We start from the raw sequence: 144,179 nt of genomic DNA, 5'->3' as shown, positions 1-144,179 counted from the left end.
ATAGTGGAATTGATGGCTTTGGAAGCAATGCGTTTGCAGCAGGGCTTAAACAAATTGGAAGAATGGGCAAAAAAGTGACAAATGGAATGCTGTGTTGGGAAATGTATGATAATGCATTTTGGTAAAAGAAACAATAGTGTATAATAGACTATTACCTAAATGGGGAGATTGTTCAAACATCAGAGGTATAAATGGATTCAGGAATCCTTGTGCAAGACTCCCAGAAGGTTAATTCATAGGTTGAGTCTGTGGTAGAGAAGGCAAGTGCAATGTTGGCATTCACTTCAAGGGGAATAGAACATAAAAACAAAGAGATAATACTGAATCTTTATAAGAGACTAGTCTGGCTGCACTTGGAGTATTGTCAACAATTTTGTGCCCCTTATCTCAGAAAGGGTGTATTGTCATTGGAGAGAGTTCAGAGGAGGTTCATGAGGATGATTCCAGGAATGAAGGGGTTAATATGAGGAGCGGTTGGCAGCTTCAGGTCTGTACTTACTGGAGTTTAGAAGAACCAGTGAGGATCTCATTGAACTCCTCCAATGTTGGAAAAAAACCGATGTTGAAAGGGCTTGATAAGGTGGATGTGGAGAGGATGTTCCCTCAGAGGGGATATCCAGAAGTAGATGGCACAGTCTGAAAATGGAGGGGCGTCCTTTTAGAACAGAAGTAAGGAGGAATTATTTTAGCCAAAGAATGGTGAATCAATGGAATGCTGTGCTGCAGACTGCGGTGGAGGCGAAGGTGGTGGGTATACTTAAACGGAAGTTGATTTCTGATCATCAAGGGATATGGTGAGAGGACAGGGATATGTGTTTGAATAGGATCCTGGATCAGCCATGGTGAAATGGCAGAGCAGACTCAATGGGCTGAATTGCCTTATTCTGCTCCTGTGTCTTATGATCTTATGGTCTAATGACAAATATCAACGGACCCAGCATCTATCCCTGTGGCACTCCACTAGTCACAGGCTTCCAGTCAGAAAGGCAACTATCTACTACCACCCTTGCTTCTCTTGCGAAGCCAGTGTCTAATCCAATTTACTTATCCAAGACTTAATTACCAGTCATTTCCTTAGCATTTCTCCCAGTTGTCTACTATAAATTGGATGAATACTGTGGATAAACTCCAAGGCAGTTTTCAACAAACTCTTAGCAGCTATGGGTGTTAATGACATTGCTGTAATGATGCCTTGTTTTCGCAGCTGTTCTGTGACCTCACAGTCGAAAAGGGAAAGAATAAAATGTCCTTCCTAGCTTATGATGGAAATCTGATCTTTCTTCCAGCGTGTTGATTTCCAGATTTCCACAGGCCAGCTAATTACATCATGATTTGTCGCCGGATTGTGTTTGAAGCATTGCATGTGGATTCAATTAAAGAACATCTGTTTTGTATTTCATTTACAATTTCTGTTAGCAAATCTCAGTGGCCATTTTATTAGGTACCCCCTGTACTTCATGAAATGGTTATTGACAGTATACTCATGGTCTTCTGCTGCTATAGCCCATCTACTTCAAGGTTCAACGTGCTGTGTTTTCAGAGATGCTCCACTGCACATCACTGTTGTAATGTGTGGTTACTTGAGTTTCTGTCAGCTTGAATCAGTCTGGCTATTCTCATCTGACCTATCGCATTAATAAGGCATTTTTGCTGACAGAACTTCTGCTCACTGGATGTTTTGTTTTTATTTTTTGCACCGACCTTTGTAAACTCCAGAGACTGTTGTGCATGAAAATCCTAGAAGGTCAGCAGTTTCTAAGATAGTCAAACCACCCCATCTGGCACCAATAGTTATTCCACGGTCAATGTCACTTAAATCTCATTCCTTCCCCATTTTGATGTTTGGTTGGAATAACAACTGAACTGTGACCATATCTGCATGTTTTTATGCATTGAATTAAAGCCACATGATTGGCTGATGAGATATTTGCATTAATGAGAAGGTGTACGGGTACTATACGTAATAACATGGCAACTGAGTGTATGCACTTTTTAAAAACTCGCACAAGGAGGCACTATCTTAAAACTTAGTGTACTTTTTTAGATTTGAAAACATTGATAATGAATTATATTTTCTCAAGGCTAGTAATTTTTCAGCTACTTAGCAGGTAATTGCCAATTTGTGCTAAATCTTGGCTTGATACTTTTTTGTCAGTTTTGTAAAATAAGATTTAATTCAGCTGAAAGTACTGCACTTCTTCCAACAGACTGCAAATTTTCTCAAAGCGTTATTCAACAAAGGCCAACCCCACCTCCTTCCATAATGAAAATCAAGCCAGGTGGTGCAGGAACTCAGTGGGTCAGTCAGCATCTACAGAGGAAACACAGAACATATAACACTTGAGCCTATGATGTTGGGCTGACCTTTTAACCTAACCCAGGATCAATCTAACTCTTTCCTCCCACTTAGCCATCCATTTTTCTTTTATCTATGTCCCTATCTAAGAGTCTCTTAAGTGTCCCCAAATTGTAAAAAATCTACCGTTGACATCCACCCTATACTTTCCTCCAGTCACCTCAAAATGATGTCCTCTCTCATTAGCCATTTCCTCCCTGGGTAAAAGACACTGGCTGTCCACTTTATCTGTACCTCTTTATCATCTTGTACACCCTAATCAAATGATCTCTCATCCTCATTCACTCCAAAGAGTTAATACCTAGCTTGCTCAACCTGTCCACATAAAACATGTTCCTCAATCTGGGCACCATCCTGGTGAATCTGTTTTGCACCCTTTCTAAAGCTTCCACATCCTTTCTAAAGCTTCTACATCCTTCCTATTATAAGCTTAGTAAACTCTTCCTCAAACTGAATCATCAACTGTGCATTTCCTTCCACAGATGCTGCCTGACCCACTGAGTTCTTCCATAATCTTGTTTCAGATTCCAGCATCTGCATTCCATTGTGTCCCTGTCTATCATGTATCTCCTTTAGATGGAAGCAAGGACACTGACTCCAGTACTGCTGTAGAACTGGCTTCTCTCCAGCAGTGTCAGAAGTTGCCCAGTTCTGCCCAGGAAGAACACACAACAAATCCAATCCATCCAACTTCTGCAGTCTATAAATCATCAGCAGAGAAATGATGGAAGTGTTCATCAGTAGTGCCATTTATAGGGACTTGCTTGTCAAGATCTTGCATGCTAGTATTTTGTTTGGGTTTTCGGTGATTAGTTGGCTCATAAACAGTTTTCACCATTGGACAAAACATTGATAAAAGAGATGAATTCCTGGGATGAGGTGATGGAAGATAATGATGATGAAGGGATATAATGATGAAAGATGGAACATGCAAAAATAAATGTTGTGCCTTTAGAGCAATGGTTCCCAACCCTTTTTATGTCATGGATCCTTACCATTAACTGGGGGGCCAGGGTCCGCATATTGGGAACCCCTGCTTTAGACGATGAAAATGGGGAATTAGTAATGGCAAACAACAAAATGGAACAAATCATTGAACAGGTGTCTTTTGTCTGTCTTCATGGCATAAGGCAGAGACTTCTTCCCAGGGCAGAAATGGCTAATGTGAGAGGCAATAATTTTAACGAAAGGAAGTGCAGTTGGGGGGGGGGGGGGAGGGAATGTCAGAAGTAGTTTTGTTTTGCACAGGGTGGGGTGGGGTAGAGGAAGATACTTTAGGGACATTTCAGTAGCTTAAGGTAGTCACACGGATGCACAAGAAAATGAGGGCTATGTGGGAAGGGAAGGCTTCAGAGGCAGGCGAATTGCAGGGGTTGAGGTTGTCTGGAAGACTGAAGTTAATCTATGCCATGACCATCCTCTCAAAGAACCTTGTGGTAATGGATGTCAGTGCCATAGGGTTGTAGTCATTAGGCACATTACCTTGTTATCCTCAGGTAACAAGATAGTGTTCTTCTTAAAGCGGGTGGGAACAATAGGTTGAAGCAGTGGATGTGATCTACATGGATTTTAGTAAGGCATTTGACAAGGTACCAAACGGTAAGCTTATTCGGAAAGTCAGAAGGCATGGGATCCAGGGAAGTTTGGCCAGGTGGATTCAGAATTGATAGATAGATAGATAGATAGATAGATAGATAGATACTTTATTCATCCCCATGGGGAAATTCAACTTTTTTCCAATGTCCCATACACTTGTTGTAGCAAAACTAATTACATACAATACTTAACTCAGTGAAAAAAAAATGATATGCATCTAAATCACCATCTCAAAAAGCATTAATAATAGCTTTAAAAAGTTCTTAAGTCCTGGTGATAGAATTGTAAAGCCTAATGGCATTGGGGAGTATTGACCTCTTCATCCTGTCTGAGGAGCATTGCATCGATAGTAACCTGTTGCTGAAACTGCTTCTCTGTCTCTGGATGGTGCTATGTAGAGGATGTTCAGAGTTATCCATAATTGACCGTAGCCTACTCAGCGCCCTTCGCTCAGCTACCGATGTTAAACTCTCCAGCACTTTGCCCACGACAGAGCCCGCCTTCCTTACCAGCTTATTAAGACGTGAGGCGTCCCTCTTCTTAATGCTTCCTCCCCAACACGCCACCACACAGAAGAGGGCGCTCTCCACAACTGACCTATAGAACATCTTCAGCATCTCACTACATTGAATGACGCCAACCTTCTTAGGAAGTACATTCGACTCTGTGCCTTCCTGCACAAGGCATCTGTGTTGGCAGTCCAGTCTAGCTTTTCGTCTAACTGTACTCCCAGATACTTGTAGGTCTTAACCTGCTCCACACATTCTCCATTAATGATCACTGGCTCCATATGAGGCCTAGATCTCCTAAAGTCCACCACCATCTCCTTGGTCTTGGTGATATTGAGACGCAGGTAGTTTGAGTTGCACCATATCACAAAGACCTGTATCAGTTTCCTATACTCCTCCTCCTGTCCATTCCTGACACACCCCACTATGGCCGTGTCATCAGCGAACTTCTGCACATGGCAGGACTCTGAGTTATATTGGAAGTCTGATGCTTGCCTGCAGAAAGCAGAGGGTCGTGGTGGAGGGAGTACATTCGGATCGGAGGGTTGTGACTAGTCGGTTCTGGGACCTCTACTTTTCGTGATTTTTATCAACGACCTGGATGTGGGGGTAGAAGAGTGGGATGGCAAGTTTGCAGATGACACAAAGGTTGGTGGTGTTGTGGATTGTGTAGAGGATTGTAGAAGATTGCAGAGAGACATTGATAGGATGCAGAAGTGGGCTGAGAAGTGGCAGATGGAGTTCAACCCAGAGAAGTGTGAGGTGGTACACTTTGGAAGGACAAACTCCAAGGTAGAGTACAAAGTAAATGACAGGATACTTGGGAGTGTGGAGGAGCAAAGGGATCGGGGGTACATGTCCACAGATCCCTGAAAGTTGCCTCACAGGTAGATAGGGTAGTTAAGAAAGCTTATGGGGTGTTAGCTTTTATAAGTTGAGGGACAGAGTTTAAGGGTCACTGGGTAATGATGCAGCTCTATAAAACTCTGATTAGGCCACACTTGGAGTACTGTGTCCAGTTCTGGTCGCCTCACTATAGGAAGGATGTGGAAGCATTGGAAAGGGTACAGAGGAGATTTACCAGGATGCTGCCTGGTTTAGAGAGTATGCATTATGATCAGAGATTAAGGGAGCTAGGGCTTTACTTTCTGGAAGAAGGAGGATAAGAGGAGACATGATAGAGGTGTGCAAGATATTAAGAGGAATAGATAGAGTGGACAGCCAGCGCCTCTTCCCCAGGGCACCACTGCTCAGTACAAGAGGACATGGCTTTAAGGTAAGGGGTGGAAAGTTCAAGGGGGATATTAGAGGAAGGTTTTTTTTACTCAGAGTGGTTGGTGCGTGGAATGCACTGCCTGAGTCAGTGGTGGAGGTAGATACACTTGTGAAATTTAAGAGACTACTAGACAGGTATATAGAGAAATTTAAGGTGAGGGGTTATATAGGAGACGGGTTTAAGGGTCAGCATAACATTGTGGGCCTGTACTGTGCTGTATTGTTCTATGTTCTATGAGAGGTGAAAATTTCTGCAAATGCCCCCAACATTATGAAGGACCCTACACACCCGTCATACAAACTCTTCTCCATCCTGCCATCTGGGAAAAGGCACTGGAGCATTCGGGCTCTCACGACCAGACTATGTAACAGCTTCTTCCCCCAAGCTATCAGACTCCTCAAAACCCAGAGCCTGGACTGACACCAACTTACTGCCCTCTACAGTGCCTATTGTCTTGTTTATTATTTATTGTAATGCCTGCACTGTTTTGTGCACTTTATGCAGTCCTGGGTAGGTCTGTAGTCTAGATAGATAGATAGATAGATAGATAGATACTTTATTCATCCCCATGGGGAAATTCAACTTTTTTTCCAATGTCCCATACACTTGTTGTAGCAAAACTAATTACATACAATACTTAACTCAGTAAAAAAATATGATATGCATCTAAATCACTATCTCAAAAAGCATTAATAATAGCTTTTAAAAAGTTCTTAAGTCCTGGTGGTTGAATTGTAAAGCCTAATGGCATTGGGGAGTATTGACCTCTTCATCCTGTCTGAGGAGCATTGCATCGATAGTAACCTGTCGCTGAAACTGCTTCTCTGTCTCTGGATGGTGCTATGTAGAGGATGTTCAGAGTTTTCCATAATTGACCGTAGCCTACTCAGCGCCCTTCGCTCAGCTACCGATGTTAAACTCTCCAGTACTTTGCCCACGACAGAGCCCGCCTTCCTTACCAGCTTATTAAGACGTGAGGCGTCCCTCTTCTTAATGCTTCCTCCCCAACACGCCACCACAAAGAAGAGGGCGCTCTCCACAACTGACCTATAGAACATCTTCAGCATCTCACTACAGACATTGAATGACGCCAACCTTCTAAGGAAGTACAGTCGACTCTGTGCCTTCCTGCACAAGGCATCTGTGTTGGCAGTCCAGTCTAGCTTTTCGTCTAACTGTACTCCCAGATACTTGTAGGTCTTAACCTGCTCCACACATTCTCCATTAATGATCACTGGCTCCATATGAGGCCTAGATCTCCTAAAGTCCACCACCATCTCCTTGGTCTTGGTGATATTGAGACGCAGGTAGTTTGAGTTGCACCATATCACAAAGTCCTGTATCAGTTTCCTATACTCCTCCTCCTGTCCATTCCTGACACACCCCACTATGGCCGTGTCATCAGCGAACTTCTGCACGTGGCAGGACTCCGAGTTATATTGGAAGTCTGATGTGTACAGGGTGAACAGGACCGGAGAGAGTACGGTTCCCTGCGGCGCTCCTGTGCTGCTGACCACCGTGTCAGACCTACAGTCTCCCAACTGCACATACTGAGGTCTATCTGTCAAGTAGTCCACTATCCAATCCACCATGTGAGAGTCTACTCCCATCTCCGTTAGTTTGTGCCTTAAGATCTTGGGCTGGATGGTGTTAAAGGCACTAGAGAAGTCAAGGAATGTAATCCTCACAGCACAACTGACCCCATCTAGGTGAGAGAGTGATTTGTGCAGCAAATACGTGATAGCATCCTCCACTCCCACCTTCTCCTTATACGCAAACTGAAGAGGATCCTGGGCGTAGTTTCTTTTTTTCTGTGCTGTTTTTCACGTAGTTCAGTGTAGTTTTTGTACCGCAGGGAACCGTACTCTCTCCGGTCCTGTTCACCCTGTACACATCAGACTTCCAATATAACTCGGAGTCCTGCCACGTGCAGAAGTTCGCTGATGACACGGCCATAGTGGGGTGTGTCAGGAATGGACAGGAGGAGGAGTATAGGAAACTGATACAGGACTTTGTGATATGGTGCAACTCAAACTACCTGTGTCTCAATATCACCAAGACCAAGGAGATGGTGGTGGACTTTAGGAGATCTAGGCCTCATATGGAGCCAGTGATCATTAATGGAGAATGTGTGGAGCAGGTTAAGACCTACAAGTATCTGGGAGTACAGTTAGACGAGAAGCTAGACTGGACTGCCAACACAGATGCCTTGTGCAGGAAGGCACAGAGTCGACTGTACTTCCTTAGAAGGTTGGCGTCATTCAATGTCTGTAGTGAGATGCTGAAGATGTTCTATAGGTCAGTTGTGGAGAGCGCCCTCTTCTTTGTGGTGGCGTGTTGGGGAGGAAGCATTAAGAAGAGGGACGCCTCACGTCTTAATAAGCTGGTAAGGAAGGCGGGCTCTGTCGTGGGCAAAGTGCTGGAGAGTTTAACATCGGTAGCTGAGCGAAGGGCGCTGAGTAGGCTACGGTCAATTATGGAAAACTCTGAACATCCTCTACATAGCACCATCCAGAGACTGAGAAGCAGTTTCAGCGACAGGTTACTATCAATGCAATGCTCCTCAGACAGGATGAAGAGGTCAATACTCCCCAATGCCATTAGGCTTTACAATTCAACCGCCAGGACTTAAGAACTTTTTAAAAGCTATTATTAATGTTTTTTGAGATAGTGATTTAGATGCATATCATATTTTTTACTGAGTTAAGTATTGTATGTAATTAGTTTTGCTACAACAAGTGTATGGGACATTGGAAAAAAAAAGTTGAATTTCCCCATGGGGATGAATAAAGTATCTATCTATCTATCTATCATGTAGCACCATGGTCCTGAAAAACACTGTCTCGTTTTTACTGTGTACTGTACCAGCAGTTATGGTCGAAATGACATTAAAAAGTGACTTGACTTGAACAGCTGATCTGTGCAGGATGTAAGGATGTGGCCAGGAATGTCTAAGTCAAAGGCTTTCCAAATGTTCACTCTGCAGATGACTGACCTGATAGTGACTGTGGGTTCAGAGTGGGGTGGTGACATTGCAATCCCCTTCTGCTCAAAACATGCATAAAACGTGTTAAGTTCATTAGGAAGGGATATATTGTTCTGACCGTTGTAAAACACTGCCTCTTGAAGATGTCCTCATGGTGGGGAGGATTGTCCCTGTTATGAAGCAGGCTAAAACTTTCAACCGTCTTGTGATCTCGTGCTTTGGAGGGTCCATACCTGGCTCTGATGCCCTCCACCACACATATGTAGAAATGTGTAAGAGTCTTTGATGACATACCAAATCTCCTCAAATTTCTAATAACACACAGCTCTACTTCTCTTCCCCCACCTTGCTCCATCTGCCCATCATTCCTCACCCCTCCTCAGTCCACCTATTGTTTCCTATCTCACGCCAACCCTCTCCTCGTTTCTACTGGTTATTTCCCAACTCCACTCTCATGCAGGATTTCAAACTGAAACTTCGACCCCCATGCAGGATTTTGGTCTTCATTGTCGATAGCTCCTTTCCCCACACCAGATGCTGCTGGACCCCCGAGTTCCTCCAGCAGCTCCCTTTGGGCAGATGTTCCCTACCAGGGGTCCACGGGCCCTTCAGTTAACAGTAAAGGCCCACGGCATGAAAAGGTTGGGAGGTCCTGCTTTAGTGCAATATCTGTACTACTTTATTGATGCACTGATTTCAATTGACTTGCAGTTTATTCACAGGTCCAAATAAAATTTAATTAACACATTGTTTAAACCAAAATAACTGAATGACAATGGTGTTAAATTATTGTTTGTTAAAATTTTAAATTTTATGTATTGTCTTAATTTTGCAAGGTGTTTTTCTGCAGAAGTTATATCAATTGCAAATATTGTCAAATGTAATCTTTTACTGTGTATGAAGACATAACAGTGGCCACTTTATTAGGTATACCTGTACACCTGCTTGTTAATGTAAATATCTAATCGGCCAATCTTGTGGCAGCAACTCAATGCATAAAAAGCATGCAGACATGGTCAAGAGGTTCAGTTGTTGTGCAGACCAAACACCAGAATTGGGAAGAAATGCGATCTAAGTGACTTTGAGCATGAAAATGATTGTTGGTGCCAGATAGGGTAATTTGAGCATCCAAGAAACTGCTGATCTCCTGAGATTCTCACACATAAGTCTCTAGAGTTTCCAGAGAATGGTGAGAAAAACAAAACGAAACCTTAAGTAAGTGGCAGTTCAGTGGGTGAAAACACTTGTTGATGAGAAAGTTTAGAGGAGAATGGTCAGACTGGGTCAGGCTGACAGGAAAGCGACAATAGCTCAAATAACCACTACAACAGCAATGTTCAGAAGAGCATCTCCAAATACATGAATAGTTGAACCTTGAAGTGGATGGGGTATAGCAGCAGAAAGCCACAAGCATACACTCAGTGTCCGCTTTATTAAGTCCCCCTTGTACTTAATAAAGTGACTATAGAGTGCACGCTGGATGCCAGATTTAAGTCTTGAACTTTCATTGTGGATTTAAATTGTTGTCACACAAAATCAATCCAATACTTAGAACATAGAACAATACAGCAAGGAACAGACCATTCGGCCCACAATGTGGTGCTGAAGCAGTGAAAAAGCAAATCGAAACCCCCCCCCAAACACTGATCCCTCCTACCTACACAGCATCTATATGCTTCCATCTTCCCTACATCCATGTGCCTAGCCAAACATCTCTAGTGTATTTGCCTCTATCACCATATCAGGTAGCACATTCCAGGTATCCACCACCCTCTGAGCAAAAAATCTTAGCCTCAAATCCCCCCTTTAACTTACCCCTTCCCCATCTTCAATGCATGCCCTCTGAGTATTAGACATTACAACCCTGGGAAACAGACTTTCCCTGTCTACTCTATCTATGCCTCTATCAGATCTTGTGCCATGCAAGCCAAGTTATGAATTATGTTGATCATAAAAATGTCTGGCAAGTAATCAGAAACTGTCTTGTTAAAGTCACATCGTAAAAAATGATATTCTGAAGACCAAATACTTCAAGGTTGGAGCACTGAAACTTTGAAAGCACTGCATTCATTGTTTAAAGAAAAGAATTGCTAGTTTAAGACAGAAATCATCTGAAAATATATTTTTCACGATTATGAGTCTTTGGGCTTCTCTTCCTTAAAGAACTTAGGAAGGTTTGGATGTTTTCTTAAGATGAGGTAGATGGCTTCTTGATAAGTAATCGGAATCAGGTTTAATATCATCGGCTTGTGTTATGGACTTTGTTAACTTTGTCGTGGCAGTACATTGCAATACCTGATAATAGAGAGAAAAAGAAAACTGTGAATTACAGTTTATATATACTGCATAATCATTAAATTAAATAAGTAGTACAAAAAGTAGGAAATTAAAGAAGTAGTGAGGTAGTGTTCATGGGATTAATGTCCTTTCGGAAATCGAATAGCAGAGGGGAAGAAGATGTTGCTGAAACATAGAGTGCTTCTCTGCCTCCTTCCTGATGGTAGCAATGAGAAGAGGGCACATCCTGTTTAGTGTAGGCTCTTAATGATGGGCGCTGCCTTTCTGAGGCACCATTTGTTGAAGATGTGCTGAGGCTAGTGTCCATGATGGAGCTGACTGAGATTACAACTCTCTGCAGCTTACTTCCATCCTGCACAGTAGCTGCATCCACTCCCCCCCCCCCCCCCACCCACCCATGCTAGACATTGATCTCGCCAATTGGAATGCTCTCCACGGTACATCTGTAGAAATTTGCAAGTGTGATCAGTGACATACCAAACATACCAAATCTCATCAAACTCTTAATGAAATATGACCACTATCTTGTCTTGTTTTTGCTGCATTGATAAGCTGGGTCCAGGTTAAGTCCTCAGAGGTGTTGACACCAAGGATGTTGAAGCTGCTCACTCTCTCCACTTTTGATCCCTCGAATGTGGTGATAGGTTACTGTGAGTGGGCAGATGCGCAGAGTTGTGGCTACAGTCAGATTGGCCGTGATCTTATATGGCTGAGCAGATATTCGGGCTGAGTGCCTACTCCTACTATTTATTTGTAAGATTGTCTGCCCAAAATACACGAGAACAGGACATTATAACTTCAAGCATGTAACACTGAACACAGAATAAAGAACTGGATCAGACCCTTTTGGTCCATGATGTCTGTGCCAGATGATTTAGATCACATCTGTCTGTACTTGGTCCATAGTCCCTTCATCAACTGCCCATTCATAAGTCAGTCTAAATGCCTTTTAAATGCCTTTGTCATGTCTCTTCAAACACCATCTCTGGCACTGTGTTCCAGGCAGGGTGCTACCAACCACAGGAATTCACTCCAGCGATCCTGTTGGCAGTCTACACCCCACCTCAGGCAGATCTGAAGCCTGCACTTCATGTGCTATAGTCTGAGTATTATCTTGAGGTCTGGTCACCTCATTAAGGGACGGATCTGTGGAAGCTTCATAGAGGGTACAGAGGAGATTTACCAGGATGCTGCCTGGATTAGAAAACCTGTCCAATGAGGATAGACTGAGTGAGCTAGGGCTTTTCTTTTTGAAATAAAAGAGGATTAGGAGACTTGACAGAGGTCTAAACTCTAAGCTCTAGACCCACAGCTCTAATCTGCTAATTAAAATTGCCAACACACTACATTGACTGGCCTAATCTCAAACAACAAATGACGCAGCCTACAGAGAGGAAATCATCACACTGACACAGTGGTGTCAAGAAAACATCATCTCCCTCAGTATCCCAAAGACAAAGCAGCTGGTTGTGGACTACAGGAAGGAATAGAGACAGGCTAGCCCCTATTGATATCAATGGATCTGGGGTTGAGAGGGTGAACAGCTTCAAGTTCCTTGGCATAAACATCATTGAGGATCTCACGTGGTCTGTACATACTGGCTGTACAGTGAAAAAAGTACAACAGCACTTCTTTCACTTCAGACGGTTGAGTAAGTTTGGTATGGCCTCCCAAATCCTAAAAACTTTCTACAGGGGCACAATTGAGAGCATCCTGACTGGCTGCATCACTGCCTGGTATGGGAACTGTACCTCCCTTTATCGCAGGACTCTGCAGAGAGTGGTGCAGACAACCCAGAGCATCTGTAGTTTGAATTTGTAGTCTGAATTTGGAGTAGGTTAAAAGGTTGGCACAATATTATGGGCCAAAGGGCCTGTAGTGTACTGTCCTGTTCTATGTTCTGTTATATCTTCTGTTTTCCATAGTTATTAGCTTTGAAGCAGAGTTAAGGTGGCGCCAAGTGGCTGCCTCTTCGAGCTCATTGGCAGAAACAACTTAAAATTTCCTCTTTTTAACGTCTCTTTTTTTCCTTTTCAAGATGGTTTGGGTCCTATCAAGGTCCTGTTGAACTGTTGGGTAAATGATAGTTTTTTTGACTGTAGGTCATGGTCTCTCTTTGGGTGACTCGTTAGTGCTTGGTGGTTGGTGGGCACTGAAGCTTTTTGCTGAAATGGGCGGTGGGGGTGTTGATCATTTGAAGCGTGCTGTTGCATGTGTAGGGGAGGGGAGGGAGGGAGGGAGTTTGGGGTTCTACCATTTTTATGTTGCTCATTCTTCTGGGGTTCTGTTTTTCGTGGCTGCTTGAGAAGACAAATATTTCAGGTTGTATATTGAACATGAGAAATAGGAGCAGGAGTAGCTATTGTATACATTCTTCGATAATAAACAGGAACCATTTGAACTATTTGAAATGGGATACACTTCATCATAGCTGATGAATTCAACCAGGCCAAGAGTGCATTACAAGCTACTGCCTGCATGTTGCCTGACTGTGGAGGAAATAAACAGTTGATATTTCAGGCTGAGACCTTTTATCAGGACTGGAAAGGAAATCTAACCCTTGTTCTCCATAAATTTGATTTTATTTATTGAGATATAGAGTGGAATAGGCCCTTCTGGTCTTTTGAGCCGACACTTTAATCCTAGCCTAACCATGGAACGATTTACAATGACTAATTAATCTACCAACAGCTTTGTCTTTGAAAACCGAAGCATCTAGAGGAAACCCACGCGGTCATGGGAAAAACATATAAACTCCTTATAGGCAGTGGTGGGAATTGAACCTGGGCCGCTGGAACTACAAAGCATTGTACTAACCACCACGCTACCATGTCACCTGACTTAATGAATTCCTCCAGCATTTTGTTTGTGTTGTTCATGACTAGAAGTTCTGGCAATAAATTTAAAAGCGGGTGCTGGAAATCTGAAATTAAAACAAACTGTGCTGGAAGTCATCAGCAGTTAAGTGCCTTCTGTTAGAGAAAAGCAGGTTTTAGGTTGATAAACTGCCACACAAACTGGGGAAGCGAGAAGATGAGTGAGTTTTAAATTGCAGTGTCTGTGAAAGGGTGAAGGTTGTCCAGATGACGCATAACTGCTGGTATAGGAAATGGCAGCGAAAGATAAAAGTAAGCTAAAGATAAAACCACATGGCCACGGGAGAATGTATAAACGTCTTATAGACAGTGGTGGGAATTGAACCCCAATCATGATCAAAGAATCAAAGTACATTTATTATCAAAGTTTGTTTGCAGTACTGAAATTTGTCTTCCCCACAGACAGCAACAAAACAAAGAAAACCATGGAACCCGTTCAAAGAATAAACATCAAGTGCCCCGCATGCACAAAAAAGGCAAATTGCGCAAATGACAAAAAAAGTGAAAAACACAATATAAAACACAAAATCGAAAGAGTCCAGGCACATTCAGTTCAACTCAGTGTTCATTATCAGCAGGCTGCCCCGATTCAAACTCGCCCGAAGTAGCAGGAACAAAGAGGAGCAGAAACCAGAAACACATCACAGAGTCAAATCCACAAACCTTACTAAATTAAACCTTGCCCAGAACTCTGGCACCGGACTCCGATGTAATTGTGGGAGAGAGAGAGACTGTTCAAACACAGGAACCTTCCTTTGAAAACAGTCAGTGAGGGAGCGAGGGAGAGTCACATGCAGGCTCCTTCCTCTGGCAGTAGCGAGCAAGAGGCTGTTATTCAGCACTTGAAACCCCCCACTTGCCTTCCGCACTCGCCTCGGCACTTTAGACCATAAGACATAGGAGGAGAATTAGGCCATTCAATTTATCAGTCCGCTCCACCATTTCATCATGGCTGATCCCGGATCCCATTGAACCCCATACACCTGCCCTCTCACCATATCCCTTGATGCCCTGACCAGCCAGAAATCTATCAACTTCCACTTCGAATATACGAACAGACTTAGCCTCCACTGTAGTCTGTGGCAGAGCATTCCACAGATTCACACTCTTTGTCTAAAAACAATCCTCCTTACTTATGTTCTAAAAGGTTGCCCCTCAATTTTAAGGCTGTGCCCTCTACTTCTGGATACCCCCACCAGAGGAAACGTCCTCTCCACATCCACCTTATCTAGTCCTTTCAACATTCGGTAGATTTCAATGAGACCTCCACACATTCTTCTAAATTTCAGTGAGTGCAGGCCCAAAGCTGCCAAATGCTCCTCACAATTTAACCCCTTCATTCCTGGAATCATCCTCATGACACTCCTCTGGACTTACTCCAATGACAACATGTCCTTTTTGCTATATGGGGCCAAATCTGTTGACAATACTTCAAGTGCATCCTGACTAGTGTCTTATAATGCTTCAGAATTACCTCCTTGTTTTTAACTTTTATTCCCATTGAAATAAATGCCAACATTGCAATTGTCTTCTTTACCACAGACTTGAACTGTGAACTAACCTCATGGGAGTCTTGCACCAGGACTCCTAAATCCCTTTGTACCTCTGATGTTTGAATTTTCTCCCCATTTAGATAATAGTCTGTACTATTGTTGCTTTACCAAAATAAATTACCATGCATTTTTCAGCACTGTATTCCATCTGCCACTTTTTTTGGCCATTCTGCCAATTTATTTAAGTCCTGCCGTAATTGCATTGTTTCCTCAGCACTACTTACCCTTCTGCCTATCTTTGTATCATTTTGCCTTACAATTTTTCCTTTGTAATAGCAATGGCATTCACTCCTGCTCCCTGACACTCACAGACCTCTGGCATACAGCTTGCGTCTTCCACAGTGAATACAGAAGCAAAGAATTTATTAAGTTCTTCTGCCATTTCTTTGTCCCCCATTACTACCTCACCAGCATCATTTTCCAGTGGTCCAATATTAACTGCCTTTTATTCTTTATATAACTGAAAAAATGTTTAGTATTCTGCTTTATACTATTGGCTAGTTTGCCCTCAAATTTCATCTTTTCCCTTCTTAGCTTCTTTAGTTGCCTTTTGTTAGATTTTAAAAACTTCCCAATCATCCAACTTCTCATTCACTTTTGCTACCTTATATGCCCTTTACTTGGCTTTTATGCAATTCTTAACTTCCCTTGTCAGTCACGGTTGCCTAGACCTGCTGTTTGCAAATTCTTCTGTGGGACATATCTATTCTGTGCCTTGTGAACTATTCCCAGAAACTTCAGCCACCTCTGTTCTGCCATCATCCCCACCAGTTTCCTCCTCCAATCCACCTGGGCAAGCTCCTCTCACATGCCTTCATAATTCCCTTTATTCCATTCCAATACTAATACATGTGACTTAAGCTTCCCCCTCTCAAATTGCAGTATGAATTCAATCATATTATGATCACTGTTTCCTAAGGCTTCCTTTACGTTAAGCCAAAATCCAGGTTATTACACAACACCTAATCTAATGTAGCATTTCCCTGAGTAGACTCAAGCACAATCTGCTCTAAAAAGCCATGTCGTAGGCATTGAACAAATTACCTCTCTTGCGATCCAATACCAAACTGATTTTCCCTTGCATGTTGAAGTCTCCCATTACAATTGTGACACTAACCTTATTACTTGCCCTTTCCAGCTGCTTTGCAAACTCAACCCTACATCTTGGCTACTATTTGGAGGCCTATATATGATTCTCTTAAATTTTTTAACCCTTGCAGTTTCTTAACTCCACCCACAAAGATTCAACATTCTCTGACCGTGTGCCATCACTTTCTAAAGATATAATTCCATCTCTTACCAATGGAGCCACGCCACAGCCTATGCCTTACTGCCTGTTCTTTTGATACAAAGTATATCCTTTGACGTTAAACTCCTAACTATGACCTTCTTTCAGCCATGACTCAGTGATGTCCACAATGTTAACTGCCAAATCTTTACTTGTGCCACGAGTTAGTCCACCTTACTCCAAAAGCTACATGCATTTAAATACAGCACCTTCAGTCCAGTGTTCTTCACCCTGATGAATTTTGCCTCAGTATACAATTTAACCCTTTGCTCTGTCTGCAGTTGTACCCAATCAGTCTGAGAAATTCACCACCAAAATGTCGAGCTCAGAAGCAGAACCACATCTGAATGAAAAAGATGATGTAAAAGAAGTGAAAGGTGCTTTCATGAACCGTCTGGAGGATGTTGCCTTTGGTGGCGTTGTTCGCCTGCGTCATTTCTTCTGCCAGTTTATCACCATTTTGTAAGGATTTCCTCAGCAGGATAACAACTGAAATCTTTCACAAACACTGTTAGAAACACAGAAACATAGTAAGCCTACAGCACAATACAGGCCCTTCGGTCCACAAAGTTGTGCCGAACATGTCCTTACTTTAGAAATTACCCAGGGTTACCCATAGCCCTCTATTTTTCTAAGCTCCATGTACCTATCCAGGAATCTCTTAAAAGACCCTATAGTATCGCCTCCACTTCCATCGCCGACAGCCCATTCCACGCACTCACTACTCTCTGCGTAAAAAAACATACCCCTGACATCTCCTCTGTACCTACTTCCAAGCATCTTAAAACTGTGCCCTCTCATGTTAGCCATTTCAACCCTGGGGAAAAGCCTCCGACTATCTACAACAATCAATGCCTCTCATCATCTTGTACACCTCTATCAGGTCAGCTCTCATCCTCTGTCACTCCAAGGAGAAAAGACCGAGTTCACTCAACCTATTCTCATAAGGCATGCTCCCCAATCCAGGCAACATCCTTGTAAATCTCCTCTGCACCATTTCTATGGTTTCCACGTCCTTCCTGTAGTGAGGTGACCAGAACTGAGCACAGTACTCCAAGTGGGGTCTGACTAGGGTCCTACATAGTTGCAACATTACCTCTCGGCTCCTAAACTCAATCCCATGATTGATGAAGGCCTATGCTTTCTTAACCACAGAATCAACCTGTCCAGCAGCTTTGAGTGTCCTATGGACTCAGACCCCAAGATCCCTCTGATCCTCCACACTGCCAAGAGTATGACCCATCTACAACCACTCTTTTCCTTCTGTGGGCTAGCCAGTTCTAGATCCACAAAGCAATGTCCCCTTGGATCCCATGCCTCCTTACTTTCTCAATAAGACTTGCATGGGGTACCTTATCAAATGCCTTGCTGAAATCCATATACACTACACCTATGGCTCTTCCTTCATCAATGTGTTTAGTCACATCCTCAAAAAATTCAATCAGGCTTGTAAGGCACGACCTGCCTTTGACAAAGTCATGCTGACTATTACTAATCATATTATGGCTCTCCAAATGTTCATAAATCCTGCATCTCAGGATCTTTTCCATTAACTTACCAACATGATCTTTCCAAATATTTTGTTAAGTGTCATTTTTTTCAAACTTTGGGAATGTATTCTGCATGTCAGATTTATTTCTGACCCTTTCTGAATTAACTTCAGCAGGTGTAAATTATTATGACAGAGTATCAGTCTAATGGTGATCGCATGCGAGTTGAGGAATGAAATATGTGTGTGTAGAAATCAATTGATCATACTGTATAATGCCATAAAATCATACCCAGTGACTTATTGTCCACAGCCTTCATGGGTAGGGAATTTTAAATATTGTCTGCTCTCAGGGTGAATTTTCTTCTCATCTTTGCCCTGACTGGCCAAGATGTAATTTTTGCATTTGAGCGCCTTGTTCTAGACAAGTCAGACAGGATTAAAGATCAAAGGATGTAATGTTGAGACTTTATAAAGCACTGCTGGGGCCTCACTTGGAGTATTGTAGGCAGCTTTGGGCCCCTTATCTTAGAAAGGATGAGCTGAAACTGGAGAGGATTCAAAGAAGTTCACAAAAATGATTCCAGGATTGAACGGCTTGTCATATGAAGAGCGTTTGATGGCTCTGGGCCTATATTGACTAGAATTTAGAAGAATGAGGGGTGACCTCATTGAAACCTATCAAGTGGGAAAAGGCCTTATTGGAGTGGATATGGAGAGGATGCTTCCTGAGGATGCTCTGGTTTTCTAGGACCAGAGGACACAGCCTCAGAATAGAGGGGTATTCCTTTAGAATGGAGATGAAGAGAAATTTCATTAGCCAGAGCATGGTGAATCTGTGGATTTTGTTGCCATAGGCCATTGAGGAGACCAAGTCATTGGGTATATCTAAGACAGAAATTGATAGGTTCTTGATTAGTCAGGGTATGAAGGGACATGGAGAGAAGGCAGGAGATTGGGGCTGAGAGGAAAATTGGATCAGCTATGATAAAATGATAGAGCAGACTCAATGGGCCAAATGGCCTACTTTTGCTCTTATATTTTATGGTCTTATGGTCTTAAAGATTTCTAACACGCACATTGAAAGACATGGTGAAATGAGGTGCTTCTTCGTCAAGTATCGCCTTAATCTCAACAGCCCGCAAGTGTAGCTATGCAGTCACAGGGAGAACGGACAAATCCTTATCTACCAGTGGCGGGAATCAAACCCAGATTGCTGGCACAATGAAACATTACGCTAGCCGCTATGCCACTGTGCCATTTAAAAACAAACATCGTTGCTGCTTCTACCCTCTGAAGGTCAATAAAAATCCTGTGTGCATCAGTGACACCACCTCTTGTTCTCATTGGTACCATCAGGAAGAGGGTACAGAATCCTGAAGGCACACACTCAATGATTCAGGAATGGCTTCTCTCAGTGTCGAGTGCCCTCCTGCTTCAAAACATCCACCATTGTTCCTGCACCTAAAAAGACCCAAGTAGCATGTCTGAACGACTGGCGTCCTGTTGCACTCCCCTCAATAATAAGCAAATGCTTTGACAGGCTGGTCAAGGACTACATCTGCAGCAGGCTACCACCCACACTGGACCACCTACAATTCGCCTACTGACTCAACCGATTGACAGGTGACACAATGGCCACAGCTCTACACACTGTCGTTAAACACCTGGAAAGGAAGGATGCTTATGTGAGGATGCTGTTCTTGGACTACAGTTCAGCATTCAACACCATAATTCCATCCAGGCTCGACAGAAGCAGAGACCTCGGCCTTCACCCTGCCTGTTAGCTGGATCCTGGACTTCCTGTCAGATTGCCAGCAGGTGGTAAGAGTGGGCGCCCTCACCTCTTCCCCTCTGACCCAACACAGGTGCCCTTCAGGGCTACTTCCCAAGTCCCCTTCTTTAGTCTCTGTATACCCATGGCTGTGTCACCAACCCACAGCTCCAATCTGCTAATTAAATTTGCTGATGACACTTCATTGATTGGCCTAATCTCACATAATAATGAGACAGCCTGCAGAGGAGTCATCACCCTGACACAGTGGTGTCAAGCAAACAGCCTCTCCCTCAATGTTGCAAAATCAAAGGAACTGGTTGTGGACTACAGGATAGCCCATATTTCCGTCAATAGATCTGGGGTTGAGAGGGTGAACAGCAGGATAGATACGTCTCACAGAAGAATTTGCAAATAGCAGGGCTAGGCAACCGTGACTGACAAAGGAAGTTAAGAACTGCATAAAAACCAAGCAAAGGGCATATAAGGTAGCAAAAGTGAGTGAGAAGTTGGATGATTGTGAAGCTTTTAAAATCTAACAAAAGCAAATAAAAAAGCTACGAAAAGGAAAAGATGAAATATGAGGGAAAGCTAGCCGATAATATAAGCAACACACACAAAATGCTGGTGGAATGCAGCAGGCCAGGCAGCATCTATAGGGAGAAGCACAGTCATATTCCTATAGATGCTGCCTGGCCTGCTGCGTTCCACCAACATTTTGTGTGTGTTGCTTGAATTTCCAGCATCTGCAGATTTCCTTGTGTGAGCCGATAATATAAAGCAGGATACTAAACATTTTTTTCAGTTATATAAAGAATAAAAGGGAGTTAATATTGGACCACTGGAAAATAATGCTGGTGAGGTAGTAATGGGGGACAAAGAAATGGCAGAAGTACTTTGTTTCTGTATTCACTGTGGAAGACGCTAGCTGTATGCCAGAGGTCTGTGAGTGTCTGGGAGCAGGAGTGAATGCCATTGCTATTACAAAGGAAATGATGCAAGGCAAAGTGAACATCTTAAGGTGGATAAGTCACCTGGACCAGATGGACTACATCCAAGAGTCTTGAAAGGTGCTGCTGTAAAGATAACTGATGCATTGGTCATGATCTTTCAAGTGGGAATAAAGGGGGTCCTTTCTGTTTGGCTGCTCGTGAGTAATGGAGTTCCTCAGGGTCAGTAATGGGACTGTAACCTTTCACATTGCTTATCAATGATTTAGATAGTGGAACTGATGGTTTTGTGAATGGCAAAGTTTGTGAATGATACAAAGATAGGTGGAGGGTTAGGTAGTGGTGAGGAAGCAATGCGATTACAGCAGGACTTAGGTAAATTGGAAGAATGGGCACAACAGCGCCTCTTTCACCTCAGATAGTTGAAAAAGTTTGGTATGGGCCCCTAAATCCTAAGAACTTTCCACAGGGGCACAATTGAGAGCATCCTGACTGGCCAGATCACTACCTGTTATGGGAACTGTACTTCGCTCAATCACAGGACTCTGCAGAGAGTGGTGCGGGCAGCCCAGCGCAAATGTAGATGTAAATTTCCCATGATTCAGGACATTTATAAAGGCAAGTGTGTAAAAAGGGCCCGAAGAATCATTGTGGACCAGGTCACCCCAATCACAAACTGTTCCAGCTGCTACCATCTGGGAAATGGTACTGCAGCATAAAAGCCAGGACCAACAGTCTCCGGGACAGCTTCTTCCACCAGGCCATCAGACTGATTAATTCATGCTAACGCAACTGTATTTCTATGTTATATTGATTGTCCTGTTGTACATACTATTTATTATAAATTACTATAAATTGCACATTGCACATTTAGATGGAGATGCAACTTAAAGATTTTTACTCCTCATGTATTTGAAGGAAGTAAGTAATAAAGTCAATTCAGTTCAATTCAATTCTTTACAGACTCTGGTGGAGACCAAGTCCATGAGTATATTTAAGGTGGAGGTTGATAGTTTCCTGATTGGTCAGGACATCAAAGGATATGGCAAGAAGGCAGGTGTTTGGAGTTGAGTGGGATCCGAGATCAGCCATGATGGAATAGCGGAGCAGACTCAATGGGCTGAATGGCCTAATTCTGCTCCTTTGTCTTATTGTATTATGGTCTTATGATCTTCCCCTATGCCATCCTATTTCTGAACCCATGAACACTACCTCACTACTTTTCTATTTCTATTTTTGCACTTCTTATTTAATTTAACTATTCAAGATATATATTCTTACTGTATTCCACATTTTTCTCTATTATATATTGCATTGTATCACTGCTGCAAAGACAACAAAGATCTTGACATCTGCTGGTGATATTAAACCTGATTCTGATTCTTATTCATCTAAACTCAAGACACCAGAGCCAGAGGACACATATTCAGCTCTGTTTCTCTTTCCACTGAATTTGTCTGTTCTGCAGTGTGTTCACAGAATTTTCAGCTTTCATTTGAAGTTTCTGGCATCTGCTGCTTTTTGATTTTCACTTAAAGTCTCTGAAAATGATGAAAAGATGGCATTACCTCAGGGTCCCAGAGAGCAGTATCTAACTCCTAACATAGATTTACAATGTTTTGAGAGCATCCTTGCAAGTGAGGAACAAATAATCACTTGTTATTGTTGATGGCAGAAAGGATGATAACTTATTGATTGCAATCTTCTTACTCGACACACATATAATTGCAGCATTGCCACTTTCAATAAAGAGGAAATAAACCACACAGATGTTGTTGCTGTACTGAATTCATATGCTGATCTTAAGACATTATTATCACCAGTAATTTCAGTTCTTTTATTCCCGATGAAGGCAATATGAATTGGGATAGAAAATAAATTAACTGCAGTCTCCATCAACCACCAAGAGGACCACAATCTTCTTGTGGTTTTGCGACTTGTATGCTTCAACGAACCGGAGAACTATGTTGGCTGGATTCAGGGTCTTATACATTGATACTTGGTAGAGTCACCCATGCCAAACAGGTCAAAGGGTAGAGGCCAGACTAAGGGAGGTCCACTGGTCCTCCAGGTTTGGGGGTTCAGCTCAGGGCTAACAACTCTGACTGGTAAACCAAAACTGTTATGGAAACAGCAATGAAGAACCCTTCTACACCTGTGTGCAATACTATTTCTGAGTCTCCACCCAGACCTTGTGTGACTGACAGTAAATCAAGAGGAAGCTACTGACATGATGAAGAAGACCATGAATGCTGCCAGAGATGGAGGACCTTCATTGTTGCCCTAAACGCCAGAGACGAAATGGGAAAAATAAGCCCCTGGCAAGGTCACAGCTCAGGTTGAGTTAGTTTTCAACGATTTTTTTAAAGTTCTTAGCTTAGGGATGGTTTTGGGGTTCAGAGAAGAGAGTTAGGGGTCATGTTAGGATTTAGCAGCATTGTTACAAATGTGGGGATAGGAGAACAGGCCGGAATCCTAAGTCTAATTCCAATCCTCTGCTCTGTGTTCAAGTGTTAGCAGCAAGAACGGCGTGGAAGGCCTGGAGTTCAGGCCCATATCCAGGGTCCTCATTTGTCATTATCTGCAGGTCCTCGGCCAAAGATCAAAGGCTGAAGGTTGTTTGGAGGTCCAGAAGGCCCATTGGAGGTCGATGCAGCCTGCAAGTGCCACTACGCTTCCAGTGCCAACATAAAATGTCCACAACTTTTATTTAGAGATACAGAATGGTTAAAGGCCCCTCTGGCCCAACAAGCTCACACTGCCCAACTACAACCACGTGACCAATTAGCCTGTATGCCTTTGGTATGTGGGAGGAAACCAGAGCATCCATGCAGTCACAATGAGAATAAAAAAACGCCTCCAGACAGCAAAGGGAGTTGAACTCTGATTGCTGATCACCAGTGCTGGAAAGTGTTATGCTGCTATGCCTCCCACTTAGACAATAGACAATAGGTGCAGGAGTAGGCCATTCGGCCCTTCTAGCCAGCACCACCATTCACTGTGATCATGGCTGATCATACACAATCAGTACCACGTCCCTGCCCTCTCCCCATATCCCTTGACCCCGCTATCTATAAGAGCTCTATCTAACTCTCTCTTGAATGCATCCAGAGACTTGGCCTCCACTGCCTTCTGGGGCAGAGCATTCCACATATGCACCACTCTCTGGGTGAAAAAGTTTTTCCGCATCTCTGTTCTAAATGGCCTACCCCTTATTCTTAAACTGTGGCCTCTAGTTCTGGACTCACCCATCAGCGGGAACATGCTTCCTGCCTCCAGCGTGTCCAATCCCTTAATAATCTTATATGTTTCAATCAGATCCCCTCTCATCTTTCTAAATTCCAGTGTATACAAGCCCAGTTGCTCCAATCTTTCAAAATATGACAGTCCCGCCATTCCGGGAATTAACCTACGCTGCACTCCCTCAATAGCAAGGATGTCCTTCCTCAAATTTGGAGACCAAAACTGCACACAATACTCCAGGTGGGGTCTCACCAAGGCCCTGTACAGCTGCAGAAGGACCTCTTTACTCCTATACTCAATTCTTCTTGTTATAAAAGCCAGCATGCCATTAGCTTTCTTCACTGCCTGCTATACCTGCATGCTTGCTTTCATTGACTGATGTACAAGAACACCTAGATCTCATTGTACTTCCTCTTTTCCTAACTCGACTCCATTTAGATAGTAATCTGCCTTCCTGTTCTTGCCACCAAAGTGGATAACATCACATTAAACTGCATCTGCCATACATTTGCCCACTCACCCAACCTGTCCAAGTCACCCTGCATTCTCATAACATCTTCCTGACATTTCACACTGCCACCCAGCTTTGTGTCATCAGCAAATTTGCTAATGTTACTTTTAATCCCTTCATCTAAATCATTAATGTATATTGTAAACAGCTGCGGTCCCAGCACCGAACCTTGCGGTACCCCACTGGTCACAGCCTGCCATTCCGAAAGGGACCCGTTAATCGCTACTCTTTGTTTCCTGTCAGCCAGTCAATTTTCAATCCATGTCAGTACTCTGCCCCCAATACCATGTGCCCTAATTTTGCCCACTAATCTCCAATGTGGGACTTTATCAAAAGCTTTCTGGAAGTCCAGGTATGCTACATCCACTGGCTCTCCCTTGCCCATTTTCATAGTTACATCCTCAAAAAACTCCAGAAGATTAGTCAAGCATGATTTTCCCTTCATAAATCCATGCTGACTCGGACTGATCCTTCTACTGCTATCCAAATGTGTGGTAATTTCATCTTTTATAATTGACTCCAGCATCTTTCCCACCACTGACGTCAGGCTAACCGGTCTATAATTCCCTGTTTTCTCTCTCCCTCCTTTCTTGAAAAGTGGGACAACATTAGCCACCCTCCAGTCAGCAGGAACTGTTCCTGAATCTATAGAACATTGGAAAATGATTACCAATGCATCCACGATTTCTAGAGCCACCTCTTTATGTACCCTGGGGTGCAGACCATCAGGTCCCGGGTACTTATCAGCCTTCAGACTCAACACTGTTTCTTGCCTAATATAAATTTCCTTCAGTTCATCCTTTACTCTAGTTCCTTTGGCCACTATTACATCTGGGAGATTGTTTGTGTCTTCCCTAGTGAAGACAGATCCAAAGTACTTGTTCAACTCATCTGCCATTTCCTTGTTCCCCATAATAAATTCACCCGTTTCTGTCTTCAATGGCCCAGTTTTGGTCTTAACTATTATTTTGCTATTCACATACCTAAAGAAGCTTTTACTATCCTCCTTTATATTCTTGGCTAGTTTACCTTCATACCTCATTTTTTCTTGGCGTATTGCCTTTTTTGTTATCTTCTGTTGCTCTTTAAAAGCTTCCCAGTCCTCCGGTTTCCCGCTCATCTTTGCTATGTTATACTTCTTTTTTATTTTTATACTGCCCTTTACTTCCCTCGTCAGCCACAGCCGCTCTTTACTCCCCTTAGGATCTTTCTTCCTCTTTGGAATGAACTGATCCTGTACCTTCTGCATTATTCCCAGAAATACCTGCCATTGTTGTTCCACTGTCTTCCCTGCTAGGGTATTGTTCCATTGAACTTTGGCCAGCTCCTCCCTCATAGCTCCACAGTTCCCTTTGTTCAACTGTAATACTGACACTTCTGATTTTCCCTTCTCCTTCTCAAATTGTAGGTTAAAACATATCATATTATGGTCACTATCTCCTAATGGTTCCTTTACCTCCAGGTCCCTGATCAAATCCGGTTCATTGCACAACATTATATCTAGAATTGCCTTCTCCCTGGTAGGCTCCAGTACAAGCTGTTCTAAGAATCCATCTCGGAGGCACTCCACAAACTCCCTTTCTTGGGGTCCAGTACCATTCTGATTCTCCCAGTCTACCTGCATGTTGAAATCCCCCATGACAACTGTATCATTACCTTTGCGACATGCCAATTTTAACTTTTCATTTAGTTTAAACTTAGTAACTGAGCAACATGTTAAAATTTACAGAAGCTGAGTATTCAGTACAAATTATTTGTACTTGGTTAGCCACTGCCAAGTATTCCCGCAATGAGAAGCTCTAATAAATTCTTACTTATAAGTTTTGGAGGACCAGAAGATGTTAATTGGTCATGGGTGTAGTAAAGAGAGATTTAAGATGAATGTATTTATAATAAATATGGCATGTTGAATAGTTTCACACTGTATTTCCAGCAGAGATTCAATTCTCTGTTCTCCATTTCTGTTGGGAAATGTTTGGGAAATTTCTGGGGTTATGTGAATGTAGCAGATATTGATTCAAACAAGAACCAGGCTTCTTATTGAAAATGTAACTAAGTTCAGGAAACTTGTAATTAGCCTCCAGTCTTTTTTGGTGATTGCAAGCAGTAAATTGAAGTTAAAAGCACAGGCTGCCCCACAGACAAAAAGATTGCATATTTAAGAGCCAAATGTTAAAACAATGGGATTGTGTTAAGTGGATTGCATCAAGCCAGGCAACGTGGCCAAATTATTTGCACCATTATGATTTAACTAAAAACTGGCGGACCAAACGAATATTGTCACTTAGTATATCAAACATGGTCACAGGCATAGGCAATCAATAGGTTTTGAGTACTTACCATATTTGTGTACTCAGAGACAGCCCTGACAACATTAATTTTGGGTGTCTGTCTCTCTGTTGTCAAAGTATTCAGAATATTTGTGTTAACTAGTTTCTCCCAAAGGTGCTTGGACATTCGGAGGTGTCTTATCAATTATAATGTACTTCCACTATGTATCTCAAAGGAACCATTTTTCAACCCAAAGAATTGAAGTGAATAATGTCATGGTAACTTTTGAAATTGTATTGATTCACCTACTGTTACCTTTGATCTTCAGGGCATAAAAATGTGATGAACCTTTAGGTTTGTGAGCCTAACGGAGGAACGGAGACAGCCTTGGCCTGATCAACATCAATGGGTCTGCAGTTGAGAGGGTGAGTAGTTTCAAGTTCCTCAGTATACACATCGCTGATGATCTCAACTGTACTGTACATACCGGCTATGTGGCAAAAAAAAAACACAACAGCATCCCTTCCATCTCAGGCAACTGAAGAAGTTTGGTATGGGCCCCCAAATCCTCAAGACCTTCTACAGTGGCACCACTGAGAGCATCCTGACTGGCTGTATCACCTTGATCACTGGGCACGGCAGAGAGTGGAATGGACAGCCCAGTGCATATACGAAGTTCCTCCATTGAGGACATTTTTAGCAACAGGTGCAGACAGGAGGCCTGGAAGATTTTTGGGGACATCAGTCACTCCAACCATAAACTGCTTCAGCTGTTTCCGTCTGGGAAATGCTACTGCAGCATTAAAGCCAGGACCAACAGGTTACGGGACGGCTTCTTTCTACAAGCCATTAGTCTTTTACATTCATACGTATGTACATTGCAACGGAGTCATAACACAAAGATTTTTAATCCCTCACGTTGTAGGATGGATGTAAGGTTTAAATAAATTCTAAATTCTCTACCGAGAGTGTCTCCAGAATGAATCCTACTTAGATAGATAGATAGATAGATAGATAGATAGATACTTTATTCATCCCCATGGGGAAATTCAACATTTTTTCCAATGTCCCATACACTTGTTGTAGCAAAACTTATTACATACAATACTTAACTCAGTAAAAATATGATATGCATCTAAATCACTCTCTCAAAAAGCATTAATAATAGCTTTTAAAAAGTTCTTAAGTAGTTTACTTAAATACATTGAGTCCTAACCCCGGCACTTTAACATATCTTACTCCTGGCGGTTGAATTGTAAAGCCTAATGGCATTGGGGAGTATTGACCTCTTCATCCTGTCTGAGGAGCATTGCATCGATAGCAACCTGTCGCTGAAACTGCTTCTCTGTCTGGATGGTGCTATGTAGAGGATGTTCAGGGTTTTCCATAATTGACCGTAGCCTACTCAGCGCCCTTCGCTCAGCTACCGATGTTATACTCTCCAGTACTTTGCCCACGACAGAGCCCGCCTTCCTTACCAGCTTATTAAGACGTGAGGCGTCCCTCTTCTTAATGCTGCCTCCCCAACACGCCACCACAAAGAAGAGGGCGCTCTCCACAACTGACCTATAGAACATCTACAGCATCTCACTACAGACATTGGATGACGCCAACCTTCTAAGGAAGTACAGTCAACTCTGTGCCTTCCTGCACAAGGCATCTGTGTTGGCAGTCCAGTCTAGCTTCTCGTCTAACTGTACTCCCAGATACTTGTAGGTCTTAACCTGCTCCACACATTCTCCATTAATGATCACTGGCTCCATATGAGGCCTAGATCTCCTAAAGTCCACCACCATCTCCTTGGTCTTGGTGATATTGAGACGCAGGTAGTTTGAGTTGCACCATATCACAAAGTCCTGTATCAGTTTCCTATACTCCTCCTCTTGTTCATTCCTGACACATCCTACTTCTGCACATGGCAGGACTCCGAGTTATATTGGAAGTCTGATGTGTACAGGGTGAACAGGACCGGAGAGAGCACGGTCCCCTGCGGCGCTCCTGTGCTGCTGACCACCGTGTCAGACCTACAGTCTCCCAACCGCACATACTGAGGTCTATCTGTCAAGTAGTCCACTATCCAATCCACCATGTGAGAGTCTACTCCCATCTCCGTTAGTTTGTGCCTTAAGATCTTGGGCTGGATGGTGTTAAAGGCACTAGAGAAGTCCAGGAATGTAATCCTCACAGCACCACTGACCCCATCTAGGTGAGAGAGTGATTTGTGCAGCAAATACGTGATAGCATCCTCCACTCCCACCTTCTCCTTATACGCAAACTGAAGAGGATCCCGGGCGTGCCTGGTTTGTGGCCTCAGATTCTGTATTATCAGCCGCTCCATGGTCTTCATCACGTGCGACGTCAAGGCAACAGGGCTGAAGTCATTCAACTCCTTTGGTTGTGGTTTCTTCGGTACCGGGACAATACAGGATGTTTTCCACTGTCTGGGTACTCTTCTCTGCTCCAGGCTCATGTTGAAGATGCGCTGTAGTGGTTCTCCCAGCTCAGTCGCACAGGCCCTCAGTAATCGTGGGGAAACTCCATCCGGTCCCGCCGCCTTGCTGGTACAGATCTTCCTCAGTTGACCTTCCACCTGTGCAGCCGTAATCCTGGGCGTGGGCAAGGTCTCCTGTGAGTGGCTATTTTCCTGTGAGGGAAGTAAGCCTGGTGTGGATTTCTGCGGTGAGGATGAGATTGAGCTGTCGAACCTGTTGAAGAAGTTGTTCAGCTGGTTCGCTTTCTCCACATCTCCACTTATGTTTGCCCCCCGCTTTGCACCGCATCCAGTGATAATCTTCATCCCATCCCACGCCTCCTTCATGCTTTTTTTCTGCAGCTTTTGTTCTAGCTTCCTCCTATACTGCTCCTTTGCCCCCCTTATCTGTACTCTGAGTTCCTTCTGAACTCTTTTAAGCTCCAACCGATCACCATCTTTAAAGGCCCTCTTCTTCTGGTTTAGGAGGCCTTTGATGTGACTAGTGATCCAGGGCTTATTATTGGGATAGCAGCGAACAGTTCTAACAGGGACAACGGCATCCACACAAAAGTTAATATAGTCCGTTGTGCATTCAGTGACCTCCTCAACGCCCCCACAGAGCCCCCCTTGCAGTACATCCCAGTTAGTAGTACCGAAGCAGTCTCTCAGGGCCTGTTCAGCTTCAGGAGTCCACTTTCTAAAAGAGCGTGTGGTAGTGGGATGCCTCATCACAATTGATTTATATCTGGGCTGTAACAAAACCAGGTTGTGATCAGCTTTCCCCAGTGAAGGCAGCGGGGATGCACTATATGCATCCTCTACATTTGCATACAGTAGGTCAATAGTCCTATTACCCCTGGTGTAACAATCCACGTACTGGGAGAAAGCAGGTAGTGTCTTGTCCAAAGTCACATGGTTGAAGTCCCCTGTAATTATCACCAGTGCCTCAGGGTGCTGTGTCTGAAGCCTAGCAACAGCGGAGCTGATGACGTCACACGCTACCGTTGCGTCGGCACGCGGCGGGACATACACATTCACCACAATGACGTTTGCGAATTCTCGCGGCAGGTAATATGGCCTCATACTCACGGCGATCAGCTCAATATCTCTTTCACAAACGGAGATCTTTGTACTCACATGCCCGGGGTTACACCATCTTACGTTAATGTAGACAGCGAGTCCCCCTCCTTTCTTCTTCCCACACTTTTTGGCATCTCTGTCAAATCTTACCGTAGTAAAACCAGGTAATTCTACATTTACATTTACTTGTTGTGATGAAAAAAGATTTCTGTGTCACCAGCTTCAGTGTCTCTCAGGGGATTTCAATTACAAATTCTCAGAAGATCTATTCTGGGCCCAAAGCAATCATGAAGAAGGCACTCCAGTGGCTCTACTTCATGAGGAGTTTGAGGACATTTGGTATGTTACTGAAGACTGATGAATTTCTACAGCAGTAGGCTGGAGATCATTCTGGACTATCTGCATATCCCCTGGTGTTAAGGCCCCAGTGCAGGACTGAAAGAGGCTGCAGAGGGTCGTAGATTCAACTAGCACCATCAGGAGTACAATCCTCCCCTTCCTTGAGGACATCTTCAAGAGGAAGTGCCTCAGGAAACCAGCATCCATCATTAAAGACCCCCACTATCCGTGACATGTCCTTTTCTCATTACTATCAAGGAGAAGGTACAGAAACCTAAAGACCCACACTGAATGTTTAAGGAACTGCTTCTTTCTCTCTGCCATCAGATTTCTGAATGGTCTATGAACACTACCTCAATACAGTATTCTTCTTTTGAACTGTATATTTGTTTCATAACATATAATAGTTTTTTTTTTATGTTTTACACTGATACTGCCAAAGTCAACACATTACATGATATATGCTAGGGATAATAAATGTGATTCTGATCAAATGTAACCTCGAAGAGGACCACAATCTTGTCGTAGGGGTTTGGAGACACGCGTGCCTCAATGACCCAGAGAGCTACATTAGCTGGAGTCAGGGCCTTGTGGCCTTGATTCTTTGTAGAGGCACCCATGCCAAACAGGTCAAAGGGTAGAGGCCAGACCAAGAGTGGTCTACCGGTTCTCCAGGTTCAAGGGCTCAGCTCAGGGCTAGCAACCCTGATTGTTTAAAAAAATTGTTACAAAAACAGCAATGAGGATGGAAGACCTTCATTGCTGCCCTAGGCACCAGAAGTAACCATATAACCCTATAACAATTACAGCACGGAAACAGGCCATCTTGACCCTTCTAGTCCATGCCGAATGCTTACTTTTACCTAGTCCCACTGACCTGTACACAGCCCATAACCCTCCATTCCTTTCCTGTCCATATACCTATCCAATTTTACTTTAAATGACAATACCAAACCTGCCTCTACCACTTCTCCTGGAAGCTTGATCCACACAGCTACCACTCTCTGAGTAAAGAAATTCCCCCTTATGTTACCCTTAAAATTTTGCCCCCTAACTCTCAACTCATGTCCTGTTGTTTGAATCTCCCCTGCTCTCAATGGAAAAAGCCTATCCACGTCAACTCTATCTATCCCCCTCATAATTTTAAATACCTCTATCAAGTCCCCCCTCAACCTTCTACACTCCAAAGAATAAAGACCTAGCTTGTTCAACCTTTCTCTGTAACTTAGGTGCTGAAACCCAGGTAACATTCCAGAAAATCTCTGTACCTCTCTATTTTGTTGACATCTTTACTATAATTCGGTGACCAGAATGGGCAGTAAGTAGGTAAGTGATTAAACATAAACAGAAGGACAATGGAAAACTAATCACTGGATTTGTTAGCTCTGTCTGATTTCTGCTTTTCGGTCGGGTATCTCCTCAATGAGTTGGAAGGATACAACTCAAAGGTTCCACTGTTCATTCTACATGCTTGAAATTAATGTGGTTGGAAAATTCAATGGTATTGTTTCTTTTGGAAGCATGAGAGCCTGGACTTCGAATAACGTCTTGCTGTTGCTCTGAAAGCTTGGATCTAGTTATAATATATGACTATTGTTATGTCCATAATAATCTCTATAATAAAATTATGACAGAAGGTTACCACAGATAGTGAGGAAAGTTTATCCTACCACTCTCCTGCTGTAATTCTTTTCTGTTCCAGAGATCCATTAAAACCTTTAATGCAGTTTCAGTATGTGGGAAATATTTCACAATTATTTCCTTTATTCCTTTCTCATCTGGATTTTGCTTTTTGAATTTAAACATTGGACATCTGATACCTTTAAATTAGGTGATGAACTAGTCCAGCCTGGATAACTTTGCTCATCTCTACGCTGAACTGACTCCACAGCAGAAAGACTCACCTTCAAGGAGTCTACAACTCATGTGCTTGATATAATGTGCTTGATATTAGTTGCATGCTTTGTCTTCTTTTGCACATTGGATGTGTGTTGTGTAGAGTTTTTAATTGACTCTAATGCATTTCTTTATTCTTCTGTAAATGCCTGAAAAAATGAATATCGTGACATATACAGTGCCTACTTCGGCAATAAATTTACTTTCAACCTTGAACTTTCACTTTTAGGCCTATATCTCAATTTTGCAATGCTCTAGACTTATTTTTCAATTGCCTTTCCATCTCTTTACAAAGATATTTGAGCTACACATAATAGCTTGTGCATCATATGGTTACCATAGCAAAAGACTTAATAATGTGATTAATAATTGGAGAGTTATTGTCAATGCGCACTGAAACAGACCAAGTGGCCTATTTTGTTTGAGTTGGTCATTAAGTAAGTATTAGTTCTATTTTCCAGTACTCAGCTTGTACTCATCTATCCCATACTATTCAGATTTACATCTAATTACTTCTGAAATATCTTGGAAATATCTGCCTTCACCACCGTTGCAGACAGCACATTCCAGATTGTTAATACCCTTGGGAGCAGCAGTTCAACGTTCAAAGTTCATTTATTATCGAAATGTGTATACAAGATAGAATCTTGACATTCATCTTCTAACAGGCAGCCACAAAAAAAAGCCAAGAGAACCCAATGAAAAAAAAGACCATTGAACACCCAACGTACAGAGAAAAGGAAAACAAATCATGAAACAATAAGCAGAAGTGAATAGCATTCTAAACTGAACCTTTTGTTCAGAGCAGGGCCGAGCGAACATTGTGCGGCAGCAAGCTGAACCAACCCATACCTCGCCTCAGACCCCGACACCCTGACATTTTCAATTTGGCCCGGTACCTAAATCGTCATCCAAACATTGGGTTCAGTTGTTTCGGTATGCTCTGGGGCCAGGACCTTGCAGCCTAGACTTTGCCTGTACTGGTCCATAACTCAATCGAACTGGGGGTCTTCCTTGCTCTCGGCAAGGAAGGTTCCCAATCTTTTTTATGCCATGGACCAATAACCATTAAGCAAGAAGACTGTGGACCCCAGGTTGGGAACCCCTGCTCTAGATGTTTTTTTTTCTCAAATTGCCTAGAAGTCCCCTACTCCTTAGCTCACAGTCCAAAATATCATCTGCTCATTCCCCTCCATAGATGCTTCCTGAACTGTTGAGCTTCTCCAGCATGTTGTATACATTACTCCAGATTTCAGCATCTGCTGTACCTCTTCTGTTTATGACTTCTTATAATGTCACATTCAGACTGCACACAGTAATTAATTTGTAAACAACTTCATGTTACTAATCATTTGCCTTGGTTCAGTGAGGCACAAAGCTGTGAAAATCAGTAGATGACCTGAATAAATGGGTGAAGCATAATACGATGGCGTAGCGGTTAGCGTGACGCTATTACAGCTTTGGGCATTGGAGTTCGAAGTACAATTCCTATGTCATCTGTAAGGAGTTTGTACATTCCTTGCTGTGAACGCATTTCCTGCGGGTGTTCTAGCTCTTTCTACATTCCAAAGACATACCAGTTAGTAGGTTAATCGATCATTGTAAATTGTCCTGTGGATTAAATAGATGGATTGCTGCTGTGGCTCGTAGGGCTGGCAGGGCTTGTTCATGCTGTATCTCAGAATAGCTAAATATATAAGCGGCTTTATTACACGATAGCAGACCCATGATCATCAGGTGAATGTTCAGATGTCTTTGTTCTTCCAAGACACAGTTGGTAAAGAAAGCATTTATGATTATCTCCTGATTGCTTTTGAGACGGGTGCTGTCTAGTTGGTTCCCAGGTTTTGTAGGTAGCCATTGATCCCAGAGGATCACGGGTTTGTGCCTCTGGTGGACTGCGTCCTCCCCAGGGTGGGAAGATTTGAAGAACCAGATGTTGCCCATGCAGTGGGATCCCCCGCTCCACGTCACTGATGTGGTTCAAGGGAAAGGCAAGCACCAATACAGCTTGGCACCAGTGTCGTCTCAGAGGTTCCCAGAGTGAAGTTATAAACAACATCAAACTGCCTTGGGGACCCCGGCTCCAGATTTCTTCCTTGGGGTTTACTCACAAAACCTTTCCTATGGGTGGGTATGGCCGCAAGGCAGCGGAGGCTTAAAATCAGATTGCTCCTTCTCCTAGGCAGGCTGCCAAGGCTGAGGAGCCCCAGCTACCCAAAGCAACTGGTTTTGAGGTGCCGGTGCCCCTTCTCTTGTCAGTAGAAACAGTTCCTCCCAGCCTAGTAGCTAAGCCACACATGAAGGCGAAGAGTTGGACTTGGTTGTCAGAGGCTGTTAGTGATGCACACAATTTGGAGAACCTTATAGGTAGTGGGAGCTTATCCCCACTACCACCCCAACTATGATAACCTTAGGAACCTTAGGTTTTGACACATGATGAAGAACAAACAGCAGCAGGACGTTACGGTAGCATAACACTATTACAGCGCCAGTGACCTGGGTTCAATTCCTGTTGCTGTCTGTAAGGAGTTTCTACGTTCTCCTTGTGACCGTGTGGATTTCCTCCGGGTGCCCCAGTTTCCTCCCACGTTCCAAAGAAGTACAAGTTAGTAGGTTAATTACCCATGGGAATGCACACCCTGATGGACTGTTTATTGTCGCTGGTGATTTTAACCATGCAAACCTTAAGTCAGTGCTCCCCAAATTCCATCAGTATGTGGACTTTGCAACGAGGGGGAAGAACACGTTGGACCTTGCTTATACAAACATCCCCAACGCATACCGGGCAGAGCCCCGCCCCACCTTGGTTATTCAGACCACATCTCTGAAATGCTAACCCCAGCATACAGACCGCTCGTCAGGCAGTCCAGACCAGTTCAGAAGCAGGTGAAAACCTGGCCAGCAGGAGCCATCTCTGCTCTTCAAGACTACTTTGAGCACACTGACTGGCACATGTTCAGGGAGGCTGCAACTGATGGCAACTCAACCAACTTAGAGGAGTACACAGCATCAGTGACCAGCTACATCAGCAAGTGCATTGATGATGTTACTCTGTCCACGACCATCACTATACGTGCCAACCAGAAGCCATGGATGACCGCAGAGGTGCGTGCGCTGCTGAGGTCCTGCGACTCTGTCTTCAGAGCGGGTGACAAGGCAGCTCTAACAACAGCAAGGGCCAAACTGTCTCAGGCCATCAGAGGGGCAAAGCTTGCACACGCTCAGCTAATCCACAGTTACTTCTAGGACAGCGGCGACACGCAACGCATGTGGAAGTGCATCCCAGAGATCACCAATTACAGGACAACATCACCTGACTGTGCAGGTGATGCCTCCCTCCCAGATGTGCTGAATAACTTCTACACCCATTTTGAGGCGGAAAATGATGTGACAGCAAGGAAGTCCACCCGTCCTACAAATGACCAGGTGCTGTGTCTCACCGTGGCCGATGTGAGAAGAACCCTGTGCAGGGTCAACCCACGGAAGGCTGCTGGACCAGACAACATCCCTGGTAGAGTGCTCAGAGGATGTGCAGACCAGCTAGCAGATGTTCTCACTGACATCTTCAACATCTCCCTGAGCAGCGCCACCGTTCCAACGTGCTTCAAGGCTGCCACCATCGTCCCCGTGCCGAAGAAGTCTTCAGTGTCCTGCCTAAATGACTACCATCCCGTTGCACTTACATCCATCATCATGAAGTGTTTTGAGAGGCTCGTCATGAGGCATACCAAGACCCTGCTGCCCCCCCTCACTGGACCCCCTGCAGTTTGCGTACCATCTCAACCACTCAACAGACGATGCCGTTGCCATCACCCTCCACCTGGCCCTAACCCACCTGGACAAAAATGACACATACGTTCGGATGCTGTTCATAGACTTCAGTTCAGCATTCAACACAATCATCCCTCAGAAACTGATTGGAAAGCTGAGCCTATTGGGCCTGAACACCTTCCTCTGCAAATGGATCCTAGACTTCCTGACTGGGAAACCTCAGTCAGCCCAGATCGGGAGCAGCATCTCCAACACCATCACACTGAGCATGGGGGCCCCCCAGGGCTGTGTGCTCAGTCCACTGCTGTTCACTCTGCTGACCCATGACTGTGCTGCAACACACAGCTCGAACCATATCATCAAGTTCGCCGATGACACGACCGTGGTGGGTCTCATCAGCAGGAACGATGAGTCAGCTTACAGAGAGGAGGTGCAGCGGCTAATGGACTGGTGCCAACAACCTGTCTCTGAATGTGAACAAAACAAAAGAGATGGTTGTTGACTTTAGGAGGGCCCGGAGCGACCACTCCCCGCTGAACATTGACGGCTCCTTGATAGTGATAGTGAAGAGCACCAAATTTCTTAGTGTTCACCTGGCGGAGAATCTCCCTTGGTCCCTCAACACCAGCTCCATAGCAAAGAAAGCCCAGCAGCGTCTCTACTTTCTGCAAAGGCTGAGGAAAGTCCATCTCCCACCCCCCATCCTCATCACATTCTACAGGGGTTGTATTGAGAGCATCCTGAGCAGCTGCATCACTGCCTGATTTGGAAATTGCACCACCTTGGATCGCAAGACCCTGCAGCGGATAGTGAGGTCAGCTGAGAAGATCAACGGGGTCTCTCTTCCCGCCATCATGGACATTTACACTACACACTGCATCTGCAAAGGAAACAGCATTATGAAGGACCCCACGCATCCCTCATACAATCTCTTCTCCCTCCTGCCGTCTGGGAAAAGGCACCGAAGCATTCGGGCTCTCACGACTAGACTATGTAACAGTTTCTCCCCCAAGCTATCAGACTCCTCAATACCCAGAGCCTGGACTGACACCTTGCCCTATTGTCTCATTTATTATTTATTGTAATGCCTGCACTGTTTTGTGCACTTTATGCAGTCCTGGGTAGGTCTGTAGTCTAGTGTAGTTTTTTTCTGTGTTGTTTTTTACGTAGCTCAGTCTAGTTTTTGTACTGTGTCATGTAACACCATGGTCCTGAAAAAACATTGTCTCATTTTTACTGTACCAGCAGTTATGGTCGAAATGACAATAAAAGTGACTTGACTTGACTATATTTAGTCAGTGCAGGCTCATGGGTTGGAAGGGTCTGTTACTGTGCTGTAACTTTAAATAAAAATAAATAAATAAATAAAATCGCTAGTCTGACTGGTTAGAGGTTCAAGGACGAATTTGTGGGAGATGCTATTTCTACGTGCCTGCAGCCAAGGTCTTTTTAAATAATGCAGACAATAGAGCATAGAACACTAAGTTCTCAAAAACTCTGCTTGTGTTTCAAATCCTGTGCTCTGCTCTCTCACCTCCAAAAAAAAGGGGCTGCTTGTGATTTTTGAAGCTCGCAATGGTATCTCAAACTTCCTTTGGAAGATTATAATAATCGATCTGAGAGGAGCCATTGAAGAACCCTTGATAGGTTACTCCATTTCATTTGATAGCTTCTTCAATTACTGCTCTCAAGTGGAAAGACCATAAGACATAGGAGCAGAATTAGACCATTCAGCCCATTGAATCTTCTCTGCCATTTCATCATGGTTAACCCATTTCTCTCCCAACTCCGTTCTTCTGCCTTCTCCCCATAACCTTTCACACCCTGACTAATCAAGAACTTAATCCACCTCTGCCTTAAATTCACCCAATGATCTGCCTCCACAGATGGCAGTGGCAATGAATTCCATAGATTCACCATCCTCTGCCTAAAGAAATTACATCTCGTCTCCATTCTAAATGGGCATCCCTCAATCACGAGGCTGTGCCCTCTGGGCCTCGACCCTCCCACCATAGGAAACATCCTCTCCATATTCACTCTATCTAGGCCTTCTAACTTTCGATATGTTTCAATGTAATTCACATACAGCTGTCGCAGCATCCTGACAGGAAACTTTTCACCATTCATTCATTATTGCTCAGTCAAAATCTTGGAACTCTCAACCCACAGCATAATAAGTCTTAATTATCACCTTCACCACATTGACGGCAATGGGATTAAAGTTTAAGTGGACACTTAGTGCTCACTCTGCCAATGGCAACCACTGCCAATGTGTGAACAAAAAAATACAAATACTTACTGTTAGAATGGTTGTTTGACAGTAACTAAGAGTTATTACGCTGTTAAGTAGACAAGCTGTGATGAATTTTTGAAGTGCTAGTTGTTTATCCATCTGAAATGTTTCCCATAGTGAGTGAGTTTAGGACCAGAGGACACAGCCTCAAGATGCCCATATAGAACAGAGGTGGCAGGGCTTTCGGGATTTCTTTAGCCAGGGGGTGCTGAATCTCTGGAATTCATTGCCACAGATGGCTGTGATGGCCAAGTCATTGGCTATACTTATAGCAGGGGTTGATAGGTTGTTATACAGTAAGATGGTCAAGGCTTACGGGGAGAAGGCAGGAGAGATTGAGAAGGATAGTAAATCAACTGTGATGGAATGGTGGAGTATACTCAATGGGCTGAATTGCCTAATTATGTTCCTTTGTCTTATGATCCAACATAGAAAATTATTCTTCCCTCCAATGAAAAGACTGACTGCAACATCTCTCTATTTCTAGATAAATGTCACTTTGCTTAAAGCATTTTGAGCTCATCACAAAAAGCATCTTCACAGATGACTCCCATACAAGAGTCAATAGTGTTCAAACTTCGCTTGCTATTCAACATTAGTGATTGCAAAGCTCTCTACTTTCCAGAACAGAATGCAATGCACATTGCAAGTTGGTATATTGCACCAACTTGGGTATTCAACTAATGTGCAAAAGACAGCAAACTGCAAATTCAAAAGATAAATAATAATAATAATAATAATAATAATAATAATAATAATAATAACAACAACAACAACAACAACAATAATAAATAAATAGATAGATAGATAGATAGATAGATAAGCAATAAATATCGAGAACATGAGGTGAAGAGTCCATCAAAGTTTTCAATGATGAGGCAAGTAATGTTGAGTGAAATTATCTCCTTCGGCTAAAGAGCCTGATGGTTGAGGGGCAATAACTGCTCCTGAGGCTGTGAGTCCTGAGGCTCCTTTACCTTCTACCTGATGGCAGCAGTGAGAAGATATCACGGCCTGGGTGCTGGGGGTCTCTGATGATGGATGTTGTTTTCCTCTAACAAAGTTTCATGTAGATGTGCCCAGTGGTGGGGAGGACTTTATCCATGATGGACTGGGCTGCTTCCATGAGTTTTTTCACTATTTTCCATTCAGGGGCATTGGTGTTTCCATATCAGGCCGTGATGTGATGTGTATACTCTCCACTACACATCTACAGAAGTTTTTCAACTCCTAAGTTTGCAAACTACACATCTATAGAAGTCTGCAAACTCCTAAGGAAGTAGAGGCACTGCTGCACTTCCCTCATAATTGCACGTATGTGCTGGGCCCAGGACAGATCTTCTGAAATAGTAACACTGCAGAGTTTAAAATTGCTGACTCTCTCCACCTTTGATTCTCTGATAAGGATAGACTCATGGATCTCTGGTTTCCTCCTCCTGAACTCAATAATCAACTCCTTGGTCTCGCTGACATTGAGTGAGAGGTTGTTGTCATGGCACCACTCTGCCAGATTTCCTATCTCCCTCCTATATGCCGATTCATTACCACCTTTGATTTGGCCTACAACAGTGGTGTCGTCAGCAACCTTGAATATGGTATTGGAGCTGTGCTTAGCCACACAGTTATAAGTATAAAGCGAGTAGTGCAGGCCGGTAAGCATGCAGACTTGTAGTACACCTGCGCTGATGGAGACCTTGTAGGAGGTGTTTTTGCCAATTCTAACTGACTGGAGTCTGCAGGTGAAGAAATCAAGGATACCATTGCATACGGAGGTATTGAGGACAAGGTCTTGAAGCTTATTGATGAGTTCTGAGGGGATGATAGTATGGAATACGGAGCTGTGGTCAATAAAGAACTTCCTGATGGATACATCTTTGCTGTTCAGGTACTCCATGGTTGAATGAAGAGCCAATGAGATGACATCTGCTGTGGACCTGGTGCAGCAGTGGGCAAATTGGTCTCAGATAGGAATTGAGGTGTTTCATCATCAACCTCTCAAAATGTTTTATCACTGTGGATCTATGTGACGCAGGATGATAATCATTGAGGCAGGTTACCATGTTCTTCTTAGGTATGGGTATAATTGAGCCCTGTTGAAGCAGGTGGATACCTCAGACTGCCAAAGTAAGAGGTCTTAGTGAACACTCCAGCCAGTTGATCAGCATAGGTTTTTAATACTTGGCTGAATGCTTTTCCTGGGTTCACCCCCCCACCGAAGCCTGTTCGCACATCAGCCTCAGAAACTGAAATCACAGGATTGTCGGGGGCTGTGGGGGTTCATATGGTTCCTCCATGTTCTGACAGTCAAAGTGAGCATAGAAGGCATTTTCCTCCTCTGGAAGCCAAGCTCTGTTGTCGCCTGTGTAAGTTGCTCATTGGCGGAGAGATCGAAGGAGCTGGACTTGATGTGGACCATGTTGCTGCCTGCTACAAAGCAATGTCGCAGTCCGTGTGCAAAGGCAGTGTGCAGTCCAACAGTGAGTCACTGCCTTGGTCAATTTTCTTTGTGATCGCTGGACACTGTTGAACATTTGTAGTGTGGAATTCTGTGATTCCGGTCTGAATTATTGGGGGAACTGTTGGTGGGGGAGCTGTATGGCCTCAACTGTGGTGAGACTAGACCTCAAGCAGTGGTGTTGCTTGTTTACAGCCGCCCTGGAGAGAGGTGTCAGAGTTGATGCTGGAGGCAGTGTTCACTCAGCAGAAGACAAGCTGTATTGTGTTGGACTGCAGACTGCTGCAACATTCACTTGGATTATATTTTTTTGTGTGACTGTATTTTACTGCTATCATGTGCTATGTGTGACTTGTGCTGTGTACGACTGTTGGTACTGTGTTTTGTACCTTGGTCCCAGAGTAACACTGTTTCTTCTGGCTGTATTCATAGGCATTTGTGTATGGTTGAATGACAATTAAACCTGACAGCATGAATGGCACTTCCCAGATTATACAGGAGAGCAGTTCCTGAGGAGAATCGGTTACTGCTGCTGGCCAAAATTAAATTACCACTGACTAAGTAAAGAAAGGTTTCCATTCAGAGTGGGATGGCAGGATTTATCACAGCTGACCTGTACCATAACAAAATTGATAATATCAACTGCTTTTAACAATTTCAAGGTGAATTTTGATGAAAATACAAATAAGTTATTCATCAAGCTCTTTTCTTCCTAAAATTTGTTTCTATTGCTCTTTTCCCAAAATGTTCCTGTACCTTCCATTTTTTATTTTAGAGGCACAGAATGATAGGAGGCCCTTCCATCCCAAAGAGCCTGCATCGCCTAACGAGACCAATGTGACCAATTAACTTACCAAGCTGTATGACGGGAATATAGGAGGGAACCAGAACACCTGGGGGAAACCCAGTCATGGGCAGATCATACAAACACCTTCCAGACAGAGGCAGACTACTGGCACAGCAATAGTGTTACACCACCGTAAAAACTACCAAAACCCAGGAATGAACAAAGAATCTTTAGTTCGTCAGTTTAATGCTCTCCCAACTGATCTATTTCAGCTCCAGATTATGATGATATGATGATTTTTTTTCCCAGTCTGGAGCAGGCACGATAAATGATAAATCAAAGGACAATCAGTCTTATTTCCTCAAGGCTTGGTATTTTACTAATTGACCATTGAAGAACAGCAGAAGTATTGGAAACATTCATGCCAAATATCGCCCCATTTCCCCCGATCAAAATATCTGCAAATCTGAAAAAGTAAATCTGTTTTGCGATGCACAATACCTACATGGACATATGTAGATATGAGTGTGCATGTTATCATTCACATGTATACGTGCGTGTTTGCTTAATTACAGGTCATGGGAATGCATAAGTGCATTATGAAAGGTCTATGCAAAAGCAATGAGTCTCCATTTTTTTCTGGATTCCCTTACCAGTAGAGCAGAATTTCAACATTAACGGTGGCTATACTCTAAAGCTGCCAGAACAGAATACACATCATAATACATCAATCATTCCTTCAAGCTCCATATCCAGAGCTGGACTGGCCAATAGAAGCTCTCCAAACACATGGGAGCGGCTAGTCACAGCCGCTCTGCTTGAAAAGAATTAATGCACAGGCATCTTCCACTCAGTACCTAGTAAGTCATCCTCACCCCTGGGTGAGGCAGCGGCACAGAGGATGAAAAAGACAGTAAGCAGATAGGCTCTCAGATAGAAGCCTGTTTCCATTCTGACCCTGCTCTGAGCCAGGCCTGGCAAAAAAGCGTGGAATCGAAACCTGGCAAATTCCAATAGGAAGGAAAAATATTTGGCTAGAACTGAAATAATTCTGCAGTTTTTAGCAGCCTCTACCAGCTGTCCAGAAGGAAAAAACTGGAAGCTCCCAAAGGGAACAAATCTCCCATATTGTAGACACCATCCACCCAGCAAACTGCCTTTTCCAAAAGCTCCCTTCTGGAAAGCACAACAGGGCTAATAAAACAAAAACTTCACAGCATCTTAAAAGCTTCTTCCCCCAGTTAGTTAATCTGATCAACTATTCTAGTTAGAACCTCCCTCACCCCCCTCTTTCTATTACCCCTATCACTGCACTACATGTAAACACTTTAAATCATTTTTTATAATGCTGGTTACATTGTAAATACATGCTGGTAATTATGTATTTATGCACATTCGTACTTCAACCGTTAATTTTATTTTTATATAATTCTTTATAAATATTTAATGTTGTTGATTGTCGCAAGCTGTGCCAAGACATCAAAGCAAATTCCTAATAGATATAAACGTAAATGGTGAATGAAGATGATGCTAAGATCCCAAGATGAATTATTGACTGTGAGATTCAGAAGGAGGGAACTAATAAAAGTTCATACTAATTTCTTCTTGAAATTCAAAGTACATTTATTATCGAAGTATGTATACAGTATACAACCTTGAGATTCGTCTTCTTGAAGGGAGCCACAAAACAAAGAAACACCACAGAATCTGAATAAACTCTTCTGGGGCTTTCAGCCGGGTACAGGCATTGATCTTAACGACATTTTGATGACAAACTCTGCCATCTTCATCAGGGATGATGCATGGGCAAGTCCAGTCTGATGCTATTTATGCTTCTGCCATCTATCCCTCCTGATTGGTTAGTCCTCATCCAATCAGATTTCTGCTGTCTCACCTTGTTTACAATTGAATTCCAGTTCTTACTTAGAGCGAGACCTTCAACTTTGTTAAAATTCTTTCCCACTAGTTTTATTGCAATGGCTTACTTCACCAGGCGGTCCCAAAAACCATTGGTAGTTTTATGCCACCAAAGTCAGTCCTACGGCCATTGCGCATGTAATGTTCTGCTACTGCCGATTTCTCCGGGTAACTCAAACAGATGCGCCGCCAAGCAACACGTACAACAAGCTGGAGGATCTCAGCAGGTCGGACAACATCCGTGGAAACGAGCAGTCAATGTTTCGGGCCGAGGCCCTTCGTCGTACACCTCCTGTGCTCCTTGATGCAGGTTTCCACTGTGCATCCTGTCTGGCCAAAATACACTGCTCCAGATTCACAGGAACTGCTGTAAACATCAGCCGTCCTGAGTTGCAGGTCATCTTTGACCTGCATAAGCTGTGATTTGAGCTTCTTTATGGGTTGTGGATGGTATTAATTTAGTACTTCTTCAGGATGCTGGAGATCCTTCCAGAAACTGTGGAAATATAAGGGAGACAGGCGGTAGCAGCACGATCCTCCTCGTTGTTAGGGTTCCTTGTTTTACCATCGGCCCTTTTAACAATGATGAAGGTTTCACTCCAAGTATGAACTGGGACAGTGGAAACTTGATTGATGAGGACTAACCAATCAGGAGGGATAGAAAATGGGAGAATAACTCCCATCGGATTAGGCATGCCAAGGCATCATCCGTGATGAAGATAGCAGAGTTTTTCATTGAAACGTCAATTAAAATATATACTTGTACCTGGCTGGAAGCTTGAGAAGAGTTTATTCATCATATTTGCCAGGAAAGTACTAGATCTGTTTTCACCATAGAACCTGTTTGAAGAAACCTCCCCAGATGACAAGACCATCAAATGTGCAAAAAAAAGGAACAAAATCATGCAAACAACAAAAAGTGAACAAATAACACACAGAACATTAAACATCAAACTGCAGAATCCCCAGAAGTGATTACACAGTCACAAGCTGCCAAGGTGAGCGAAGCCGGTCCAGGAGCCGATGGGTGCAGCCACAGTCACCGGGTGATTCAGTTCAGCTCCGTGTCAGTGGTTACAAGCCTCAGCTGCAAATCCAGCTCTGCACTGAAGCAAAGGCACCAAGATACATTGAGAAAATTTGTGTCGCAATTTAAAATAGGAAAGAGAGGCACACATTTTGGGGTGTCCTGTTCGGTGAGAATTTGATGGAATGTTTGTTACACCACTCAGTGTTATCAAAATGATGACAAACCCTTTAGCTCTCATTTGCACCTTTTCAGAAAATAACAAGTGATCAATAAATGCTAGTAGTCAGCATGTAAAGTACAGTGAGTATCTTGACAGGCACCTCACAGACTCAGTGATAAAGGTTTTCTTAATTTGGGGCATCACTGGGAAGTGGAATTGCTAAGGTAATAAATAACTGGAACCAGTTAGGGTCATAGAGTATTAGAAAAGTACAGTACAGAAACAGGCCCCTTGGACCATCCAGTGTGTGCTGAGCTATTTAAACTACCTACTCCTATCAACCTGCATTGGGACCAAAGCCCTCCATACCCCTACCATCCATGTACCTATTCAAACTTCTCTTAAATATCGAAATAGGACTCACACCTGCTCGTTAATGCAAATATCTAATTAGACAAACATGTGGCAGCAACTTAGTGCATAAAAGCATGTAGACATGGTCAAGAGGTTCAGACCAGATGTCAGAATTGGGAAGAAATGTGATTGAAATGACTTTGATTGTTGGTGCCAGATGGGGTGGTTTGAGTATTTCAAAAATTGCTGATCTCTTGGGATTTTCACGCACTACAGTCTCTAGCATATTCAGAGAGTGGTATGAAAAACAAAAAAATAAAACTAGTGAGCAGCAGTTCTGTGGGCAAACATGCCTTGGTAATGAGAGAGGGCAGAGGAAGAATAGTTGGTTCAAGCTGACAGGAAGGTGACAGTAACTCGAATAACCACACATTACAACAGTGACATGCAGAAGTGTATCTCTGAACACACATCTTATCAAACCTTGAAGTGGATGGACTACAGCAGCAGAAGACCATGAACACACACTCAGTGCCATCTAATAAAGTGGCCACTATGTGTATTTTCTATGTTTTATTGATTGACTCAAGAAAAACTAAGAGTTTCACTTCATGATTGATTGCAAGTTGCTTTGCAAGCACTTACATCTGCATGAAATAATGAGTTTTGAACACAAAGGATAACATTATGTAGTTTTTATCAGAACAGTTTAGAAAATGTGTTTTTATAAAGGGAGGTGCCTTAATGTGTTCTAAAAATCATCAATTTGTTGTGAAAGGCGGTGATGAAATGACAAAAAGGAGAAAGAGGTAACTAATCATACACTTATGAGAACCATCTTACAAAATGACAGTTTTAAAGTTTATCTATTCCATATTGACATGCCTAGTAAGAATTTATTTCAAACTATGCTTTAAGAACCACACCAGGACTGGAGTCAGCTACCAGTGTTAATTATTTAGTATTAGTGTCATAGATTCATAGAAAAGTACAGCACAGAAACAGGCTCTTCAGCCCATATACAGTAGTCCCATCTGAACCATTTAAACTGTCTGCTCCCATCGACCTGCACCAAGACCACAGCCCTCCATCCATGTACCTATCCAAACTTCTCTTAAACATTGAAATCAAACTCACATACACCACTTGCACTGGTAGCTCACTCCTCGTTCTCACGACCCTCTGAGTGAAGAAGTTTCCCCTCGTGTTCTCCTTAAACTTCTCACCTTTCACCCTTAAACCATGACCTCTAGTTGTAGTCCCACCCAACCTCAGTGAAAAAAACCTGCTTGCATTTACCTGATCTATACCCCTCATAATTTTGTATACCCTATCAATTCTCCTCTCAATCTTCTACATTTGAGGAAATAAAGTTATATATAAAGATAAAATAACCAGTTTAATCTTTCCATAAAATTCAGGTCCTACTGACTGGGCAATATCATTGTAAATTTTTTTCTGCTGTCTTTCATCCTTATTTACATCTTCCCTGCGGGTAGGTGACCAAAACTGCATATGGTACTCCAAATTGGGCCTCACCAATGTCTTATATCTATCAAATGGTGAAAGGCCTTGATAGAGTGGATGTGGAGAGAATGATTCCTTTGAGAGGTGAGTTTCTGACCAGAGGACACAGCCTCAGAATGGAGGGCATCCTTTTAGAATGGAGATGAGGAGGAATTTCTTTAGCCAGAGAGTGGTGCATCTGTGGAATTCTTTACCACTGACAGCTGTGGAGGTCAAGTCTTCATGTATAATTAAGGCAGAGATTGATACATTCTTCATTGGTCAGGGCAAGAGGAGATATGGTGAGAAGGCAGGAGATTGGGGCTGAGAGGAAAACTGGATCAGCCATGATGAAATGGTGGAACAGACTCAAAGGGCCATGTATAGACGTCCTGAAACGGGAAGTGTAGAATAAACAGTTCAGCCAGTTGTCAAGTGAAGCAGCAGGGAGCTTCGAGATTTGACTGGAAATCCTTGTGCATGATTACTGAGAAGACAAGAGGACAGCTGGTCGGATAGCTACAAGAACTGGACCACTGATGCACACAGTGGATGTTGGAGATCAGACATGAAAACATCATGTGGACCAGATACTGGATGCTCAATTGAAGAACACATTTGAGTTGACTCCATCCAACAAGACACTTTACAGTTTCTGGACTTACCTCTCAATGATGATGTTACTGACAGCAACATGACACTGGAAACCAAAAATGTTGTCTTAGGCAAGACACTCACCAAACCTGGTGCCACTTCACGGTTCCAGAGGTGCTATCCTGAAAGAAACAGAGCTTCACCCAATAGACTGAACCTTTAGAACTGTGAAGTTAGTTATGGACTGTTATTGTGGAAGTATGTTTATTTGAAATATGGGTTTATGAAAGGGAAATTGAATGCTTTGTGCATATACAGTTTATGTTGCATTAATCTAAAGGGGGAGAAAGTTTAATGTATGGATCTATTTCTTTTAGATAGATAGATAGATAGATAGATACTTTATTCATCCCCATGGGGAAATTCAACTTTTTTTCCAATGTCCCATACACTTGTTGTAGCAAAACTAATTACATACAATACTTAACTCAGTAAAAAAATATGATATGCATCTAAATCACTATCTCAAAAAGCATTAATAATAGCTTTTAAAAAGTTCTTAAGTCCTGGCGGTAGAATTGTAAAGCCTAATGGCATTGGGGAGTATTGACCTCTTCATCCTGTCTGAGGAGCATTGCATCGATAGTAACCTGTCGCTGAAACTGCTTCTCTGTCTCTGGATGGTGCTATGTAGAGGATGTTCAGAGTTATCCATAATTGACCGTAGCCTACTCAGCGCCCTTCGCTCAGCTACCGATGTTAAACTCTCCAGTACTTTGCCCACGACAGAGCCCGCCTTCCTTACCAGCTTATTAAGACGTGAGGTGTCCCTCTTCTTAATGCTTCTTCCCCAACACGCCACCACAAAGAAGAGGGCGCTCTCCACAACTGACCTATAGAACATCTTCAGCATCTCACTACAGACATTGAATGATGCCAACCTTCTTAGGAAGTACAGTCGACTCTGTGCCTTCCTGCACAAGGCATCTGTGTTGGCAGTCCAGTCTAGCTTCTCGTTTAACTGTACTCCCAGATACTTGTAGGTCTTAACCTGCTCCACACATTCTCCATTAATGATCACTGGCTCCATATGAGGCCTAGATCTCCTAAAGTCCACCACCATCTCCTTGGTCTTGGTGATATTGAGACGCAGGTAGTTTGAGTTGCACCATATCACAAAGTCCTGTATCAGTTTCCTATACTCCTCCTCCTGTCCATTCCTGACACACCCCACTATGGCCATGTCATCAGCGAACTTCTGCACATGGCAGGACTCCGAGTTATATTGGAAGTCAGATGTGTACAGGGTGAACAGGACCGGAGAGAGTACGGTTCCCTGCGGCGCCCCTGTGCTGCTTACCACCGTGTCAGACCTACAGTCTCCCAACCGCACATACTGAGGTCTATCTGTCAAGTAGTCCACTATCCAATCCACCATGTGAGAGTCTACTCCCATCTCCGTTAGTTTGTGCCTTAAGATCTTGGGCTGGATGGTGTTAAAGGCACTAGAGAAGTCAAGGAATGTAATCCTCACAGCACAACTGACCCCATCTAGGTGAGAGAGTGATTTGTGCAGCAATGTCCCCCCTTAGCACTATATTGATCTATTGCCTGTGCTTACACTATTGTATACACATGTGCATTGTTCTCTCTCTCTCACTGAAATGTAATTACACTAGTTAAAGCCATCTCTCATGAGCGTGCCTTTATTTAATTGACAGGTGGCTGTGTACAGACACAATATACGGAACTGTATAAAAGACTAAGTCACATATATATAGCTAGAGTGTCTAAGTACTATAGTAATTTTATGTATGGCACTGTACTTCTGTACTTTTCACGACATATGCGAGTGATGATAAACCTGTTTCTGATATGTGTCTCTATCATGGGTTGAGAGTAGGAAGGTGAATCATAGTTGGGAAAAGAGGAAGGGAGAGGGGAGAAAGTGGGAAGCACTGGAGAGCCATTCTGTAATGATCAATAAACCAATTGTTTGGAACTAAATATCTGGTGTCTCAGGGCTGGGTGTGTCTGCACCTGTGCCAACCCCCTGCCCCGGCACTTCCTCTCTGCCACCTGTCCCACACCCATCTCGCTGCTTTCCACCCGCACCATTCCCAATATCTTTTGCTCCTACCAGATTAACAAACTCACTCCCGCTTCACTTTGACAAATACAGTAAGTTGCATAAATCTTAGGACCCCTAGCTATATATATGTGATAATAAATTTACCTTGAACTTTGACTCTAGTAAATAAAAATGAGGCCACTCTTGCACAAAAGTGAGCAGAAAGAGACAATGTAACTGTTTTCAGTTCTTATCTGACAGGATCTGGATTCAAAATTTCAGAGTCATTGTCACCTTATGAGCCGGTAGAAATATTCTCTTCCTTCTCCTGTGAAGTTATAAAAGGGTTTGCACCTGAACACAAATCTCAATCCTTAATGAGGAGCAGATATATCCTAATATAGCTCCCAAACATTTCCAAAATTTAATTTTATAGGCGCAAGGAATTCAAATTGCAATTTAGTTCTCATTGACCAAAAATGTTCTATCTTTTTCTATATATAACATAATGTCTGGTTTTGTAATGAGTCACTGACTGGCAAAAGTCTCTGAATTCCACACCAGTTCAATGCCATTAATTATATGAACTGAAATGAAAATAGGAATTGCTTATTGCTTCTCTCCATTATACAACCCATTTTAATGCAAAGCCTTTTAAGAAAAGTCAAGATCTCAAACAATCAATTAGACGATTGAATATTATAGGTTATTGAAAATTACTTCATTTACCTTTGCAATACGTAATTCGGTGGATAAATTTCCTGTACATTTAATAGCTGCTAAAAAGTCAACCATGCATTTCCCACCTTGGGAATTGCCTGATATGATTACCACATGCTTCCATTTAGGAAAGTTCCACATTAGTCACAACTTCTCACTCTCGACTGAATTTTTCATACTTGAACAGAAACAGACCTATTCCAAGAGTTATATGAAAAACTAATACCGAAGAAGTGACTCAAGGGAGCTATCAATTATGGATTGACATAATCCATGAAAGTCTACCTCCTTGTTTGAATCTGTTATACTAATGAAGAAGTCACACTTCATTTGAGTAATGTGAACCACTTTTCTTCATACTTTTTACTGATCACAGCTGAGAGATTATATCACTGGCTGGTCTCCGCTTCCTGTACCAGGAGCTGACAGGAGTATAAAGCTGTGTGCCTGGTGCAGAACTCGAAGGGATTGTATTTGTCTGGAGGATAGAACTGGCACCTTGCTGCTGGCTCCAACCTATAGAATATGCCGCTGAAGTCTTTTGAATGCTGGTCCCTGCTCTTTTTCTTCTTCCTTCCATTTTGCCTATGCCAGGAAGAATACTCGGAGGTGAGCGTGAACATTATTGCAAACTTGACAAAAGTAGTTGAGAACAATGACACTTCCAGGTATTTAAAGAGCCAACAGACCGAAGCTAAGAACCACCCAAATCGGGTAGATTCCAGACCATCAGCAGCTGCCAAGACAGAAAAAAACCAAAAAAAGCCGAAAAGAAAAAAAATTGAAACTAAGGTGATAGAACAGCCAACTTCTGTTAGCATCCAGGTACTCAGATCTGATTTTATATGCAAAGATAGTTGCAAGCCTGAGGCTATTTGACTTCGCTTTGCTTAAACTGAAATGCATTGAATTTTAGGATAATAAATGTTCGTCGAAATTTTGTTAACACTTGCATTTCTTGTATCCTGAATTTCCACAAAGACTTCTGCTCAGAAAAAAAGCATCATCTTTATATATTATTTGCTTTAAGACCACTTGCTAGATTGCTTATAAAATCAAATCAAATAATTAATTAAATAAAATCCTGATTAGATTGAATAGTCATTTAAACTTTAATTAATTCTTTATAGAAGTATAATTTGAGTACATACTTTTCCTATTTGGGGCAGGAAAATATTAAATATATTTTTCCTCCTAACTACTCTGTTAAATTTGTTATGCTTGCTTATGAGGTCAATTTTTGAAATTTTGATAAATGTTCGAATTAAAAATAATTATCCATTCACAGCCTCAGTTTGAAACAATTTATATGATAAAGTGCAATGTTTGTTTAATCAAATCAAAATAATATCAGGCTATGAATACTTCAAAAAATGGTAAAGGTATCAAACGCTGCTATACCAGTTCTTAAAAAGTTCAGCTATGTTGCTATCTAATATTTTTTCTCTGCTTAAGTTGTCTTAATGACATTTTTAAAAAGATAATACTGCGGCGATTTAGCACACAAGGGTCTCTGTTGAACAATGATTCCTGCAAACACTGTTCAATTGTTAAGATATAAAATATGCAAATTGTGTTAGCTGAAAAATTACGCAGATATATTGCCATTAGCCAACATGATCTTGTCTCAGTAAAATATAATTGCACTTCATTCAATAAAATGTTATTCTAATCCTAGTCTTCAGCATGAACCTACATATAAAATATTGATTTGAATCAATACTCTATTTTGCTCAAGAAGGTCAAACAATTCTGAGGAAGGCCATTCTGCTGCTTTTAAATGTATTGGAGCTATTTCTATTTCACGTTGCTTCGTATTCTTTGACACTTATCTTCCTGAAGTCAATATAATTCCCACTGAAGGGGTGTAATTCAATTGGCTATATCATTTAATCAGGGTAATATTTTTCCTATGAGTACTATTGTCACAATGATTGCCGAGTTTTAATTACTCCCTAACTGTAATGAAGATAACATTAAACATGGCATCACTGATGTTGTCTGCTTATTTGTAAATAAAAATTGGGTTAAATATCTGTCATAAGTTTATCTGATATGAAATGGCAATGAAGAGAAACTAATATAATTGTGAACCCTTAATGCATTCAATTGATTTATCAGATGTCTATTACACTTACAGATGTGCTTATAGAGTCATAGAGTTTTACACCATTGAATTGGGCTATTTGGCCCATCATATGGTTGTTGACTATCACACTTATCGAAAAGACATTAAAGCCATAAGACATAGAAGCGGAATTAGGTCATTTGGCCCATTGAGTCTCCTCTGCCACTTGATCATGGCTGATTTATGCATTATCCCTCTCAACCCTATTCTTCTGCTTTCTCCCCATAGCCTTTGACACCTTTACTAATCAAGAACCTATCAACCTCTGGTTTAAATATACCCAATGACTTGGCCTCCATAGCCGTACCTGGCAATGAATTCCACAGATTCACTACCCTCTGGATAAAGAAATTCTTCTCCATCTCTGTTCTAAAGAGATGTCCTTCCGCCATGAGGTTTCGCCTTGCGCTTCCAAACTCTGCCACTTTTGGAACATCCTCTGCATGTCCACTCCACTGATCCCACTAGCCTACATTAATTCCATATCCCTCTATGCCCTGTTCGTCTGAGCACTGGTCCATACAACTTGCTTGGGGAAAGTAACTAGTTTTAAGTCTGGTGGTCCCGGCATAGATGTTACGTAGCCTCCTCCCTGATGGGGATTAAATGTCAAACCATATACAGAAAGGGAAACAGAGGGAAAATAAGTTTGGATTAATACCCAGACAAAGAACGAAAAAAAAAGATTAAATCAAGGACATCTTCAACTCGCAATCCCTGAAAAAATAGTGACATTCATCATTGAGGACCCCCTTCACCAAGGACATGCCCTCTTCTCAGTGCTACCAACAGGTAAGGAGACACAGGAAGCTGAAGGTTCACACTCACCAATTCAGGAACAGCTCTTTCTCTTTGCCATCAGTTTTCAGAATGGATATTGGACAAAAGTAGCAAGACACTATCTTGCTACTTTTTTCCCTCTCTTTTTGCACTACTTATTTAATTTAGCATTTGAATATACATACCTACATATATTCTTCTTATGGAAACTTACAGTTTTTATTATGTATTGCAATGTACTGTTGCCACATACCAACAAATTTCATGACATATACAATGATATTAAATCTGATTCTGAGTCAGATTTATGATTTTTTAATTTAATTCAGAAATTCACAGCAGAATGAAAATTCACACTTTGAACTGTTCACATTCTGGGGCACTGTGGCTAACTGAACATTGACTTTGAAAGGGCACTTCCAGAATTATCTACAGGAGTTAACTGTTTTTGAGGCAAACTGAAGGTGTAAACGTAGGAACTTGCTGAAACAAATGAAGTCAGTAAATGTTTGAAATGCTTAGATCAGAGAGCACTTAAGAGAAATAGAGTCAATGTTGAGGTCAATGACCTTTGAAATTCCTGGGAAAGCATAAAGACAAGTTGGCATCAATATAACACAAACAGCAAGCTAATAGCAGGGCAGTCTCCTTTTACTTGTAATAAGTTGCTGGCCAACTTATACATTCACACAAGCAAATATTGTACCTACACTGTTTCTGCAGCAAATTCTGGCAATGTGCATTAACATACCGACATACACTCAGTTTGTAGTCAGCCTTCCCACTTTATTTTACTCATAACATCACGGCAGCTGCGGTTCGATGCTGTCATCCATAACCAGAACAAACATCAATTACAATATTTTTTATGATTATCCTATTGAACATAGATAGCTCAGGTTTAAATCTGCATTCTCCCAGATATTTATTCAGCTTAATTTAATAAATAACTCTGGTAGCCTCCGCACTCCGCTTTTTATGGCAGAATACTGACAGAATTTCAGTGAATTAAATATATTTCCTGCCTTGGCAGGGTGAGAAAAAAACAAGTCATCATTGCTTGTCATAGCTGGGGCTAAGCATTTGCTCCTTTCTGTTATCACTGGAACTGCACACTGTTCTAAGAGGAGCAAAGAGAATACACCATGCACTTCTGCTGCTGTAGCCCATCCAAAGCTTTGACAAGTTGTGCATTCAGAGATGCTCTTCTGCACATCATTGTTGTAAGGTGTGGTTATTTGAGTTACTGTCACCTTCCTGCCAGCTTGACCCAGCCTGGACATTCTCTCTGATATCTCTGAATACAAAGGCATTTTGGCCCACAGAAATGCATCTCACTGGATGTTTTCTTTTTGTTTCTCACACCACTCTCTGCAAACTCTAGAGACTATTGGGTGTGAAAATCCCAGGAGATCAGCAGTTTTTGAGATACTTAAACCACCCCGTCCAGAATCAACAACCATTTCACGGTCAAAGCCAGTTGGATCACATTTCTTCCCCATTCTGACGTTTGGTCTGAACAATATCATAACCGTTTGCCAATGTCTGCATGTTTTTATGCAATGAGTTGCTGCCACATGATTGGCAGATTAGCTATTTGCATTAGCGAGCAGTTGTACAGGTGCATCTAATAAAGTGGCGACTGAGAGTTGATACAAATTAGGAGGAGGCTACTCATCCTTTCAGGTCTGTTCCAGCATTTAATAAAACCATAGTATGCTAGTAATGTCAACTCTTCAGTCCTGTCAGTACTCCTTCTCCCCTTCACTTCTTAACAATTTATCAGCTTTGCCATAAAATATTCAAAAACTCTGCTTCCACTGCCCTCGGATGAATTGTTCCAAGAGTCTTCTGAGAGAAAAGAATTCACTTTAACTCTACCTTCACAGAGCTACCCTGCATTTTGAATTGTGTCATAAGACCATAAGACATAGAAGCAGAAGTAGACCATTCGGTCCATTGAGTTTTCTCCACCATTCCATCGTGGCTGATTTACTTTCCCTCTCAACCCCATTCTCCCCATAACCTATAATGCCCTTACTAATCAAGGGTCTATTTACCTTTGCTTTAAAAATACCTAATGACTTGACCTCCACAGTTATTTGTGATCATGAGTTCCACAGATTCACCATCCTCTGGCGAGAAAGATTCCTCCTTATCTCTATTCTAACGGGCATCCTACTTTTCTGAGGCTGTGCCCTCTGGTCCTAGACACACCCACTATAAGAAACATCCTCTCCACATCCACTCTATCTAGGTCTTTCAATATTCGATGGGTTTCAATGAGATCCCTTCTCATGCCTCTGAACTCCAACAAGTACTGACCCAGAATTATCAAACATTTCATCTAATTCTAGACTTGATCTTTGTCAGTATAACGTAGTGTTGATGCAACTCACCACCATGATCAATCACCAAGAGATGTGATGCACCTCCTTGAGAATCACAATAAAACAAATCATATACAGAAACTTGTTATCCTAAAATCAGATCAGTTGTCTAGTGTGATGTTTCTACCATTAATTTAAGCTGTTACTGAAGTAAACTTGCAAATTAAAAATGAACTTTCTCTTTTTGAGGAACAACATGAGGTTGTGGATAGGCCTTCTCGTTTAGAATGTACCCATTGCTGTTACCGAGGAGAGCCTGGTCCTCGGGGTTGGCCTGGTCCCCCTGGTCAGTCTGGAATTCCAGGTGAGTTCTTCATTCCACCTTGTTCAGCTATAGACTTATTAAATAAATGCTCAAATTCCTAACTAAACTAATCCCTTCTGCCCACACAATGTCCATATCTTTCCACATCCAGAGGGAGACATGAGTAACTCTAAATTATTTGGGATTACCATATCAGAGGATATGTCTTTGGACAAGTATGTAAGTATCATTACAAAAAAGGCGTGACAAAGCATCTATTTTCTTATAAGTCTGCATAGATTCTGCACATCATCTAAAACTTTGACAAACTTCTATAGATGCACAGTGCAAAGTACCCCGACTGCTTGCATCATGGCCTGGTGTAGAAACACTAACGTCCAAAAATGGAAAATTCTACCGAAAGTGGTGGACGCAGCCCGACCTATCACAGGCAAAGCCATCCCCACCACTGAGCAAGCTTACAAGGAATGAGAAAGCAGCATCCATTACCATGGACCCTCATCATCCAGCTTAGAAGGCACATGGAGTTCAGAAAAAAAGGTTAGAAAAATTCAGGGCTATGCGGGTAGGGAAATTCCAGGTAGCTTCTCGAGTAGGTTACATGGTCAGCACAACATTGTGAGCCAAAGGGCCTGTAAAGTGCTGTACATTTCTATGTTTTACTCCTACTATCATTGACCAGGGAGGTACAGGAGCCTTAGTAGGCTCACCACTAAGTTCAGGAACAGTTATTACCTTACAGCCTGAACTAGCATGGAGAACTTCACTCACCTCAAGTCCGAACTGATTCCGTAATGTACAGACTTGATTTTGAGGACTCTATGAGTCATGTTCTCACTACCTATCTGTCGACCAATTTATTTATCTATCTATCTGTTTGTTTATTTATTTATGGCACAATATGTCTTCTTTTACATTTTGCTTTCTTTGACAGTCTTTGATAGTACATTGTTTTCATAAATTTTATTGTATTTCTTTAATTCCCTGTAAATGCCTGCAAGAAAATGGATCTCAAGGTAGTGTATGGTGATGTACTATATACTGTACATCCTCTGACTATGATAAATCCACTTTGACTTTGAGATTCTGCATAGTCATATGTCTATCCATTAGCTTCTTAAACACCCCTATCGTATTTGCTCCGTTTCTTAAACACCCCTATTGGCAAACACCATTCAAACTGGACGTTCAATTACCACAAGAATACAAGATGGATCAGCATCATAATCTTATAAGCATTCAAGGAAGGACAACACATACTGGCCTTGCCAGCAATGCCCACAATCTAAAAGTGAATAAAAATTTTGAAAAGAAATAAAATTACACAGTATTTGACTGTGAGAATTTGATTGCATTTGTTAGCTTGCAGATAGGTCAATGTGAAGTAAGAATTATACTTTATTTCTTTCTTTAGACAAGATGGAGAGTCTGATATATGCAATTTCTTTTAACAAATATTTTCAAGTTAATATTCACACCTATCATCTTTTTGTGCAAATTAAAGAAACTGAGCGGTGGCATTGAAATTAACCAGAGATTTTTAACAATAACAACAGGTACCATGTATTTACAGAATGAAAACATTATTGAAAACATGCACAACTTCTGACATTTGTTAAAAAAGCAGACTGAACCTTTAGCATTGTAGTAGTTACGTGACTAGACAGACAATCCATAGACCTAGGTTAATAGTCTAGACAGAGCATGAAATTGAATCGTGCAAAGCTTGCAATCGTAAATTGAGGATCTGAACATAGTTTTACAAAATTGGGAAGAAAAGCAAGTACAGGTAAAAGTAACCACAAAGCTGTCAAATACAATGTAAAATCCTGTAGGATTATGAAAGTTTTTCAGGAATGTGAACTTCCACCCTTATCCACTCTGAATTGTATTAACACTTCCTTAACCAAATGCGACTGACTTTTAACCGCGTTATGAAATGACTTAGTGGCTTAGTAAATGCCTTCTGAAATCACCTAGTAGATGTGGAAAGAAGATCTGCTCAACCACAGATAGGCATAAAACCCTTGTCCCATCAGCAACACCATCCATGAATTGAATTTCTACTTTAATTAGCACTAATTTATCCTGCTTGAATTAACTTTTATCTTAACATATACAAGTTGGATGTATGTATTAAACAACTGTTATTGCTGGTAATCTGACCTCTGATTATCTAAACAGATTGGAATGGTCTGTTTTCTTAAACAAAGTAATACACAATTTAGTGTTCTATGTTCCCTTCACACTGGGTGATAGAAAAATGAAAAGTTATGTAGGAGGGAAGAATTAGATTGATCTTGTAGTGAGTTAACAGGTCAGCAGAACATCACGGGCCAAAAGGCCTGTAATGTTCTATGTTTTATGTTCTAATAATTTTATGGTCAATGTTCCCGCATTTTACATGCTGGACTGCACAATGATAAACAGAATTGGAATTAATTTATTATTGTCACGTACTGAGATACAGTGAAAAGCTGGACTTGCATACTGTTTATACAGATTAATTCATTACACAGTGCATTGAGCTAGAACAAGGTAAAACAATAATAGAGTGCAGAATAAAGTGTAACAACTACAGAGAAAGTCAGAATCCCACCCTGCAAAAACTCATTTCAGGGCGGTAGCACCATCAATTTGCAGGAGACTCCCAGGAGAGGTGGGATGTCTGCAATAGAGTAGCTCCTTAGCAGCTAGCCAGCTAGTTTAAATAATGTTAGCTATGCTAATGAACGAATGACACCTGTTAAACTCACCTCAACATGTCTTTTAAATTTTAACCCACCACGGACAATAGAAAAGTCACTCTTGCAAACAGTGCAGTGAGCAACACTGTCATTATTTTTGACCCCTATTAGGCAGGGGTACACTGTTGTGTAGTCTGGGGTGAAGTACGTTTTAAATTTTATTTGTTTTTGGAACACTCTGCCATGGTGCATTCGTTTCTCTCTCTCTCTCTCTCTCTCTCTCTCTCTCTCTCTCTCTCTCTCTCTCTCTCTCTCTCTCTCTCTCTCGCTCTCTCCTCTCTCTCCTCTCTCCTCTCTCTCCCCTCTCTCTCCCCCCCAGGATATTGTTTATGATTTTTGGGCATCAGGGAGACTGCTATCCCGCTATCAATATGCGGGAGACTCCTAGAATTTCCAGGAGAGGTGGGATCTCTGGAAAGTGCAGTGCAGGTAAACAATAATACTAAGTTTCAATATTATTGTGGGGTAAAATGTGAGGTCAACAGTGTGTCTTATCGTACGAGGAAACCATTTAATGCTCTTATAAAAACAGGTCAGAGCTGTCCTTGAGCCTGATGGTATGTGCTTTCAGGTTTTTCTATCTTTTCTGCTTGATGGAAGGGGGAGAAGAGAGAACGTCCACAGTGGATAGGGTTAAAGTTCAGGGTCTGTGAGTCTTTGAGTCTACTGGGGAAGTCGGAGGCCTGGTGTCTGCGAGTCCACACCTTCAGTGGAGGCTGAGACCTGGGGACAGCCTGTCCTGGGGTTGGGGGTTCGATGTGAAGGAGGAAAGGGGCTTGCTTTGCTGTTGTTTAGTTTTGATGCCGTTGTTGTTGCTGTTCATTGTTGTTCCTCCGAGCATTTACTTATTTAACAGTACAGCACACAATAGGCCTTTCTGGCCCTTTGAGCCACACCACCCCTTAACTCCAATTAACCCGAACCTAATGGGTCAATTTACAATGACCAATTAACCTATCTGGTATGCTTTTGGACTGTCGGAGAAAACCGGAACTCCCAGGGAAAACCCATGCATTCCACAGAGAGGACATATTGGGACTCCTTACAGAACAGTGCTGGAATTGAATTCTGAATTCCAGGACACCCTGAGCTGGAACAACATTGTGCCAGTCTCTATGCTACATGGTGCATTGTGCTACATGTTATGTTCTGCAGCTCCAAAACATAAAACTAACTGAAAGAAAGCAGCAGAGCCAGGAATAACATGAGTTCACTTCAGTTTTTCTGTTTAGCGAGGCACGCACTTACGATGTGGTGGCACGGTAATGTATGCCGTTCACGTATTTTTACATATAAACTGTAAAGAATTATTTTTACAAACAAAGAATGCTTAATCAAACAACATATTTACAATATTACTGAAATATTAAACACACAACACTACGTTGGTAACCGAATGTGTGGCAACACTTGCAGGGATGTAGCACCATAAGACATAGGAACAGAATTAGGCCATTCAGCCCATCGATTCTGCACTGACATTCCATCATGGCTGACCCAGATCCCACTCAATCTCATACACCTGCCTTCTCGCCATATCCTATGATGCCCTGACTGATCAGGAAATAATTAATTTCCACCTTAAATATACCCATGGACTTGGCCTCCACTGCAGTCTGTGGCGGAGCATTCCACAGATTCATTACTCTCCAGCTAAAAAAAAATTCTTCCTTACCTCTGTTCTAAAAGGTTTTCCCCTCAATTTTGAGACTGTGCCCTTTAGTTCTGGATATCCGAACCACAGGAAACATCCTCCACACATCCACCCTACCTAGTCCTTTCAACATTCAGTTGGTTTCAATGGGATCCCTCCTGCATTCTTCTAAATTCCAGTGAGTACAGGCCCAAAGCTGCCAAATGCTTCTCATATATTAACCCCTTCATTCCCAAAACCATCCTCGTGAACCTCCTCTGGACCCTCTCCAATGACAACACATCACTTCTGAGATATGGGGCCCAAAACTATTGACAATACTCCAAGTGTGGCCTGACTAGTGTCATATAAAGGCTCAGCATTATCTCCTTGTTTTTATATTCTATTCCCCTTAAAATAAATGCGAACATTGCATTTGCCTTCTTTACCACAGTCTCAACCTGTAGATTAACTTTTGTGAGTCTTGTACGAAGATGCCTAAGTCCCTCTGCACCTCTGATGTTTGAAACTTCTCTCCATTTAGATAATAGTCCACTCTATTGTTCCTTTATCAAAATGCATTATCAAATATTTCCCAACGCTCTTTTCCATCTGCCACTTTTTTGCTTATTCTTCCAATTTGTCTAAGTCCTGCTGCAATTGCATTGCTTCATCAGCACTACCTACCCCTGCACCTATCTTTGTATCATCCGCAAACTTTGACACAAGGCCATCAATACTATTATCTAAATCATTGACAAACAATGTGAAAAGTAGTGGTCCTAATACTAACTCCCAAGAAACACCACTACTCGCTGGCAGCCAATCAGAAAAGGCCCCTTTTATTCCCACTTGCTGCCTCCTGCCAGCCAGCCATTCCTCTATCCATGCCAGTACATTTCCTGTAACGCCATAGGACTTTATCTTGTTAAGCAGCTTGATGTGTGGCACCTTATCAAATGCCTTCTGAGAATCCAAGTAAACAACATCCACTGTCTCTCCTTTGTCCACCCTGCTTGGTATTTCCTCAAAGATTTGTCAGGCAAGATTTCCCTTTACAGAAACCAAGCTGACGTGACTTATTTTATCATTAGTCTCCAAGTACCTCAAAACCTCATCCTTAATAATAGACTTCAACTCTTTCCCAACATTGAGGTTAGGCTAACTGGCCATTAATTTCCTTTCTTTTGCTGTCCTCCCTTCTTAAATTGTGGAGTGACATCTGAAATCCTCCAGATTCAGATGTCACTCCAGAATCTAGTGATACTTGAAAGATCATTTGACATTTCTTTGTCCCCCATACTACCTCATTGGCATCATTTTCCAGTGGTCCAATATCATCTCTCACCTTTTTACTCTTTATATAACTAAAAACTTTTGGTATCCTGCTTTATATTATTGGCTAGTCTATCCTCATATTTCAAATTTTCCCTTCTTATAGCTTTTTATTTGTCTTTTGTTGGAATTTAAAAGCTTCCCAATCATCCAACTTTCCACTCACTTTTGCTACCTTATATGCCCTTTCCTTGGCTTTTATACAGTCCTTAACTTCCTTTGCCAGTCACGGTTCCTTACCTCTGCCATTTGAGAACTTCTTCTGTGAGACAAATCTATCCTGCGTCTTGTGAACGATTTCCAGAAACTTCAGCATCTCTGTCATCCCCGCCAATATCCTCCTCCAATCCACCTGGGCAAGCTCTACTCTCATGTCTCTGTAATTCACTTTATTTTATAGTAAAACTGATACATCCTGAGGCTGTGTTGTTTGTCAACGCAAACAATTTCAGTGTATGTTTTGATGTACATGTGCTAAGTAAATGAATCTGAACCTGAGCCACCAACTTTGGAAATTGTGTTCGAGCATCTGAAGAAAATCTGTAACCAAAAAGGATGATCGGGATCAATACTAGAGACCTGAAATATGCAGAAAATACTCAGCTTAGCAGGCAGCATCAGCAGAGAGAGAGTAAATCAGGAGTAACTTTTTCAGGTTGGAGAGTAAATGGTTAAATTCTAACGATAACTCACTGAAGGTGACTAAGGAACCATTAGACTATTGCAAAAAATTACCTATCTGCAAAGAACCAATTGCAGCTTGTTGCTTGCTTCTGTTCCTGTTGACTGCAACACAGAAGTCAGGAACACGCTGGAGATGTGTGTAAATCTGTCCTCATGCTCTTCTCTTGGACTCACCGTTGAATCCAAGGGATATTTAATAGTTTGCAGAGTGGTGGAGCCTTTTGATTTTCTAGCACACACACTGGCATGTCCAAGCAAGACCCCGTTGACCTGAAAAAGGTGACCCACTTTTAATTAATAAGCATGTAAGATATTGACAAATGCCTTACTGTTTTATAATGATCTTAAAATGATTTGATCACCAGCGGTTTTGTGAGATTTTAAATAAATACATCATTTTAAAAGTTTGTTATGAACACTTCAAAATATTTTAAGTATGTCTAATCTGCGGAGATACTTGGAAGCATTGAAAAAACCCTTTAAAACCTGTGCTGGGTTGGGAGCTTCTGCAGAGACAGCACAAAGTGTGACTTGAGATCTCAGAAGGATATTGGCTAACTTCTTTTGGTCTGGCCCAAGTGTGATCCCAGACTTACTCATAATTGACCTATCACATGGCCTGGAAAACTATTTTTCTCATGGATCTGTTAGGGATGGGCCATAAAACTGAAAATGCCAGCAATTTATGCATTTTGTAATTAGTAAACTAAAGTAATAATGTAGGAAGACCCATTTGCAGCGTCCCATATATTTGTAATTACCCAGACACAGATGCTCTCGAGAAAATTACAGTGTTGTTGAGTTGGAGTACTAGTTGTGTGAATGGGAGGGAGGAAAGGGGCTTGTTTTGCTGCTGTTGTTTTATTGCTTGCTGCATTCTGTTTTGTTGTGGTCTGTGTTGTTCTGCCAAACACTGTGCACGTGCAACATTGGCAGTAATGTGTGGCAACACTTGTGGGTTTTCCTCGGTACAACATCAGCTGCGTTGGTCATTAATGCAAATGATGTATGGTAACGTACACGTGATAAATAAATCTGAATCTAAATCTGAACAGGAAGGCTTTGAAGCCTCTGACAGAATTAGAGCAGGAAGCCCAAGGCACATCTTCAAAGGAATTTTAAAGGTTACCTGTCAAAAAATTGACTTTGTGGGTTTCGTATTAAGAATTATATAATTATAGATACCAGCATTTTGTAGTATGATCTTTAAAGCATGGACCATTCAAAAAGGATTTAGGCAAACACTTTCAACTTTGAACTTGATGGAAAATAATGTACAGGGCAAGAGGAAAAGAAATACAAACTTAAAATTATGGAAAATTCAGCAGATCCGTCATTATCTGCAAAAAATGTAACAGTCAGCTGTTGAAGGTATGGACACTCACCAAAGATAATAAGTGATTCCCTTTTCTTTGATTCTGGTCAACTTGCTGAATCTTTTTTCCCCCAACCGTTTCTGTCTTAGCTTCAGAATTCCAACATCAGAGTTTGTGTTTTTATTTTGGAAAATAATCTTTTCTGCACTTCTAAAGTAATCAAATTACTTTTTTGTGAAGGTGATCAAAATTGTACATGATACCTCAGATATCATCTCATCGGAGAGGCACAGTAGCATGGTGCTTAACATAGGGTAGTAAAGAGAGCTTTTGGTACATTGGCCTTTATAAATCAAAGTATTGAGTATAAGAGTTGGAATGTTATGGTGAGGTTGTATAAGACATTGGTGAGGCCAAATTTAGAGTATTGTGTGCAGTTTTGGTCACCGAATTACAGGAAGGATATTAATAAGGTTGAAAGAGTGCAGAGAAGGTTTACAAGGATGTTGCCGGCACTTGAGAAACTGAGTTACAGAGAAAGGTTGAATAGGTTAGGAATTTATTCCCTGGAGCGTAGAAGAATGAGGGGAGACTTGATAGAGGTGTATAAAATTATGATGGGTATAGGTAGAGTGAATGCAAGCAGGCTTTTTCCACTGAGGCTAGGGGAGAAAAAAACCATAGGACATGGGTTAAGGGTGAAAAGGGAAAAGTTTAAAGGGAACATTAGGAGGAACTTCTTCACACAGAGAGTAGTGGGAGTGTGGAATGAGCTGCCAGATGAAGTGGTGAAATGCAGGCTCACTTTTAACATTTAAGAAAAACTTGGACAGGTACATGGATGAGAGGGGTATGGAGGGATATGGTCTAGGTGCAAGTCAGTGGGACTAGGCAGAAAAATGTTTCGGCACAGCCAAGAAAGGTCATTACAGTGACCCAGGTACAACACCTGCTGCTGTTTGTAAGGAGCTTGTATGTTCTCCCCATGACCAGGTGGGTTTCCTCTGGGTGCTCCAACCAACCCTATGTTTCAAAGATGTACAGATAACGAGGTTATTTGGTCACGTGGATGTAATTAGGAGGTGTGGACTCCTTGGGTCGAAGGGCTTCTTGCTGTGTATCATCTCCAAAAAAAAATAGAATCTAGAGCCAATATAAGGATGGTAAGACACATTTTTTGGGTGGTGGGATGGAGATATGTCTTTACCAAAGGAGGTGTAAGGTGCTCCTTCCCTTTGTTAGCCTGAAGGTCACAGGTCATCCTTAGGCAAGGTGTAGCACCTGCGTAGCGCCCCCCCCCCCCCCCACCTCCTGGTCAGAGTCACGTGAAGCCATGGCAGCTGGTTCATATTGCAAGTCCTGGTTATGCGACCACTGATGCCAGGCAGACAAACTCTGAAGAGTATTGATAACGGCTGGGGTCAGCCATCTTGTAAAGTCACTGCCCAGAAGGCGGCAATGGCAAACCGCTTCTGTAGAAAAATTTGCCAAGCCAGTCATGGTCATGGCAAGTGAAAAGAATAAGAACAGCTGTGTGAGGAGGGTCTTCTCCATAAGAACAATGGACGACCATGATCACCCACATCAGATGACACAACACATAATGATGATGATGATGATGAAGGCACTTTTTCACTCAGGAGTTCAAATCCTCTGGGAACATGCTATTTTCTTCCCTATATTAAATCTATCACATGTAGTGAGTTACAGTGAAAAACTTGTTTGGCATACTGTCCAAGCAGGTCAATTCATAACAAGAGTGCATTGAAGTAGTACGAGGTAAAACAATAATTGAGTGTGGAATAGAGTGGTACAGTGCAGAGAAAGTATAGTGCTCATGGACTATAAGGTGCAAGGTCACAACAAGGTAGATTTTGAGGTCAAGAATCCATGTTATCATACTAGGGAACCATTTCGAAAGACCATGCAACATTGGAATTGAATTTGGCTATCTGGCTCATCAAATATCCTACACTATTCGATCATTATCCCTTGCAAACCCACTCTTCTGGCTTCTCCCCCTAACTTCTGACACCAACCACCAAGTAATCTTGTATCCAGTTGGCTAGTTCACCCTGGATCCCATGTGATCTCACCCACCAGACCGGCCTATTGTGTGGGACATTGTCAGAGGCCTTGCCAATGTCGTGTGGATTATGTCTACTGCCTTGCCTTCGTCAATCCTCTTGGTCACCTCTTCAAAAGAGTTGATCAAATTCATGAGGCGTGATTTTCCACGCACAAACATATTGATTAACCTTTCTTGGTTCTTGTGGCTCATTTCCACAAGTTGGGTGACTATCAATTAAATCATACAGAGTTTAGTATTTCAATCCTTGTGGGATACTTACACTGATATCATTTTTCACTACTATTCTACAAATTCACGAATAAATAAAACAATGATTTCCTGAATTAATAGGAAACCATGGAAACAATGGAAATAATGGTCTCCCAGGACGAGAGGGAACAAAAGGAGTTCAAGGAAATAAAGGTGACATGGGACCCCGAGGAGAGCGTGGAATTCAAGGAATTAAAGGAGAGAAGGGACAAGCTGGAATTCCTTCTGAACTCAAGGTAAGAATATTATTAGTGTGTTAGCAGCAGCATACTGTTTTACAATGCATAGTGTAAAACATATGCAAACTGAATCAGTTCATATACAGCTTTAAAGGGCTCTACTATCAAAAAAGGAGCATCTGGTTTACAAATAAAAATTCTCAGTTGAATTGCTCAAACCCCTGGTTATAATAGTCACTTATCTGAACAAAGGGTTGGGAGCTGAAACCTTTTACAAGGCATTGTACAAGCAATCCTTCTTTTCATAGTCATAGAATCATAGAACAGTACAGCACAGAAACAGGTCTGTTGGCCCTTCTATTCCATGCTGAACACTTAATCTGCAGCCAGACAATAGCCCTCCATACCCTTCCCATCTATGCACCCATACGAATTTCTCTTAAATGTTGAAATCGACCCTGCATCCATCACTTGCGCTGACAGCTCATTCCACATGCTCACCATTCTCTGAGTGAAGAAGTTCCCCACATGTTCCCCTTAAACATTTCACCTTTCACCCTTAGTTCATGACCCCTAGTTTTAGTCTCACCCAAGCTCAATGGAAAAAGATTGCTTGCATTTACCCTGTCTATACCTCTCATAATCTTATGTATCTCTGTCATATTTCCCCTAATTCTCCTGTGCTGTAGGGAATTAAGTTCTAACCTATTCAACCTTTCCTATAGCTCAGGTCCTCAAGTCCTGGTACCATCTTTGTAAACTTCCTCTGCACTTTTTCAATTTTATTGACTTCTTTCCCGTGAGTAGGTGACTAAAACTGTACACAATACTCCAAATTAGACCTCACCAATGTCTAGAAGACCATAAGACATAGGAGAAGAATTGGGCCATTCAGTTTGCTGCACCATTCCATCATGACTGATCCAGTCAGCCCCATACACATGCCTTCTTGCCATATCCTTTGATGCCCTGACTGATCAGGGAACGATCAACTTCCGCCTTAAATATATGCACGAACTTAGCCTCCACCGCAGTCTGTGGCAGAGCATTCCACAGATTTTCTACTTTCTGGCTAAAAAAATGCCTCTCTACCTCTGTTCTAAAAGGTCGCCACTCAATTTTAAGGTTGCACCCTCTAGTTCTGGATACCCCTTCCATAGGAAACATTCTCCCCACATCCACCTTATCTAGTCCTTTCAATATTCTATAGGTTTGAATGAGATCCCCAAGCATTTTTCTAAATTTATGTGAGTACAGGCCCAAAGCTGCCAAAGGCTCCTCATATGTTAACTCCTTCATTCCCAGAATCATCTCGTGAACCTCCTCTGGACTGATCGAATGACAATACAGCCTTTCTGAGATGAGAGGCACAAAACTGTTGACAATAATCCAAGTACAGCTAGACTAGTATCTTATAAAGGTTCAGTGTTATCTCCTTGCGTTTATGTTTATTTCCCCTTGAAATAAATGCCAACATTGCATTTGCCTTCTTCACCACAGACTCAATATGTGAATTAACTTTCTAGAAGTCTTGCACAAGGACTCACAAGTCCCTCCGCACCTCTGATGTTTGAACTTTCTCCCCGTTTAGATAATAGTCTGCCTAATATTCCTTTTACCAAAATGCATTATCTGACATTTCCCAACACTGTATTCCATCTGCCACTTTTTTGCCCATTCTTCCAATTTGTCTAAGTCCTGCTGCAATCACATTGCTTCCTCAGCACTACCTACCCCTCCACCTATCTTTGTATCGTCTGCAAACTTTGCCACAAAGTCATCAATTCTATTATCTAAATCATTGACAAACATTGACAAACAAGGGAGGGAAGATTAGGGGAGACATCAGGGGTAAGTTTTTTACACAGAGGGTTGTGAGTGCCTGGAATGAATTGCCAGGGATGGTGATGGAGGCTAAAACATTAGGGGTATTTAAGAGCCTCTTGGACAGGTACATAGATGAAAGAAAAATGGAGGGTTATGGGATAGTGTGGGTTTAGTACTTTTTTTAAAAGGATTATATGGGTTGGCACAACATGGAGGGCTGAAGGGCCTGTACTGTGCTGTAGTGTTCTATGGTTCTATGGTTCTAATGTGAAAAGTAATGGTCCCAATACTGACCCCTGACGAACACCACTAGTTGCTGGCAGCCAATCAGAAAAGGCCCCTTCTAATCTCACTCATTGCCTCCTGTCTGTCAGCCATTCTGCTAATCATGCCAGTATCTTTCTTATAACACCATAGGATTTGATCTTGTTAAGCAGCCTCATGTGAGACACCTTATCAAATGCCTTCTGAAAATCCAAATAAATGACATCCACTGCCTCTCCTATGTCCACCCTGCTTGTTAATTCCTCAAAGAATTCTAGCAGATTTGCCAGGCAAGTTTTCCCTTTACAGAAACCATGCTGACTTTGATTTATCTTATCATTAGTCTTCATGTACCCTGAAACCTAATCCTTAATTACAGACTCCAACACTTTCCCAGCCACTGAGTTTGGGCTAACTGGTCTATAATTTACTGTTTTTCATCATCCTCCCTTCTTAAATTGACACTCTGAACTGTTTGCCTTTGGCTTCTTCTCCTGCTGCTTTAAGATACTCTTACCTTTGTTCAACCCATCGCCTTTTCTCTACAACTTAAAACTTATTTATCTCTAATTAGTCCCAGCTCGAATGAAAAATCATTGAATTGAAACAGTAACCTTTTTTTTCTACTCACACATGCTATTGACCTGGTGAGTTTCTCCAGCGTTTTCTATTTTCATTCTGACATTTACAATATTTTACAATTGTATTGATATATGAGCAGAATTTCAATGTCCTTGCACAGAGAGCTGTAAGTGTTCATTATCACCGGGATGAGAGTAACTGGGTGGAGAAAGGAGGTGTAAGGTGCTCCTTCCCTCCAGTAGCCTGCAGGTCACCTTTGCGTAAGATGTAGCAGCTGCTTATCGCCTTCGATGTGGGTTACACGAAGCCATGGGAGCAGGTGGTGGATGGTCGTATGAGCAGCTGGTACATATGACAATTCCTGGTTATGTGACCACTGATGCCAGGCAGACAATCTCGGAAGATTATTGACAATGACTGGGGTCCCATGTCTTGTAAAGACACTACCCAGAAGAAGGCAATGGGAAACCACTTCTGTAGAAAAATTTGCCAAGAACAATCGTGGTCATGGAAAGATTGTGATCACTCATGTCATACAACATGGCACAAACAAATGAGAGTAACTGATAACCCTCAGTCTTAGCAATCCTAATGGCTTTAAAAAACTGTCCAATTTTATTGAATATACTTTTCTCACTTTAATTAATTCTTTTATGTTTCCATAGGTTGCTTTTATGGCTTCCATGGCAACCCATTTCACAAACCAGAACAGTGGTATCATCTTCAGCAGTGTGGAGACCAATGTTGGCAGCTACTTTGATGTCATGACCGGGAGATTTAGTGCACCTATAGCAGGTAAGTTGATGATATTGTGGTGAACTACATATACCTGTCTGGACACGCCCCCTGCTGACTGCTCCTGTGGCTCCTCCCACAGACCCCTGTATAAAGGCGATTGAGGTCTGAGCCCAGCCTCTCTGTCTCCAGGATGTAGTATGGTGGTCAACCACTGTTTGTTCCTTCTTCCAGTCAATAAAAACCAATATCTCGCCTTTACATCTCAGAGTGAGTTATTGATGGTGCATCAGATATAAAGAAATAAAGAAATAAAATAAAATTTTAGAAGAAATATATATCAGAATCAGGTTTATTATTACTGACCTACAGTCAGTGTCCACTTTATTAGGTACACCTGTACATCTGCTCATTAATCCAAATATCTAATCTGCCATTTATGTGGCAGCAACTCAATGTATAAAAGCATACAGACATAGTGAAGAGGTCCAGTTGTTGTTCAGACCAAACATCAGAATGGAAAAGAAATATGATTGTTGGTGGCTTTTTGACAAAGCTTGTGGATCATACAAAGATTGGTGGAGGGGTAGGTAGTGCTGAGGAAGCAATGTGATTGCAGCAGGACTTAGACAAACTGGAAGAATGGGCAGAGAAGTGGCAGATGGAATAGAGTGTTGGGAAATTTATGATGACATATTTTGGTAAAAGGAACAATAGTGCAGATTATATTCTAAATGGGGAGGAAATTCAAAAATTTAGAGGTGCTTAGGGAATTAGGAATCCTCATGCAAGAGTCCCAGAAGCTTTATTTGCAGTTTGAGTCTGTGGTAAAGAAGGCAAATGCAATATTGGGATTTATTTCGAGGGAATAGAATATAAAAACAAGGAAAAAATGCTGAAGCTTTAAAGATACTAGTCAGGCTGCACTTAAGAGTATTGTCAACAGTTTTGGGCCCCTTATCTCAGAAAGGATGGATTGCCATTGGAGAGAGTCCAGAGGACGTTCACGTGATGACTCCAGGAATAAAGGGGTTAATATATGAGGACCTAACCAGTTCTCAGTTCCACCACTCTTCTCTGTCTAGCGGAATTAGTCCTTACTCTTAATAATTTCTCCTTTGGCTCCTCCCACTTCCTCCAAATCAAAGGTGTAGCCATGGGCACCTGTATGGGTCCCAGATATGCCTGCCTTATTGTCGGCTTTGTGGAACAGTCCATGTTCCAAGCCTATATGTGTATCCATCCCGCACTTTTTCTCGCTACATCGACGACTGCATTGATGATGCTTCCTGTATGCATGCTGAGCTCATTGACTTCATTAACTTTGCCTCCAAATTTCACCCTGTCCTCAAATTTATCTGGTCCATTTCTGACACCTCCCTCCCCTTTCTTGATCTTTCTGTCTCCATCTCTGGAGACGGCCTATCTACTGATATCTACTATAAGCCTACAGACTCTCACAGCTACCTGGACTAATCCTCTTCCCACCCTGTCTGTTGCAAAAATGTCATCCCCTTCTCACAATTCCTCCGTCTCCGCCGCATCTGCTCTCAGGATGAGGCTTTTCATTCCAGGACGAAGGAGATGTCTTCCTTTTTTAAAGAAAGGGGTTTCCCTTCCTCCACCATCAACTCTGCTCTCCAACGCATCTCTCCCATTTCACGCACATCTGCCCTCACCCCATCCGCCCACCACCCCACTCCCCTTGTCCTCATCTACGACCCCGCCAGCCTCCGAGTCCAACATATAATTCACCGTAACTTCTGCCACCTCCAATGGGATCCACCACCAAGCACATCTTTCCCTCCCCCTCCTTTCTGCTTTCCGCAGGGATCACTCCCTACACGACTCCCTTGTCCATTCATCCTGCCCATCCCTTCCCACCGATCTCCCTCCCCGTACTTACCCTTGTAAGCGGAACAAGTGCTACACTTGCCCTTACACTTACTCCCTCACCACCATTCAGGGCCCCAGACAGTCCTTCCAGGTGAGGCGACACTTCACCTGTGAGTCGGCTGGTGTGATATATTGTGTCCGGTTCTCCCGGTGTGGCCTTCTATATATTGGTGAGACCCGACGCAGACTGGGAGACCGTTTCACTGAACACCTACGCTCGGTCCGCCAGAGAAAGCAGGATCTTCCAGTGGCCACGCATTTTAATTCCACGTCCCATTCCCATTCTGATGTCAATCCATGGCCTCCTCTACTGTGAAGATGAAGCCACACTCAGGTTGGAGGAACAACACCTTATATACCAGTGGGGTAGCCTCCAACCTGCTGGCATGAACATTGACTTCTCTAACTTCTGTTAATGCCCCTCCTCCCCTTCTTACCCCATCCCTTATTTATCTATTTATTTATTTATTTATTTATTTATTTGTTTGTTTGTTTGTTTGTTTGTTATCCCCCCCCCCCTTTTTCTTTTCTCTCTTTTTTCTCTCTCTGTCCCTCTCACAATTACTCCTTGCCTGTTCTCCATCTCCCTCTGGTGCTCCCCTCCCCTCCACCTCTCTTTCTCCCTAGGCCTCCCGTCCCAAGATCCTTTCCCTTCTCCAGCTGTGTATCCCTTTTGCCAATCAACTTTCCAGCTGTTAGCTTCATCCCTCCCCCTCCTGTCTTCTCCTATCATTTCAGATCTTCCCCTCCCCCTACCACTTTCAAATCTCTTACTATCTCTTCTTTCAGTTAGTCCTGACGAAGGTTCTCGGCCCGGAACACCGACTGTACTTCTCCTTATAGATGCTGCCTGGCCTGCTGCTTTCCACCAGCATTTTGTGTGTGTTGTTAATATTTGAGAAGCGTTTGGCAGCTTTACATTTGTACTCAGTAGAATGTAGATGAACGCATGGGGATCTCATTGAAACCTACCAAATATTGAAAGGACTAGATAAGGTGGATGTGGAGACAATGTTTCCTCTGGTGGGGATATCCAGAACTTGAGGGCACAGCCTCAAAATTGAAGGGTGAGCTTTTTGAACAGAAGTAAAGAGGAATATTTCTTAGCCAAAGCGTAGTGAACCTATGGAATGCTGTGCCACAGACTGCAGTGAAGGCCAAGTCCATGGTTATATTCAAAGCAGAAGTTGATAGTTTTCCTGATTAGTTGGGGCATCAAGGGATATGGTGAGAGGGTAGGTATATGGGGTTGCATGAGATTTGGATTTTAGCTATGATGAAATAGCAGAGTGTATTTGAGGGGTCTTATGGTCTTCTGGCCTTATGATCTTTCCTGTTTGTTATTTCTTCAAAGAATTCCAACAGATTTGTCAGGCAATATTTTCCCTTGAGGAGACCATGCTGACTACAGCCTATTTTATGATATGCCTCCAAGTACCCTAAGACCTCATCCTTAATAATCAACTCCAACATCTTCCCTACCACTGAGGTGAGACTACCTGTCCAATAGTTTCCTTTCTTCTGCCTCTCTCCCTTCTTGAAGAATGGAATGATATTTGCAAATTTCCAGCCTTCTGGAACCATTCCAGAATGTAGTGATTCTGGAAAGATCATTAGTAAAGCCTCCACAATCTCTTCAGCCACCTCATTCAGAACTCTGGGGTGTGTACCATCTGGTCCAGTTGACTTATCCAACTTCAGACCTTTCAGTTTCCCAAGATCACTTTCTCTTGTTATAGTAACTTCACACACTTCATGACCCCTGATACATGGAACTTCCACCATACTGCTAGTGTCTTCCACTGTGAAGACTGATGCAAAATATTTATTCAGTTCCTCCACCATTTCCTTGTCCTCCATTGCTACCTCTGCAGCATTGTTTTCCAGTGGTCCAATATCCACTTTTACCTCTCTTTTACATTTTATATATCTGTAGAAACTTCTGGTATCCTCTATATTAGCTGGCTTACTTTCGTATTCCATCTTTACCTTCAACTGTGCTGCATGTTCATTGACCTTATTCTGTATACCATGCACATTTCGATACCACACAATTAGTCTTGTATTTACCCTTTTTGATTTTGTCTGCCTTTTACATTTCAAATCATCTTGTTGACTGTAACTTTGCCTGATTAACAGCCTCTCCTCACTACACGTTTCCAATGTTTGTAAACCAACTACCTCATCTTCACCACTATTATCTGCCTTTCCGACGATACCTGTTGCATTGAAATACAAGCAGCTCAGGACACCAGTCACACCATGCTCAACCTTTTGATTCCTAACTTTGTCTCAGGTCTTACCAATATCTGCTTCCACTAACTGTCCTGGCACTCTGGTTCCCAACTCGCTGCAACTCTAGCTTAAACCCCACCGTGCAGCATTAACAAACCTTCCCTGTACGGTAATTAGTCTCCCTCCAGTTCAGGTGTAATCTGTCTCTTCTGTACAGGTCCCACCTTCCTTGAAAGAAAGTCCAGTGATCCAAAAATCTTATGCCCTCCCTCCTACAGCAACTCCTTAGCCACATATTAAACCATATAATTTTCCTAGTTCTGCCCTCACTAGCACATGGCTTGGGTAGCAATCCTGAGATTACAACACTAGAGGTCTTGCCTTTGTCTTAGCACCTAACTCCCTGAATTCCCTATGCAGACCTTCATCACTTGTCCTATACATGCCTTTGGTACCTACATGGACCATGACTTCCAGCTGTTGACCCTCCCACTTAAGAATGCTGAGGACTTGATACAAGATTTCCCAGTTCATGGCACCTGGGATGCAACATACCACTCGGAAACAAGAGAAAATCTCCGGGTGCTGGAAATCTGAGCAACACACACAAAATGCTGGAGGGACTCAGCAGGCCAGGCAGCATCTATGGAAAAATGAACAGTCAATGTGTCCTGCTGAAGGGTTTCAGCCCAAAATGTTACATAGAAACATAGAAAACCTACAGCGCAATACAGGCCCTTCTGCCCACAAATTTGTGCCGAACATGTCTCTACCTTAGAAATTACTAGGGTTAACTATAGCCCTCTATTTTTCTAAGCTCCATGTACCTATCCAAAAGTCTCTTAAAAGACCCTATCGTATCTATCTCCACCACTGTTGCCGGCAGCCCATTCCACGCACTCACCACTCTCTGAGTATAAAACTTACCCCTGACATCTCCTCTGTACCTACTCCCCAGCACCTTAAACCTGTGTCCTCTTGTGGCAACCATTTCAGCCCTGGGAAAAAGCCTCTGACTATCCACATGATCAATGCCTCTCATCATCTTATACACCTCTATCAGGTCATCCCTCATCGTCCGTCACACCAAGGAGAAAAGGCCGCGTTCATTCAACCTATTCTCATAAGGCATGCTCCCTATTCCAGGCAACATCCTTGTAAATCTCCTTTGCACCCTTTCTCTTGCTTCCACATCTTTCCTGTAGTAAGGCGACCAGAACTGAGCACAATACTCCAAGTGGGGTCTGACCAGGGTCCTAGATAGCTGCAACATTATCTCTCGGCTCCTGAATTCAATTCTACGATTGATGAAGGCCAATACACCGTATGCCTTCTTAACCACAGAATCAACCTGTGCAGCTGCTTTGAGCGTCCAATGGACTCAGACCCCAAGATCCCTCTGATCCTCCACACTGCCAAGAGTCTTGCCATTAATACTATATTCTGGCATCATATTTGACCTACCAAAATGAACCACTTCACACTTATCTGGGTTGAACTCCATCTGCCACTTCTCAGCCTAGTTTTGCATCCTATCAATGTCCCGCTGTAACCTCTGACAGCCCTCCACACTATCCACAACACCCCCAACCTTTGTGTCATCAGCAAACTTACTAACCCATCCCTCCACTTCCTCATCCTGGTCATTTATAAAAATCACGAAGAGTAAGGGTCCCAAAACAGATCCCTGAGGCACACCACTGGTGACCGACTTCCATGCAGAATATGATCCGTCTACAGGCACACTTTGCCATCTGTGAGCAAGGAACATTTAACTATCCTGCCTGGCATCTCTACTCTCCAAGCTGAGCAGATATAAAGAAGGGAATTTTAAAAAAATGAGCTTTTCTTTGCTCTCTCTGAGTGAAGCCTCGAAGAGCTAAAGCCTTAAGATCACCATGATGTCCACACAGACAACAGCCGCTACACTTGCCCCTGCCTTCCTTTAATTTGCTCTTGCTAATCAATTGCAAACAGCGACTGGTTGCTGGTCAAAGCTCTATTACGCTGCCGCGACTCGCTGCTGCCTTTTATCCTCGGACAGTGGACCTGATTGAAATCCACTCCCCTCCAAGCTCCTGATGTTCGGATTGTCAGCTGGTCAAAGCTCTATTCTCCCCATACTTATTCTACCATCAACTACCCATCCTTATCAATCCCATTTAGTAACACTTAATTTGTAGCCTTCCATGCCCCAGTATTTCAAAGCTCATAGAGGGACTTCTGAGATGTTGCCTCTACTGCTGTCTCAATCTTTACTGATTGACTTGAAATTGACTGTGTCATTCCACTTTTCCAACCAAGCCACATTTCCCAAAAGGCTTCAGATATTTAGGTAATTGGAGATTCTATGTCTGGGAGAAATTTTTGATCGGAACGATGGCAATTTTGTTGCCCCATATTTGTGGAGGTTTAGCAGAACTGGGGAGGAGGGATCTCATTGTAACCTGTCAAATATTGAAAGGTTTACAGAAAGTGGATGCGTTTCTTACAGTGGGAGAGTCCAGGACCGGAGGGCACAGTCTCCAAATAGAAGGAAGTCCTTTAAAAACAGAGATAAGGAGGAATTTCTTTAGCCAAATAGTGTGGTGAAACTGTGAAACTCATTGCCACAGATGGCTGCAGAGGCCAAGTCTTTGGGCATCTTTAAAGTGGAGGTTGATAAATTCTTGATTAGTAAGGGTATCGGAAGGCATGAGAATGGGGTTGAGACGGGTAATAAATCAACCATGATTGAACAGTGGAGCAGATTCAATTAACCAATTTTTTCTCCTCTGTCTAATGGAACTTGGTGTAATGACACAAATGCTGTTGAGGAAGTTACATCTATTAACTGTATATGTTCATGACATATGTCAAACAGTAAAACCATGGAAATGGGAGCTGGTCTCAGCCTGAAGCCTCCACTCTTTATTCCCCTGCATAGACTTTGCCTGACTTTCTGAGTCTCTCCACCATTCTCTGATGTCTCTTGTGTCTCCAGCTGCACGCCAATACTATTAAGTGTTGCAATATCTAATCTAGGAACCATCAGATCAATGGTGAACAGGTCTTAGAGTGGCACAGAAGAGAGCTCTCAGATGCATTTTGTTGGGTCTGGAAGTGCAGTCCCAGGAGCTTCTTAAGAGAGTTTGCTCGCTTCTTGATCACTTTTAAAATTTAACATGGCACGCATAGAGCATTCCCAAGGAGTTTGAGTTATTGTATGTTGCTCGTTTTTGGATATTGCTGACTGTCACATGGGCATTAATTTTTGAAGGCAGAATATTGATGCAGACATGAGTTACAGCAAGCTACAATGAACAACCCTAGATGATTATTAGTTGTCTGAACTGCTTCCTCAAAATTCTATAAATATCCTCAAAGCCACTTGATCTTGGAACTCGTAATCTGCAGATTCTATCTGACACTTTCATGAATGATAACCAGATTGTACTCTTGGTCTCTATTGTGTATGAAGTTCTAGCGAATGTCCAAGTGTATTTTTATTGGTGATTGCTGCACAATGTCACACTTAAGGGAAATTATATTTTTTACTTTTTATTAGAGCAGGGGTTTCCATCCAAGGGTTCACAGACCCCTTGGTTAATGGTAAGGCACCATGGCATAAAAAAGGTCAGGAACCCCTGACTTAGGGATGCAGCACAGTGACAAGTCCTTCCAGCCCAATGAGCCACCTCCCCATTGACCAAGTAACCTACTAACCTGTACGTCTAAAGAATGTGGGAGGAAACCGGAGCACCTGGAGGAAACACACGAGGTCATGGGGAGAGCATACAAACTCTTTAAAGACAGTGGCGGGGATCAAAGCCAGGTTGCTGGCTCTCTAATAGTATTACACTAATTGCTACGCTACCATGTCAGTCCAGCAGGAGATTTCTGATGACTGGACTCACTAGGGTCTAGAAGTCATTCATAAAGACTGTAATCCTGTTCTGCCAATTCTTGTTCACAAGCTTTGGTATTAACACAACACCATGGTTCAAAAGGCTCCTACTGTTCCATGTTTTCTGTTCTATTCAGATACTAATAAGTATAGAAACATAGAAAACCTACAGCACAATACAGGCCCTTCAGCCCACAATGTTGTGCTGAATATGTACTTACTTTAGAAATTACCTCAGGTTACCCATAGCTCTCTATTTTTCTAAGCTCCTTGTAACTATCCAAGAGTCTCTTAAAAGACTCTATTGTATCTGCCTCCACCACTGTTGCTAGCAGCCCATTCCACACACTCACCACTCTGTGTAAAAACACTTACCCCTGACATCTCCTCTGTACCTTAAAACTGTGTCCTCTCGTGTTAGCCATTATGAGTCTATTATAATGTGCCTTTTATTTCACCATTTAGGATATGCCACAAAAATTAGCAGGCAGCACAATAGCATAATGGTTAAGATAACACTGTTACAGAATGAGTGACCCAGGTTCAATTCCCACTGCTGCCTGTAACGAGTTTGTATATTCTCCCTGTGACTATGTAGGTTTTCTCTGGGTGCTCTGGTTTCCTCCTACAGTCCAAAGATGGGCGGTTTAGTAGGTTAATTGGTCACAGGGGCACCAGCTTGTAGGGCCAGAAGGGCCTGTTACTGTACTGTAACTCTAAAATCAAATAATTATTACGTTACACAAGACAAATTTTTTTGGATTCTTGAGAGAAATTAGTAATTTAAATGACTGGTGAAGACGATGGTAAAATGATTCTTACATAATGGGGAATGATGAGAATCAGCGTTTGTGGCACCCATACTGGAGAAGCTGGGAGTCAGTATCCGTGAAACTGGAGAGAGACAGTACACATGGGTCCTGTACACATGGGTCCTGTACCCAGGGAGAGTTACTGCACATGGGGTCCATATTCCCAGTCAATTCATGTGTGTTAGTGATAGTCCCACCTCATTGTAACAGATCTTTGCATGTGGAAATGTCCTTGATGATGGCAGTGCTCTGGAAGGATCAATACATTCGAGAAAAGGATTGGCTATCAAATGTTGGTGCTGTTTTGTAACAGGTTGGGGCAGCATGGTAGTGTAGAGGCTAACACAACGCTTTACAGCACCAACAATCACTGATCGGGGTGTAAGGACCTGTAAGGAATTTTTATATTCTCCCTGTGATTGTGTAGGTTTCCTCCAGGTGCTCTGGTTTCCTCCCACATTCCAACGATGTCTGGTTAGGTTTAAGGTTAGTCAGTTGTCGGCATGCTACATTGGAGCCATAAGTGTGCTGACTCTTGTTGGTTGCCCCCAGCACATTCTCAGTCTGTGCTGGTTATTGACACAAACTACATGCACCCGGTGTTTCAATGTGTGACAGATCAAGCTAATCTTTTTTAAATTGTGGCAGTGGGGAGAGAACTGGAGACTGAGTGGAGAGAAGAGGGGTAGGTGTTCAAGAAATCATTTCAAACTTTGTGTGTGCAATGAAAGAAAAAGAAAGAACAATTCACAAAGAACATTCCACATGAATGAATTCCAAAGAACAATAACATGAGTGTTGATCTTGTTTCCTGACAGCTGCATTATATCAGAGTCGGGCTGTTCTTACATAAAGAATCTCTCTCCTGTACTGCCTGACTCCTTCTCACATATTGCTTTTACCTGACTCTTCTATATAATGTTGAACATAGAGCATACAGTGCCGTGCAGTGAAAGCCCTTCAGTCCAGAATGCTGTGCAGACCCTTTAACCAACCCTTCCCTTTATCATAGTCCCCGACTTTTTCTTCATCCATGTACCTATCGAAGAGACTCTTTAAACACCCCTAGGGTACCTGCGTCTACCACCACAGCTGGTAGCATGTACCACATGTACCACTCTCTGTGTAAAACCCTCCCCCTGTACTTTCCTCCAATCACTTCCTCCTCATATTAGCCATATCCACCCTGAAAAAAAGTCTCTGGCTGCCGGGACACATGTTTTTTTCCTCAAGCTTTCCAACTATATTACATATATATCTTCATTACTGTCTTGTTTGAGTTAAGCAATGACAAATAGTGCTCCAGTGAATTCCCCAAAATGAATTTTGTAAATTAATATTTGCTTCTTCTGAATCCGTACAGCAGTGCACGTGTGCAGGAATTGCAAAATAACTGAATAAAATTATTCATATCCCATTTTTGTGCTATCATTCGATCTCTACTTGTCTCATTCTTAACCACAAACAACTGAATAATGTTATGATCTGAGAGGTTTTTGGGATGAATATGATTTTAGATGGCCACTTGGAAATTGATTGCGTGTGATGAGTTGTAGAAGATTGGGCAGACAGGACGTCAACGTTAATAAGATTTGGAGTTAAATTGCCACGATCCTATTCTCTGCCAGCAAATTCTGCCTGCTGGTAATTCTCTGTGTGTTAGATCCATTCTGTGTAATACAATGCTCTTTTTGTATAAATCTTTATGTTTCCTTCATCTCTCTCTATTTTTTAATCTTTGATTGCTTCTCCTCAGTAATCCATGCTGCTTCTCAATCTTTTATCACATTATCTACATTGTTCCCACATATAAACCACCGGTGCGGGCTCAATTGGAATACTGTGAGCAGTTTTGGGCCTAAGGAATATCTAAGAAATGACGTGCTGATGCTGGAGAGGGTTCAAAGGAGGTTCACGAAAATGATTCCAGGATTGAACAGCTTGTCATGTGAAGAGATTTTGATGACTCTGGGACGGTATTCATTGCAATTCAGAAGAATGAGGGGTGACCTATTGAAATCTATCAAATGTTGAAAGGCCTTGATAGACTGGATGTGGAGAGGATGTTTCCTATGGTGGGAGAGTCTAGGATCAGACGACATGGCCTCAGAATAGAGGTCTGTCCTTTTAGAATGGAAATGAGGAGGAATTTTTTTAGCCTGAAGGTGGTAAATCTGTGGAATTCATTCATGAAGGTGGCTGTGGAGGCTATGTCATTGGGTACATTTAAGGCAGAGGTTGATAGGTTCTTGATTGGTCAAGGCATGAAAGGATATGGGAAGAAGGCAAGAGATTGGGGCTGAGAGGAATAAAGGATTAGCCACCATGAAATGGTGGAGCAGATGTGCCAGATGGTCTAAATCTGCTCCTATATCTTATGGTCTTATGGCCTTATTTTCCAGTGAATACACTAAATGTTCAATGGTTCATCTTTAGCTCCCTTCTCCCTTCTGGAAAGCACTACAGGGCTATTAAAACAAATACTTTCTATAATCTTAAAAGTTTCTTCCCTCAGGCCGGGGTTTCCAAACTGGTTTATGCCATGGACCAATACCATGAAGGAAGGAATCAGTGGACCCCCGGTTGGGAACCGCTGGTTGAGGCAGTTACTCTGATCAATCATTCTCGTTAGCCCGCTCACCACACCCCTCTATCTCTGACCAACTTCACTGCATTGTGAACAATTTAACTCACTTTATAATAATGTTGCCTACAATGATGGTATTTATGTATTTCTGCATTTTATTCCCTATCCATACTTCAACCTCTAACATATCTTATATGGCTCTTTGTTCTTTGTAATTGTTGAATCTTGTTGCTTTTGTTGTATGTTGCACCAAAACACCAATGCAAATTCCTAATAAATGTGAATAAAGTTGATCCTTGATACTTAATCCTTATAATTAAGAACTAACCCACCTACCAAACATCTGTCACATTGCTATATACAACTAAAAGGGGTGTTTCTTTCCATTCATATTGCATTGTTCTTCATAATTGTGCTCTCCAGCGGTGAATATCATTTCTATTGATTACCTGGCACTGTCATGGTCCGGATCGGTTCCCCTTTAAATTTAGTTAGGTTGCGATCCGGACCATTGACGCCTTGTTCCCTTTTAATTTCGTTTCACGCGTCCCTTGAGCTTGGCAATCAAGGTAATCTACCCTCGACCCGAACCGGCAGCTTATAAGCCCCTGGCTTTAGCCGTTCGGGGCGAGAGTGTTAAGAAGTCGTTGCAAGTCGCCGCTGCCGCTACGGCAAGCCAGAGTGATCCAGCCTGCATCGGAGTACCAGCAATTCCCCTTCCGTCACCAGAGTGACCCAGCCCGCATCAGAGTACCAGCAATTCGCCTTCTGTCGCCAGAGTGACCCAGCCCGCATCGGAGTACCAGCAATTCACCTTCCGTCGCCAGAGTGATCCAGCCTACATCGGAGTACCAGCGATTCACCTTCTGTCACCAGAGTGACCCAGCCCGCATCGGAGTACCAGCAATTCACCTTCCGTCGCCAGAGTGATCCAGCCCGCATCAGAGTACCAGCAATTCGCCTTCTGTCGCCAGAGTGACCCAGCCCGCATCGGAGTACCAGCAATTCACCTTCCGTCGCCAGAGTGATCCAGCCTACATCGGAGTACCAGCGATTCACCTTCTGTCACCAGAGTGACCCAGCCCGCATCGGAGTACCAGCAATTCACCTTCCGTCGCCAGAGTGATCCAGCCCGCATCAGAGTACCAGCAATTCGCCTTCTGTCGCCAGAGTGACCCAGCCCGCATCGGAGTACCAGCAATTCACCTTCCGTCGCCAGAGTGATCCAGCCTACATCGGAGTACCAGCGATTCACCTTCTGTCACCAGAGTGACCCAGCCCGCATCGGAGTACCAGCAATTCACCTTCCGTCGCCAGAGTGATCCAGCCCGCATCAGAGTACCAGCAATTCACCTTCCGTCGCCAGAGTGATCCAGCCCACATCGGAGTACCAGCGATTCACCTTCTGTCACCAGAGTGACCCAGCCCGCATCGGAGTACCAGCAATTCACCTTCCGTCACCAGAGTGATCCAGCCCGCATCAGAGTACCAGCAATTCCCCTTCCGTCACCAGAGTGACCCAGCCCGCATCGGAGTACCAGCAATTCGCCTTCTGTCGCCAGAGTGACCCAGCCCGCATCGGAGTACCAGCAATTCACCTTCCGTCGCCAGAGTGATCCAGCCCACATCGGAGTACCAGCGATTCACCTTCTGTCACCAGAGTGACCCAGCCCGCATCGGAGTACCAGCAATTCACCTTCCGTCGCCAGAGTGATCCAGCCCGCATCGGAGTACCAGCAATTCACCTTCCGTCGCCAGAGTGATCCGGCCCGCATCGGAGTACCAGCAATTCACCTTCCGTCGCCAGAGTGATCCAGCCCGAATCGGAGTACCAGCAATTCACCTTCCGTCGCCAGAGTGATCCAGCCCGCATCAGAGTACCAGCAATTCACCTTCCGTCACCAGAGTGATCCAGCCCGCATCGGAGTACCAGCAATTCACCTTCTGTCGCCAGAGTGATCCAGCCCGAATTGGAGTGCCAGCAATTCACCTTCTGTCACCAGAGTGACCCAGCCCGCATCGGAGTACCAGCAATTCACCTTCTGTCGCCAGAGTGATCCAGCCCGCATCGGAGTACCAGCAATTCACCTTCCGTTGCCAGAGTGATTCAGCCCGCATTGGAGTACCAGCAATTCACCTTCCATCACCAGAGTGATCCAACCCGTATCGGAGTACCAGCAATTCACCTTCCGTCGCCAGAGTGATTCAGCCCGCATCGGAGTACCAGCAATTCACCTTCCATCACCAGAGTGATCCAGCCCGCATCGGAGTACCAGCAATTCACCTTCCCTCTCCAGAGTGATCCAGCCCGCATCGGAGTACCAGCAATTCACCTTCCGTCACCAGAGTGATCCAGCCCGCATCGGAGTACCAGCAATTCGCCTTCCGTCGCCAGAGTGATCCAGCCCGCATCGGAGTACCAGCGATTCGCCTTCCGTCGCCAGAGTGATCCATCCCGCATCGGAGTACCAGCAATTCACCTTCCGTCACCAGAGTGACCCAGCCCGCATCGGAGTACCAGCAATTCACCTTCCGTTGCCAGAGTGATCCAGCCCGCGTCAGAGTACCAGCAATTCACCTTCCGTCACCAGAGTGACCCAGCCCGCATCGGAGTACCAGCAATTCACCTTCCGTCACCAGAGTGACCCAGCCCGCATCGGAGTACCAGCAATTCACCTTCCCTCACCAGAGTGACCCAGCCCGCATCGGAGTACCAGCAATTCACCTTCCGTCACCAGAGTGACCCAGCCCGCATCGGAGTACCAGCAATTCCCCTTCCGTCACCAGAGTGATCCAGCCCGCATCGGAGTACCAGCAATTCACCTTCCATCACCAGAGTGACCTAGCCCGCATCGGAGTACCAGCAATTCGCCTTCCGTCACCAGAGTGACCTAGCCCGCATCGGAGTACCAGCAATTCGCCTTCGGTCACCAGAGTGACCTAGCCCGCATCGGAGTACCAGCAATTCGCCTTCCGTCACCAGAGTGACCCAGCCCGCATCAGAGTACCAGCAATTCGCCTTCCTTTGCCAGAGTGATCCAGCCCGCGTCGGAGTACCAGCAATTCACCTTCCGTCACCAGAGTGACCCAGCCCGCATCGGAGTACCAGCAATTCACCTTCCGTCACCAGAGTGACCCAGCCCGCATCGGAGTACCAGCAATTCCCCTTCCGTCACCAGAGTGATCCAGCCCACATCGGAGTACCAGCAATTCCCCTTCCGTCACCAGAGTGATCCAGCCCGCATCGGAGTACCAGCAATTCACCTTCCATCACCAGAGTGACCTAGCCCGCATCGGAGTACCAGCAATTCGCCTTCCGTCACCAGAGTGACCCAGCCCGCATCGGAGTACCAGCAATTCACCTTCCGTTGCCAGAGTGATCCAGCCCGCGTCGGAGTACCAGCAATTCACCTTCCGTCACCAGAGTGACCCAGCCCGCATCGGAGTACCAGCAATTCACCTTCCCTCACCAGAGTGATCCAGCCCGCGTCGGAGTACCAGCAATTCACCTTCCGTCACCAGAGTGGGTCCAGGCAAGGTCAAATTGTCCATGTCTACCCTTCGAAGAGTCCCGGCTCAGTGCCTGAGCTGAAGGCGGAGTCTTGACTCGACATTCATGCCCCTTGTCTGTGTCTACCCCTGAAGAAGAGTCCTGGCTCAGTGCCTGAGTTGAAGGCAAGAGTTCCGGTTCAATGTTCATAACCATTGTCTGTGTCTATCCCCTTCGAAGAGTCCCGGCTCGGTGCCTGAGTTGAAGGCGGAGTTCCTGGCTCGACGTTCCTGCCCGTTGTCTGTGTTTACCCCTCGAAGAGTCCCGGGCCCAATGCCTGATCTGAAGGAGGAGTCCTGGTTCAAGATTCCTTGTCCTGTGTTTTGGTGTCCACGTTTCTGGCCACAGCGATCCATGGTGTCCAAGTGTCTGGTGGCGGTGAATCAAGGTCCCAGGGTCCAAGGTCCGCGACTGTCCATGCTCCCCCTGTCCAAGTCCAAGGTCCGCGGCTGTCCATGTTCCCCCTGTCCAAGTCCAAGGTCCGCGGCTGTCCATGTTCCCCCTGTCCAAGTCCCAGGTCCGCGGCTGTCCATGTTCCCCCTGTCCAAGTCCCAGGTCCGCGGCTGTCCATGTTCCCCCTGTCCAAGTCCAAGGTCCGCGGCTGTCCATGTTCCCCCTGTCCAAGTCCCAGGTCCGCGGCTGTCCATGTTCCCCCTGTCCAAGTCCAAGGTCCGCGGCTGTCCATGTTCCCCCTGTCCAAGTCCCAGGTCCACGACTGTCCATGTTCCCCATGTCCAAGTCCAAGGTCCGCGGCTGTCCATGTTCCCCCTGTCCAAGTCCAAGGTCCGCGGCTGTCCATGTTCCCCCTGTCCAAGTCCAAGGTCCACGACTGTCCATGTTCCCCATGTCCAAGTCCAAGGTCCGCGGCTGTCCATGTTCCACACTGTCCAAGTCCCAGGTCCGCGGCTGTCCATGTTCCCCCTGTCCAAGTCCCAGGTCCGCGGCTGTCCATGTTCCCCCTGTCCAAGTCCCAGGTCCGCGGCTGTCCATGTTCCCCCTGTCCAAGTCCAAGGTCCGCGGCTGTCCATGTTCCCCCTGTCCAAGTCCCAGGTCCGCGGCAATCCTAGTCCCTAGTCCCCTAGTCCGAGGTTCGTGTTCCTCTTTGTCCTCGATTTCCCGATCTTCTGTGTAGCGAGTAATAAACGCTATTTTATTGTACCTAAGAAAGACGTGTTTGTGTCCTGCGTGTGGGTCCTCTCCCAGCACCCTTGTCCCCACCTCGTGACAGGCACATGGCTTGCAGTAAAGTGGTTAATAGCATTATTATTACATGTACCTTTCAGGAATTATTTATCAGTGTGAATAAACTCAAAATAATTCCAAAGAGGGGTACAGGTAGAGTAAAAGCAAGCAGGCTTTTTCCACTGATGTTGGGTGGGACTACAGCCAGGGGTCATGGGTTAAGGCTGAAAGGTGAGAAGTTTAAGGGGAACATGAGGGGAAACTTCTTCATTCAGAGAGTGGTGAGAGTGTAAAACGAGCTGCCAACGCAAGAGGTGCATGTGAGCTTGACTTCAATGTTTAAGAGAAGTTTGATAGGTACATGAATAGCAGGGATATGGAGAGCTACTCACCATTCTGGCTCACCTCTTACCCCTTCTCCTCTCTTCACCTGCCCATCACGTCCCACTGGTGCACCTCCCCTTTCCCTTTCTCTCATGGTCCACTCTCCTCTCCTATCAGATTCCTTCTTCTTCAACCCCTTACCTGTTTCACCTATCATCTCTCAGCCTCTCACTTCATCCCCTGTCTCCCACCCACCTTCCTTCCCCACGCATGTCTTCCCCTATCACCTTCTAGCTTGTACTCCTTCAACTATCCCTCACCTTCTTATTCTGATTTCTGAACGGACATTGAACCCAGGGACACTAACTACTTTTTAAATTTCTTGCGCTACTTATTTAATTTAGGTATTATATATACAGTATATTTATTTATTTACTGTAATTCACAGTGTTTTTTATCTCTATTATCATGTATTGCATTGTACTGCTGTTGCTGCTGCAAAGTTAACAAATTTCACAACATATGCCAGTGATACTAAACCTGATCCTGCTTTCTCCCCGTTCCTTTCCAGTCCTAATGAAGGATCTCAGTCAGAAACATTAATGGTTTATTCTTCTCCACAGATGCTGCCTGACTTGCTGAGTTTCTCCAGTATTTTGTATGTGTTACTAAGAACCTAGTATGTGAGTTTTCAGATATGCTCTTTATCCAACTCATTTAGTGATCTGATTTGTCAGTTCCACAGAAACATGAGTCAAATTTACCTACGAGTATCCTGTAAACTCTGTCTGTCCTCCTTAAGTGATGAAAATTGGCCTAAACATTGACCAGCTGTTATCTGAAAATGTGTTTACCCTCTGAATTATACAATAATAACTTTGGTTAGGACTCTGTCCAGCTCATTCTTAATGGCATAAAGAAAGTCAACACTCACCACACAAGTTTACACTGTATTCCAAATGTTTTTAGTATCTGGAAAAGGACAAAGTTGTCAACTGGGACTCATCTGGAAACACCAAGATTGTCTGTTCAGTCCCATTCTATAGACTTGAGCACAAAAAGTAAGAAAGTGTAACACAGACGATCCTGCAGTATTCTATGTGTGATGCTCACAAAATGGAGATCATTTTGTAGATCAAAATGGAGCAGTTTAACATTGAAGAACTTATTTATCTTCATAAGAAAAAGTAATGAGATATCTGGTAACATACAAAAAGAAAGGCTTCAGTCTTCTCTACTTTTCTGAGCAGCTGCTTCTGGTATACTGTAACTGAGTGTAATTATCTTGAAAATAACCTTACCTATGTGGTGTCTTGTCAATCAATTTTACATTACTCTTTAGTTAAGATGATATGACACATAAAAAGAAGTCAGAATTAAGAAAGATGATCATTTAAAATTTGTTATTTCTTTCTTTATTAAAAAAGAATTGTAAAAATGATAAATGAATAGAAATTTATTGACGTTTAAAATATATGAACAGACCAATTTATTTTGCAGGAGTTTATTTCTTTATTTTCAACATGATGAAGCACGAAGATGTAGAAGAGACAACAGTTTACCTAATGCATAATGGAAATGCCGTCATTACCATGTTTAGGTATGAAAGCAAAACTCGTAATTTCATTTAATTTTAAAACCTAATTTTAAATCCAATTATGTGCATTTTCAGGTCCTCTGCAGGGCTTCCTGTATGAGGTAACTCTTTTGTTTCCCTATACTAAATGTGTGTGCAGATAAGTAGAACACTAACAGTAATTGCATTTGTGGATAAGTGTCCTTATTTTGCAAGCCTCAGAGTGATACCTAACTAGAGAAAATAGGTCAATGCTTTTCAATTTGCTCTTGCCACAGAATATGTACAAAATCCGCTGTGGAAGAGGGCTAAGCTGCTGTAAATAAGCATCATATATTTTTTACATTGAAATAAATTGCAGAATATACAGACTCTTAATATGGTATCATAATTGCCTTGGTTCATAATTTGGACCATAACTGAATTTGTACAGTAGTCTGAACTTTCTCTATGACGTTCAATGGTGATTTAGTAAAATATAAGTTCAGGTACATTCTTTTAATTTCAGATTTTAGAGCATAGAACATAGAACAGTACGGCACAGGAACAAGCCATTTGGCCCATAATGTTGTGCTAAACCAAAACACAAACTAAAAACAACCAAACACTATTCCATATGTCCATAACCCTCCATTTTCCTTACATCAATGTGCCCATGTTCCTCTTAAAAGCCTCAATGTATCTGCCTCTAACACCATACCAGGCAATGCATTCTAGACATCCTCCACTCTCTGAGTTACCCCTGACATCCCCCTTGAACCTGCTCCTCTCTCCTTCAATGCATGCCCTCTGGCATTAGACTTTTTAAACCAGGGAGATAGATACTTTCCATCCATTATTTATGCCTTTTGTAAACCTCTGTCAGATATCCCCTCAGCTTCCAGAGCTCCAGAGAAAACAAGCCAAGTTTATCCAGCTCATTATAGCATATGCACCCTCAACCAGTAAGCCTCTTCTGCACCCTCACCAAAGCCTCAATAACCCTCCTGTAGTGGGGCAACCAGATCTGTACACAATACTCCAGAAGTGGCCTAACCAGAGTTTTATAAAGTTGCAACATAACCTCCTGACTTTTGAACTCAATTCCTCAACTAATAAAAAGGGCAAGCATTCCATAAGCCTTCTGAACCATCTTACCAACCTGAGTATCCACTTTCAAGGAGCTATGAACTTGGATCACAAGGCCGCTCTGCTCAGCAATGCTGTTAAGGATCTTGCCCTTAATAGGTACCGTCTCCCTCCATTTGCAACATCTCCCCTTTATCTGGGTTAAACTCCATCTGCCATTTCTCAGCCCATATTGTTTTTACCTTAATTTCTAACTAATTAAATCTCAAAAATTTTGAAGATGGTTTCAGGTTCCATGTTTTATCAATACTGGATCAGCTTTATGCCATTTTTATTGATTTTTGGAAGTCAATTAATTAACAATTTCCAGTTGCAGAAGCGCTAGAGTCATAGAGTCATTGAACACTACAGCATAGAAACAGGCCTTGCAGCCCACCTAGTCCATGCTGAACTATTATTCTGCCTGGTCCCAATGACCTGCATTTGGACCATTCCCCTCCACACCCTTCCCATCCATGTACCTATCCAAATTCCTCCCAAGTATTGAAATCAAACCTAGATCCACCACTTCTGCTGGCAGCTTGTAGCACACTCACACTACCCTCTGAGTGAAGAGGTTCCCCCTTATGTTTCCCCTAAATATTTCATCTTTCACCCTTAACACATGACCTCTAGCTCGAGACTTACCCAACCTCAGTGGAACAAGCCTGCTTGCATTTACCCTATCTATACCCCTCATAATTTTGTATATTTCAGTCAAATTCCCCCTCATTCTCCTATGCTCATGGGAATAAAGTCCTAACCTATTCAAACTTTCCCTCTAATTCAGATCTTATAATTCAGACATTTGCATAATCGAGCAGATTGGGAATGAAGGTAAGACTAAAATGGAGAAGAGTTAACAATATAAGAAAAAAAGAAAGAAGTGATAAATAAGTGAATGTGAATCTGAAGAAATAATGTAATACCATGGCATCCCTCTTGACCTCCTAAAATATTTCATCACCTCTGTTGATAAAAAACAATCTCTGCAATGAAAGTTTCTAAGTGCAGAAATGTGACAATGACCAGATAACCAGGAGGGTCTTGGTCTGAAACGTCAACTCTTTATTCCTTTCCATAGATGCTGCCTGACCTGCTGAGTTCCTCCAGCATTTGTGTGTATTATTCTAGATTTGCAACATCTACAGTATCTCTTGTGTTTATGGCTTCATTTGTCTTGATCTCCCACAGCTTTTCAAATAGAACAGTATCTCCTAATTTTGGTACAAAATGTGGTCACAAATCCATCTGTGCCATACTTTTCCAAATCAGTCAATCAAAGGACATTCTTTTTGTTCAGGGTTACTTAACAATTTCCAGTTGCAGAAGCACTAGAGTCATAGAGTCACAGAACACTACAGCATAGAAACAGGCCTTTCAGCCCACCTAGTCTATGCTGAACTATTATTCTGCCTGGTCCCAATGACCTGCATTTGGACCATTCCCCTCCACACCCTTCCCATCCATGTACCTATCCAAATTCCTATCCATTTGGCAGGATGATAAGATTGCCATTATGGTCTTTGAGAGGACTAGAAAATAAAAGCAAGGATGTAATTCCAAGGCTTTATAAGATGTTAGACAGACAATATATGGAATATTGTGAACAGTAATGGGCACTATATCTAAGAAGAAATGTGCTTACATTGGAGAGGGTCTGGAGGAGGTTTACAAAAAAGGTTCTGGAAAAGGTTCTAGTATGTATGAGGAGCATTTGATGTAACTGGGCCTGCACTTGCTGGAGTCTAGAAGAATGAAAGGGATCTCATTGAAATCTATCGAAAATTGAAAGGCCTAGTTGGAATGGGAGGTGCCAGGACCAGAGGGCATGCCTTGAAGTACAAGGATGATCCAGTGAGGAGGAATCTCTAGCCAGAGGGTCGTGAATCTATGGAATTCACTGTCACAGACAGCCATAGAGGTCAAGTCATTTGGTATATTTAAAGTGAAGACTGATACATTCTTGATTATTTAGAACATCAAATTTTACAGGGAGAAGACAGGAGAATGGGGTTGAGATGAAAAATAAACTGGCCATGATGGAATGGCAGAGTAAACTCGATGGGCTGATTGGCCAATTTTTCTCTCACGTCTTACGGTTTTATGTTTTTTAATGGAATATAACATTGGTGATATATCATTTTTCCCTTTCAGTTCGGAATCCAAAGGCAAGCACGATTCTGCAGGAAACAGTGGAGTTCTGAAACTTGATACAGGAGATGAAGTGTGGCTGCGAATGGGGAACGGAGCACTGCACGGAGACCACCAAAGATATTGCACATTTTCTGGTTTCCTCCTCTTCGAGAGTATCTAAAAGCCTTGATTATTAATGTTGTTCCTTAATAATGTACACAGAATGTAATAAAGAATTCTGAGTGTGTTGCTATGCTATGGCCCACTTTAGAGAGGGAAGAGTTCCTTTATTTCTTCTTTCTGTGTTTGGCCTTGCAGCAAATGTTTTCAGTATTTTGTTCAAAGCTGCTCCTATCCTATGGGAAATTTGTGTATTTACTTCATGCTGGCAAGGATTTCCTTTTGCATTTCAATTCAAAATGTTCTCCTTCTGGAGTAGTTTTGAAGCAATGTAAAAAGTTAAGGTATGTTTGAAGACAATAAAGCCATAAGGTATAGGAGCAGAATTGGGTCACTAGGATCATCAAATCTTCTCTGCCATTCCCATCATGACTGTTTTATTATCCATCTCAACCCCATTCTCCTGCCTTCTCCCTATAACCCTTGACACCATTACTAATCAAGAACCTTTCAAACTCTGCTTTAAATATAAAATACATTGCAGATGCTGAGGTCAAAGCAATGTGCACAACACGCTGGAGGACATGCGCAGGTCGGGCAGCATCCGTGGAAATGATCAGTCAATGTTTTGGGCCAAGACGTTTCTGACGAAGGGTCTCAGCCCGAAACGTTGACTGCTCGTTTCCACAGATGCTGCCCAACCTGTGGAGTTCCTCCAGTGTGTTGTGCGTCTGCTTTAAATATACTAGATGACTTGGTCTTCAAAACCATTTATGGCAATGAATTCCACAGATTCACCATCCTCTGGCTAAAGGAATTCCTTCTCATATTCATTTCAAAGGGACTTGCTTGTATTCTGAGGCTGTAGACCCTGGTCTTAGACTCCCCCACTATTGGAAGCATCCTTTCTACATCCACTCTAAATAAGCCTGTTAATATTCAATTTGTTTCAATGATATCCCCTCTTATTCTTCTAAACCAGTGATTTCAGGGTCAGAACCATCAAATGCTCTTCATACTTTAACCCTTTCATTCCCAGGATAATTTTCATGAACGTCCTCTGGACTCTCTCCAATACCAGCATATCCTTTCTCTGATAGGTGCCGTATATTGTAGATAAGTACTCAGTCTAAGAGCTGTACTGTGTTTTGCGTATTAATAAGTGGGCAAAGCCCAGCAGAAATACATCTATTCCTCAATTCCTTCTGCTCCCATTGTCCTTTCATGGTCAACCAAAATATTGAGGGAATATATTATAGCAAGTTGCATATTAATATCTTGATTCTTAACAACATCTAAGAGCATCACCATTTTACATAGAACAATACAGCATAATACAGACCCTTTGGTCCACGATGTTGTGCCGATCTTTAATCTACTCACAGATCAATCTAACCCTTCCTTCCGACATAACCTTTCATCCATATGCCTATCTAAGACTTTCGAAAATGTACCTGATGCATCTGCTTCTACCACCACTGCTGGCAGGGCATTCCACACACACATCACTCTCTGTATAAAGTTCATACCTCTGACACCCCCTCCCTAAACTTTCCAATAAATCACCTTAAAATTATGCCTCCCTGTATTAGCCCTTTCTGCTCTTGGAAGAGACTCTGGCTAGCCATTCGATCTAAGACTCTTATCATCTTGTACACCTCTCTTGCTACCTCTCATTATCTTTTGCTCAAAAGAGAAAAGCCACATCTAGCTCAGCCTATCTTCCTAGGTGCTCTAGTCCAGACAAATCCTTGTAAATCTCCTCTGCACCCTCACTAAAGCTTCCACATCCTTCTGTAACACTCGCTTCGCCTAGTGGCTTGGTCTCGTGGGTGATAACCCTCCCTGTCCGGCCAAACTTAAGAAATGTCGTTTGGGTGGATGCTGTGCAATGTGTCCCCGGTTACAAACCAGTACCCTGAAATAACAAACAGTACACAATATGCGATTAAATGATTAAGCTTTATAACTTTTACTTTGACTACGTGGTTAGTAGAGAAACAAAATATAAAAGAAAAAGGGCGCCAATCTTATTAAACAGTCTTTGCACAAATTGTTGGAGCTCACTCAGCAAGATCTTCTATCTACCATTTGATCTCCTCCGAGCGTTGCCGACCTCTGGACTCCCACTCGGAGTCCACCCAGTCGGGCGGCCTACTGCATCACTCCATCCGCGTCTTCTCTCTTCATCCCCCTCACGCCTTTTGGCAAAAGCCCGCGAAACCAACAGCTTCCAGACACACAAGCAAGAATAACATTTCTCCCATTGGATAGACACCCAATATCTCTAGTTATAACCCAAACATTGCTGCTACAGTGAAACCATTACCTTATCAGTTAACATTACAGGGAAGCCATTACACTTCCTTTCATGAGTATATAACTTTAAACATGACCACATGTTGGAGAAGTCCAGAAATATGTCTATTACTGCATTATCTCAAGAAAAATCAGAGGTAGGAACAAGAATATTTCAATAGACAATAGACAATAGGTGCAGGAGTAGGCTATTCAGCCCTTCGAGCCAGCACCACCACTCAATATGATCATGGGTGATCATCCACAATCAGTACCCTGTTCCTGCCTTCTCCCCATATTCCTTGACTCTGCTATCTTTAAGAGCTCTATCTAACGCTCTCTTGAAAGCATCTAGAGAATTGGCCTCCACTGCCTTCTGAGGCTGATTTCATTCCTAAAAAACAATCTTGAAATAACAATGACAGATTAATAAGTCTTGGCATTAAATAAGTGCATAAATTTTAAGTAAAGGTTATTGTCAGGCTCTTGTCATTTGTCTATAGAGTTGATTATTTTAGGGGTAACATTTGAAAAACAGAAATAAAGCCTTATATTGCAATTTAGTTTACAAGTGACAAGTACATCTACTGATGACATGCTAATGTCCATTTGGTTTCTGTCTGCTGAGATAGGAATTGTACAGTGCCAGCAAATGAATCTAAAGGCAGGATGATACTGGCTTTTAAATAATCATGGTTCTGTTGCTATCATTCTCGCTAATTTGTAATATTCTTTATCTTCTATCAAGTCACAACATTTCTTATTTAATTATTTAGTTGTTCTAATTATTCTTTCTTGGCCCTTATGTGCTCTGGTGATGTTACAGTCTGCTTTTCCTGAAGCTCTTGGCCTGTAAGACTTGTGTCTGCATGTGGTTCAGACCATAAGACATAGGAGCAGAATTAGGCTGTTTGGCTCATCGCCCTAATGCGAGTCTTTTCCACTATTCAGTTTTGGCTGATTTATTTTCTCTCTCAATCCCATTCTCCTGCCTTCTCCTCATAACCATTGATACCCTTACCAATTAAGAACATATCAACCTCCACTGTAAATATATCCAATGACATTTCCTCCACAGCTGTCTGTGGCGATGAATCCCACAGATGAATACCTAAAGAAATTCCTCCTCATCTCTGTTCTAAAGGAATTCTGAAGCTGTGCCCTTTAGTCCTGGATGTAGAAAACATCCTCTCCACACTACTCTATCTAGATCTTTCAATATTTGGAACATTTCTATGAGACCCTATCCCCACCCCCTCCCATCCTTCTAAACTCCTGCAAATACAGATCCAGAACCATCAAATGTTCCTCATACATTAACCCATTCATTCTTGGGATTGTTCTTGTAAACCTCTTCAATGCCAACACACACTTCCTTAGATACAGGTGCCAAAACTGCTCACAATATTCCAAATGTGGTCTGACCCACGCCTTCTAAGCTTCAGCATTACACCCTTGCTTTTATCTTCTAGTCCTCTGGAAATGATTACTAACATTGCATTGGCCTTCCTCACACAGATTCAACATGCAAGCTAACATTTAGGGAATCCTTCACTAGGACTTCCACTTCCTCTGCATCTCTGATTTCTGAATTTATTCCCCATTTAGAAAATAGTCTTCAACCTTTGTTCCCTCTAACAAAGTTCATAATCAGCCACTTCTGTGTGCTGAATATTATTTACCATTTCTTTGCCCATTCTCCAATACTGTTTAAGTCCATCACAGACTCTGCTTCCTCAACAGTGCTTGCCCCTCCACTTATCTGTAAATTTGGCCACAAAGCCATCAATTCCATCATCCACATCATTGACATATAACATTAAAAGAAGCTGCCCCAACACCAACCCCTGCTGAACGCCACTCATCATCATCACTATGTGTCATTAGGAATGATATGGATGATGATGGTCTCTCCATAACCATGAGTGTTCTTGGCAAATTTTTCTACTGAAGTCATTTGCCATTGCCTTCTTCTGGACAGTGACTTTAACAAGTCGGGTGATCCCAGCCATTATCAATATTTTTCAGAGATTGTCGCTTGGCATCTGTGGTTGCACAACCAGGACTTGTGATGTGCACCAGCTGCCGATATGATCGTCCACCAACTGCTCCCATGGCTTCACACAGCCCTGATCAGGGAGCTAAACAGGTGCTTCACCTTGCCCAAGGGTGACCTGCAGACTAGTGGAGAGAAGGAGCACCTTACAACTCCTTTGGTAGAAATGTATTTGAAACTATTGCTGGTGCCAATCTCCCATGAATACAAACCCATTTCTCCCACAGTAATTTTTGATCCAGACATTTAACTCCTCGAACTAAACTTGGGCTGATCATCCAGTGCAGTATTTAAAATGCCTCTAAAGTTGATGCTCACATTTCTTAAATGAAATTTCAAAATTGAGTCCTTGAATGTCCTTAGGGGAGGAACAAAAAAAGATACATTTTCAAAGGAGAGAAGACAGTTTTCCCTGATGTCCTGGTCCACATTAATCTTCTATACAGCATAATGATAATAGAATTGATATCCTGCTTTAGCACAAAGAGGTCTTGCTACAGGTGATTGATTTTGGCCTTTCCCATTTCATGCCAAAGGCCAATCATCAAATTTACTGCAGGAGATACAATGCATTTGCAGTCATCCTGATAAACTCCATCTATGACTCTATAGATTCTATATATATGCAAATCTTCTTTTACTGGTGACTGAAAGGATGCATTTCCATTAGAGAGAGAGAGAGAGAAAGAAATCTTGCATTAAAACTGTTCACTTCATCATGTTGTGGTGTGGAAAGGCAAGGGATCATCATCATCTTCCTCTTCTCTTCCTCCTCTTCATCTTCCTTGTGTTGGTTTCTGAATTGAGGTGAATATTGGAACCATAGTCTCTTCCACAGCTGGTGATGAGGGGAATGGTTAGAGTTGGGTATTTTGATGAGAGGTGTACTCTTTCTATTTTTATCCCGAAGTTCTCAGTCCCTTTCCAAAAGCTTCTTGTCATGGTCCCAACTGAACAGCAGCAGGCATCCAAGTTTTGTTGTTCCCATTCCCTGGAGTATAGTTATCTACTGCTGTCCCTTTAAGACTTGGGCTGCCAATTATTGCCTGCCACATTCCTTCATGGAAAGTCTGAACTTAATGGCCTCTTGCTGAGGACTCAGTGCTTAATTGTAGGAGTTCCTTTTCTAGTACTACTGCTTGTGATTTTGTGTTGGGTTTTGTTTGTGTCATCTTGTTTACTTTGAGTCTGAGCCTATTCTTGACCTCCCACTGCACTTGGGTTCACCACCATCCAGAGCTCTCTTGTTACATTTCTTCTCCACTGTGAAAAGTTATGGGTCAGAAATTCCCAGACGTCAGTGGGGATGTTCAAGGAGGCTTTGAGTGTATCTTTGAATCTTTTCTTCCCTCCACCTGGTTGTCACTTCTAATGGCAGAGCTTGGAAAAGAGTGTTGATTTCTGAAACTTTACACCTCATTGTGGAGCCGCACTGTATTCTCTGTGGCTGTTACACTTAGTTCTGCATTCTGTTGTTCTTTCATCTTGTCTGAAGTCAATGCATAATGTAACATTTGTGTCTATTTGAACAGTATGCAAGGCAACCTTTTCACTCTGTCTCAGTGTATGAGACAATAATAAACTAATTTCAATTCCAATTCTGGTTTGGTATGACAAATGCTTTGCATGTGAATGAAAACTGCAGAGAGTTGTGGGCACAATTCAGCACATCATAGGAATAAGCTTCTCCTCTACAAACTCTGTCTAAACTTCTCACTGCCTCAGTTTAGCACTCAGCATCATCAAAGACCCCACCTACCCCAAACACTCTCTCTTCTCCCCTCGCCCATCGGGCAGAAGATACAAAAGCCTGAAAGCACGCACCAACAGGCTGAAGGTCATCTTCTATATCACTATTATCAGGCCCTTGAAAGGACCTCTTGTGTGATAAGATGGACACTTGGCCTCACTATTTACCTTGCTATCATCTTGCTCTTTTTCAATTGCTTCTACACTTCAGATCAAAAACGGGTTTATTATCACTGGCATGTGACATGAAATTTGTTAACAGCAGCACTTCAATGCAATACATAATATAGAAGAAAAAAAATAATAAAAAATAAATAAGTAAATCTTACTCAGTCTACTTTATATAGTATATGTATATTGAATAGATTAAAATTTGTGCAAAATACAGAAATACTATATATTTTTTAAGAAAGTGAGGTAGTGTCCAAGGGTTCAACGTCCATTTAGGAATCGGATGGCAGAGGGGAAGAAGCTGTTCCTGAATCACTGAGTGTATGACTTCAGGCTTCTGTACCTCCTTCCTGATGGTAACAGTGAGAAGAGGGCATGTCCTGGGTGCTGGAGGTCCTTAATAATAGAAGCTGACTTCCTGAGACATCACACCCTGAAGATGTCCTGGGTACTTTGTAGGCTAGTACCCAAGATGGAGCTGACTAAACTTACAACCCTCTGCAGCTTCTTTCGGTCCTGTGCAGTAGCCACCCCCCCCACCCCCCATACCAGACAGTGACACAGCCTGTCAGAATGCTCTCCCTGGTACATCTATAGAAGATTTTGTGTGCATTTTTTGACATACCAAATGTCTTCAAACTCCTGATAATGTATAGTTGCTTTCTTTATAATTTGCTTTCTTGCCTTCTTTATAACTGCATCAATATGTTGGGACCAACACACAGGAACTTGAAACTGCTCACTCTCTCCACTTCTGATCCCTCTATGAGGATTGGTATGTTTTCCTTCATCTTACCCTTCCTGAAGTCCACAATCAGCTCTTTCGTCTTACTGACGTTGAGTACCAAGTTGTTGCTGTGGCACCACTCCACTAGTTGTATGCCCTCTTGACACCACCTGAGATTCTACCAACAACGTTTATATCGTCAGTAAATTTATAGATGGTATTTGAGCTACACCTAACTACACAGGTACACAGTCATGTGTATATAGAGAGAGTAGAATAGTAAGCCCACACCCCTGAGGTGCACCCATGTTGATCGTCAACGAGAAGGATATGTTATCACCCATCTGCACAGATTATGGTCTTCTGGTTAGGAAGTTGAGGATCCAATTGCAGAGGGAGGTACAGAGACCCAGGTTCTGCAACTTCTCAATCAGGATTGTGGGAATGATGGTATTGAATGCTGAGCTATAGTCGATGAACAGCATCCTGAAGTAGGTGTTTGTGTTGTCCAGATTGTCCAAAGCCATGTGGAGAGTTGTTGAGATTGCATCTGCAGTTGACCTATTGTGGTGATAGGCAATTTGCAATGGGTCCAGGTCCTTGTTGAGGCAGGAGTTCAGTCTTATCATAACCAACCTCTCATCACTGTTGATGTGAGTGCTGCCAGGCGATAGTCATTAAGGCAGCTCACCTTTTTCTTCTTAGGCACTGGTATAATTGTTGCCTTTTTGAAGCAAGTGGGAACTTCCGCAGTGAGAGGGCAAAAATGACCTTGAATACTCCCACTAATTGGTTGGCACAGGTTTTCAAAGCCTTACCAGGTACTCCATTGGGACCTTTTGCTTTGCAAGGGTTCACTCACTTTAAAGACGGCCTAACATCAGCCTCTGAGACAGAGATCACAGAGTCATCAGGTGCAGCAGGAATCTTCACACCTGTAATTGTGTTCTCCCTTTCAAAGCGGGCATAAAAGGTGTTGAGTTCATCTGATAGTGAACCATCGATGCCATTCACACTATAGGGTTTCGCTTTGTAGAAAGCAATGTCTTGTAAGCCCTGCCAGAGTTGTCGTGCATCGGAGATCGCCTTCAACATCGTTCGAAATTTTCTCTTCACCCTTGAAGTAGCCCTCTATAGATGATATCTGGTTTTCTGGTACAGGCCTGGATTGTCAGACTTGAATGCCACAGATCTAGCTTTCAGCCCACAACGTACCTCCTGGTTCATCCACAGATTTTGGTTTGGGGATGTGCAGTTAGTCTTTATGGGCACACACTCATCCACACAGGTTTTAATGAAGTTGGTAACAATTGCAGCATACTCATCCAGGTTCGAAGATGAATCCCTGAATGCAGTCTAGTCCACTGATTCAAAGCAGGCCTGTAAGCTCTTTTGTGCTTCCCTTGTCCAAATCTTCTTGGTCCTCACTACTGATGCTGCCCCTGCCTATACTCAGAGAGTAGAAGTACAGCCAGGTTATCAGACTTCCCGAAGTGAGGGTGTGGAATAGCACTGTAGGCATTCTTGATGGTGGTGTAACAGTGGTCCAGTGTATTGCTTCCTCTGGTATTGCAAGTGGTCTGTTGATGGTTATTACTTGGTGATTCTTTCAGACTCCCAAAACAATGGTGAAGGTATTAGAATGCGCTGTTTTGTGCATGTTGATCCCATTGCTCAGATCATCTAAAGCCTGATTAACATTGGCCTGAGGTGGAATGTATACTGCTACCAAAATGACCCTGGAGAACTCCCATGTTAAGTAAAAAGGACAGCGTTTAATTGCTAGATATTCCAGTTCTAGTGAGCAGAATTGGGACAGCACTAATATATTCGTGCACCAAGAAGTGTTGATCATGAGGCATATTCCTCCACCTCTGCTATTGAGAGATTCTATAGATCTATCCTGACAGTGTATAGTAAACCCGTCGATCTGAATCGCTGCATCCGGTACGGAAGGGGTTAACCAGGATTCCGTGAAACAAAGGACACATGTAGTCCTAGTGTCTCTCTGATTCAGCACTCTAGCTCTGATATCATCATTTTTATTCACCAGAGACTGCATGTTTGCCAGCTTTAATCTACATTGTTATTGCTTTGCCTTATTCCAGCTCAGTGCACTGTGTAATGATTTGATCTGGATGAACAGTATGTCAGACAAGCTTTCACTGTTTCTTGGTATATGGTGACAATTATAAAACAATACCAATACCAAGATCATAATGAGGTGAAATGGGAGTTCAGGAGTCCATCAAGGAAACCATTCAATAGTTTTATAAAAGTGGGGTAAAAGCTGTCATTGGGCCTTCAAGCTGTTAATGTTAGCCTTCCCACCTGATCGACACTGTTGTCTCCTACTCCACTGTAAAAAATCATGCATGGGGATCTCTATGCTACGTGGTGAGGAATTCTTTTAAGATCAGTATAGAAGTTCCTTATTGGTCTCATCTGTAATTTCCAGTATTGGGGCTTATTCACTGCAGACTATAGTTCGTCGGTTCCACATCAGATTGAGCTGGATTGATGTAAGGTGTTAATTCTGCAGAGGAGACAGTGAGATTGTGAACCTTAATGATGGAGCTCAAACCAGGAAGAAAGCAGACCTGCTTCTACCTCAGGATTGTGGTGACAGCTTCTGTTGCATTCTCGCATTATTTTCAACTTTCAGTAAAGAAGGCAAACGGCATGCTTGCCGTTATCAGGCAAAACATAAGTTCAAGGATCAGGAAGTCATTTTCAGCTTTGTAGAACTCAAATTCAGTGGCCTCTGGGATATTGTATTCTATTCTGTTTTCTCTGTTATAGGAAGGATGTCAAGGCATTGGAGAAGGTGCAGGTTTGGTTCACCAGGATGTTGCCTGGTTTAGAGGGCTTAAGCAATAAGGAGAGCTTGGACAAACATTTCGGTTGATTTCTCTGGAACAGCAGAGGCTGAGGGTAGACTTCATAGAAGTTTATTAAATTGTGAAAAGGTATAGATAGAGAACTGATTTGGTTTCCCTGGATCTAATAACAGGGGCATGCATTTACGGTTTGAAGGTGAAAGCTCAAAGGAGACTTTTCACAGAAGTGGTTGGTGAATGGATAGTGCTGCCAGTGGTGGCGATTGAGGGAGATATGATAGACGCATATAAGAGGCTCTAAGAAAGACATATGAAATGTGGAGAATGGATGGATATTGATGATATGCAGACAAGTGTCTTTGTCTTGACTTGTTTGGCACACCACCATGGGCCATAGAGCCTATTCTTGTGTTGATCTGCTCTGTATTCCGCATTCTATTTGGAGGACAAATTGATTGCCTGCCTGACTATCATTCGAATTCAGATTCATTTTTATTTATCACATCAAAACATGCAGTGAAGTGCGCCATTTGCACTAACAGCCAACACAACCTATGAATATGTTGGGGGCAGACGGCAAATGTCACCAGACATTCCGGAGTCAGCATAGCAGCAATGAGCTCTTTGGGCCTGGGTGGGGGGGGGGGAATAGAGGTTTTCAGAGCACCTGAGTTGGTCAGAATCAGAATCAGGTTTATTATCACCAACATATGATGTGAAATTTGTTAACTTAGCAGCAGCAGTTCAGTACAATACATAATCTAGCAGAGAGAGAAAAAAATAAAACATAATAATAAATAAACAATTAAATTAATTATGTATATTGAATAGATTACTAAAAATGTGCAAAAACAGAAATACTGTTTATTAAAAAAAAGTGAGGTGGTGTCCAAAACTTCAAAGTCCTTTTAGGAATTGGATGGCAGAGGGGAAGAAGCTGTTCCTGAATCGCTGAGTGTGTGCCTTCAGGCTTCTGTATCTCCTACCTGATGGTAACAGTGAGAAAAGGGCATCCCCTGGGTGCTGGAGGTCCTTAATAATGGGCGCTGCCTTTCTGAGACACTGTTTCCTAAAGATGTCCTGGGTACTTTGTAGGCTAGTGCCCAAGATGGAGCTGACTAGATTTACAACCTTCTGCAGCTTCTTTTGGTCCTGTGCAGTAGCCCCACCACCACCACCCTCCATACCAGACAGTGATGCAGCCTGTCAGAACACTCTCCAAGTTACAACTATAGAAGTTTTTGAGTGTATTTGTTGACATGCCAAATCGCTTCAAACTCCTAATAAAGTATAGCTGCTGTCTTGCCGCCTTATGACTACATCAATATGTTGGGACCAGGTTAGATCCTCAGAGATCTTGACACCCAGGAACTTGAAGCTGCTCACTCTCTCCACTTCTGATCCCTCTATGAGGATTGGTATGTGTTCCTTCATCTTACCCTTCCTGAAGTCCACAATCAGCTCTTTCATCTTACTGATGTTGAGTGCCCAGTTGTTGCTGTGGCACCATTCGACTAGTTGGCATATCTCACTCCTGAACACCCTCTTGTCACCACCTGAGATTCTACCAACAATGGTTGTATTGTCAGCAAATTTATAGATGGTATTTCAGCTATACCTAGCCACACAGTCTTCTGTACATAGAGAGTAGGGCAGTCGGCTAAGCACACACTCCTGAGGTGCACCATTGTTCGTCAACAGAGAGGATATGATCTTCCAGTTGGGAAGTTGAGGATCCAGTTACAGAGGGAGGTAGAGAGGTCCAGGTTCTACAACTTCTCAATCAGGATTGTGGGAATGATGGTATTGAATGCTGAGCTATAGTCGATGAACAGCATCCTAACGTAGGTGTTTGTGTTGTCTAGGTGGTCTAAAACCGTGTGAAGAGACATGGAAATTGTGTCTGCTGCTGACCTATTATGACGATAGGCAAATTGCAATGGGTCCAGTTCCTTGTTGAGGCAGGAGTTCAGATTAGTTATAACCAACCTCAAAGCATTTCATCACTGTCGATGGGAGTGCTACCAGGTGATAGTAGTTAAGGCAGCCCACATTATTCTTCTTTGGCACTGGTATAATTGTTGCTTCTTGAAACAAGTGGGAACTTCCTCAGTGAGAGGTTGAAAATGTCGTTGAATACTCCTGCTAGTAGGTTGGCACAGGTTCTCAGAGCCTTACCAGGTACCCCATCGGGACCTTCTGCCTTGCGAGGGATCACTCGCTGTAAAGACAGTCTAACATTGGCCTCTGAGACGGCGATCACAGGGTCATCATGTGCAGCAGGGATCTTCACAGCTGTAGTTGTGTTCTCTCTTTCAAAGCAGGCATAGAAGGCATTGAGTTCATCTGGTAGTGAAGAATGGCTGCCCTTCATGCTATTGAGTTTTGCTTTGTAGGAAGTAATGTCTTGCAGTCCCTGCCAGAGTTGTCGTACTTCCGATGTCACCTCCATCCTCATTCGAAATTGTCTCTTTGCCCTTGAAATAACCCTCTGCAAATCGTACCTGCTTTTCTGGTACAGTCCTGGGTTGTCAGACTTGAATGCCACAGATCTAGCCTTCAGCAGACGACGTACCTCTTGGTTCATCCATGGATTTTGGTTTGGGAATGTACAGTAAGTCTTTGTAGGCACACACTCATTCACACGGGTTTTAATGAAGTTGGTAACAACTGCAGCATATTCATCCAGATTCAAAGATGAATCCCTGAATACAGTCCAATCCACAGATTCAAAGCAGTCCTGTAGGCACTCCTGTGCTTCACTTGTCCAAGCTTTCTTGGTCCTCACTACTGCTGCTGTCTCTGCCTATACTCAGGGAGTAGAAGTACAGCCAAGTGATCAGACTTCCCAAAGAGAGGATAGCATGGTAGGCATTCTTGATGGTGGTGTAGTAATGGTCCTGTGTGTTGTTTCTTCTGGTATTGCAAGTGCTCTGTTGATGGTAATTGCTTAGGGGAGATTTTCAGACTGGCCATGTTAAAATCTCCCAAAACAATGGTGTTGGCATTAGGGTGCGCTGTTTCATACATGTTGATCCCATTGCTCAGATCATCTAAAGCCTGTTTGACATTGGCCTGAGGTGGAAAGTAAACTGCTACCAGAATGACCCCAGAGAACTCCCGTGGTAAGTAAAAAGGACAACACTTTTCTGCTAGATATTCCAGGTCTGGTGAGCAGAATTGGGACAGCACTGATATCTTCATGCACCAAGAAGAGTTGGTTAATTGATGTTTAGCTGGAGTTGTTAATCATTTAGAGTTCCTTGTGTTTTTCTTGAGCGACTCGCTCTTTGTAATGCAGTCTCCCAGTGCTTTATGTTTAAACTTGTTAGGATTATTTTGCTGTGCTCAGGGATTCCACATTATTTGTATTATTTAGGAGGATGTCTGGTTAGCGCTAATCGAGGGGTCCTCGTTTTGAGAAGGTTAGTTCTCGTGGTGTCACTCGGCCAAGCTACCAATGTTCTGTTGGAATCCTTATGAATAAACTCTGGTCACTGTCTCTACATGGAAGTGTGCCATTCCTCTGGGCTTGAGTTCTGACATTGCCAATGCACAGCATGCCACATAGTTTTCCCATGATACTCAGCAGAACAACACCGAACACAGCAAACAACCAGACAGCAGCAAAACAAGACCTCATCTCTCCCTTCCACTTCCACTACTTCAGTCGAGTCATTTCTTGTTGAACCTGAGAAGTAACCCTGATCGGAGCTCTGAAGTATCTATCAAATGTTTCTGAGAATCTGCTGCCCATTTTATTTACTTATTAGTCTGAGTTTACTGCCTCATGAGCACGATTCCAATCTGATGGAAGGAAGTGGAAACGAATCATGAAAAATGCCAAGAAAAATTATCTAACTTAAACTGAAATGCTAGCATTTGATTTGAAGATGTGGTCTGATTCTTTATTATTTCATTATCTTTATTATTTAATGTTATGAATTCCCAAGTCTTGTGTAATGTGATACCAGACATACGCCAAGCAGAAATCCTTCATTAAATAAAATCAGAAAGATTATCACCAGGTCATTTAAAGAAGTCCTCTATATCCCACTCTAGACTTTTACCCCTTTTAACCTGCCTGTCACTTCCCCCTAGGTCGCCTCCCCCTTTCCTTTTTCCTACGGTCCACTCTCCTCTCCTATTATAGACAATAGACAATAGACAATAGACAATAGGTGCAGAAGTAGACCATTCGGCCCTTCGAGCCTGCACCGCCATTTTGAGATCATGGCTGATCAATTCCTATCAATACCCGGTTTCTGCCTTGTCCCCATATCCCTTGATTCTCCTATCCATAAGATACCTATCTAGCTCTTTCTTGAAAGCATCCAGAGAATTGGCCTCCACTACCTTCTGAGGCAGTGCATTCCAGACCCCCACAACTCTCTGGGAGAAGAAGTTTTTCCTTAACTCTGTCCTAAATGACCTACCCCTTATTCTCAAACCATGCCCTCTGGTACTGGACTCTCCCAGCATCTGGAACATATTTCCTGCCTCTATTTTGTCCAATCCCTTAATAATCTTATATGTTTCAATCAGATCCCCTCTCAATCTCCTTAATTCCAGTGTGTACAAGCCCAGTCTCTCTAACCTCTCTGCGTAAGACAGTCCAGACATCCCAGGAATTAACCTCGTGAATCTACGCTGCACTTCCTCTACAGCCAGGATGTCCTTCCTTAACCCTGGAGACCAAAACTGTACACAATACTCCAGGTGCGGTCTCACCAGGGCTCTGTACAAATGCAAGAGGATTTCCTTGCTCTTGTACTCAATTCCCTTTGTAATAAAGGCCAACATTCCATTAGCCTTCTTCACTGCCTGCTGCACTTGCTCATTCACCTTCAGTGACTGATGAACAAGGACTCCGAGATCTCTTTGTATTTCTCCCTTACCCAACTCTACACCGTTCAGATAATAATCTGCCTTCCTGTTCTTACTCCCAAAGTGGATAACCTCACACTTATTCACATTAAACGCCATCTGCCAAGTATCTGCCCACTCACCCAGCCTATCCAAGTCACCTTGAATTCTCCGAACATCCTCATCACATGTCACACTGCCACCCAGCTTAGTATCATCAGCAAATTTGCTGATGTTATTTTTTATGCCTTCATCCAAATCGTTAATGTAAATGGTAAACAGCTGTGGTCCCAATACCGAGCCCTGTGGCACCCCACTAGTCACCACCTGCCATTCTGAGAAACACCCATTCACCGCTACCCTTTGCTTTCTATCTGCCAACCAGTTTTCTATCCATGGCAATGCCTTCCCCCCGATGCCCTGAGCTTTGATTTTACCCACCAATCTTCTATGTGGGACCTTATCAAATGCCTTCTGAAAATCGAGGTACACTACATCCACTGGATCTCCCCCGTCTAACTTCCTGGTTACATCCTCGAAAAACTCCAACAGATTAGTCAAGCATGATTTACCCTTGGTAAATCCATGCTGGCTCGGCCCAATCCTCTCACTGCTATCTAAATATGCCACTATTTCATCCTTAATAATAGATTCCTTCATTTCCAGCCTTTCACCTTCCTGACCCAACTGGCTTCACCTGTCACCTTCTAGTTATCCTGTTCTCCTCCCCCAACTTTTTCATTGTCCCTGAAGAAGGGTCTCGGGTCAAAATGTTGTCTGTTTATTCAATTCTATAGATGCCGTCTGACACACACAAACTCCAGCGGTGTGTGTGCGCCATTTTGAGTGCTCCAATTTGGAGACACGCTTTGCTCTAAAACATCCCAACTAAGTTCATCTTGAAAACATTTACAAATGACCTTCGTCATGTGTACTGTGATTCTTCCTCATCCTATTGACCTGCACCCAGACCATACCCCTCCTTACCCCACACATCCATATTCAAATGTTCCTTAAATGTTGAAACTGAACCCACATCCTCTACTTCCAGCAGCTACAAGCTCTCACTACCCTCTGAGTGAAGAAGCTCTCCCCCATGATCTCTTTAAACAATTCACCTTTCACTCTCAACCTGTGACCTCCAGCTTTAGTCTCACCCAACCTCAGTGGAAAAAGCCTGCTTGCACTTACCCTATCTATACCCCTCATAATTTTGTATACCCCTATCAGAATCAGAATCAGGTTTATTATCACCTGCATTTGTCATACAGTGCAATACATGATAATATAGAAAAGAAAGTAAAAATAGATGAAATCTCCACTCATTCTCCTATGCTCTAGGTGGGAGATCTTGACCTGTAACTCAGGTCAAGGATGAATAGGATGATGAGTGAATAGGATCACTGAAGCCATGCTAAGATTATTCTCATTTGTTAGTTACTTGAAGATCTTCTAACTTTCGAAAGCACTCGTTAGAAATATTGGAAGGTATTTGGGTTAATATGACTCAGTGCATCATCCTTTTCCATGGACCTACATTTGAACTGCCAAACTTTGATGGAAAGAATGTTTGACAATGAGTGGGGTTACCTTATCCTTAAATTTATGCAGTAGGAGGCTATTTGGCCCATTGAGTTCATGCTAGCTCAGAGGGAAACAATTCCATTGGCCTCACTACCCTATGTACCACTGTAAGATCTTTCTCACATGTGCCTGTCAGTTCCCCCTTCAACATGTTTAAACTAAGCCCTGACTAAAGGGGAATCTGCGCAATCCAATCAATCTACCTGGTCATTTGTTGACATATCAAAAACAGTCTGGTGGCATGAATATTGATTTCGCCTTCTGGTGAACAAATCCATCCATCCCCCCTCCTCTATTCCCCATTCTGACTTTCACTTTGTTACAAGTATCACCCCCTGTGATAGTGATCAGTGGGGCACAGAGAATATGTATTTACCACCAAGCAACTTGTATTGTTTCAACTAAAAAGCACGTGGGTTCACAAACTATCTACCTGTGTGTACACTACTAGAATCCCTGACCTTCCATGAACAGTGAACGAAAAGCAAAGGTATTACCTGGGAAAGGAGTCTACACTGGCCAGGCATTCCTCATGGCCCTGATCCCAGTGTGTCCATGGGATCCTCCTTATCCACAACGGTTGGTCCCTGGTTGCTGGAGAGTTATTGCCCCTGCACATTTGGAGCTCCTGTCTCTTATAGAGTTTGTCATCAATTGGACTGTTGGATCTCCAACCCATTGGCAAAAGGTCACCCTCTTATTGGTCATTGTACAGGGCAACAACCGACATTGTTTCATGGTTCTACCTACCCCAGACTTGTGTTTTTGTGTCTATTAACTCTGACTGGTCCAAACCAGTTAAATGAGGCAACCCAGACAAAGTCTAATGAAGTCTGGTTTGCATCATTTTTTCAGAATGAGTAAAATGCAGGTAGGTCTGGAATTTTACAGAATAAGTAGGTACTCCTCCAAGAGTAGGTCACTATCTGAAGTTCCTGGTGTCCACATTCAATTACTCTGATTAGATTGTCCCAGAGCAGGAATCAGTTCAGAGTCCACGTCCTTTACATTACAAATAACTACTTGTTTGAGAATGGCCTCAGGTTTAGCAGGTCATTACCTGAAGCTTCCTGTAGCCACATTCAGGCTACCTCAGAGCAAGAATCAGTCCAGAGTCCACAAAATGGGGGGAACAAAGACAACTGGTTTTGATTAAACTGAAGTTTCTTCTGGCCAACAATTTTTCACGTCTATTACTTTCCCTTGTGTCCCTCCTCCTTCCCTTTCTCCTATTGTCCACTCTCCTCTCCTATCAGACTCCTTCTTCTCCAGTCCTTGACCTTTCCCACCCACCTGGCTTCAGCTATCACCTTCCAGCTAGCCTCCTTCCCCTCCCCCACCTTTTTATTATGGTATCTTCCCCCTTACTTCTCAGTCCTGAGGAAGGGTCTCAGCCTGAAGCATTGACTGTTTACTCTTTTCCATCGATGCTTGCTTACCTGCAGACTTCCACCAGTGCTCTATGTGTGTGTTGCTTTGCAGTCCTTATTTGTGTTTTTGCATAATTCTCTGTAAACTCTAGAGACTGTTCTGTGTGAGCATTCCAGGAGATCAACAGTCTCTGAGATACTCAAGCCACCCCATCTGGCGCCAACAATCTTTCTACAGTCAAAGTGACTCAGAACACATTTCTTCCTAATTTCTTCTTCAGTCCTGATGAAGGATCTTGGCCTGAAATGTTGACAGTTTACTCTTTTGCATAGATGCTGCAGAGTTCCTCCAGAGTATTGTGTGTCGTGCTTATGTAATGCCTTACTTCATATTTTTACTGTTATGTTGTATGTATCCCATTTTCTGTAAGAGTTATTTGCTCTGCTCTCAGCCTTTTTGGGTTATTGTTGGAGATAAGGAATGATGTAGAATATGAGCCATCCAATTAACAGGAAGTTTTTCTTGGTGAGGGACAATAAGGTTGGTTGTGGGCTTTTGTTCGAGAGGAAATGAAGAGAGAAGACGCTGGGGAGAACCGGTTGTGGCATATGATCCGGTGGGAGACCCGTTTGTACGAGTTGGATTGCGAGCAGCATTCAGAAGGTGGTGTGTGCTTTCACATTGACCGAGGGCCCAACGCGTGAATAACAGAGAAGTTCAAGATGAGCTCCTACTTGAACACATTTGACCGTTTAATTAGAATGGGCCCTTTTCTTTTTGTTATTCTTTACTAACCCTTCAGTTAAGATTCCTTTAATCGTATGCTGTCTGTTATTTCGTGGCATCACATTGTAACAGGGTAGCAAATGGCACAGCATCCACACAAATGAGGTTTGGGGTGAGATCCAGTGTGCCTCAATCTCTAAAGTTCGGCAGGCCCAGAGGTTGCCTTCCCTAGACTTACGCAGCCAAGGAAACTGGCAGGTATTCGTGCATATTGCGGATATTGACCACATTCCCTGCCATTGTCCAATCTGCTGAGGAGCTAATAAACTAGTACACAATGCATTCTAAAGGATCAGACTCTTAAACTACAATAATCACAGATCCAAAGCAGCATAAGAAGGAACCAGATAAAAAATGGCTTTCATAGATCTCTGGGCTCAAGTGTAATGTCTGCATAATGACATGACACTTCAAAGCATGTATGAGAAGCTATTTGAGGATTTCAAGGATTCAATGTGTTAGTGAATGCAAGTCTTTCTTTGTTTGAACCCATGTGAATTCAATAAAATGTATTGATCATTCAAAGCAGGTGTAACTGTGATTGTAATAGGAAGTTTTTCTTCCCCATATGAGTTTTTACCAATTGTTTTTTTCTTTTCATGCATCATCTGAACTTTTTGGAATTTCAGATTGTAATGATATGACTGCAGAAGTAGGAATTGTGGTGATTGTAAGAAAAAATAACTGTGTTCAGGGACATGGAGAAAACATTACTATATGTTATACTATGACTTACAAATTCCATTTCACTAGTCACATGCAATTATGCGATGGAATTGTTGGCCAGAAATCTGCAAATCAGTGAACGAGAATGAGATCCACTTCTCGTTTTTCTATACAATAGTGAGTACAGGACCAGAGCCGTCAATGCGGAGCAGAAATGATTGGCCAAATGGCCTAACTTTACTCCAATATCTTATAGCCTTATGGTCCTACATTATGTCCAAGATCCACATAGCTATCAGGGACTTGAAAGAAAAAGCAGATTTGTTTGAGAATTATCCAAAGAAGGTGTAGTGTCTCGCACAGGTGTAAAAACTCTGCATTAAACACCAAGTATAAACCGTAGTCAATGAGGCACGATCCCAGTAAGATTAATCGTTTACTGTTCATTCTTCCACATTAACGTATGGTGAAAACTGTTGATAAAACAATACAAAATATATACAGTATTTGTTTCCTTCTTGGCATCACATTTACATCATAAATGCAAAAATAAAACTACGACAAACTATATTACATTAAAATACGACATACAGTCAGAATCTACCTACGCCATCAGCTGCTTTAAATACTTATGGCGTTGCTTCTATGATGTTTCTTAGTGCGTAGAAAGAAACTCTTCTCGCGCTGATCCTGCACACGCAAGCCCCCTCCTTCCCGTTTCTCCAAACCAGTATTTTCCCACAAGATGCAGCGAAACCACATGTGACGTCATCGGATGCCACAATACATCACAGACAATGAACTTACTTTCAACAGCCTTAACTTTAACTAGAAAATAATTACAAACGGATTACTAAAGCGAAAATGTCATAAAGCTAAACAAATGCCTTAAGGGCAACACAGAAGGAATCCAACGCTCGAACTGCAGGGAGGTACAGTCTCACACCAGGTTCTTACCTGAGCATGTCTTCCACTAGCCCTGGACCATCCTGATTCGTACTGCTTCAGTATTGGAGAAGAGCAGATGGATCAGAATCAATAGTCATGTTGGGCAGTGGACCTTCCAGAAGATAAGGCATGGAAAACCCTTGTGAAAAACCTTTTGAGGACTTAGGCAATGTACTTTCTCAAATCGATTCAGTTTCATTCTACCAGCAGCTTTAATCTTTGGGTATCTTCTGCTTGGATAGGTAATGATAAATGTTTTTTGTGCATGTTATTATGTTTGTATAGTTATTACTATTTGTGCAAATGTCACCCAATATAGATTGGAGGTAATGAAGTGTGAAGGTGCATTGAAAGCAGAATGAATCAAAATCAGGCTTATTATCACTGTTATATGTCTCTTTCTCTTGATGGAGAGTGAGAGCCTATTGGGGGTGGGGAGGGGCAGTGGGGGGCAGGGTTTGAGATTGCAACATTGGACCAGTGAGCTGCTGGTCTCCCATTCTTACTGTGCAGGAGAAACCTCTCTCTCCCTCATAAGTGATAAAGAGCTTGTCTGAGATACTGAAGTGGTGGGATGGACTGTAGTCTTTGAAGGACTCTACATCATGGTCTCTTTGGGGGCTTGCATGGTGGGGGTGTTGCTCTGCTGTTGCAAGTGGGGGAGAGGGAAGGGCAGGGTTGATTCTTCAGGCTGCTTGTGGGTGGGAGGAGGAGGAGGAGGGGCTTTGGGGTTCTGATATTATTATCATTCATTCTTTGGGGTTTTTGTGCCATGGATGTGTCAGTGTAGAATAAGAATTTCGTGCTGTATCCTGTTTGCATTCTCTGATATTAAATTGAACCATTTGAACCATTTCGGTGGGATGTTAGTGCCCATGATGGAGCTGGCTGAGTTTACAACTTCCTGCAGCTTTTTCCAATCCTGTGAAGTGGCCCCTAATACCAGATGATGATACCAATAGTCAGAATGCTCTTCACAGTACATCCATAGAAATTTGTTGGAATCCTTGGCGTCATACCAAATCTCCTCAAACTCCTAATGAAATATAGCCACTGACATGCCTTCTTCAAAATTGCGTCAATGTGTTGGGCACAGAATAGATCTTTAAACATGTTGACACCCAGAATGCTAGGGACTCATCATTGCTTCAGAAGATACTGACAGTACCTCAACATATCAATGGGAAGCTGCAAACTAAAATGATGAAAAATCCTTGTCCAGCTTCTGACAATGTAAGCATTCAATATGAGAACAAAGCAGCAGATCACAAGCAATAAGAAAATGATGCATCGAGACTGAGCTCTGCAGGTGAAGTAAACACAGCAGACGCATGACAACTTGGCAGCCATCCTACATTGTTAAGTAACACAGGTGACAGTTTCAAGACTTATAAAGCTACTTGTCAAAATAAATGGGTCAAAATATTCCATTATGCCTGGGTGACTGGAGGGAAGAATATTTTGGTGCCTGAAGATTTGTTTTCTTATTAACTGCACAATGTTGAATCTGTTTTCCAGGAGTGGCTTAATTATTAATGTTCTGTAAAACATCTTGATATCTTACCCTCTAAATTCTTTTCCACAAATGTGCATGAATATATTAATGAATTTGTTCATTGAAAATATTCCAAGGCATAGGAAGATAACACAGATCTAGAATTTCAGTAACACAAGAGATTCTACAGACACTGGAAATGTTTATTCGGTTGTGTTGTGTGTGCTAAGATGGAGTGCCTAATTTCAACATGGCAGTTACTCTTTATTATTAATTCAACATGTAAAAAATAATGGGCATGATAGGATGTATTTTGGGATAAGACCATAAGATATAGGAGCCATTTGGCCCAGCAAGTCTGCTCCACTATTTCATCATGGCTGAAACAATTTTCCTCTCAGTCTTAATCTCCTACCTTCTCCCCGTATCCCTGACCAATCAGGAATCTACCAACCTCTGCTTTAAATATACATAAAGACTTGGCTTCCATCGCTGCCCGTGGGAAAGAATTCCACAGATTCACCACTCTCTGGCTAGAGAAATTCCTCCTTATCTCCAACAGAGAGTGATGAGTTGTGGAATTCTTGGTCACAGGCAGCTGTGGAGGCCAAGTCCTTATCTATATTTAACGCAGCTAAGTCTCTATCTATATTTAATGAAATTGGGCATTTGGCTCATCGAGTCTGCTCCGTCATTTCATCATGACTGATCCATTTCCCTCTCAGCCCCAGTCTTCTGCGCAGCTGTTGGTAGATTATTGATTGGTCAGGGCATGAAGGGAGATGGGGAGAAGGAAGAAGACTGGTGTAGTGATATCACGAGTCACCTGTCAGAACATGATTAGACAGAGTTAGGAGAATGTCCAGAAATGACAGAATGATCTAGAAGCTTGTGTTATGAATGTGCAGCAACTCTGAGGGGCCGAAGGGTACAAAGTCGCCCCCTCCTTTTTGAGAATCTCAAGATCGCTATTAATTCGGGTCTGGGACCCAGGAAATGAGAGAGAGACACGCAGAATCCACAAGGTTTGGAATGTGTCCTGGCCTCAGCGAAACAAAACCACTGATAGTGGCTATTGTCTCTTGGAGACAGGATTGTGTATTGAGTATTGTACTATTCATTGAAGCCCCTCAGGGGACGACCAGAGTGGGCTGGTTGAGGGATTGCATCATCCCAACCTGATTGACATCTGAGACCCCGTGAGTAAGGATAAAAGAGGGTCTGGGGAACAACCCCTTTAGACGCACCAGGAGAAACGCTAGAAATCCCGTGACAGCGTTTAATAGCGACAGCCGGTGGGGGCTCGTGTGCGTCCTTCCCTTGCCTGGGTTGGCGGGTTCACCATAGAAGAACGGCTTAGCTAAAGGAGAGGCCACAAGTGAACGGCCACACCAACGAGACTCCGACGGATCGAAATCATAAAAGGAAAGCCGGCAAGTTTTTCTCCAAATCTCTCTCTCTCTCCAACCATTGCAACCCCAGCGGTCCCCAAAGGCTGCAGCCTGAATGAACTGAGTGAACTTTATATTTCCATCGGACAGTACATTATCCCCTAGACAACGATAGAGCTTATTTCTTATTGATTATTAGTATACCCACACTCTTAGATTTAGTATTGACGACGTATATTATCTGTATATTTGCATTGATATTATTTTTGTGTATTTCTACTAATAAATACTGTTAAAAATAGTATCATCAGACTTCAACGGACCTCTCTATCTTTGCTGGTAAGTGACCCAGTTACGGGGTTCGTAACAACTTGGGGGCTCGTCCGGGATTTGATACCAAATTGGAGGGCCAGTAAATTGGGCTTTTAAGTCAAAACTTGGATCTGGTTGCGTGGGTAACCAGATGGGAAACAAACAAAGATGGACGTAGAGGAATTTATAAAAAACCTGACTCCGGAGGCGCTAGAGGCTGCCACAAATTTGGACTTAATCAATATTGCGAAAGGACTAAACCTCGCAAAGGTGAGGTTGTCAATGAAAAAGCGGGAGGTGCGGAGGGCCATAACTCAGTATTATATTGTGAAGAATGTGTTTTCGGCTGAGGTATTGGAAAATATCCCTGAAAAGGCATCAGCTAGTGGGACAGCTCAGTTCGAGTTGGAGAAATTAAGGTTGGAACATGAAATTAAGTTAAAACAGCTGGAAGCAGCTGAAAAGGAAAAAGAGCAGGAAAGAGCCAAAAAGCAAAGGGAGCATGCGCTCCAGCTAAAGGAGTTAGAGGTGAAGAGGGAGCAGGAAAGAGCTGAGAAGCAGAGGGAGCATGAAATTCAGTTAAAACAGCTGGAAGCAGCTGAAAAGGAGAAGAAAAGGGCCAAAAAAGAGAAGGAGAGAGCCGAGAAGGAGAGGGAGTATGAGGAGAAGGAGAAACAGAGGCAACATGACTTGGACATGGAGAAGTTAAGGCAAGAGCGAAGAGCTCAAGGGCCAGACCGTGAGGAGAGATTTAATGTTAGTAGGGAGTTTAGGTTAGTACCTCCATTTGAGGAGACGGATGTTGATAGTTATTTCTTGCATTTTGAAAAGGTGGCAGTGAGTCAGACGTGGCCCAGAGATCAGTGGGTGGCGTTGTTACAAAGTGTGTTTAAAGGGAAGGCACAATGGGCATATGCGGCGTTGTCCATGGAGGAGGAGGAGTCTGAGAATTATGAGAAAGTAAAGGAGGCCATTCTTCGGACCTACGAATTGGTACCTGAAGCCTATAGACAAAAGTTCAGAAATTTAAAGAAAGGGTGGAATCAGACGTATGCAGAGTTTGCCTATGAGAAGGGTGTGCTCTTGGATCGCTGGTGTGCAGCAGAAATGGTGGAAGAAGATTTTTGGCGTCTCAGGGAGTTAATTCTGATTGAGGAATTTAAAGGATGTGTTTCGGATGATATCCGGATGTATTTGAATGAGAAGCCGAATAAGTCCATATCCGAATTTGCTAGGTTCACAGATAAATATGCCCTAACCCACAAGACAAAGTTTTCCTTGAATAAAAGTTACCAGAGAGACCATGGGAACGGTAGAGAAAGCCCGCCGGCTGAGGCAGAGATCCAGCCGGGAGCTAGTGGTAAAACTAAGGAGGAGGAAAGGCAAGACGGCAGGAGAGGTCCTGGCTTGACCTGTTTTAATTGTGGAAAGGTGGGTCATATTGCATCTAAGTGCCTTGCTCTGAGGAAGGAGGTAGGAAAAGGGAGAGCAGCAGTCCCTACAGGATGTACTGTGGTGATCAGTAAATCGACGAGAAAGCCCCAGGTAGACAGAATACGAGAGGGGCCTGAGAAATTTATTTCAGAAGGAACCGTGTCTGTGAAAGAGAGAGACACACCAGTTCCAGTGCGGATCTGGAGAGACACTGGAGCTGAGCTGCCACTGATTCGCAGTACGGTACTAGATTCTGGTCGCGAGACTGGAGAGGTAGCTTTGAGAGGCATAGGAAAAGGGACAGAAGCAGTGCCCTTGCATAGGATCATTATAAATTGTGAGCTGGTATCTGGACCAGTTGAAATAGGGGTGCAATCAGAATTCCCGAAAACTGACGTAGACTTCCTTCTGGGTAACGATTTAGCTGGTGGTGACGTTTGGTCGGCCATGGAGCTGATGAGCCAGCCTGTAAGTGTTGAGGACCCACCCCTAGATTCCAAGATCTATCCCGCATGCACGATCACTCGCAGCATGTCGAGAAAGGCAGCTGAGAATGAGACCAGTTTAAATTCAGCCAGTATCGATTTGGCTGAGACGTTTTTACCGACCCTGTACCAAGAGGGGTTAGAGGGTGGTAAAACGGGAATAGGAAAGTGAAAGAGAGTAAGGGAGAGGAGGTAGACCTTCCCTTAGCCAGGAGCAAATTTATAGAGGCACAGAGTAAAAATGAGAAACAAATAAGGCTGTTAGAAGGTCCAGGGTTGGACATGGATGATCTGTCTGGTTTGACAGAACTGTTTGAAGAAGTTGAAAATTCTAAAGGTGTTCCTGATAATGAAATGAGGGCAGTCCGAGATGAAAAGGATGCCATTACCTTGAAGAAGTCTGCTGGATTGGCAGATGAGGTTGTTTCAGCCCACGGGGTTGAGTTTACTCCGGAAGGGAGTTGCCCAGAGAGTAACTGGGAGGATCAGGGGAACTTAGAAGTTGAAAAGGGTACAGGTATTGAAAGCCTGGAAGAGGCAGATGTCCCATTTGAGTGTGTTCAAGATGTGGATGCACGTGGTACTGAACCTAGTAATGGAACTCAGAAAAAGTCCGAGGTATTTGATACAGTTGAAAAGGAATGCAGCCCTTGTGGGTCAGATGGACTTGGTTCAGTGAAGAAAGGGTTAACCTTGGTACTAGTGGGAAGTGAGAATTCCCAGTTGTTTGTGTTCGAAGGTGTGTTAAAAGTTAGTGAGGAGATAAAAGGTGGTGAGGTGAATATTATTATTGAAGGGAAAGGGAAAAGTGTAGTTCCTAAATTAAATGAAGAAAATTTAAAGTCTGGATTGATGTCAGAAGCAGCAACCAGGCTACAGGGACAATGGCTTGGTAACACGGTGCCTGCGAATCAATTACAGGCTGATTTGGAATGTAAAGGTGCCCCACACGCTATTGTTATTCAAGAGAGTGCTGTGAAGAGGCAGAGTTTGAAATGCTGTTTGGACAAAGAGGGATTGCTTGCAGAGTTTAAACTGAAAACTAATAGCATGAAGGGTCCTGAAGATAAAACTAACAACTTGCTTAAAATTAAAGAATTGTGTGGAAATTCGGAAAATGGTCTAAGTTTGGAACACATTGTTGATAAAATAACTCCTATGAAAGGAGCATGCAAAAGCCTATTCCACACTAGTATACAAGTTAACCACGTGGGAGTTAACTGGAAAAGGGGCGAGGGTTGACGGGATGTCATTTTAAATAACAGGATCCGGTTTTAAGGGATTTCGACAAAACATGTGAATAATAACGACAATCCCCATGGAAGATTGACTGTTAAGTTTGAAAGTAAAATAAAGATTAGTATTTGCATGAACTTTTGTAATATACACGTAAGCTAAGATCACAACTCTTTAGTTTTTGTTTGCTGAAGAAAAGGAATAAAAATAGGTGGTTATTAAATTGGAGTCTGATGCTACAAGAATTTTATTAAGGTACAAGATGTTAAGATATTAAAGGAACTGACAATGTAATCATTAACTGTTTAGATGCTGAATTGAATGTATAACTGTATTACTCTGTAGTGAGAAAAAAAACCTCTTTTGTATTGTGTTAGATTCTGAAAATCCTGTAAGACTCTGTATTAATTAATTTTTACCTGTGGTAAAAATCTTAGAAGGAAGGGGCTGTTATGAATGTGCAGTAACTCTGAGGGGCCAAAGGGTACAAAGTCACCCCTCCTTTTTGAGAATCACAAGATCGCTATTAATTCGGGTCTGGGACCCAGGAAATGAGAGAGAGACACGCAGGATCCACAAGGATTGGAATGTGTCCTGGCCTCAGCGAAACAAAACCACTGATAACGGCTATTGTCTCTTGGAGACGGGATTGTGTATTGAGTATTGTACTATTCATTGAAGCCCCTCAGGGGACGACCAGAGTGGGCTGGTTGAGGGATTGCATCATCCCAACCTGATTGACATCTGAGACCCCGTGAGTAAGGATAAAAGAGGGTCTGGGGAACAACCCCTTCAGACGCACCAGGAGAAACACTAGAAATCCCGTGACAGCGTTTAATAGCGACAGCCGGTGGGGGGCTCGTGTGCATCCTTCCCTTGCCTGGGATTGGCGGGCTCACCACGGAAGAACGGCTTTAGCTAAAGGAGAGGCCACAAGTGAACGGCCACACCAACGGGACTCCCGACGGATCGAAATCATAAAAGGAAAGCCGGCAAGTTTTTCTCCCAAACTCTCTCTCTCTCGAACCATTGCAACCCCAGCGGTCCCCAAAGGCTGCAGCCTACATGAACTGAGTGAACTTTATATTTCCATCAGACAATTCATTATCCCCTAGACAACGATAGAGCTTATTTCTTATTGATTATTATTATACCCGCACTTTTAGATTTAGTATTGATGATGTATATTATCTGTATATTTGCATTGATATTATTTTTGTGTATTTCTACTAATAAATACTGTTAAAAATAGTATCATCAGACTTCAACGGACCTCTCTATCTTTGCTGGTAAGTGACCCAGTTACGGGGTTCATAACACTTGTATGTTAAAACGTGTTTGTTGTTTGCTGTTAAATAAAAGTTCTAGTTATGTTCTTCCAGAATATGATTTGTTCTTAGTAACCCACAGTGCGTATAAAGAACATAACAACTGGGACTGAGAGGAAAATTGTTTTAGCCATGATGTAATAATGGAGAGGACTTGATGAGTCAAATGGCCTAATTTGCTCCTTTATCTTATGGTCTTATTATTATTATTATCATTTTCTTTTATTTTTGCATTTCCACAGTTTCTTGTCTTTTGCACATCGCTTGCTTGTCCATCTCTGTCATGTGCAGTTTTTCATTGATTCTATTGTGTTTCTTTCAATTACTGTGAATACACATAAGAAAATGAATCTCCACATTGTATATGACAACAGTTTAGTACTTTGATAATAAACTTACTTCGCACTTTGATCTTTGCGATAACCTTATCATATTTAGGAACCATTTAATGGCCTCATACCTTGATCCTATGTATGGGAAAAAAAAAGATATTGTCTGAAATCTAAACACCGCTTTCACGGTCTTTTAAATGGCCGCTGGTGGTTGTAATAAACAAGAATAATATGGCCTAATCAATTGATCTTTTTTTATATTCTTAGATGTTCAAGGAATCAAGTGGTATCCGTGCAGGAAATGACACTGAGGTAAGAGATTAACATGATATCATTGAATGGTAGAGCAGACACAAAGGGCTGGTTCTGCTTCTAATTTTAGTGGTAGGATTTCTAGTTGTCTTCCCATCATTTCCAAATATTGTCAACATTGCCAGAAATCCATTTTGTTACCCTCTGACAAATACTTTGGAAACCATATTTGCTTGGTGTTGGCCTAACTGGGGAGGAAAGGGAAGGAGTTAAGGATGGTGGGAAGACCAGAGTGATTCATGAGAAAATGGCTCCCAGACAGATCATCAGTGGGTGGTCATGAGATCAGAATTAGAATCCAAATCATAATCAGGTTTAGTATCACTGACATACAACATGTTATGAGATTTGTTGCTTTACTATAGCTTACAAAAGAATATAAAAATTAATAAATAAATCATGTAAAAAGAGAGAAAAATAGTGAGTGGTGTTCCTAGTTTAATGGACCATTCAGAAATCTGATGGTGGAGGGGAAGAAGCTGTTGATAAAACATTGTGTGTGTGTGTCTTCAGGTTCCTGTACCTCCTCCCTGATGGTAACAATGAGAAGAGAGCATGTCCTGGGTGATGGGAATCCTTAATGATGGACACCGCCTTTTTGAGGCATCGCTCCTAGAAGATGTTCTGGATGTCGGGGAGGCTAGTGCCCATGATGGAACTGACTGGGTTTCCTGCACTTTACTTCGATCCTGTGCAGGGAAAAAGATCACAGAGGCTAGGATGGGCAATCAGATAGATGGTCTGAAATAATTCAAGCTGGGTTGAACGTTTGTTTTCAAGACTGATATTTCAAAGGTGCATAGAGTTATAGAGTTATGCTGTATGGAATTTGGTCATTTGGTATCACGTCACTACAACCCATGGGCAACCCCTCTAATCCCATCTCTCAGCACTTGGCCAATAGTCCTCTATCACTGGTTTATTTAAGTGCTTATCTAGAAACCACGTCAGTGACTCTGCTTCCACTGCTCTCCAGGCGCACATTTCAGATACTCACCATTAAAACGGTCCTTCTCTAAATCTCTTTCATGTTTTATAGACACAAATCGATTTCCTTAGCTTTATTTCCCTCTGATAAAGAGAAATGGTTCTTACAGTCTATTCTATCTATACCCCTTATAATTTATATACCTCAACTACAAGACATTAAAACCATAAGATATGGGAACAGAATTAGGGCATTTGGCTCATCCAATCTGCTCCGTCATTTCATCATGACTGATCCATTTCCCTCTCAGCCTCAATCTCCTGCCTTCTCCCCGTATCCCTTCACTCCCTGACTAATCAAGAATCTATCAACCTCTGCCTTAAATATACCCAATGACTTAGCCTCCTCATCCACCTGTGGCAACAAAGTCCATAGATTCACACCCTCCTAACCTCCTTTCTAGGGAAAGAAGACCCAACCTCTCCGGTCTCTCCTCATAACCAAAATGTTCTATCCCAGGTACTTTTATTTTATTATTTGTTAATTTATTTGTGTCGATATTACTTTATATGCTATGTGTGAGTTCTATGTGTTTATTGTGTTATGCACCTTGGTCCAGAGGTTGGTGTTTCTTTTGGTTTGGTGGTAAACATAATAACAGTTAAATGATTATAAACTTGAACTTGAATTTGAACACCCTGCTGAGTCAAAGTTAAAGTAAATTTCTTATTAAAGCATTAATTAATGAATCTCCTCTTGCACCATCTCCAGTGCTTGGCATCTTGGTACATGATTTGAAAAGCTTGTAAAGACATTTACACTGACCATAACAGAGAAGCTTCAACCTGTCCTACATGCTCTGTTGAATCAAGCTGAGAAGGAGCCGTTTAAAGCTTCTATAAACTGATGAATTTGTGAAAAACAATTAGATTGGGTGAGTCATAGCTACTGGTTGTGCCTCAGGCAATGAAGAGACAATAAGTTAGTACTAAAACAGACCATGACCAGTATATGACAACCACCTTTCAAATTGTGGAGTTTTCACAGGATCAAAGCTCTTCAGGAAATTGCTATCTGGGAGTAGATTGCATGGGCAGGAATTAGCCAGATTGAATTTATCTTCTTTTTCATGACCTGGATATCTTTACTCTTTCATGTACAAGCATGATTGAGTGTCAACAGAGACAGTCTCAAAGTTCTTTCAAAGTCAAAGCCTACAACAAAATCTGGAAGATTCTAAAAATGTTGTGACACTTAATTGTGTTTTAATTAAAAGAGAAAAGCAGTCACAATTGTGTGAAATGTGAATATTTCTGATCCTGTACCTCTGTTGAAAGTGTAAGGAGAATATGAATAGTAAGCTCAAACAAGAGAAAGTCTGAAGGTGCTGGAAATCCAAGCAACACACACAATATGCTGGAGGAACTCAGCAGGCCAGGCTGCATCTCTAAAAAGTATACAGTCAACATTTTGGGCGGAGACCCTTCATCAGGACTGGAGAAAAAAAGATGAGGAGTCAGAGTAAGAAGGTGGAGGGAGGGGAGGAAGAGACACAAGGTGATAGGTGAAACCGGGAGGGGGGTGAAATAAAGAGCTGGGAAGTTGATTGGTGAAAGAGATATAGGGCTGGAGAAGGGATAATCTGATAGAAGACAGAAGCCATGGAGGAAAGAAAAGGGGGAGGAGCATGAGAGGGAGGTGATGGGCAGGTAAGGAGGTAAGGTGAGAAAGGGAAATGGGACTGGGGAATGGAGGGGGGGGGGCATTACCAGAAGTTCCAGAAATCTACGTTCATGCCATCAAGTTGGAGGCTACCCAGATGGAATATAAGGCATTGCTCTTCCAGCCTGAGTGTGGCCCCATCACGAAGGAAGAGGAGGCCATGGACTGACATGTCAGAATGGGAATGGGAAGTGGAACTAAAATGGCTGGCCACTGGGAGATACCACTTCTTCTGGCAGATGGAGAGCGGGTGCTCGGCAAAGTAGTCTCCCAATCTACGTTGGATCTCACCAATATATAGCAGGTCACATCAGGAGCACCAGATACAGTAAATGACCCCAAAAGACACACAGGTGAAGTATCACTTCTCCTGGAAGGAATATTTGTGGCCCTGAATGGTAATGAGAAAGGTGTAGCACTTGTTCTGCTTGCAAGGATACGTGCCAGGAGGGAGGTCAATGGGGAGGAACAAATGAACAAGGGAGTCGCATAGGGAGTAATCTCTGTGGAGAGCAGAAAGTGGGGGGAGGGAAAATGTGCTTGCTGGTGGGATCCCTTGGGAGATGCCAGAATTTATGGTGAATTATGTGCTGGGCATAGAGGGCGGTAGGGTGGTAGGTGAGGACAAGAGGAACCTTATCCCTGGTGGGGTGGTAGGAGGGTGTGGTGAGGGCAGACGTGTGCAAAATGGAAGAGATGCAGTTGAGGGCAACGTTAATGGTGGAGGAAGAGAAGCCCCTTTCTTTGAAGAAGGACTTTCCTTCGTTCTGGAATGAAAAGCTTCACCCTGAGAGCAAACACAAAATAAAATAAGCTTTTATTTTAAAGGATAGCTTCACGTACATGGGCATATTGTGGGAGCTGTGTGGCCTTGGCCATATTGAGTACTTGGCCACAAGGCATGTTGTCTTCTGTCTACAGCCACACAGGAGAGTTGATGCTGCCCCCTAGTGCTCATTTGGCAGAAGACAAACTGTATGTATTCAATTGCAGATTGCTGCAACCTTCATGAACCCAGGGTCTTGGACTATATTGTTTTTTGTGTATTTTACTGATATCTTAGATGTACATGCTATCGTATATGTGCTGTGTGTGACTCTGGGTACTGTGTTTTGTACCTTGGCCCTGGAGGCACACTGTTTCGTTTGTCAGTATTCATTGGTATTCATGTATGGTTGAATGACAATTAAACTTGAACTCAATCTTGTTATTATGTGTCTATATATTTCTAGGCAAGCTTTAATCAGTTTCATAGAACGGCATGTGTGCACCATTTAGGATTTGAGTGTGTTATCAGTATTGGCTATGATTAGATGATTCATATCAGCTTCCTTCAGAGATTACCACCATTGGAGAAGCCAGTCATAAACAAAGTTGATCCATTTAGTGCGAAGGCAATAAGGTTTGAGGAGTCTTGATTCAAAACGAGCTAGATAACATTCCAGCTGTAGTGCACTCCAGAAGCAGCTTGACAAAGACCCCACCCACCTACCCTGAACATGCTCTTTTCTCTGCTCTTCCATCAGGTATCATCATTGTCCTGATGCGTCATGTTATATGACTTAGGTGATCATATCATGACCATGAATGTTCTTGGCAAACTTTTCTACAGAAGTGGTTTTGCCTTTGCCTTCTTCTGGACAGTGTCTTTACAAGACATGTGACCCCAGTCATTATCAATATTCTTCAGAGATTGTCTGCCTGGCATCCGTAGTCGTATAACCAGGGCTTGTGATATGCACCAGCTGCTCATACGACCATCCACTACCTGCTCCCGTGGCTTCATGTAACCCTGATCGGGGGTGGGGGGGGGGGGAGAGGAACTAAGTAGGTGCTACGCCTTGCCCAAGGGTGACCTGTAGGCTAGTGGAGGGAAGGAGCACCTTACACTTCTTTGGTAGAGACATATCTCCGCCCTGCCACCCACCCAGTTACTCTCATCTGAGTGATAATGAACACTGTGTGCAAGGACATTGAAAGTCTGCTCATATATCAATACAATTATAAAACATACTGACTGTCAGTTAAAAATAGAAAAAACTGAAGAAACTCACCAGGTCCGCAGCATCTGTCAGTAGAAAAAGAAAGTTACTGTTTCACTTTGATGATTCAGTCACTTCAGGGGTGACCTGCAGGCCAGCAGAGGGAAAGAGCACCTATAGTAGAGACGTATCTTCAACCCGCCACTCAAAAAGCAGAAGCACATACCACTAGGCTCAAGGACAGCTTCTATCCCACTGTTACCAGACTCGTGTTCAATAAGATGGACTCCTGGCCTCACAATCTGGTTTGCAATGATCTTGCACTTTAACACCTACCTGCACTGCAGCTTTTTGGTAGCTCTTGCACTTTATTCTGCATTGTTATTGATTTTCGTTATTCTAGCTTAATGTGCTGTGTAATGATTTGATCTGTATAAGCAGTATGCAAGACCAGTTTTTTACTGGAACTTGGCACACGTGACAATAATAAACTGATACCAATAGCAATGCCAGGCAAGCAGAATATTGCTGAGCCTATATATCTAGCTCATCGAAAGACGATAAATTCAATGCACTAATTATTACTCACTCAGACTATCATCAATTATCAGTTTAGTGACAGAAGTATGATGTTAACAGTGCAATCACACAGCACTGATTCATCTACGGGTTATCTACCTTTCTGGCTGCCTCAACATAGAAAGGATATGGAAGCTTTAGAGAGGATACAGAGCAGAATTATTAGGATGCTTTCTGGATTAGAGAGCATGTTTCAGTAGGATAGGTTGAGTGAGCTAGGGCTTTTCTCTCTGAAGTAAAGGAAGACGAGAGGTGACTTGACAGAGTTGTACAAGATGATAAAAGGCAAGATGGAGTGGATTGCCAGAGAATTTTTCCCGGGGCAGAAATGGCTAATATAAGGAGATACAACTTCAAAGTACAATGTTCAAAATAAAGGTCTTATCACATATATGTCACTGTTACATCCCTGAAATTTATTTTTTTATGGACAAACTCAAGAAATCTATAATAGAATAATCATATAAGAATCAATTAAAGACTACACACACTGAGTGTTCAACCAATGTGCAAAAGACAACAAACTGTGTGAATATAAAAGAATAATAATAATCATCATAAAATAAGCAATAAATATTGAGGACATGAGATGAAGAGTCCTTGAAAGTGAGTCCATAGGTTGTGGGAACAGTTCAGTGATGACAAGTGAAGTTGAGTGAAGTTATCTCTTTTGATTTAAGAGCCTGATGGTTGAGGGGTAATAACTGTCCCTGAACCTGGTGGTGCGAGTCCTGAGGCTCCTGTACCTTCCTTCTGATGGCAGCAATGAGAAGAATGCATGACTTGGGGATTGGGGGGGGGGGGGGTCCCTGATAATGGTGCTGCTTTCCTATGGTGCGTTCAATGTAGCTCAAAACTAAGGAGGGCTTTACCCATGACGGACTGGGTCTTACCCACTACGTTTTGTAGGGTTTTCTATCCAAGGGCGTCAGTGTTTCCATACCAGACTGTGATTTAGCCATTAAAATTCAAGATGATTGGAGGAAAGTATAGTGGGAATGACAACAGGTAGGTTTTTAAACACATAGAAAGAAATATGTGTGGAATGTCCTGCCAGGAGTGGTGGTGGTAAGAAACTTTTAGATAGGCACATGAATGAAAGAAAAATGGAGGGCTATGTGTGAGGGAAGGGCGTAGGTTTATCTTAGAGTAGATTAAAAAGTCAGCATAACATCATATTGAATTTGCTGAAGTTCAAAGTAAATTTATTATCAAAGTACCTATATGTCACAATATACAACCCCAAGATCCACTCTTGCGGGCAAACTCAATAAATCCATAATAGAATAATAACCACATTAGAATCAGTGAAGGACTGCACCAACTTGGGTCTTCAACCAGTGTGCCATAGACAGCAAACTGTGCAAATACAAAAAGAAAAAAATAGTTATAAATAAATAAATAAGCAATCAATATCAAGAACATGAGATAAAGAGCTTTTGAAAGTTAGTCCATAGGTTGTGGGAACATTTCAATCATGGGGCGTGAAGCTGAGCTGCCATTAGTGTAAAGTGAATAGAGCAGGGGGTTAAACACACAGCTTTGTGGTGCACCTGTGCTGATGGAGATTGTGGAGGAGATGTTGTGAAGTGTTCTATGTCCCATTTATTTCCCACTCAGACTACCTTCTGCAATCAGCACACAATCAGCACTGAGTCACCTACAGGTCAACGTTTACCAACAGTATTAGTTTTTACCCAATTGTGGCCCAAAGAGTTGAATTCCAATCTGAGGTGTGAATGAATCACTCTTTTTGATTTTACGTAATAGATCAGATCACACTGCTTGCTAGACTGTGGTTCTGTGAAATCAACTTGCTGCTGACTTTCAAGCCTGTGTAATATGGCTAAAACGTCAGAAATGAACAACGGTGTAATTCATTCTGAGTCAAGGTGACGAATGCACTTTGCATCCAGCCCTTTGTCTTTACATGATGGTGGATGGTCTCCATAAAGTGACAAACAAGAAAAAATCTGGAGATGCTGAAAGTCCAAAGCGACACACACAAAATGCTGGAGTTATCAACAATCCAGGCAGCATCTATAGAAGAGAGTAAACCTTTCAAAGTGACCTCATTTCCTTGAATAGGTTCACTAGTCTTGATTGAAAAGTGGTGTTTCTAATGAGTTAAATTATTTTGAACTGTTTTATATTGTCTCTGACAGTCTTTATGACAGAGCACTATCAGGTCAATCTGGGGGTGTATCTTCAGGCTGCACCACCTGAGATCTAATCAGCACTCGCAGAATAATCAGCTTTTCATGATGGTCAAAGCTGCCATGCCTCCTGGATTTAGCACAGTATGGTAGCATAGTGGTTAGCACAACACATTACAGTACAGTGACCTGGGTTCATTTCCACCATTACTTGAGAGGAGTTTGCACATTCTCCCCATGACCGCCTGTGTTTCTACTGAATGCTCCAGTTTCCTCCCACAGTCCAAAGACATACTGGCTGTTAGGTTAGTTGGTCATTGTAAATTTTCCCATGATTAGGCAAAGATTAAATCGGCCGATTGCGGGGTGCTGAGGCTTGAAGGCCTACTCTGCATTGTCTCCCAATAATAAATAAACAAATAATTGTGTAAAATATTGAAAGGCCTGGATAGGATAGACATGGAAAGGATGTTTCCTATAGTGGGAGAATCTAAGACCAGAGGGTAGTGCCTCAGAATAGAAGGGCATCCCTTGAGCATTGCAATCTCATTGTCTTGAGCAATGACAATAAAGTTCTATTCTATTCTAGCAGAGATGAGGAGGAATTTTTTTAGCCGGAGTGTGATGAATCTGTTGAATTCATTGCCACAGATGGCTGTGGAGGCCAAGTCATTGGGTATATTTAAAGGAGAGGTGGATAGGTTCCTGATTGTTGTTGTTGTTGTTGTTGTTTGTCCTTCGGAGTTGAAGACGACCACAACTTCTGTCAGGTGGAAGGTTTGTGACTGTGGGTCCGGAGGTGACTGGTGAGGCCAATCCGGGCCCTGAAAGCTCGCCCACATGTGGGACACATGAGGGTAGGTGCTGCAGTGGAAGTGGAGGTGATTTGAGCCTTGCGCGCAGCGCGTTTCCTCTGAGCCTCTGCGGTGCGTCTGATTTCTGCTGCATACGCACCTTCAGTGGTCCTGCTCCACCAGGTTGGGCGGTCCAGAGCAAGCGATCTTGGACCTCCAGAAAATGTCCACAGCATGGGTGATTGATAAGTTCGTGGCCTACAGTAGAAGGAGATGAGTTATACAGCTCTTGTTCCATGCACATGCAGTTCAACTCTGAGTGATTATGCAGAAAGTTTGAAGTTAATAACTCGTCTCCTTCTACCTTAGGCCACGACCTTATCAATCACCCTTGATGAGTTATTAACTGATGAATTATTAACTTCAAACTTTCTGCATAATCATTCAAAGAGTTGAACTGCATGTGCATGTAACAAGAGCTTGTATCTCCTTCTACCTTAGGCCACAAACTTATCAATCACCCCCTGCTGTGGGCGCTTTCTGGAGGTCCAAGATCCGTATGCTCCACGACCGCTGGACTAAGCGTATAAATGTAGGAGGGGACTATGTTGAAAAATAAATGTGCTAGGTTTTCCAATATTGACTCCTTCTACCTTAGGCCACAAACTTATCAATCACCGCTCGTATAATTGAACCTTCAGGATGGAAAACATTTTTCATGATGCAGTCATGAAACCAATGAATTTGAGCTAGTTTAAAATAGGTTTAAAGATTTGATTTGCTCCTTCATTCTTTTAATTTGTTGAAAATTCTTCCTCCTTATCTGCAGTGTTTCAGATGTATGCTTATTTCATACAGCACGAAAATAGGCCCTTAGGCCTAACTTATTCATGCCGACCAAAATGCCAATCTAAGCTAATTTCATTTCTCACCATTTGACCCATGTTCCTCCAAACTTTTCCAATCCATGTACCTTTGCAAATGTTTTTTTAATATTGTATTTGCACTTGCCTCTACAACAACGGTTCTACCTTCTTTGATGCCATAGACCCTTACCATTAACCAAAGGGTCTGTAGACCCCAGGCTGGGAACCCCTGCTCTAGAATGTCATCAGGTAGCCTGTCCCATTTACTCATTGCCCTTTCTGTGAAACGTGCCCTTCAGACCTTCTTTAGTTTAAGAATCCCCTACCCTGAGAAAAAGATTGTGAACATCTACTGTATGAGTTCCCCTCAGTTTTAAATGTCACTGCGAAATCTCCCCTCTGTCCCCTTTGCACCAGGCTATCTAATCTCTCTTTATAATCTCTCAGTGGGAGAGCATTTTGGAGATAGTGACCACAACTCTATCTCCTTCACCACAGCACTGGAGAGGGACAAGAGCAGACAATTTGGGAAAACATTTAACTTGGGTGGGGAGAAATATGAAGCTATTAGGTAGGAACTTGAGACCATAAATTGGGAGCAGATGTTCTCAGGGAAATGCACAGCAGAAATTGGCAAATGTTCAGGGAACATTTGCATGAAGTTCTGCATAGGTATGTTCCATTGAGGCAGGGAAAGGATGGTAGAGCTAAAGAACCATGGTGTACAAAGTATGTAGAAAATCTAGTTAAGAAGAGAAGAAAAGCATGCAAAATGTTTCAAGAAACTGTTAGAGCCCTAGAACATTACAAGGTTGGTAGGAAAGATATTAAGAATGGAATTAGGAGAGCCAGAGGGGCCATGAGAAGGCCTTAGTGAGCAGAGTTAAGGAAAACCCAAAGGCATTCTACAAGCATGTGAAGAGCAGGAGGATGAGCTGTGTGAGAACTGGACCAATCAGGTGCGATAGTGGAATTGTGTCATGGAGTCGGAGGAGTTAGCAGAGGTACTCAATGAGTACTTTGCTTCAGAATTCACCTGGGAAAAAGACCTTGGCAATTGTGGGGATGACTTACAGCGACTTGAGCATATAGACATTAAGAAAGAGGATGTGCTGGAGCTTTGAAAAGCATTAAGTTAGATAGGTCACCAGGACCAGATGACATATACCCCAGGCTACTGTGGGAAATGAGGGAGAAGATTGCTGAGCCTCTTGCAATGACCTTTGCATCATCAATAGGGATGGGAGAAGTACCGAAGAATTGGAGGGTTGCAAATGTTGTTCCCTTGTTCAAGAAAGGCAGTAGAGATAACCCAGGAAATTATAGACCAGTGAATCTTACTTCAGTGGTGGGCAAGTTTATTGGAGAAGATCCTGAGAGGTAGGATTTATGAGCATTTGGAGAGACCTAATCTGATTAGGGATAGTCAGCATGGCTTTTTCAAGGGCATGTAACAAAACATATTGATGAATGTAGAGCAGTGGATGTAGTGTATATGGATTTCAGTAAGGCATTTCATAAAGTTCCCCATGCAAGGCTTCTTCAGTAAGTAAGGAGACATGGGATCCAAGACAACCTTGCTTTGTGGATCCAGAAGGCAAAGGGTGGTTAAAAATGGTTCGGATTCCGCATGGAGGTTGGTGACCAGTGGTGTTCTGCGGTGATCTGTTCTGGAACCCCTCCTTTTTGTGATTTTTATTAATGACCAGGATGAGGAAGTAGAAGAGTGGGTGAGTAAGTTTGCTGATGGCACAAAGTTTGGAGACTAGTCTGGAGGGTTGTCAGAGGTTACAGTGTGACATCGATGGGATGCAGAACTGGGCTGAGAAATGGCTCATATGGTAGGTCAAATTTGAAGACAGGATATAACATAAATGGTAAGACTCTTGGCAGTGCGAAGGACTTGAGAGATCTTGGGGTCCATGTCGATAGGACATTCAAAGCTGCTGCGTAGGTTGACAGTGTTGTTAAGAAGGTGTATGGTGTGTTGGCATTCATCAACTATGGGATTGAGTTCAAGAGCCGTGAGGTAATGTTTCAGCTACATACGACCTTGGTCAGACCCCACTTGGAGTATTGTGTTCATTTCTGGTCACCTCACTACAGGAAGGATGTGGATACTATAGAGAAAGCGCAAATGAGATTTAGAAACATTGAAACATAGAAGCATAGAAAACCTACAGCACAATACAGACCTTTCGGCCCACAATGCTGTGCCGAACATGTACTTACTTAGAAATTACCCAAGGTTACCCATAGCCCTCCGGCCATATTATTTGCCAAGGGAAATCTCACATGCAATTGTGGTTGTTGTGTACATCCCTCCCTCTGCCAACCCGACGTCGGCGTGTAACATCATTCACACCGTCATAGCCAGACTACAAACCCAGCACCCGAGTGCCCACATTACCATCTCGGGTGACTTCAACCATGTTACCATGGCTAGAACACTGCCAACTTCATGCAGTATGTGAGCTGTACAACCAGAGGGGAGAGGACCCTGGACTTGACGTATGCTAACGTTAAGGATGCTTACAGCTCCTCTCCCCTCCCACCACTGGGAAGGTCAGATCACAACCTGGTGCATCTCTTTCTTTCTTTCTTTTCAAATCTTTTTATTAATTTTAAGAAAAACATAAGTAAAATATGAGTACAAAACATTTGAGAGTACACAATTAATAGTTTAAATAAACAATCAGATATGTATTAATCAATATATAAAGTCTCCCAAACTCATAGTATTAATGTAAAGGAATTAAGAAAAAGAGAAAAAAGAGAACCCTCCCCCAAAAAAAACTAAGAGAATTAAAAAAAAAGTAATAAAAAAAACTAACCAACATGGGCAATTGCATAATGTTAAATACATACAGTAGTGCCGATGACTCCTAACCTCCATCCACACAATTCAGGATAGTAACAATAAGGTTCAGGATCAGACCATTTAATTCATATGAAAATGTTGAATAAATGGTCTCCAAGTTTCCTCAAATTTAACTGAAGAATCAAAAACCACACTTCTAATTTTTTCTAAACTCAAACAGGAAATAGTTTGAGAAAACCACTGAAATACAGTTGGAGAGTTAATTTCTTTCCAATTCAGTAAAATAGATCTTCTAGCCATTAATGTAACAAATGCAATCATTCGTTGGGATGAAGCAGATAAACGCTTATTATCTATCATTGGTAGGCCAAAATTGTGGTAAAAGGATGTGGTTGGAAATTAATATTTAAAACTCTTGAAATAATATTAAAAATATCTTTCCAATAGTTTTGTAAACAAGGACAAGACCAAAACATATGGGTCAATGAAGCAACATCAGAATGACATCTATCACAGGTTGAATTAACATAAGAATAAAATCGAGCAAGTTTATCTTTAGACATGTGAGCTCTATGTACAACCTTAAATTGTATTAGAGCATGTTTAGCACAGATAGAGGATGAGTTTACCAATGATAAAATTTTTTCCCATTGCTTAGTAGATATAGGACAATGCAATTCTTCCTGCCATTCCTTCTTAATTTTTTCTGATACATCTGGCTGTACATTCATAATCATATTATAAATGATAGCTACTAAACCCTTTTGATAAGGATTGAGAGCTAAAATTCTTTCTGTAATGTCCAATGGACATTCTTTCGAAAAAGACTTTAATTCATTATACAGAAAATTTCTAACTTGCAAATATCTAAAAAAATGGGTTTTAGATAAATTATATTTATTAGATAGCTGTTCAAAGGACATAATGTTATCATCCAAAAACAGATCACGAAAACATGTTATACCTTTTGTTTTCCATAAGAGAAAAGCTTGATCTATAGATGATGGTCGGAAGAAGTAGTTAGATATTATAGGACTTGACAGCATAAACTTATTCAAGTCAAAAAATTTACGAAATTGAAACCAGATTTGTAATGTATACTTGACTATGGGATTAGTTATCCGTTTATTCATTTTGAGTAACGAAAAAGGAAGTGAAGATCCTAAGATTGAGATCAATGAGAAATCTTGCACAGATTTACATTCCAAATTTACCCATTGTGGGCCAGCAACTGTAGTCGATTCTTGTGTCCAAAATATCAAATACCGTATTTTAACTGCCCAATAGTAAAATCTTAAGTTTGGTAGAGCCAAGCCGCCCTCCTTCTTAGGCTTTTGTAAATATTTTTTACCTAGTCTAGGATTTTTGTTCTGCCACAAATACGAAGATATTTTAGAGTCAACCATATTAAAAAAAGATTTGGGAATAAAAATTGGTAATGCTTGAAATAAATATAGAAATTTAGGTAGTATCATCATCTTAATGGCATTAACTCTGCCTACCAAAGACAAAGATAGTGGGGACCACCTATTAGCAAGTTGCTTAATTTGATCTATTAAAGGTAAAAAATTAGTTTTAAATATATCTTTATGTTTTTTAGTAATTTTAATACCTAAATAAGTAAAATAATCTGTAACAATTCTATATGGTACATGATTATAAATTGAAACATACATATTTAATGGAAATAGTTCACTCTTATTAAAATTCAATTTATAACCAGAAAAATTACTAAATTGAGCAAGCAAAGAAGAAATAGCAGGAATAGATCTTTCAGGGTCAGATATATATAATAACAGGTCATCCGCATATAATGATACCTTATACATCATCTCCCCACGGGTAATACCTAAAATATTGGGTGATTCACGAATGGCTATAGCCAAGGGTTCTAAAGCAATGTCAAATAATAAAGGGCTTAAAGGACAACCTTGCCTTGTACCCCGAAATAATTGAAAAAAGGGGATCTTTGATTATTGGTAAAGACCGAAGCTAAAGGTTTATGATATATTAATTTAATCCATGATATAAATTTTGAACTAAAATTAAAATGTTGCAATGTATTAAATAAATATGACCATTCGACTCTATCAAATGCTTTTTCGGCATCTAAAGCGATGACACATTCTGGTATTTTAAATGAAGAGGTATAAATAATATTAATTAATTTTCTAATGTTAAAAGATGAATAGCGATTTTTAATAAATCCAGTCTGATCCTCAGAAATAATCCGAGGCAATATATTTTCTAATCTAATAGCCAAAATTTTACTAAAAATCTTAAAATCCGTATTCAGCAAAGATATAGGCCGATAGGATGCTCATTCAGTAGGGTCTTTATCTTTTTTAAGAATTAAAGAAATAGAAGCTTCATAAAAAGATTGTGGTAGTTTGCCTATACTTAATGCATCTTTAAAAATTTTACAAAGCCAAGGAGAAAGTATGGAAGAAAAGGATTAAAAAAATTCTGCAGAAAAAACATCTGGACCCGAAGCTTTACCCGAGTTCATTGAAAAAATAGCCTTTTCTATTTCAGACTCCGTAATAGGTGTATCCAAAAATACACTATCCTCAACAGTTACTTTTGGAATATTCAATTTCCTTAAAAATTCATTCATTATAGAAGAGTCCTTAGTACATTCTGATTGATATAAGGAATTATAAAAATCTTGAAAGGCTTTATTTATCTCTTTATGATCAATCGTCAGAGTACCATCTTGTTTGCGAATCCTAGTAATCTGTCGCTTATCCGAAGCAATTTTCAATTGGTTAGCTAGTAATTTACCAGACTTATCTCCATATGTATAGAATTGAGCTTTCGATTTAATTAACTGACTTTCAATCGAGGAGGATAATAGTAAACTATGCTCCATTTGAAGTTCCACTCTTTCTTTATAAAGTTCTTTGCTAGGGGTCAATGAGTAGATCTTGTCAATTGCCTTAATTTTATCAACTAATGTTAATATTTTAGAATTAGTTCGTTTCCTAACTCCAGCAGAATATGAAATAATCTGTCCACGAATATATGCCTTAAAAGTATCCCACAAAATTCCACTAGAGATCTCTGCTGTAGAATTTGTTGAGAAAAACAAATCAATTTGCTGTTTAATAAAGTTGACAAAGTCAGAGTCCTGCAGTAAAACAGGATTAAACCTCCAACCTTTAGTACTAATATATGAATCTGTCACCTTAATAGATAACTTCAAAGGTGCATGATCAGATATAGTAATAGAGTCATATTTACAATCCATAACATCTGTAAGTAAATGCTGATCAATGAAAAAATAATCAATTCTTGAGTAATTATGATACACATGGGAAAAGTATGAAAACTCTTTGTCATTAGGGTGTAAAAAATGCCAAATTTCACAAATAGCTGAATCAATCATAAAAGAATTAATAAGAGAAGCCGATTTATTCGGAAGAGTTTGAGTGGGCTTGGATCTATCCATCAAAGGGTTTAGACAACAATTAAAATCCCCGCCCATTATCAATCTATATTGATTCAGATTGGGAAAGGATGTAAATAAGCATTTAAAAAATTCAGGACAATCAGTATTTGGAGCATAAACATTAACTAAAACAACTTTTTGATTAAAAAGTAAACCAGTAATAAGCAAAAATCTACCTTGCGGATCTGAAATTGTTTCATGATGTATAAAAGCAGTTGATGAGTCTATAAAAATAGAAACACCTTTCACTTTGGCTTGCGAATTTGAGTGATACTGTTGGCCCTTCCAAAACCTAAATAACCGCTGACTATCCACCTTCCTTACATGAGTCTCTTGTACAAAAATAACATTAGCATTCATTCTATGGAATACTTTGAATGTTTTTTTCCGTTTGATCGGATGATTTAAACCATTAGTATTCCAAGAAACAAAGTTAATAGTCTTATCCATATTGACAATATATATTACAGTTAACACATAAGTTTGAAAGAAAAGTGAACTCATGAACCCGGAAGAAGGAAGTAAGTTCAAAGGGAAACCGGAAGTCACAGCACTGCAGCCATTTTTGTAGTTTCATATAAGCCCATGAAATAAAACTAAGCAAAAAGCAAGCGAAAAAAAGAGAAAAAAGAAAAATCCCCCTCCCACCACCCTCAAAACCCCAGGAAAAAAGCCAAAAAGAGGCAAGCAAGCTACCTAATACTAAAATTACCCCCTTGTCTCAAGACGGCAACTCAAACGTAACAAAGTTAAAAAAAAAATACAAACAACCCACTTTATAAAAAAGGGTTGATATAACAAAAGTTAAAATATAAAATTAGTGTTATAAATGTATATAAACAAAAGGGTTAAAAAAAGAATTAAAACAATAAATGAAAGTTTAAAACTTTCAAACACATCAAAACAGTTATGACGCTCCAAACACTGAAGTCTGTCGGGAAGAAGAAACGCCATTTTATTTTTTTCCAATCTTAATATTTAAATGTTAAAAGTATAAAAGAGAGCGCATATCGATTTAAAAAAAGAAAAGCAAAAAGAAAAAAGAAACCCTAATAAGTTATTTTCAACGCTAATAGATTAATAATATGAAAAAATATAAAGTCAAAATAAACCCAGCAAAAAAAAAACTTTAACCGTATATAAGAAATACATGTAAACCATACCCCCAAAAAAACCAAACGTCAATCTATAACAGATCCAAATCTATAGGCTAGATTACATTGGTCAGCCCGATAGAATGTCATTGTTCCAGGAAACCTTGAGCATCCGCTGGCGATTTAAACAGCCGAAAAGTTCCATCTTGGAGAGTGACTCGCAAGTGTGCTGGAAACAACAGCGCTTGCTTGTAGCCTTTCTGGTGAAATTTCGACATAACCGATCTAAAAGCCAGCTTAGCCCGTAAAACCTCAGGGCTATAATCTTCCAAAATGTGAAACTTGAATTCTTGATGGCTTATCATACCTTTTTTCCGAGCTGCCCGAATCAAACGTTCTTTGATATGGGGATAATGGATCCGAAGAATTACGTGTCGTGGTTTCAGACTTGAATCAGCCCGAAAACGGGAAACCCGATGTGCCCGATCGATTACCGGGGGAATATCCAGTACCTCTGAACCCAGGACATCCATTAGAAATTTAGAGAAGAAAACGGTAAGATCACCGCTTTCAAATTTTTCTGGAAGCTGGTGCATCTCAAACCCTGCTATGTGCCTCTGGTGAAGAGTAAACCTGCAACCTCGAGGACAGTGAGGAAATGGTCAGGGGAGGCTTATGAGGCACTCCAGGGTTGTTTTGAGGCGACAGACTGGCAGGCCCTCTGTGACCCACATGGAGAGGACATTGATCAACCTCTGTGTGGACTGCAATGTTCCAGCAAGAACTGTCCTTTGTTATTTAAATAACAAGCCATGGGTAACAAAGGACATTAAGGACATCCTGAATGCTAAAAAGAGGGCATTTAGAGATGGAAATAGGGAGGAGCTGAGGACAATACAGAGGGACCTGAAAGCCAAGATCAGGGAGGCTAAAGACAGGTATAGGAGGAAGCTTGAGTGGAAACTCCAGCAGAACATGAGAGAGGTCTGGAGTGGGATGAGAACCATCACTGGGTTCCAGCAAACTAGCAACAGAGGAGCTGAAGGCAGTGTGGACAGGGCCAACGAACTTAACCTGTTCTTCAGCAGATTTGACACTGTGGCCCCTGCCCATCCCCAACATGATTCATCTGTTGTCGGACCCCAACCAACACATACTCCACTCTCCCCTCCTACCCCTTCTCACAGCCCCCACCCTACTCTCATGACTACACCCCTCCCCCACCTGAAACCACCATGGTGGGCTTCACAGCTGAACAGGTGAGAAGACAGCTGAAATGTCTCCACCCAAGCAAGGCTGCAGGCCCGGATGGTGTCAGCCCCAGGGTGCTCAAAGTCTGTGCCCCCCAGCTATGTGGAGTACTTCACCATGTCTTCAACCTGAGCCTGAGTCTCCAGAGGGTTCCTGTGCTGTGGAAGACATCCTGCCTCGTCCCCGTACCGAAGTCGCCGCGTCCAAGTGGCTCCAATGACTACAGACCGGTGGCATTGATCTCCCACATCATGAAGACCCTGGAGAGACTTATTCTAGGGCGGCTCCGGCCTATGGTTAGGCCACACTTAGACCCCCTCCAGTTCACCTATCAGACCCGACTAGGAGTTGAGGATGCCATCGTCTACCAGTTGAACTGTGTCTACGCCCACCTGGACAAGCCGGCAAGCACTGTGAGGGTCATGTTTTTTGACTTCTCCAGTGCGTTCAACACCATCCGCCCTGCTCTGCTGGGTGAGAAGCTGACAGTGATGCAGGTGGATGCTTCCCTGGTGTCATGGATTATTGATTACCTGACTGGCAGACCACAGTACGTTCGCTTGCAACACTGTGTGTCAGACAGAGTGGTCAGCAGCACTGGGGCTCCACAGGGGACTGTCCTGTCTCCCTTTCTCTTCACTATTGACACCTCGGACTTCAACTACCACACAGAGTCTTGCCATCTTCAGAAGTTTTCTGATGACTCTGCCATAGTTGGATGCATCAGCAAGGGAGATGAGGCTGAGTACAGGACGATGGTGGGAAACTTTGTCACATGGTGCGAGCAGAATCATCTGCAGCTTAATGTGGAAAAGACTAAGGAGCTGGTGGTGGACCTGAGGAGGGCTAAGGCACCGGTGACCCTTGTTTCCATCCAAGGGGTCAGTGTGGTCATGGTGGAGGATTACAAATACCTGGGGATACGAATGGACAATAAACTGGATTGGTCAAAGAACACTGAGGCTGTCTACAAGAAGGGTCAGAGCCGTCTCTACTTCCTGAGGAGACTGAGGTCCTTTAACATCTGCCGGATGATGCTGAGGATGTTCTACAAGGCTGTGGTGGCCAGTGCTATCATGTTTGCTGTTGTGTGCTGGGGCAGCAGGCTGAAGGGTAGCAGACACCAACAGAATCAACAAACTCATTTGTAAGGCCAGTGATGTTGTGGGGGTGGAACTGGACTCTCTGACGGTGGTGTCTGAAAAGAGGATGCTGTCCAAGTTGCATGCCATCTTGGACAATGACTCCCATCCACTCCATAATGTACTGGTTAGGCACAGGAGTACATTCAGCCAGAGACTTATTCCACCGAGATGCAACACTGAGCGTCATAGGAAGTCATTCCTACCTGTGGCTATCAAACTTTACAACTCCTCCCTCGGAGTGTCAGACACCCTGAGCCAATAGGCTGGTCCTGGACTTATTTCCACTTGGCATGATTAACTTATTATTATTGAATTATTTATGGTTTTATATTGCTATATTTCTTCACTATTCTTGGTTGGTGCCGCTGTAACGAAACCCAATTTCCCTCAGGATCAATAAAGTATGTCTGTCTGTCTGTATTTTTCTAAGCTCCATGTACCTATCCTGGAGTCTTTCAAAAGACCCTATTGTATCTGCCTCCGCCACTGTCACTGGCAGCCCATTCCATGCACTCACCACTCTCTCCATAAAAAACTTTCTCCTGACATCTCCTCTGTACCTACTTCCAAGCACCTTAAAACTGTGCCCTCTCGTGTTAGCCATTTCAGCCCTGGGAAAAAGCCTCTGACTATCCACACGATCAATGCCTCTCATCATCTTATACACCTCTATCAGATCACCTCTCATCCTCCGCTGCTTCAAGGAGAAAAGGCTGAGTTAACTCAACCTATTCTCATAAGGCATGCTCCCCAATCCAGGCGACATCCTTGTAAATCTCTTCTGCACCCTCTCTATAGTTTCCACATCCTTCCTGTTGTGAGGTGACCAAAATTAAGCACAGTACTCCAAGTGGTGTCTGACCAGTGTCCTATATAGCTGTAACATTACTTCTCAGCCTCTTAAACTCAATCCCACAGTGGATTAAGGCCAATGCACCATATGCCTTCTTAATTGCAGAGTCAACCTGAGTAGCAGCTTTAAGTGTCCTATGGTCCTATGAGTATCCACCACACCCCAACCTTTGTATCATCAGCAAATTTACTAACCCATCCCTCCACTTCCTCATCCAGGTCTTTTATAAAAATCACGAAGAGAAGGGGTCCCCAAACAGATCCCTGAGGCACACCCCTGGTCTCTGACCTCCACTGCAGAATATGACCCATCTACAACCACTCTTTTCCTTCTGTGGGCAAGCCAGTTCTGGATCCACAAAGCAATGTTCCCTTGGATCTCATGCCTCCTTACTTTCTCAATAAGACTTGCATGGGGTACCTTATCAAATGCCTTGTTGAAATCCATATACACTACATCTACTGCTCTTCCTTCATCAATGTGTTCAGTCATATCCTCAACAAATTAAATCAGACTTGTAAGGCACGACCTGCCTTTGACAAAGTCATACTGACTATTCCTAATCATATTATGCCTCTCCAAATGTTCATAAATCCTGCCTCTCAGGATCTTTTCCAACAACTTACCAAATCATAGGTCTATAATGTCCTGGGTTATCTTTATTCCCTTTCCTGAATAAAGAAAAAACATTTGAAACCCTTCAATCCTCCTGAACCTCTCCCATCCCCAATGATGATGCAAAGATCAGGGCCAAAGGCTCAGCAAACTCCTCCCTCACTTCCCACAGTAGCCTAGGGTATATTTTGCCTGGTCTCAGAGACTTACCCAACTTGATGCTTTCCCAAAGCTCCAGCACATCCTGTTTCTTAATGTCTATATTCATAAGCTTTTCAAACGGAAGTAAGTCATCTCCACAAATGTCAAGATCCTTTTCCGTAGTGAATACTGAAGCAAAGTATTCATTAAGTACCTCTGCTATCTCCTCCAGTTCCATACACACCTTTCCACTGTCACACTTGATTGGTCCTATTCTCTTAAATCTTATCCTCTTGCTCTTCACATACGTGTAGAATGCCTTGGGGGTTTCCTTAGTCCTGTCCACCAAGGCCTTCTCATGGCCCCTTCTGGCTTTCCTAATTTCATTCTTAAGATCCTTCCTGCAAGTCTTATAATCTTCTAGATCTCTATCATTACCTAGTTTTTTTAAACCTTTTGTAAGCTTTTCTTTTCTTCTTGACTAGATTTACAACAGCCTTTGTACACCACGGTTCATGTACCCTACCATGCTTTCCCTGTCTCATCGGAAAGTAGCTATGCAGAACCTCACGCAAACATCCCCTGAACATTTGCCACATTTCTGTTGTACATTTCCCTGAGAACATCTGTTCCCAAATTATGCTTCCAAGTTCCTGTCTGATAGCTTCTCATTTCCCCTTAATCCAATTAAATGCTTTCCTAACTTGTCTGTTCCTATTCCTCACCAATGCTGTGGTAAAGGACATAGAATTGTGATCTCTACCTCCGAAATGCTCTCCCACTGAGAGATCTGACACTTGACCAGGTTTATTTCCCAGTACCAGATCAAGTACAGCCTCTCCTCTTGTAGACCTATCTACATATTGTGTCAGGAAACCTTCCTGAACACACCTAACAAACTCAACCCCATCTAAACCCTTTGCTCTAGGGAGATGCCAATCAATATTTGGGAAATTAAAATCTCCCACCATGACAACTCTGTTATTATTACACCTTTCCAGAATCTGTCTCCCTATCTGTTCCTCGATGTCCCTGTTACTATTTGGTGGTCTATAAAAGGCACCCAGTAGAGTTATTGACCCCTTCCTGTTCCTAACTTCCAGCCACAGAGAATCAGTAGACAAACCCTCCGTGGCTTCCTCCTTTTCTGCAGCCGTGACACTATCTCTGATCAGCAGTGCCACGCCCCCACCTCTTTTGCCTCCCTCCTTATCCTTTCTGAAACATCTATAGCCTGGCAGAAACTATTCCCGTCCCTGAACCATCGAAGTTTCTGTAATGGCCACAACATCATAGCTCCAAGTACTGATCTAAGGATGGACTTACAAGGATGTTGCCTGGATTGGAGGGCGTACCTTATGAGAATAGGTTGAGTGAACTCGGCCTTTTCTCCTTGGAGCGATGGAGGATGAGAAGTGACTTGATAGAGGTATATAAGGTGATGAGGGGCATTGATTATGTGGATAGCCAGAGACTTTTTCCCAGGGCTGAAATGACTAACATGAGGGGGCATAGTTTTAAGGTGCTTGGGAATAGGTACCAAGGGGATGTCAGGGGTAAGTTTTTCACACAGAGAGTGGTGGGTGCATGGAATGCACTGCCAGTGGCAACAGTGGTGGAAGTGGAGGCAACAGGGTCTTTTAAGAGCCCCTTAGATAGGTACATGGAGCTTAGAAAAATAGAGAGCTATGTGCCAGGGAAATTCTAGGCATTCTCTAGAGTGGGTTACATGGTCGACACAACATTGTGGGCTGAAGGGCCTGTAATGTTCTATGTTCTATAACTCAAGCCACCATTCTACATCCATCCTTGTAAATCTCTTAGACCATAAGTCTACTTGTCGATCATCATCTGATAGTGTTTCTTTCTCTTCCAACTCAGAGAGGCTCGGAATATGGAAAAGGACGCGATGCCAATGTTGCACTTAAGTAGGGTTAAAATGGACAGAAATGGGGAGAAGATTGGTATGATTTTGATAAGATTCACATTACTCCTTGGGACTGAAAACTGATTTAATTAAACTTTGCGAATAATTCTGACATATGAGCAATGTTGTGCCTAATGTTCTTGAGTTGAATACTATATGAAACATTCGAGTCTTCAAAGGATTTTATCACAGTTTCAAAGAGTGCATAAAAGCATCTCAGGCGATCTTTTTAAGGGGCATCTGATTTCTGTGTGTAACTGCAAGTGTTCAAACTGTTCATCAATCTCAATACAAAACTCTCGAAAAAGAAGAGAATTAAGAACATGTGACTTGATTTTATTTACCGCAGGCATAACAGTATTTAATGATTTGTTCATCCAGTCCTTTGTGTCTTTTTGTGACAACATGTTGTCTGTGAATTCCATAGTGAATGGCAAATAAATTGGGTACAACTTTTTTCAAGCAAGTAATAACCCCATGGTGATGTCCTGTTATTGATGGTGCCCCATCTGTTGCTCAAGCAAGAATGTTGGGGAGCAGAATGCCCTTCTCTTTGAAAAAATGCTCAACTATCCAAAATATTGTCTCCCCCTTTGTACCTGTTCAGTAATATTTGAATAATCTTGTAAATAAGCATTCTCTGTTGTTTATAGAACTCATTATGGTTCAATGTAAAAATATGTGAATTGCATATGTCATGACACTGCCACATGATATGTGTGTGCCTCACTTACAAGGGGTGATTGATAAGTTTGTGGCCTAAGGTAGAAGGCGACAATTTTAGAAAACCTAGCACATTTATTTTTCAACATAGTCCCCTCCTACATTTACACACTTAGTCCAGCGGTCGTGGAGCATTCGGATCTTGGACCTCCAGAAAGTGTCCACAGCAGGGGTGATTGATAAGTTTGTGGCCTAAGGTAGAAGGAGATGAGTTATACAGCTCTCGTTACATGCACATGCAGTTCAACTCTTTGAGTGATTATGCAGAAAGTGAATAACTCATCTCCTTCTACCTTAGGGCACAAACTTATCAATCACTTTTTGTAAAGTAAACACAAACTAAGACTTGCATATCTCACCTTTCTTGTCTTCCTTTGAATTAGTTTAAGTTTTTTGAAGTTACAAAACGTAACAGTCCCCTCGGAAATAACGGCCCTTGAACTATACTTTCATCTTTAGAAGCAAGCGTAACCGAGAAGTGAAGATTCAAGGCCTTGGAAAGTCGTCTCATCCAACCGCAGAGCAAATTCTATTGTCATAAGTATGTTGTATAGTGTGTCTTCATTGTAATCAATTATGAGAGTCTGAGGACCAAATGCTCATAATATGTAATTAATTGCTTTAATTCAGCCTGTAATCCCTCAGCTATCCACCTGCTTGTGAGCACCACCACCACCTCATTGCCCCTTTTATGTTTGTTGCCCCCTTAGAAACTCTCATTGCCCCCAGTATGGGATATCATCCACTTTGGGAAAAGTATTGTTGAGGTTTTGGGGTACAAAAATGCCACCAAGCAATGCAGTGTGTGTTTCCAGAACGAGGAAGTAGGCAGGAAAAGTCATTGAGGCGACGGGTTTCTGAAGCAAATTTGGAAGCAACTTGATTATGCTTTTATTTAAATGGAAAGCTTTTTGTATTCACAAAGTACACTGCAGATGCTGTGGTCCTGACGAAGGGTCTCGGCCCGAAATGTTGACTGCTGATTTCAATGGATGCTGCCCGACCTGCTGAGTTCATCCAGCTTTTGTACGTGTTGAAGCTTTTTGTATTGATCTCTGTACTCATTTAAAAGTGGACACTAATCTTAAGCATTTTTAGTAATGCGTCCTTACAGACAGCGATAGGAATTGAACCCCAATCACCAGCATTGTAAAAGTATTACACTAACCACTACACGACTGTGCAAATTAACTTCCTGCTTTTGTGGTTTAGAACAAGAAATAACTAAACTGATCCTCTTGAAAATGACTTAGCGAGGCCATGCACAATCACTTAAGGAGTGTGAATATTTTGTTTTCCATGCGCAGACTGAGAACATGTTAGTTCAAAGAATTAAATTTACTTAAGACTGAATAACTCTGTGGCTAAAATACTACTGTTATAGTGGAAGAATTCTCAACAGACTTTAAGAATATGAAGCAGCATGACTTCAGAATTATAGATGAAAATTTATTAATCCCAAATGTTTATTCTCTCTCCCCAGTTAAGGACCAGCCTGTACACGTCTCCAGCATTCTATCTCTATTTTGGGGGTAAAGTTGCTTAGTAACTTAGGAACAAATTAATGTTCAAAATGAATCCTGAAATCACTCTGTCTGCATTAAATGTTTATGACTGATCTATAAATCAGGGAATTATCCTGAGCACTGCATTACAGTGCCAATGAGCACATTTGCAAGGACCTCTGCAATGAGAACGCATC

The 144,179-nt window shown here is 42.4% G+C and overlaps 1 protein-coding gene across 1 annotated transcript; it reads left to right on the top strand.

Annotated features, from left to right (window-relative positions):
• Positions 1-50,768: 50,768 nt before the first annotated feature.
• LOC140737662 (uncharacterized) lies at positions 50,769-93,903 on the top strand. Its single transcript, XM_073064188.1, has 6 exons — positions 50,769-51,250; positions 55,913-56,027; positions 66,126-66,280; positions 69,562-69,691; positions 87,604-87,703; positions 90,944-93,903. The coding sequence occupies exons 1-6, from the start codon at positions 50,951-50,953 to the stop codon at positions 91,101-91,103; spliced, it is 960 nt and encodes a 319-aa protein (XP_072920289.1). The 5' UTR covers positions 50,769-50,950; the 3' UTR covers positions 91,104-93,903.
• Positions 93,904-144,179: the final 50,276 nt, after the last annotated feature.

This window comes from Hemitrygon akajei, chromosome 13 (assembly GCF_048418815.1).
Source record: "Hemitrygon akajei chromosome 13, sHemAka1.3, whole genome shotgun sequence".
Classification (NCBI taxonomy): domain Eukaryota; kingdom Metazoa; phylum Chordata; class Chondrichthyes; order Myliobatiformes; family Dasyatidae; genus Hemitrygon; species Hemitrygon akajei.
This window is presented reverse-complemented; position numbering and strand designations above follow the sequence as displayed.

Bases quoted from the DNA above. Each gene is read 5' to 3' on its own strand.
- LOC140737662 (XM_073064188.1), top strand. From the start codon at position 50,951: ATGCCGCTGAAGTCTTTTGAATGCTGGTCCCTGCTCTTTTTCTTCTTC. The intron at 51,251-55,912 runs GTACTCAGATCT...TCTCTTTTTGAG, and splicing joins CAACTTCTGTTAGCATCCAG to GAACAACATGAGGTTGTGGA. The intron at 87,704-90,943 runs GTATGAAAGCAA...TTTCCCTTTCAG, and splicing joins GCCGTCATTACCATGTTTAG to TTCGGAATCCAAAGGCAAGC.